Source organism: Pinus tabuliformis, chromosome 2_1, assembly GCF_031772625.1.
Source record: "Pinus tabuliformis cultivar Carrire ecotype Pingquan chromosome 2_1, CPIR1, whole genome shotgun sequence".
Taxonomy (NCBI): domain Eukaryota; kingdom Viridiplantae; phylum Streptophyta; class Pinopsida; order Pinales; family Pinaceae; genus Pinus; species Pinus tabuliformis.
The window spans coordinates 983,803,272-983,928,429 of record NC_142299.1 but is presented as its reverse complement, the minus strand read 5'-3'; the positions used below and the strand labels follow the sequence as shown (position 1 = coordinate 983,928,429).

The following is a 125,158-nucleotide window of genomic DNA, read 5'->3' as shown; positions in this document are numbered from 1 at the left end:
TCTTTTCAAAACTTCCCTGTTTCATCAGAATCAGTTTGGTAAAGCGGTGTTTCCTGAGCGAGGCAGCTCACTCAGGGGAAGCTATCAGTTGTCCTTCCCTCACGACCATTTCTACAGCAATCAGCGAGGCAGCCAACAGAGCATTAACGAGCATCCGGCCCTCATCACAGCGCTCAGGTATCAAACAAGTCTCTTTCTTGTCATTTGTTCACTAACTCGCTCTCACTCAGTCATGGCAGAAAACAGACAGCAGCAAGAGGCACAGGGGGGAGAGGCGCAACGTGAAAACCCGCTGGACAGAGTGTTAGGCAATGACACCTGCACCCTTTGCAAGGAGCACTGTTTTATGATTGCCAGGTTCGTTAAGCACCACAACGAACTTCGAGAGGATTTCATTGCTGACAGCAGATCCAAGCGCAAAAAGCTGGAAAAACGCAAGAAGGAAATCGAGGGCCTCAAGGAAAAGTGTGAGCATTTGGAGGAGGCCATCAAACATATTCAAAGCCTCACGGAGAGCATGCAGGCAGAGGCATCTACAAAGGACAGCCAAAAGGAGCAGCAGAAGGATGACCAGATGGAGGACACAGTGAATCAATTTTGGTGTTAATCTCATGACCAGCAAATTCTGCCTTATTGACAGCCTGTTCGTTAGACAATATAGTAGATATCTCTTTCAACATATTTTCCTCAAGCTAAACTCACAGAAGTCAAGGGCTGCGTCCCTTTTTTTGGACTTCTTTTCCAACTCCTCTTCTTGCATCTTATGTAACACCTCCTGCTTACTGCAGTTTTTATAATATATGAGTAGACGACCTTGTAAAAAAAAAAAAAAAAAACACTATTAGGCCCATAGGTGAGACTATTTTGCAATAGGCTTTCAGAAATTTAATTTAACTATGAATAATTATTAGGTGAATGGTCGAGACTTAACCTCTATAGAGTATTCCAAATATTCATACTAGTATACATAAATCAAAGGTTGAGATTTATCTCCAAAGTAGTTAGGTCATTTTTTCCCTTTTAATTAAATTGATTAATTAAAAAAATGGCATATGAACAAGTGTTATATGAAGTGAGTTATTTTTTGGGCATATGGTATTGATTAGCCATGGTATTATAACAAAAACTATTTACATATTAAAAATCTCCACAGTAAAGTGGGGTAAATGTGCATCGTTAAGAATCTTGTTCCATGTTTTTTTTTAAATTATATGTTTAACTTATATATTAATTATTTTTATAATTAACGATAATAATAATAATTTAAAATAAAGTTATAATTTAATCAGTTTCTATGATTTTTTTAAATTTTAGCAATCATGAAATAATTGTTTTGATGCTTATTGTGGATTGATGTCTATCAACATTTACTGGCCATTTAGTTAATATGGTTGGGCTAGTTGATGACTAAATTAAAATTCTAGAAGCCCTATTCCAAAATAGTCACACCTATACAAATTATATATATATGCCCTATTCCAAAATAGCCACACACACACACACATATATAGGTACATTTCTTTCTTTTTTTGGCTTGACCCACGAGGAATTTGAACCTTCAATCTAATGGTTTACATAATACGTCAAAACAAGGTGATGAACAACACATCAAGACTATCTTGAATAGTGAAGGAATTATACATTTCTCTCATAGTGGGATGTAAAATGTATGTATCAATAAGAATTATATTAATTTTACTTAAGGTGGACATTGAAATATTTTATTTATAGTTGACATTAAAATAGTTTCTTACACATCTCACTTAGAGTGGGCTATAAAGAGCATATTTCAACACAACAAAATCTTTATTCATAGCTTATATGAATACACTAAAAAAGGACCTACTTAAGTTATTTCATACAATGGAATTAATGTATTAGGTAAGTAAACATCCAACACCATGGAACATGTAAATCTATTGATCTAAAATTAAAATTTGAAGGTTTCATATCAATTTTTGCAAGCTAGTTTATGTCTTATGGGCAATGGATCATGATTGAAAAAGCACAAAAACTAAGATAAATTTTACAGATTTTAACAGTTAAAAATAGACAATAAGCAACCTCACAACACAACAATTTGATGACAGAGTTCGCCCCTCCTAGGCTACATCTTTTGGTCTAGCTTCCAATGATGGCCCTTTATATTATATGCTCAAATGTGAAATTACATCAACATAAAATGCTCAAATTGAAAAAAAATATCACTGTCGTTACGTCCAAAATACCCAAAAACCCCTGTGTAGGCTCTTCCTAGGCTCAAAAAGGCTGAAAAATGGCCAAGTTAGCCCTCTTTCTCCATTATGTCTGCTAATTGTTCTCACAACCTCCCTACTTTGCAAAATCGAGCAACAAAAATGTGGTATCCCAATTAGTGGGCACTTAGATTATGGTTTTGCGAGTCGGTGGTTTGATCCTTCCCACTCACCGGTAACATCATTGTTTGTTAAACATTGTGGCCGAGGTTGTGTGACTAGCCCCACCCTTATAGCATCACCTGCCGACAATATAGTTTAAATGGGAGGCTGTGGTGGTGGTTTAACAAACCACGTGCCCGCCCTCGTGGCTATAGTGTGACTTTTAATCTATTGTGGTCAGGTCATTCAAGGCTTCGACCCTCCGACCTGCCACTTTATACGATGACATTGTCGTTGATAAAATTTAAATATTAATTTTCCCTTATGTTTTAATAAGCACAGTTATAACCTGATTCGTCGGGCGGTGATTTCGTGAGATGGAGGTCTTGATTTCAATTCTCATGGAGGTTTTTGGTAGGCCCCAACCAATTTTGGTCAGATCCAGGGTGCCATGTGGTGCCGCGTGATTGGGCCACGTGTCACCTAACCATTAGCGCAATTATCCAAACCATATTCACTTGTGATTGTCCAATCACTAGATTTTGCGTGTTAGCACATTGGGAGACCACCTTTCTAGTTCATACACCCAATTAGATGATGACATCAGCGTGAAATCATCATACAAACTGCCATGTGGTAGTCGTACACTGTCTGGACAACCCTACAAGTTGACTTTTTAGTTCTTTGCTAAAAACTTTGGAACATGATAACTTCCTCATACGATGTCAGATTGAGGTTATTCAAGCATCATTGGAATCAGAATGGTGAGATGTATGATTTGGTTTTGGTTTTGTAAGATTTTGAGCATATTTTTTTATCCCCTGGATCATTCCTCCCACTGGAAGCTTTTGGACCACCAAAAGTCTGTTTTTACTCAACAAGTAAGTGAGGGTACAACTCCCTCACTTTTTCGATATCTATCCACCTTGCTTTGCTTGGACTGGTACCTTTGAGCCCCACTTGAAGATACTACACATTGTTTCTGCGTGAAGTCCTTATCCTGCTATCAAGAATTGAGTCTTTCGGCAACTCATTTAAATATTCAGGAACAAAATCTTCTATAGATGGAATATGAACATTCTCTTCTTGATCAACAATCATTGGAGGCTCATACAATCTTAAGTTTTCCACATTCACAATAGAATAAATTTTCATGTAAGGTGGCAAATCTAATCAGAAAACATTGTTACTAATCTTCTCCAAGATTTTGAAAGGACCATATCTGATTATATTGATATTTTTACCCTCACCTTGTAGTCTTTCCTTATTGATGTACAACCAAACTTGATCTCCCACTTGGAAATCATGATAAACCCGAAGCTTATCATGTCTTGCTTTATACTTGGCTTTGCTTTCTACTTGGCACAATTGTAGGCATGTTGGATGTAATGAAAATGCTCATCCCAAATTTTAGGATTCTTACCACAATATCCTTGAAGGAGATGCACTACTGTTATGTTCACTACTTCTGTCTCACCATCAATTTGTGGATGAAATGTTGTGATCTTCTTCAACTTTGTGTCCATGAGTTCCCATAAACTTGACCAAAACTTTCTAATAAATCGAGAATCTTAATTAGAAATAATAGAAGTAGGTAACCCAAAGTGAACCCATACATTTTGGAAGAACATATTTGCGATTTGTTCAGTAATAACACGTTTCTTACATGGAATAAACACACAATTTTTTTTGAAATGATCCACTACATCATATAGATAATCATGACCTTTCTTATACATTGGTAGTCCCCCAAAAAAATCCATAGAAATACTTTCTCAAGGATGAGAAGGGATAGGAAGTGGAGTGTACAAACCCAATTTCCTATTACTTGACTTGCTAGTAGCACACATGGAACATCCTTTCACATATCTTGATACAGTTTCATTCATATGAGGCCAATAACAATACCTCTAAATTTGAGCAACTGTTTTTCCTACACCAAAGTGGCCAAAAATAAGAGAAGTGTGGGCTTCCCTTATGACATTGACCCTTTCACCCTGTGAAACACATAATTTGCCAAGATGATACAACTTGTTATGAACATGATAATCAAACTCTTCAACATGATTGCCTTAACTCAAAGTTGCATAAACATCTTTAAAATCTTCATCTTGAGCATATTGTTCAATATAACTTTCATGCATGATTGGGTTATGCTTAATAATAACAAATGCATTAAAAATAGGCCTTGATAACATATCTGCAACTTTGTTGTATATACATTTCTTATACCTGATTAACAAATGAAATTGTTGTAGAAATCCCATCCACCTGAAATGTCTAGCTTGTTGTAGCTTGGTTTGTGATTGTAAATATTGCAAAAGTTGATGGTTAGTATGAATAATCATTTCTTTACCCATCAAATAATGCTTCCATTTCTTCATGCTTTATACCAAAGCATACAACTCTTTATTATAAGTTGGATAGTTAACTACTGCACTGGTAAAGGTTTTAGAATGATAATATATTGGCTTACCATTTTGCATCAAAACTACTCCCATAGCATATTCACTTGCATTGGTTTGGATTTCAAATGGCTACTTAAGATCCAGAAGTGCTAGAATTGATATTGTACTAATTTTCTCTTTAAAAGTGTCGCAGATTTTATGTTGTTTGCCTCCCCACCGAAAGACCTGCTTCACACTTGTCAAAGCATCTAATGGTGTTGTAATGAATGAGAAGTTAGTGATAAAGTTTCTCCAATATTGAGTTTCTCCCAAAAATATCCTAACTTATGTTACATTTTTGGGTTTAGGCCAATTCAAAATAACATCAACTTTTGAGGGATCGATCTTCAATTCACCCCCTCCTACAATATGACCCAAATAAACCAAAGAGTTTTTCCCAAATTCACATTTAGACATCTTCAAATACAAATTTTCCTTTTTCAAGACATCCAGAACTTGTTTCACATGCTTGACATGTTATTCACGAGTCTTATTGAACATCATAATATCATCTAAGTAGACTATGATAAAATCGTCAAGGAATGGTCACAATACCTCATTCATAACTCTCATGAATGTAGCAGGTGAGTTGCAAAGCCCAAACGACATAACTAACCATTCAAACAAACCTTGTTTTGCCTTGAAAGCAATTTTCCAAATATCATCAACACTGTAAACTTTGAAACGGGAACTAATATTGTTACTCGTTTTGTAGAGATAGCAAAAAAGTGACCCGATTTTGAAAAAGGGTGATGCAGAACACACAAGTTTTTTTTAGAGCATAGTTTTTGGCACTTAGAACATAACCGACTAGGAAAAAGAACATTGTGATCTAGAATGGTAGTGATTTTCATGCTGATTTAAAAAAGTGGTTATTCTGCATCGGACCCTTTTTTTAAAAGACCTATTTTTTTACTTTAAATTTTTTTATTGTATGAAATGTAAATAATTATTTTGTAAATTTAATAATTTTGGAAGTGGTCTTCTTCTTCATATTATCTTCTTTTTAATTTTTTATTTTTTTTGTAGTGAGGTTTTTATTGTTTTGCATATTTAAAGAAGAAGGTCGATATTTTGCATTTTCAATATTCTACATATTTATACATCGTTAATTAAATTTTCAATCCAAATGAAATAATTGTCTCTAAAAAACAAATATAAAAAAATTATAAAAAAAGACAAAAATAAAAAATGTTAAAAAAAATTATCTCATAAACCATAAAAGAATTTGGAATATATATATATATATATATATATATATATAAGTAAAAATAGAGAAATTAAGAAAAAACATTAGCAAAAACTAGAAAAAACAAAAAAAAAACAAAACAAAAAACAAAAAAAATAACGAAAAAAATTAAAAAACTAGTAAAATTAATATTAAAAAAAAAACAAAAATAAAATCAAATTATTAAAAAATATATATATATGAAAATGACGTAAAATATGTCTTTTCAAAAAAAACAAAAACATTTACAATTTATAAAAAAAATGCCTATTTTTGATTTTTTTTCTTTTTAATAATAATTCAAATTAAAAAAAAAAAACAAAAACACACACACACACACATTGATTTTAAAAAATAATAATTATTATTTTTATCAAACCTACAATATTTATTTAAAATAAATAATAATAATAATTAAAATTAAAAAAAAAAATTAAACAATTTTTTTCTTTTTTCAATTTAAAAATACAAAAAATTAAAAATATTTTATTTTATTTTTTAAATAAATTTAATTTTTTAATTTAAAATTTAAAAATTTATTAAAAAAAAATGGCCCTCCGCCCCCCGGCCGCTTGTGGTGGCACGGCCGTGGCTCCTCCGCCCACGGCCGCACCACCACAGGCAGCCGGGGGGTGGGAGGGCGATTCCAGGCCCCCTGGAATCGCCCTCACACCCCCCGGCCGCCCGTGGTGGCCCGGCTGTGGACGGAGGTGCCTGCGGGTAGGCCCTCCGCCCACGGTCGCGCCACCACGGGCCGCCGGGGAGTGGAGGGCCAGCAATTTTTTATTTATTTATATAAAAAAAAACCATTAAAAAATAAATTTAAATATTAAATTTTTTTTTTTAATAATTTTTAAAATTTTAAATTAAAAAATTAAATTTATTTAAAAAAAAAAAAAAAATTAATTATTTGTATTTTTAAATTGAAAAAAGAAAAAGAAAAATTATAATTTTTTTTTTTAATAAAAAAAGAGATTGTTCAAAAAATAATAATTTTAATTTTTTTTTAATAAAAATTGTATGTTTAATAAAAAATAAATAAATAATAATAATAATAATAATATTTTTAATAAAAATAATGCATTTTTTTTGTTTTTTTTTTTATAATTTGAATTTACTTTTGTTTATTTTTAATATTAATTTTACTAGCTTTTTAATTTTTTTCGTTAATTTTCTAATTTTTTTTTTTAAACTAGTTTGTTTTAAAAAAAAATTTCCTTTTGCCAATGTGTTTTTCTTTTTTTTTTAATTTCTTTGTTTTTACTTACTTATATATTTCCAATTTCTTTTATGATTTGTGAGATAATTTTTTTTAACATTTTTTATTTTTTATTTTTTTCTTTTATATATATTTTTATATTTGTTTTTTTAAGTAATCAACATTTTTCTTTTTCTTTTTTCTTTTTTTTAAATCTTATCTAGATTGTTTTTAATTTTTTTTGTTTTTTCTTAATTTATTTTTTTTTATTTTTCTATTTTTACCTACTTAATTTTTAGTTTTTTTTAAATGTTTTTTTTTTCTTTTCCATATTTTTGTTTTTTTCCTTTTGCCAATTTATTTTATGGTTTACAAGATTTTTTTTTTATTAATTTTTTTTTTTACTATTTATTTGTTTATAATTTTTTTTTTTAGCTTTTTAATTTTTACCATTAATTTTGTTTTTTCTTACATTTTTATGATCGATATATACATATATATTTTTTTTATATTTGATTTTTTTTTAGTTTTATATTTTTATTTTATGTTTTGTTTTTAGTATATATTTTAATTTATGTTTTGTTATTTTTTTAATTTTTTTTGTTTTCTGTTTTTTCATTGTTTTAATTTTTTTATTTTTTTTTTTTTTATTTTATGTTTTCATTATTTTTTTAAAATTTAATGTTTTTCGGGGTCATGATAAAATATTTTACGCCATTATTTCCAAATGTTGAAATTTTACTTTTCAAAAAAAAAAATGTGTTCTTCCAAAATTAACACTTTTCGTTTTGAGGGTGTTTTTTGGATAATTTTTGCGCAAAAATTTGGTTTTCACCGCCATTTTTAAAACATGTTGAAAATTTACCCAAGAAAAAAAAGGTGTTATTCCAGCATCAACACTTTTCGTTTTTAGCACTGTTTTTGATGTTTTTTTGGGGTTTTTTTGCCAGAGTTCCCGTTTTGAGTTTATAGTTCCTGTTTCAAAGTTTACATTGTTCATCTTCAACAATCTGTATCTGATGATAACTGCTTCTCAAATCTAATTTAGTAAAATAAACAGATTCCTTTAACGAATCTAGCAAATCATCAATGTGAGGAAGAGGATAGTGATTCTTTACCATGATCTTGTTCAAAGCTCGGAAATCCACACACATGTACCATATTTTTTTTGGAACCAACACAATAGGAGACCCATAAGGAGATGTAATAGGCATGATGACCCCTTTGTCAAGAAACTTTTGAATTTGCTTCTTGATCTCTACATTCTCCAAAACTGACATTTTGTACATGTCAATATTTGGAAGTGGTGCATCCTGCTGCAAGTGAATCTCATGTTGGATTTCTCTTTTTGGAGGTAACCTTTCAATTTCTTGAAACATATTGCCATAAGTGTTAACAACTTCAATGAATTCATACTTGAGTTTAGAATCACACCCTGTGAAAAGCTTCAGATTCAGCAGTGTCTTTAGCTTTAACCATCAACAACACAAAATTCTTACTAGCATTTACAAGCCTTTTCATCTAACCAATACTAACAAGAGATAAGTTCATCTTCTTGTGATGCGCTCTAACAATATACTCAAGTCCATCTTTAAAATATGATATTTTTTCTCATGACGATAGAATATGGGTTTTTGGTCATACAAGTATGGACTCCCTAAAACAATCCTGAAAATATCAAGTGGTACAACATCAAGCTCTGCCTCATCTATAAAATTAGCAATGATGGAAAATTTGAGTTTACATTTTCTTATCACTTGTAATTTGGCATCATCACATACCCAACCCAAAGGATAAGGTTTTACATGAGGTGTAGTTCTAAACTAAGTTTCTTGACAATTGCTTCAAAGATAAGATTGACTTGGGATCCACTATCAAATAACATATCAACCTTTGTATGTTTTGTAATGACCCTGATATGGAAAAACTCACTTCTTTATTTATCATTTGGAGATTCAATAGACTTACTAGAAGAACTAGCACTTGCATTAGAAGTTATACTTTTCATTCACATGGCTGTTATTTTGGTTTCATCACCTGAATCAGATCCTAGATCTTGTTGAGTTGTAGCAACAGTGTTTTGTTTCCTGTTGTTATTGAACTTCTTTGGTCTCAATTTTGGATGTGCTTTCCAACAGTGGTCTTCACCATGGCCTTCTTTTGAACAATATTTACAGGTAAGTTTCTCTCCCTCTTTCTTGACAGTAGCACAGTTTTTCCTTTGCCTTTAAACTTTCCCTTTCCTTTATCTCCAATTTAAAAGGTTTCTTGCTAGTCTCTTGAGGAACATTCTTGCCTCTTGATTCTAAATGAGTTGTCTGAACACATACTTCATCTAGATTGGTGGAATTAAACATAAGTATAGTATGTCTCAAATAACTATGTAATCCACCTATATATTTAAGGAGAGTATCTTGTGAAGACAAATCAACACCCAAGATTAAAGCTCTTCTTCTAAATTCTTGTGTGTAACATAGGACACTTTGACCCTTAGATTTTATAAAATTTTGCCAATCCATAATTTATTTTTTACATGTAAGCTAATGGATAAAATTTCCTTCTTAATGCAGTTATAAAATAATTCCAAGAAAAGATAATTTTACCACTTTTCTTCAAATATTCTTAAGTCATGGCCTCCCACTAGATAAGGGTTGCACCTTCCAGGAAAATAGAAGCAAGCTGGATCTTTGTGACATCAGCATCAATCTTTTGTATCATGCAATAGACTTCAATTTGAAAAACCTAATTATCCAACTTTTCAGCATTTACTTCCCCATTGTACATAGGAAATTCAAACTTGACATCAAGCTTAATAAAAGGAGACTTAGCATGTCCTTTTGGAGATCAATGAGGAGTAGGTCTATGGGATGAAGGAGGTGAAGAAGGAGATGAGGATGGAGGTGTAGGTGGAGGTTAAGGCTTTCTCCCATCACCACCATTACCTTTTGGTTGATTAGAACTTTCTCCTTGCAACCTTGTTGTCCTTTCATTGTACAACACTTTCACCATCTGAGTCATATCATAGAAAGCCTTTCTAAAAGCTCTCTCATCCTCAAACATCAACTCTTGTCCTTGTCCTTCTTCATGTGCCATGTCTTGTGGAGTTTGTGGCCTCCTTGAACTAATTTCAGGGTTTGGTTCTTCAAGCACTCCTTCTCCTCTTCTCAATTTAGGCCTTGTGATCATTCAAGAAAAACACTTGCAAAGTATTTCAAACCTTCACAAAAATCATGCTTTGATACCAAACAGATCTAACATTAAAATTTGAAGGTTTCATATAAATTTTTGCAAGCTAGTTTATGTCTTATGGGCAATGGATAGTGATGAAAAAATACACAAACTAAGTTAAATTTTGCATATTTTAATAGTTAAAAATAGATAATAAGCATCATCAGAACACAGCAATTTGATGACGAAGTTCACCCTCCTATACTATGTCTCTGGGTCCAACTTCCAATGATGGCCCTTTATATTATATGCTCAAATGTGAAATTACATCAACATACAATGCTCAAATTACAAAAATATCACTGTCATTTCGTCCAGAATACCCAAAAACCCCTGTGTAGGCTCTCCCTGGGCTCAAAAAGGCTGAAAATGGTCAAGTTAGGCCTATTTCTCCATTCTTCCTTCTAACTATTCTTCAAAACTCCTTGCTTTGCAAAACTAGGCAACAAAAATGTAATAGCCCAATTGGTGGTGCTTAGATTATGGTTATGTGGGATGCAGGTTCGAACCTCCCCACCTGCTGGTAATATCTTTGTTTGTTAAACATTGTGGTGGGGGTCATGTGACCGACCTCACCCTTTTAGCACCACCCGTTGACACTATAGTTTAAATGGGAGGGTATGGCGGTGGTTAAACAAACCATGTGCCTGCCCTTGTGGCTATAGCACGATTGTTAAGCCATCATGGTCAGGTCGGCAGAGCGTTCGACCCGCCAGCCTGCCACTTTATACGTCGACTTTGTCGTTGAAAAAATTTAAATATTAATTTGCCCCCGTGTTTTAATAAGTATAGTTATCGCCCGATTGGTCGGGCAGTGATTTCGTTAGCTAAAGGTCTTGAGTTCAATTCTCATGGAGGCTATCAGTTGGCCCTAACCAGTTTTGGTCCAATTTGGGGTGCCACATGATTGGTCCACGTGTCTCCCAACCATTGGCCCAATTGTCCAAACCGTATTTGCTTGCCATTATCCAATCATTGGATGCCACATGTCATCACATCAGAAGGCCACTTGTCTGGTTCGTACACCTAGTTAGTTTATGATGTCATCATACAAACTGTCTGTTAGGTCCCTGTACTACTACTGTAGCCCTTATTGTTATTAGTGAAACCCCCTTATTTTATTGTTGTGCCCATGTAGTCCCCATATTGTTATTATTGTGCCACATAGAATCCCACTATTGTTATTGTTGTGCCCTTACAATATTATTGTTATGTAGATTCTGATTATATTGTGACCCTTTAGACTCCTATATATAGAAAGGAGGTCTTGTCATTTGTATCATCCTAAAATTATTCATTTGTGTAATGTAAAGGAGGTTTCCCCCTTGAAGAGGCTAATTTTGAATTCATTGATCTATTTCTTCTTCTATTTTGTGAGTTGGTTGCATAACATCTGGTATCAAAGCATTTGATTCTAGGGTTTCGCTACTGCAAACAGGTCACTGTGATATTTTTGCTATAACATTTTTTCTACAAAGGTTCAAAAGCTGAAATTTTTGAAATACTGATGAATGCCTTATAAAAATTTCAAATCTTGGTTTGCTATATTTTCGGAGATATGATCCCATGAAGCTAGGGTTTTTGCATGTTCCAGAATTTCATCTCAAATTGGTGAACTTGGGAAAATCATCATAACTTTCTCTCTGACCATTGGATCCAAATTTCGTAAAAAGTGATAGAAATAGGACAGACGGTAGTTTGTTGGGTAGCGTTTTCAGGGCCGAAAGTCAAAACAGTGACACGTAGAACTTCGTACAAGTTCTCTCTACTAAATCAGTCTATAATCAGGTCATTGTGGGAGATTGGGCATAACTCTTTCTTAAAGAATCCAATCTTGATCAGACGTGTGGGGTTGGAAAGAGGACTCATAGTGTTACCATAGGACAAAATTTCAAACCTTGGAGATATAAAATTAAATAGTTATAAAATATTTAATATCGAGCTCCTACAAAGCGGAAAAATCAATAAATAAATAATAATAATAATAATAAAATGTGTAATTTTTAAAATTTACATAATTTTTGTTTGAAAAAATAGTTTGAAGTGATTCAAAGGGAACAGTGAAGCATAATTATCATTAATTGATGCCCCGAAGAAACAAAATGGAAACACCTAGTAAGAAACCTGAAATATCTACTATGACGCATGCATAAGAGGAAGAAATGCAACATGATATATCAAAATTGCGAGACCAAGTGAAACAAATTTCGCTCTCACAAAAAGTAACAAAAACTAAGATCGATGGTATAAAAGCAAAACTGAAAGGAAACATGGAAGATTTTAACAAATACTTGACAAATTTTCTACAAGAAATGCTTCCTAATGACGAAAAGGTAGTAGAAGAAACTCATGATGAGAACAAAATAAATGTTAATCATGATTTCATAGACTCTAACATGGTATTGAAGACCCACCATATTCCAAAAATCAATATGAGGAAGTTTGATGAAAAGGATCTCGTAACATGGATACTATAGATGGATAAATATTTTGATCTCCAGAATGTGCAACACACAAAAGGTACGCATTGCATCTTTATATTTAGAATTGAATTAGTTTGTATGGTATCGATGGATTTGTTCTCGTAAACCACTTGTCACTAGGTCAATTTTTACAGAGGAAATGGTAGCACATTATGAGGATACAAAGAGAAAAACCTTCTTTAGCCAATTGATAAATCTCAAACAAAAGTGTTCAATGGCAGAGCACATTGAGGACTTCCAAAAATTGAATATCAGGGTAAATGATATTCTAGAGGAGCATAGGATTGATGTCTTCATAGGGACTTTAAAGGATAACATCCAACATGAGGTTCGCCTTTGGGAACCTAATTCATTGGAGAAGGCATTCAGGGTGGCCAGAAAAGTGGAAAGAAAAATTATGGAAACAAGGAAGTCTACCACTCACAACTATAAAGACAAAAGTGTTGCTGCTCCTAGCCTTCCAAAACCTACCAAATTGACACCACAACAGTGAGAGGAAAAAAGAGAAAAAGGGCTTTGTTACAGTTGTGATAGAAAATACATTAAAGGTCATAAGTGTGCTGAGAAGAAATTATTTTACATAGATTGTGAAGAGGAGGAAGAAAAGGATAAAGAAACGTCAAAAGAAAATAATATACATGTTAAGGTAGACCCTAACAAAACTAAAGCCATTAAGGAATGGAAAATCCCCACAACCATAAAGAATCTTCAAGGATTTCTCAGGTTGACAGGGTATTATCACAAGTTTATTAAGAATTATGGGAGAATAGTGGCACCTCTAACATCATTATTGAAGAAAGATGCATTTTCTTGGAATCCTGAAGCAACTAAGGCCTTTAAACATCTTAAAGAGGCAATGTTCCAAGCACCAGTCTTAGCTACACCAGACTTCACAAAAACCTTTATTGTGGAATGTAATACCTTAGGAAATGGAATTGGTGTTGTTTAAATGAAAGAAGGAAGACTCATTTCTTTTTAAAGTCTTCCAATCAAAGGAAAGTATTTACACAAACCTATTTATGAGAAGGAAATGTTGGAAATACTATATGCACTAAAGCAATGGCGACCTTAACTAATGGGAAGACACTTCAAGGTAAAAAGAGATCATGGCATCCTTAAATACTTTTTGGAACAAAGATTATCTTCAAAAGAGCAGCAAAAATGGGTCACAAAGATGTTGGGCAATGACTTTGAAATCATCTACAAAAAAGGGAAGAAAAATGTTGTTGTAGATGCACTCTCAAGAGAGGACGAGGATGTGGAAGGATTTATTTGTTCCATTTCTATTATCCAACCAAATTGGATAACCGAAACAAGAGATGAATGGAAGAATGATGAATCAGTGTGGATGCACATTCAAAAGTTGTAGCAAAATCCCATTATATATGTTACATTTAGCTGGAAAAATGATTCATTATGGTACAAAGATCGATATATCTTTCTAATAATTCCCAACTCAAATAAAAGATTTTTTTTGCAATTGCACACCTCTCCCTTAGGAGGGCACTCAAGATTTTTAAAAACTTACCACGGGGTCAAGAAGGAAATTTTTGGGAAGGCCTTAAATCTAATGTTCAAAAGTTTGTGGCGGAATGTTTGGGTTTCCAAAAAAATAAAGTTGAGACAATTAAGACCTTGGGTTTGTTACAACCCTTAGCCATTCCAAGTCAACATTGGGAGGAGGTTTCAATGGATTTTATCACAAGTTTACCCAAGTCCGAAGGAAAGAATGTCATCATGGTGGTAGTTGATAGACTTACCAAGTATGCACATTTTTGTGCATATCTCATCCATTTAAATCTAGTACATTTGCTACTACATTTATGGAAACAATTCAAAATCTACATGGAAACCCAAAGATTATTGTAAGTGATAGAGATCCCATTTTCATTGGAAATTTTTAGACATAGTTATTTTCTTATATCGGTACTCAGTTAGCTCATAGCTCATCTTATCATCCTCACTATGATGGACAAACGGAGATAGTGAACAAATGTTTGCAAGGATATCTTTGTTTCTTTGTATCTATTAAACAAACACAATGGGTCAAGTGGTTACCTCTAGTTGAATGGTGGTATAACACTCCCTTCCATATTGCACCAAAAATGACCCCATTTATGGCACTTTATGGATATCATCCACCATCCATCACATCATCTTTAACAGAAATTTCTAAGGTTCAAGTAGTGGAAGATAACATCGATCATCAATAACAAGTTCTCCAACTCTTAAAGGATAACCTCACTTTGGCATAGAATCGAATGAAACAACATGCAGATCAACATCACAATGAAAGAAGTTTTGATGTATGTTACTAGGTATTTTTATGGCTACAACCATACAAACAAATGTCCCTCAAGCAAGCTAAGAAAGATAATAAATTATCACGAAAGTATTATGGTCCTTACAAGGTGTTGCAAAAGATTGGTCCTATGGCATACAAATTGGAGCTTCCTGCATCTTCCCGAGTACCCCTAGTTTTCCATGTTTCATGCTTAAAAAAGGTCATAGGTGACAAGATCCTAGTTCAACAATATTGCCAGAACTTGACGAGGAAGGAAAAATCATATTGGAACCTAAAGCAGTCACAAAAATAAGAACTTGACAGCTACGAAATCGATCAATTTCAGAGTCTCATCTTACTAGCTAAAGATTCCACATGGGAGGATGAGAATTTTATACAGAAGCATCCAGAACTACTCAAGCATTAAGGACAACACTTTTCTGAAGGAGAGAGGCATGTTAGGTCCCTATACTACTAGTGTAGCCTCTTATTGTTATTAATGCAACCCCCTTATTGTATTGTTGTGCCCATGTAGTCCCCATATTGTTATTATTGTTCCCCATAGAAGCCCACTATTGTTATTGTTGTGCCCTTACAATATTATTGTTATGTAAGCTTTGATTATATTGTCACCCCTTAGACTCCTATATATAGAAAGGAGGTCTTGTCATTTGTATCATTCAAGAATTGTTCATTTGTGTAATGTAAAGGAGGTTTCCCCCTCGAAGAGGCTAATTTTGAATTCATTGATCTATTTCTTATTATATTTTGTGAGCTAGTTGCATAACACTGCCACGTGACAGTCGTACACTATCCAGTCAACCCTGCAAGTTGACTTTTTAGTTGTTTGCCAAAAACTTCAAAATGCGATAACTTCTTCATAGGATGTTAGATTGAGGTGATTCAAGTGGCATTGGAATTAGAATGATGAGATCTACAATTTGGTGACAGTTTTGGGATATTTTGAGCACTTTCTTTTTTTTAGCATATTTTTTATTCCCCGGATCATCTATATAGATTTTGGGAATGTTCAACTTAACTCTTTTTTTGTTAAATGATGTTTCCATTTGGGAGGGTTTCCTATAAATAATTTTACCATTTGAATGGATTTTTATTTTTTGCTAAGTTACGTCAATAGATTTCCATTAATGATAAAAGAAATTACATTGATAGGTTTTCACATATGAAGAGGACATCCTGGGAGGTGATTTATTCAATGAGTGGTAATCAAAATATACCAAAACTATCATGGAAGTCCAAAGAGGAAGATTTAACCAACACGAAAACAACAAAATTGACGTCCCTTTCTTGTTTGTCATACTAGTGCACTTTTCCTGAGACTTTTTACAAAATTTAGGGAGGATGATATATAGGCATGAGGAAAACATGAAACTTGGTGACCATTGCTATGTATACCATCCAACTACGTAATAACGGCCTCCACGTCAACATGAAAATACCCAAATAAAATAGGACAGTGTCCCAAAATGCCATGCCACAACCCACAGATAGGACTAGTAAAAAAAACATATAATAACGACAAGTATAATAACCATGGTAGAATTTCAGTCGGAAATGATGACCTGAGACTAGGGAGAGGAGTTTTCCTGATGAGTATTGTCAGAATAAGCGTTGATAACTGTTGGAACCTTTTGTTGCTCCTTAGACTTTGTACATGAATCGGATACCACGAACATCTCGACCATTGTAATTTTAGCCACAATGTCATCTAGGTTTTAGCGAATATCCTGAAAAAATTGTTTGATGTCCTCCTGACCTACAAACAATTTTTAATTGTTTACCTTCTTATCACAAATGGGCATATGGAGTAGTGTTTCCATCTATCAGTGTAGAGAGAGAGAGAGAGAGAGAGAGAGAGAGAGTGAAGGAAGTGAAGCCTGTGCTTCCAAAATTTTCCCGGATCAGGGACCCCGCTAAGACTATTACCATGAACCTTAGAATTAGAGAAATACACACGGTCCCCGAACTCCTTAGCTTTTAGATGAAGAATTGTAGTCCTTACTTCAAAAGGAACTAAGTGAAAGTGGTTCTCCGTTAATTCTCAGCCGAACAAACATCAATGATGAGAGGAAGATAAACTAGGTGCACCACCACAGCGACTAGGCAATCTCTTCCTCGGGGCCATGATTTCATAGAAACTAGGGTAATGAAAGTAGTAGAGTGAATCTAAAAGCTGACAGTCGGGGGCTTGTAGTCGCTAATGTGTAGAGAAGTTCTAGGCAAGGAGGATGTCATCCAATACGTGAAAAGAAGAGTACGTAGTCCATCGAGGGTAGAGATATAATGAGGTACCGCATAACGTGACAAGAGAAAACGACCCTAGCTCCCAGGAAACCAAATTTTGAGTGAGAGAGAGAGAGAGAAGGTATGCCCAGTAACCTTGAATCTACTATGAAAGAAGGAGAGTAGTGGATACTATCAAAAACAAATAGAAAAGGAGCTAGGGTACCAGATTCCACAAACCAACACTGGGAAATTGAAAGAAATTTCAACCAAATCAGAAAGTTGAGATGATGAAGTGGGTAACAAAGCCACCAACTCAAAGTAAGGACTCAACCCTGTATTATGGAGAAAAAACACTAAGAACATTTGAATGATGTTGGCATTAGTGTTAGAAGTCTTTTTTTTTAAGAACAACTATATAATTATCAATATTTATTCTTCCATTCAACATTGACTGAAAAAATACCTTTCAATAGAAATGTAATTTTTTTAAATTACTTGTCATTTATGATGGATGAAAAATATCATTAAAATGTCAAAGAAGGGTTATATTTTCAATAACCCATCAATGTCCTCACTTCCAATGCTTGGTTGGTCAAGGAGCATTGCCACATCACACAATACATGTCATTGGCACTTAAATATTAAAATCATCTCTATTATAGTTAGATCTTATCTTTACATTGATATGGTGCACCCTTCCACAATACTAAATCCATCACATAACTGAGATCTAGATAAATAGCATACCATGGTGTTGATATATGCACTACACTTAATGAAAGTTTCCCAAAGAAGCTTAGAAACCTTCTCTTTTTGAAGACCAATTCATGTAATTCCCAGATCCATTGAAATATGAATATTTCAATCCGATTAGGTATGTGGATAAGGTCACTTTTTTGTTTAGTGAATGCAATCATAAGTCAGAATATTGGAAATTATCATACACATAATGAATACACCTAGATGTATTTTTTGTCCTGCTAATAAGTCTGATGAGAAGTCTAATTCTATTCATGATCTTATAATAGAAGAATCAGTAGAAATGAAAAATAACAAACTCAATAGAACTTTCATGTGTTATAAGCATTATCAATATGGGAGTTGGCATTGCTTTTAGTTTACATACTTTATGTTTTTGAATCTCACACTCACCATAATTTCAATTACTTTGCCTTCAACACTTTCCATAAAGTCATTTTGTTTGTTATCTTCACCCCCACTCTTGGCTCTATAAAAAAACAAAAAATTAGTTATAGATGACACATCTAAATTGTAATGAAATTGAGAGCTTATTATTAATATTAACTACAAATGAGTTGTTGAATATCAATTTTGAAGAGAAAAAAATAGACATTGAACAAACCTAAGGAAATCTAGGAATCTTTCTTTTTTCATGTTCACATAATCCATCTCACTAATAATATCAAACATGTTGATTCGTAGTTATTTTTTTGCATCCATAATGTTATGTGTTTTCTATTACTGAATGAACCTCTCACATATCAAGTGTGTTTGTGGCATACTAAACAATACCCTTAATTTGACTACATATTGGAAAATACCTCTAAAAATCAAATTATTTAACCCCCTACCAATATGAGCTCAATATACCTTCGCAATTTTAAAAAACTCTACTTTCACTAGATATTGTAGGTATCCATTTTTTCATTAACAATTTTTATACCCCTTCATATTTTTCCATTAACTTTGACCTCCATTTTTTATACTTACCAATATAAAAACATTTTACCCCCTATTATATGCTCAATATATTATGTCATTTTTTCCTCAATATATATCCCCCAATATGAATGCATGTGGTATGGTATTACTCACCCTTGTGTAAAATTCATGGGAGGGTTATAGATTTAGTATATAATATAATAATTATTTTAGCACATTGACAAACCTCTCAACTACTCGTCATAAAATTCATTACATCCCTACTAATACAAAAGATAACAGGATCAAAACACATAACTACGAATCAAATGTAGATCTCTCAACAATCTAGTAATCTTGTACAAGTTTGGTGAAGCTTGTCATAAGATAATGCATAGCTAAATATGTATGTTCTTAATTAAATTTAGACATGAATTTGTACAAACGAACATTTTTGATATCCCAAAAGCTAAAATTGGGATTATAACAAAAAGAATTGTGATTATGTTCATTCAATTTATACTATTACCTAATTCTCAGTGATTTTATTCAGCAAAATAATCATTTCCCTTTTATTAATTGCATGCATCTTTATCTATCATTTTTTTTCACTTTCTTCTCCTTAGCTCTAGCAATATTGATTTAGCGTGATTTAGCGTGATGATACTTTGCAAATATTTTGAGAATTCCCATAACTTTCTTCCCACTTGCTTCATCCCTAAATGATTTTTATTATCATCAAATTTATGTATTAGGGACTGCTTTAACAACCCACTCTTTCATGTCGGTGGTTTGAGAGTCACGTTGAATAATAAATGGGTTGTTGAATAATAAATGGGCTCTTGATGAGTACTTTCATTTAGTTTTGTGTTACCATAGATCTTGAGAAACTCAAATCATAAACATCTTATTTTAAATTGTAAACAATAAATGTCATGCTAAATTATCATGTTCCTAAAAAAATTATAATACTAACATAATTTTTTCATTACTTTTATGGTATTTTGATAAATTATCAACTTTCTAAAAATATCTTAAAATCTATTAAATTTTTTTTTTTAATAACATATAGAATAAATATACTTATGCTTAAAATATAAATATACTCTCATATATATAACATCCACAATTTGATTTTGTGACTTTCTCAAAATGTTATATTGTTATTTATAACATTTTGGAATTCATTCAAAGATTGACTCAATGATTATGAAATTTTTATTATTATAATATATATACAATCCACCAAAAAATCATATTTGAAATTACAGAATAGAATTATTATTATTTTATCGAAAATTGAACTAAACTTTAAACTTTAATAATTTAAATGATTGGACTGACGACAATTTATTTAGAATATTTTCTTTGAAGTCTGAGTTAGCCATGTCAAAACAAACTGCGAGGACGGAAAACATGGAGGCAATTTAAAAAAATAATGACCGGGATTGAACGGACTTTGAAAGAAAGTCATGTAAATTAGAATGCTTGAAACCTCGATCCGTGAACTGCGTATCGGTGCGGACAATTCAATTCATTTTATATATATAGATATAGATATATTCTCATAGTTTTGTTTTTTTTAAGAAATTATAGGTTCAAATCCAAAGACAATAGTTTATATATATTTTAAGAAAAGAAAAAGTAAAATATACAATGTTTAAAATTAAGTTTTTTGTTTTACAAACAAATTAAGTCCTCTTGTTTTATAAACAAAAGAGTCTCATATACTCATACTTAAAAGAAACAAAAGAGTCTCGTATACTCATACTTAATAGTCAATCTAAAATTAAATTATTATTATAATTTTTTATATATTATCCATATTTAATTTTTTATTTTTTAATAAGAATCATAAATTTGTGTACAATGTCATATAGTGATATCTATAACATCTATAAGTTACAGCAACTTTAATTAAATGAAAATTTTTAATTAAATTTTTCCATTTAATTAATTGTGATAAATGGATTTATATTTTGAAGTATTTTGATACTCTTATTATTTTTAATTAATTAATTGATTGTGATGGGTGGATTTAAATTTTAAAGTATGTGGATGCTTGCATTATTTTTAAGAGACTTGTATTAATGTAGCCACATTGCTTTAATCTAATTCTTAGAGGGATGTGCATAAAGAAAAAGAAAAATAGATGATAATATAAAATATTTTTTATAAAATTTACTAAATTGATTATTAATTTTTTACATATTAAATTTCTAATTGATAATAAGTTGAAATATAATGTATTTTTAATATTTGCTACATGATCGTTATCACATAGTTATTTTGAAATTTTGTTTTTTTCACATTTGAATTACTTTTTATTTTTTTTAATGTATAAGTGTTTTACTTATTAAATTTAGAATTTTTTTTTATTATTTCATATCTTCTATATATATAAATTAGTTTAGATCTATTTTAACTCTAAAACTATTGTGGAAAGGATCAAATCTCTCAAGGTTCAAATTTTTTGTCACTTCAAAAAAAAGTTTGCATCCTGAGAGATTCTATCCCGCTTGACACTTGATAGATCCAAAAATAAGATAGATCTAGGTTGATTTATACAAATAAATAAATAAAATATTTCTATTTATTAGTTAAACTTTTCACTAAAATATATTCTACTCAACTTATTTATTGTATGGGAGATGCCTTGTAATGTAATGTTTAACATTTTGTTTAAGTCAAATTACATAAAAATAAATAAAAATAAAAGTAAAATTAAATTTTAAATTAAATTTAAATATTAATGTAATGTAAAGTAAACATTTTAACTAGGTCAAATTAAAATAGAAAAATAAAAATAAAAATAACTCTTTATAATAATAATAATAATAATAATCATAGACCCATGGAATTCAAAACCCGTGGTATTCATGTGGAATATAGCATATTTAAAAGGGGGAATCAAACCAACCTAGATCCATATTAACTTTGGATCTACCAAGAGGGATCAAATATCTTTGAGCCTAGAGGCTCATTCTACAATTTTGTCCATCTGTCTCTTCCCCTTTAAAATAAAATTAAAAATTTTGTTCTAAATAGAAAACTAATGTGAGCTATAATTAAAAAATGAATATGCTTTGAATTAATTAGAAGTAAAAAAAATGTGTGAATCAAATGTTTAAATCTTATACTTTTAAAAAATATTTCAACAAGAGATTTAAATAAACTATTTGAAGATCTATGTTAACTAATTTATATTTTTGAAAGTCTATGTTAACTAATTTATGTTGATATCATGAAGTTGAAACGGAGAGCGGATGAGGAGCGCGGTATCAATCTTTCTAGGGTTTCTGTAAACCCTGCTATGGCAGACTCCTCCTGACCGAGGTCAGCTTTGACAGACTTTGGTCGATCTGCGGCCTTACATTTTCTGCAGACATTCGTAGGAATAATGAGTCCCCCTCAGGGGGAGGGCGACGCGCCTCCCCCAAAGGACGACGGCAAAAAGCAACTAGCTGAAGATAACGACAATGCAGAGATGCAGAATGAGAGTAATAAGGATAATAGTGTACATTGGGACAAAGATCAAGATCAGCAGGATCAGCCCAAGGTGAGCTCATCCACATGCAAGCCAGTCGCCACTCAAAGGCCAAAAGTAGAATTTCCAAGCCATCGAATCAATGCCAGAATACAGTTCATGAGGGATCATGCGTTAATAGGCAAGTTCATCGGACTGTGGTCGACTGAGAAAGCACTGAGAGGCTGGATAACCTCCAAATGGAACCCAAAGGGTCACATTACTCTGCAACTAGGGCCAAAAGGTTTTTTCACGGCCATATTTAACTGCTTGGAGGATCGAAATAGGGTTCTGGATGGAGGGCCATACTTCTTCAACGCCGTGGGCCTGTATCTCAGAGGATGGGTAGAACGTTTCAATCCTGACAAGGAAGATCTCAGTTGGGCTCCTGTTTGGATAAGGCTTTACTCTCTTCCATGGGAATATTCGAAGGAAAACTCCTTGCAAGAAATCGGAAATGCTCTGGGAGAATTCATCAAAGTGGCAGAGGAAACAAAACTTTGCAGATACACATCATATGCCTGAATCTGTGTCTACATGAACCTCAAGCAAGCCCTGCCAGATGCGGTAAGTTTATTCCATGATGATATTGAATGGGTTCAGTTGATAGATTATGAGCATGTACCGTTTCGATGTAGGAAATGTCATGATCTGGGCCATCTATTCAGGGACTGTCCTCTAAATAGAAAACCCCCATCCCAAAAGTCCCCAGACAAACCTGCTCCTGATGGGTTTACCAAAGTGGTTAACCGTAGAAGAAACCATAAGAAATCGGTAGCCAATACCAGGATGCATCCAGCTAGTTCCTCCAAACCTTCAACTAGCAATAGCTTTGCTGCTCTGGCAAGTAATGATCATGAGCTTGAAAATCACCCTACGACTGAGAAGGAAACCACTAAACAAAAACAAAAAGAGGTCTTACCGCACCCAGAGGAGAGCTAGATTAGCAAATCGCTCCCCCATACCCAGATCAAAATCCCAGCCTGGAATTTTCAAGGAATGGAAGTTGATAATACAGCACCCAGCTCAAAGACAGCAGATGAAACAACTGAAGACTTCCAAGAATCCCAATTCATGGAGGAAGATCCTGAGAACATAGACATTGGTGAACTTGATATCTTAGGCCTAGAGCAGGCATGCAAAACAAAGAATTTTGATAAAATCCCAGATCGGCAAGTAGACAACCTAGTGGAGGTCCTAACGCGAGCACAAAAGAATCACTCTCTTGGGGTCCAGATTGGAAGTTCTTGGGATGGAAAGTTTATTACCAAAGACAACAAAAAGCGGGGGAGGAAAACCACTCTCCAAAGAACTATCAGAATAGGAGAAGTGTTAGTAGAGTCTAGCAGATACTCTAAGCTAACTAAGTACTTCAACATCAGCCCCAACCCTTCCCAATGAAGTTGATCTCATGGAACATTAGAGGGCTCAATAGCCCTAGGAAAGGTAGACTACTCAAAAACATGATCATGCAGGAAAAACTGCAAATCCTTTTCTTGCAAGAAACAAAATGCAACTCAACATTTTTGGAAAAAATTGCAGCAAAAGCCTGGCCAGGTGAGATGGTTACAACAGTAGATGCTCAAGGGGCATCTGGCGGCCTTGCAATTTTATGGGATGCGCGCTCTATCGAGCTCAGTAATATACATGCAAACAAGAACTTCATCCAAGCAATATTTCACATAAAAGGCACTAACATTTATGGTCATATGACTAATGTGTATTTCCCTCGGGAAACTATGCACAAAGTTGAAATCCTAGACACCCTATCGGACTCAACACAAATCGGGTGCACCCTCTATGGATTTCTGGAGGCGACTTCACTATGATTGCAAGGCTGGAAGAAAAAAAAGGAGGGAGAAACAGAGGCAACAAAGATGGGAATCACTTAAAAGACTTCATTCAGAATAACTGGCTAATTGATATCCCATCCAACAATGGTTTGTTCACTTGGAATAACAAAAGAGAAGGACCGCATCAGATTGCTTCGCGCCTTGACAGATTCCTATTATCAGATAATGTAATTCACTTGGGTGGGGAATTTGCAGCTTCTATCCTGCCGATATCGGGTTCCGATCACTGGCCTATAGCCCTTCAGTGGAACCGCCCAGGTCACAACATTCGGCGGCCATTTCGTTTTGAAGCCTTCTGGATGTCTCATCCGAAATTCAATAAGTTAGTCAACTCAACATGGAGCATTTTTTCCCCTTCTAATGGCTCCAGGATGTCTCAATTCCAACAGAAGCTCAAGTACCTCAAAGGCAAAATAAAACACTGGAACCGAACTTCTTTTGGTAACATCTTTCAAGCTCAGAATACCCTCAATCAAGACATGAAGACTTTGCAGCAGAAGATCATAAATGAAGGACGATCTGAGGACCTAACAAAACAGGAACAAATTCTTGAAGCGCAAATCTTAGCAAGAGAAAAACAGGAGGAAACTTTATGGCGACAGAAATCAAGAATAAAGTGGTTGAAGGACGACGAAAAAAATACAAAGTTTTTTCACAGAACCACCGTTCAACGCATAATGAATAACAACATATCCCACATTCAAAATGAGCAGGGAGCAAGGATTGAAACTCATGAAGGTATTGAAAGTGAATTCCTCAATTATTTCAAGCAAGCACATCAAGAAGCAAACATAGACAGAATGCTTGCTATTGACAAAATTCTGAGGAACATTCCCAAACTAATCACAGAGGAGCATAATCAACTCCTTCTCCGACCCATAGACCTTCAAGAAGTTGAAAATGCAGTGCATCAATTGAAAGCTGGCAAAGCGCCGGGTCCGAATGGATTTACTTCAAACCTTTTTCACAGCGTTTGGGACCTGATCAAACTGGAGGCTTGGCAGGTGGTGGAGGAATCACGTACATTAAGATGGATGTTCCCTGGGTTGAATGCCACCTTCATTGCGTTGATTCCCAAGGAAACGGAGCCCAACACACCTGATAAGTATAGACCTATCGCTCTATGCAATATTATTTATAAAATTGTATCCAAAATTATTGCCTCCAGACTGAAATTACTGCTTCCTCTCATCATCTCGCCTGAGCAATCTGGCTATGTAGAAGGTCGGCAGATAACGGATGGAATTATTTTAACTCATGAAATAATCCATTCACTGAAGCAATCCAAGAAACCAGGTATGCTGCTCAAAATTGACTTATCCAAGGCATTTGATAGCTTAAGTTGGATTTACATTCAGAAAATTCTAACAACTTTTGGCTTTGCTCCCCCTTGGGTAAGGTGGATTATGAGCTTGTTATCTTCTTCTTTCTTTTCGGTGCTCATCAATGGCATACCTTCGCCCACCTTTCGTCCCTCCAGGGGTATTAGGTAGGGAGATCCCCTGTCTCCCTTCCTTTTTGTCATTATGGCAGAAGGACTGGGTCGGAGCATCAAATCAGCCCTGCATTCTCAGCTTCTCAAAGGCTTATCCTTTCTCAACTCCCCCACGTTTTCTCATCAGCAATTTGTTGATGACAACATGCTATTCGGCCATCCATCTGTTCAGGAAGCCCATCAACTCAAAGCTCTACTGTCAGACTTTTCCGAAGCCTCTGGAGCCAATGTTAATAAAGTCAAGTCTCAAATTTTCTTCTTCAACACTCCTGCAATTACCCAAAATTCCATAGCGCGTATTCTTGGCTTCACCATTACCATTCTTCCATCCAAATATCTAGGAGCGCCTTTAACTACCTCGGCTCTTAAGCACTTCTCTTGGAAAATCCTCTTAGAAAAGCTAGAGGCTCGTCTCTTTCTTTGGACTCACAGGGCTCTTAATATGGCCAGCAGACTAGTTCTCATTAAATATGTTCTTCATTCCATGCCGCTTTACCTCTTTTCTATCTTGGCTGCTCCCAAATGGGTTCTCAAGGCAATCAAGAAGCTCCAGCCCAACTTCTTATGGGGCAGCTCTGGACCCACTCGTAAATGGTCTCTTGTCAAATGGGATAAAGTCTGTCTTCCGAAGAAGGCTGGGGGCATTGGTCTAAGGGACACGTCGCATAGTAACGAAGTCATGGGAGCCAAAATTTGGTGGAGATGGCTCTCTGCCCCTATCACTCCCTGGGATTTACTATGGACTGCTAAATATGCAAGCAACTGCCCAATTGAAGAACGAATACGAATGTCAGAAGTAGGCATGGGATCAGTGATATGGAATTCGGCCAAACAACACAAGAACCTAATTCAACAACACAGTTTTTGGTAAATCAAGAATGGAAACACAGCTAGATTCTGGGAGGACTCATGGCAGCAGCTACCAAAGCTTAAGGACTCACTCTCTCACCTTCACTTACCGGAGCAGGATCTGCATGAGTTAGACAAGGTTAGTCAATTTTGGAAGCCATCTTCCACACAGGGCTATAGAAGATGGGTTGACACGGATCAGATTCTAAGGCACGGCACTGAACAGGTACAAAACTCTCTCTTTTCAGAATTACGGAAAAGGCAAATACTTTTTTCGGAAGGAATGGATATTCTTAGGTGGGGATATGAAGAAAAAGGCACTTTTACCACAAAGGAAGCTTACAACATAATCATCAAGGAACGCATAGTCAAAGATGTACTATGGGGCAAAGTCTGGGATCCTTCCAATTGGCCGAAGGTCTCCACCTTTCTCTGGCTCCTATGTCAAAACAAAATTCTCACTTGGGATAACCTCAGGAAAAGAGACTTTCATGGCCCCTCCATGTGTCCCAACTGCAAGCAAGAAGAGGAATCTGCCATACATCTTATGCAAACCTGTCACATTGGGCGCAAGCTATGGGAAAAAGTTAGCTTTCACTACCAAAAAGAAGGCAGAATTCATGGGGACATCAAAGCTACAGTTCGCAATTGGAACCAGTCACCTTATCAAAGCAAACTCCTAAACACTCTATGGAAGCTTATTCCTGGACTCCTGATGTGGAACATCTGGAAGGAAAGGAATCGCAGGATATTCAAGGACCAATCCATGTCTATTGATAAACTTTGGACCATCTTTTGCCAAAATATTAAAGAATCCCTCTCCATCATTTCTTGGTCCCAGGAAGATTTCCCTTTGGAATAGTTTAATTTTCCCAAAGTGGCTTCCATCCTCAACTCCTTCCTGTGAGATTTGAACCCAGAGATTTTGGCGGGAACTAAATTACACCCAACCATTGATCTACACCTCATGGAAAAGATAAATTATTACTATTTATAATAATATGTTTGAGAGATGTCACCAAATATAGATATTATTAATCTAAAAAGGTACATTTTGTTGCGTCGAGAGGCGCTCTCCAACCCAATATGGAAGAGAAGTTGTAAGGTTGTGTTATGTGATGTTATGTTATGTAAACATTTTGACTTGGTCAAATTAAATAACAATAAAAATAAAAACAAAAATTATAATTATTAATCAAAACATTTTGACTGCATTAAATTACATAAAAATAAAATAAAAATCAATTATCAATTATTACTAATTAAACCGGCATAGATCCATCTTAGTTCCAGATCTACCAAGCGTCGAGAGGGATCAAATCTCTTGAGGTGCAAACCATTTTTAGACTAAGAAGAGATTTGATCCCTCTCGATGCTTGGTAGATCCAGAATTAAGATGGATTTAGGATGGTGTAAGTTCCATACATTTATCTGCAAGAACCCAATATTTCTACCCATCCTCTCTCTCAGTGATTATGTTTGCCCTATATTTCCACCCATCCCTACCATTAGTAAATATGTTTTCCCCAATATTTCGCCTTACCCCACCTCAATAAATATGTTTTGTTCAATATTTCCCTCCACCCTCATCCTCTCATACATGAGGATAGTGAAGGGAATAAATATTAGGCAAAACATATTTATCCTTTAACTAACACATACACTTAAAAGTAGATATTATTATTATTATTATTATTATCATTTAACTAGTATGTGAATTATCATATATAAAAGTGAAGCTAGGAGAATTTTTTGGACATACCATATTTATCCTTTAACTAACATATAAATTCAAAAGTAAATATTATTACTTTATTATATTTTTTTTGAAAGTCAAAAAAGGAGGAAATATTGGGCAAAACATATTTTTTCTTTGATAAACATATAAATTTAAAATAAATATGATGATTTTTTTTTACAAATATGTAAGTAAATATGATGAGGATTAACTAACAAGTGGACTTTTATACATGATAATGTAAATATGATGATGATTAACTAACGAGTGGAATTTTATACATGAGAATGAGGATGAGGATGGAGGTGAAGATGGTGTGGAAATATTGGGCAAAATATATTTAACCTCTAAGTAACACATAAATGAAAAAGTAGATATTATTATTATTATTATTATAATAATATTTTTTTCCTAATGGAGTGGATTAGATAAATTATTAAAGTGGGTTGAGAAGAAATATTGGATAAATTATACAAAAATATTAAGTAAAACACATTTATCTTCTATTATTATTAGATGAGAGAAATTAACAGAGATATTGGGTAAATTATTAAGATGGGGTCCAGAGACATCATATTGGGTAGATTATTAAAGTGGGGTCTAGAGAAATCATATTGGGTAGATTATTAAAATGGGGTTGAGAGAAATCATATTGGGTAGTTTATTAAAGTGGGGTTGAGAAAAATCATATTGGGTAAATTATTAAGGTGGAGTTGAGATAAGTTATTAAAGTGGGTTGGGAATTAAAATTGGATAAATTATACATAAATATTAGGTAAAACATATTTATCATCTATTATTATTAGGTGAGAGAAATGAACATATTTTTCTTCGATTATTATTATGTGAGAGATATTGGGTAAATTATTAAGTGGGGTCTAGAGAAATCATATTGGGTAAATTATTAAGGTGGGGTCGAGAGAAATCATATTAAGTAAATTATTAAAGTGGAGTCAATACATTTTTTTTTCCTAAGGGAGTAAGTGGATTAGATAAGTTATGAAAGTGGATTGGGAATAAAAAATGGATAAATTATACAAAAGTATTAGGTAAAACATAGTTATCTTTTATTATTATTAGGTGAGAGATATTGGGTAAATTATTAAGGTGGAGTTGAGAGAAATCTTATTGGGTGAATTATTAAGGTGGGTTTGAGAGAGATTTATCTCAACCCCACCTTACTAATTCACCTAATATTTTCCTCCACCCCAAACATTGTATAAAAGAACAATTTTTTTTGGTAAGTCAATACAAAATTTTTCTATTAATAAAAAGATTTTACATTGATATCATGATTGTAAAAAAGGACTAATATGGGAGTATAAGCTTGTAAAACTAGACCTTCCTAAAAAAACATCAAGGCTTTCAAATTCCATGATTAGAAATGGTCACAATGACTATTGTTCTTACTTTCGCTAATACAAAGTTAAGGAAAACATGCTCCCAATCTAGAATATTTACAATATTGGTAACAAAAAATATGTCAAGATTGAGCCTTGGTTGTCCCTTTGTTGCGTTGAGAATCATCTTGAAGGTCTAAAAAAGAAAAACCAAAATGAAGAGCATTGGCGCCATCCATTCGCCTGAGAGATACACCCATAACATCGTATTTGTTGAAGATCATTTCATACTATAGAAAAGGTGCCAAAAAAGTCTTTGATGCCAACATTGTGATTGTTTGTGAAGTAGCGTGACCATTCAATCTGAGATAATGACAAGAGAGGGGAGATGTATTGGATGGTGGAGAAGTATGGATTGGTTGAGCATTGATAACAACAAGAGGTTCAGTATTGTCCTCGGAGTTAGAATCAAAGTTTGAAACAACATGTTTTTCCACCCTTTGCAAATGTGTGAGTATATCATCCAAGAAGAAGCGAACTTTCTTGAGGAGGTGTTTTATATCCTCTTGGCCTGCAAAAATCTTGTAATTTTTTACCTGTTTGTCTTAGAGCACCAAACAAAAGAGAGTGTCCAACTATTGATATATTGCAATGGAGTGTAGGAAATGCAATCTCCTCCTTCTGGATTTCCCAGGATCGAGAATCCACTTGAGATCGTGAATGCCCACCTCTAAACCAGAGAAGTAAGTCTTATTGCCAAACTCCCTCGATTCTAGATGTTGAATCTCTTTTTTAATCTCCAAAGGGATCGAGCCAAACAAAGTTGCAACCAAATTCCAACCAAATAAGCATCTTTGATGAGAACTAGAATTTTTGGCACCCCTCGGTCGACTTGCCATTCTCTGTCGGGGTGACATAGTTACAAAGAAGCATAGTAATGACACTAAACTGACTGACTCCAAGTCCTAGGACTTGACTCGTAGGAGGAGAAATTGGACAACACCCTATGTTATGAGACCTTGACCCAAACAATATTATATCGTCCCCAAAACCCAACAATTGGTTTGCGTAGACAATGGAATGTAGACTATAAACCCTTGCAATCTTGGTTAGAAAACGATTATATGTAAAAGAAACACGACCCGAGCAATAGTTGTACGAAAACACTTGCAACCTTAGCGAAATCAAAGGCTCATTGACTTTATGGAAGTGACAAGATACAACATGGTTTTCTTGGATACCTCTCACAAAATACGAGACCTCTCTATTTGAGAGTTGTAGAGATTTATAAATTATGGATGAAAGTTTACCCCAAGACATAAACTTAGACCAAAACAAAAGCCAACAAGCTAGGAATCTCCCAATTGTCCTATTAAAGCACATACGTAGTAGACCTTGCTAAAACCAGATGGAAAAATTCCCACGATACCATACCCCACAGACCAAAACAGGGCAATTGAATGAGATACCTGGAAAATCAGAGCCTTGGAGCGTCGAGGATGGAAGAACAATAACCAACTCAAAGATAGGCCCCGAGGTTGTGTTATACAAAAATAAGATAAAAAACATTGACCTTTTACGAAAATGTGAATCCTTGTAGTGGTGTAATGGTTGAAAGTCCAAATTCCCTTAGTAGGGTGGCGATACCTTAGCTTCCCACTAGTTGGATTCCAACACAACCAACACACAATGTATTGCATGACATAGAAAAATAACCGACAAAGGGAATAAAATTTTCCTCCACCACCCTGGATTACATCTTACCCTTGCCACCCTATGGCTGATCCGAGACATTTATAAGGATATGACAAAGGGAAATATTGTGGGGTAGGCATACCATTTACTTGCCAGAGTAGGACATAGAAATGACAAGTGTTAATGTTGGCACACTTGTTAAGGAAAACATCGCTCTCCTGTTGCAGTGAGCCATTAATGAGCTCAGAGCATGCATCACTCCCACCCACAATTGATAGAGCCAAAAACACCATGTATACGCCAACCATTATTGCAGGGGAAACTAAGGATACAAAGAAGGTATGCGACATGAAATCTTTGCCTTCTCCCATAGACCACACTCATTTATGCGAAAGAGATGTTGGTTATTGGCATTCGTTTCAATAAACATTACCCGACACGTATAGATAAAAAAAAAGACATCTAACATTATTAATGTAGATTCCAAAACTATTTTTCTCGTATAATCATTTCCACCCAAAAAAAATTAAAAAAATAAAAAATAAAAAATAAAATAATTTATCCAATATTTTTCCCACTCACCTTTATAATTTACCAAATATTCTCCCAAACTTAAACATAAATAAATATTATTATTTGAAATTTTTGCCTTGATATCATTCATCACCCATTTTGTCCTTAGTGGGAGTGCTCCCTGCATGGTTTTATTATTTTTTAATTCAAATATTTAACCTAAAGGTGGCGGTTGGACAAGGGTCTTCTAACTATTATAACCTACACATGGCGGTCGATCGATATTCGTCCAAATAATGAACCTACACGTGGCGATCGAACAAGCTTCGGAATGTGCAAGGATCTTTCACTCGCATCACATCATTGCTAATATTCTGTGCCTTCCAAAATTTTCTGAACCCAGAATTGTGGGACACTTGGCCTACAGCGGCCGCACTAACTTTTCACATGCCCTTTTACCTACTCGCCACGTTGAATACCCAGCAGCGGTCCTTCCTGCCAAGTTACAACTTGAGAGCTCGTCCATCCATGCAACCCAACGAGATCTGCTGACGTCACTGGACATGTACAGCGAAACGGGTCCACACATGTGGCAAATCCCCACGGGACGTGGCACCCCCGCCATTTTCTCGTGGGTTTCGGGAGGGCCGATGTAGCTATCCCATCACACAACATATTTTCTACTGTGCGTGCCGTCCACTTCATTGACTTAAAAGCACCCCTGAGATTCAGTCTCGCTGCTGCATATTCTGAGAATTTGGGGATTTTTCTGTAGGGTGACTGGAATTGAGTCGAAACAGAGATGGCAATGGCGATGCTGCCGAGAACGGGATCGCAAGTTCGTCCCGGGGTCGAATTTGGCAATGGCAGATGTTGTATGGGAACTTCGGGCCAGTCCAGAAGAGCTGCCTCGAGGGTTTTCCATTCATTGCAGAAAAATGTTCTGGGATCGCCAGTCGAGCAATCGCTGTTAGGTCGGAAAGAACGTAAGAGTGTTGTCACGGTCCAGTGCTCTGTTCTTGCTGACGTTGCCAAAGAGATCGCGGTACAGACTGCCCCATAGCACATTGCTCATTTTGGAGGATTCTTCTTTCCCTTTACTCACTAATTTCACTGGTTGATTGGTTGTCCATGTGTTCTGTTCTGTTAGGGCCATGTCTGATTCTAACAGAATGGTGGGTGGTTGATTAGTTGCTGGATGAATATGCTTTCCTGCTTATGTATGAAATAACAATCATATTTTCTTATCATTTAACATTTTCAAATTAATTCCACCATCCTCTCCTCTTCAAGTCCATTTTAAGTTTTCTCCTTTTAACAGCCTATATTTCAAATTAAATCAAACAAAGTAGTTGAAGCAGAATAAAACAAATCAAGTAGAAACAAATTTAGCAAAGTGCCTTTAAGGAGCCGCTGTCATGCGAGGTCTGTGTCCTCTGTCCTCATAATGTATCATAAGAGTAAGAAGCTCTAGCCAGTCTCGGCTGGCTGTCTGTCTAGCGGTACATTGGTGGCATGACCTACTGCAAGAAACCTAGAAACAACTATACTGTTGTCTGCTGTGGGAATGTCTCTACTGTACCATCTACTAGTGCTAGTAAATCTACTATGTGGAGCCCATGTTCGATTGCCACCCCATTCTTGTACGGGCTTTACTTGAGAGCCCCCGAATCAGATGCATTCCACGTTCCAGGAGTTCTGATTCAGCTTCCACCAAAGTATGTATGTGAAAAAAGGTTTATTCTCCTCCGATCCCTTCTTATTAAAAGGTAAAATAAAATGAAATTTTAAAATGCCATGCTATGTTTTTTCAGGAGCTTTTGATTTATTCTCATTCAACTATTTGAACTCTATTTAATTTGACATATTTGGTCTTGTAAATGGTGACGATTAAAAAAAAGCCACTATATTTATTTTGACATATTTGGTCTTGTAAATGGTAACGATTAAAAACAAAGCCACTAAACGAATAAAGTTGAATAAAGTTGATGGGAAGATTGTTTGATTTATCTTTGTGATTAAGATCTTCTACCATAGTTTAAAAAAGGTTCTCCCAGTCCCTTTTTATAAAATAAAATAAAGAAACACTTGAAATGCCATGCTATTTTCATACTTGCATTGAAGTACATTCTCATTCAACTCCTTGAAGTCAGTTTGCTTTGAACTCAATTTAGTTTGACATATCTGCTCCTTGCCTTTTCCATTCAAAAGGAGGTGCTGCACCTTTGAGAGATTTTATTTGTGAGAGATTTTATTATTTTTAAGAGATTTTATCACTTTTGCTGCTTGATAGATCCGCGATTAAGATGGATCTACGTAGTGTGTTTGATAGATTTACGATTAAAATGGATCTAGGTGTGATTAAAATGATCAATTTCAACTCTCTAAAAAAAGTTAACAGAAAATTTGCACCAAATAAATAAGTCTGATTGGAAGCTCGTTTGATTTGTGTTTGTAAAATGGCCCTATACCTGTTTACCACTTGTCTTCAATAAACACACCTGCGTACATCTTGAATCAAAAGGACAGGTACAGTGATTTCTTGCTGATGAGACTCAATGGCATTTAAAGAAGCAGGGGATTTATGAATTGAAGGAAAACTCACACCTGGACTCATTGAGAATGGGATTTATGAATTGAAGGGAAAACTGACAGCTTGACTCATTGAGAATTATAAATTTCAAACTTCTATGCCTAGTGACTACTTTCTCTCCGATCCTAAAGGTGTCTTTGGGGTGCAAGTCTTTAGGTTGATGTAATCTCCTTCATTCCCGCACTAACATTGTTGGCTTTTTCACTGTCATGTAATTTCCTTCAGCCTTGGCTGTTTCACTGTCATGCTTTGTGGGTCATTTTTGGCTTGTCTTCTAATGTTTACAATGCTATTTTTATTGTAATGGTATGATGTAATAATGTCCTTTGTGGGTCATCTTTGGCTTGTCTTCTAATGTTTACAATGCTATTTTTATTTTTATTGCAATGGTATGATGTAATAATGTCCTCTCTCACTCCCGCCCTAACATTGCTATTTTTATTGTAATGGTATGATGTAATAATGTTCTCTCTTACTCCCGCCCTAACATTGTTGGGCTGTTTCACTGTCATGCCTTGTGAGTCATTTTTGGCTTGTCTTGTAAAGTTTACAATGCTATCTTAATGCAGTGGCATGTCTATATGTTGGTTTTGTTTTTTACATTAATGTTCTTTTTCTTATTGTGGGCCTGTGTTATGAATAATCCGACATGCATGGCAATTCTGAGATAGTGGTGGTTTATAAGGCATTATTCTAAAATAGTCGGTTTTAGGGTGCAAATCCCTAAGTTGATGTGATATCGTCCTTCACTACTTCGGTACTAGGTTTCATTCCGCATTATTAATCTCGTTTATTCATTCTCTTTGCATATCCACGGGTAGATTTTGTACCATATTGTACTCTCATTCTCCATCTGGTTTCTCATTGTACTTTGGCATGTAGTTTGCAGCAGAAATGCTTCTGTCTTTGTCAGATGTCCATGAAGTAAAGCCTGTGGTCAACTGCACTAAAGCATATTAGAAAGCTATTTCCAGCAGTTGTCAAAATACTCACAGACTGTTTTAATGTGAACTGTTTAGTGAAACATACATAAGACCTCCTCCATTGCGTGTTTGCACTGGGAGAAACTAATAACACTGCAGCAATAAATATAGTAGCTTTGTCCTGGAGAAAATTGGACTCTCAATTATTGGGCCCAATTCATCTTTGAACAATACTGAGGGAGTGATTGGGAAAGAGGTGAATTCGAACACTTGGATACAAGCATAAACTGTACACAATGAATGAGCATAAAGTCTTCTCCATTCTATGCTTGTCGTGAGGGAAACTACAACGGTGTATTGGCAGTGCCATCCTAAAACGATTCTGTGCCCATATTTATTCCTGCTGGATATACCAGTTTTGAAACTAAACATTCCTGCTGTCAATATTTGAAACTAAACATTCGAAGTGGAATATATCCAACTGTGCCAGGTCAGGGAACAAGCCATGGTAGTGCTTGGAAAATATGATGGAATCAAGGCATGTAGAATATACCAAGGATTGCTTTTATTGTTGGCATGGAATTATTGGGTAAGTGTTCTAATCAATATTAAAATGCTAAAAAGAGTTTCTATATCCAGAAAAACTGACATACTACTTCGATTGAACTCCGCAGGAATGTAAAACTTGACATGATTGGCTAATATTTAATCATGTCTACTCTAGAGTCTAAACCATGGTTTACGATTATGTTAATGATTTTCTCTATAAATCTTTTAGTACAGTTCTTCCAAGTGACTTGTATTTTTTGCATTTGCAAATTTATTGTACTTGGTAATATTTTTATCTGCTAAAAATCACAGTTTTGAATTCGATACTTGCAGGTGGCAATGCCTGAGAAGCCTCCTGCAGACCCTAAAACAGTACTTGCTATCATACTAGGCGGTGGAGCAGGAACACGGCTTTTTCCTCTTACAGGAAAAAGAGCCAAACCGGCAGTATGTATACTTTTGCGCTGATTTATTCTAGAATTGCCTAGATACGTGAAACTGATTATTATGATTTAACACCATGAAATGTTGATTTAACGTGTTAACTTATTCACATCTCCTTAAGTAATTTAGATTTTAAGAGAAGATTCAGATCCAAATTAAATTTCCTTAACATAAACATAAACCAGCAATATGAATGAATTAAAATCTTTTAACTTAAACCAGAATTTACGCTTACGGTGAGTGAAATTTGTTAGATCTGTTTGAGTATTCCAGCTAAATGAAATTTGAGATCAACAACCATATTTACCCCTGTTCAAAATGTAATAACCTGCGAATAGAAATGAGGCAAATATCTAGCAAATCGATCAGAAATATAGCATAAGAAGACAGCAATTTGCCTTAAATAAACCAGCCAACTAATGATTGTTATGAAGTGCAAAATGCCATCAAAACAATCTGATTTTTAAAAGTATAACTTGCAAAAGAAATATCAGATCAGTAGAATCTAAGAACAAAATTTAAATTTTGTGGGTTGGAAGTGGTAGATTGGTGCCTAAATTATCCCAGGGCTATGGGTCAAGTGCATGCAACTATTGAGGGTATTCCTTCTAAAGATGTAACGTTCTTATAGCTTGAAGCTACTGGCTTTAGGAAGGGACTCACTAAGGGAGCTCCTCAACCAAAAAGGACTGTAGAGTGGCCTTATCTAAGTGGAAAAACTATGCTTTTGCTCATTATGGATGCCTAAGGCATATAATTATTCTCCCTTGTGACAAAGTGACAAGAAAATAAAGGCTTACCATCTCCGATGTAGCTACTCTATCGCTTAAAGTCGATTTGCCCATCTATACCTACAAAAAAAAATGTCTCCAAGATTCTCAAGAATTTTTCACCACACAAGCTAGTTAATCCAATGATATCCAATAATACGAGGAGGAGGAGGCTCTTTATGTAGATGAAGAGCTCAACAACCTCAAAATAAAGTAAAAGTAGATATCTAACTAACTATCCTCAAATAACAAGTCCAACTAACTAAATAGGATAAGGTAAAAAAATAATAAAAGATGGTGGACTAGAGGCCACATGTACAACACGATAAGATAGACACCACAACCAAGTGGGTGCCCTCTTCATAATAGCAAGTGAATGATTTCAAATAATAACAAATTTCCTCCGTGGGGAGGTTCACCTAGTCATTGCTCAACTAGCTCTCATAGAAATAGTAAAGGTCACCTCACATGTGTATATGGTTCAATGAAGAAGTGTGCACCTTCAAAATGCTCCAACAAGATGTAACCAACCCATAACAACTCGCACATGTGAAGAAATATAGGCTCAAAAGAGTGCACTTTTAAGAAATGCTCTAGAAACCACCTCCACATGTGAATGAGGGGTTAAGAAGAATAACACTCACAAAAGAGTGCTCCAACAACCTATAACCACCTTGCTACCTTATACATGTCCTAATAAATGAGGGCACTCTCCCAAGAAGTGGCCCAATTAGCTATAACAACCTCCAACCAACCCAGTTAACCTTGTATGTGTGAGTGGATATGCTAGGAAAGTAAGTGCTCCATAACAAATGCACTACTAGGCTATATCATATGTAAGAATATGCTAGATAGAAGGTGCACCCTACCAAAACTGATCCATGTCCGCCATGAGTGATGAAGTAGGATACAAGTGTAAGTCATGATGATGTGTCCATGATGTTGAAGCAAATTCCTCTCATGAGGAGGGCCACATGTAGAAATGATGAGGTAGAACCTTTATCATGGTAACTAATGCATCGTGACAACTCCCAAGGTAGGTACGCATATCCCAATGTAGATCAGTGTTATTGGAACCGGACTGGAATTGGTGGAACTGGCCAGTTTGACCAGTTTGGGGATCAAACTGGTCCGATTCAAGGTTTGGAATCGGAAATGTCAGTTCGGTACTGAACCTTCCGAGTTTGTAATGGAATCCACTGGTTTGGCACTAAACTAGTGTTTTGTTGCTAAATTGACCGGTTTTGTATAGTTTGACCGGAGATTTTCCAAACACAAGTAAAAAAAAAGTCTTTCATTTTCATCTTTTTATTCTAATTATTAACATTTTTATGAAATGACTTTGGATGTTTCATAGTGGTTTTGACCTCATTGGATCTCATATGGAGAAAGTAGAATTTTAGATCTCACTCAAAATCCAACAAACTTAACATTTTTCAGGATTTTAGGATTGGTGGAGGATTGCAATGTTGTCATTGGATTTTGTCATGTATGAGGGTATGGAACTAGTATTTAATCAAAAGCACCAAGCCCTCTATGTACCTTGATGTTAGTGGCATTGGTTGTTCAACTCCTCTATCATGACCCTATTAAAAAATGCACCCATCACTCAAACAAAATCTTGACATGCTACGTTCTTGCTATCTTATTTTAATGCTTATAGAGTGATATTGATGATGAAGATCCCAATATAGGCAATGATTTTGATGATATGTAGGTATTTGTTGTAACATGGTTTTTTTGGATGCTATAGGCCATCTAGAGCTTGTTTGTTGATGTATTTTCGGTTCAGAGATGGATTGCACTCAATGCTATTTTGGTTATGTGCACCCTTACATGCTATATAAATGATAACTTTTTCTTATTTTTGTATAAATGGTTTGGAATCTGGATTCATATGGATGCACATGAATATATATGTTTTTCTTTCAAATTTGAATATTTTATGTCTTTTTGGTCGACTTTTTTTTGATCTGGTTTTTTTTACTGGTTCTAATCTGATTCTAACCGGTTCTCTTGGTTCAAAGGATTTTTTGGTTCGATCACCGGTTCAGTTTTGATAACAATGTAAATACATAGATCCTAGGGTAGATACATCGACACCAATGCAGTCACACAGATCCCAAAGTGATGTCTTGCATTCCAATGTAAGCACACAAATATCAAGGCATATATGTGAATCCCAAGCCATAGATGCAATTCTCAATGCAAATAGATGGATCCCAATGCTAGGCACCCACCTATATTGATGAGTCATGCTGCAATATAGATGTCATTAAGTGACATCTTTGAACTTTCAATAACTCATATAATTTTTACACGTTTGTTAAGTTCTACCATGGCGGGGCCAAAATTATCCTCTATTACATGTGAGAACTCTTAAGACCAAGATGTGTTTCCTAGGACACACAGTTAGGTGTATATGGTGCGACGAAATGTGATGTTGAGGGAAACTTGACAAGACAACCACTAGTGGCAATTGTATGAATGCGTATGGAAGTGAATGGGAAGATGAATGGTTGAACAAGATGGTTAGGAGATATGTATACATACCTAGACCTCTAGTAGTACAACTTGACCCAAAATAATATGAGACTTATCCAAAGAAAAATTATGACCCACAATGGTATCCCTAAGCAAAAGATAAACATTTAGAGTGTTATTATACATTATTAAATTATACCAATGTTCAACATATTCATGGTTAGTATAAGAAACATTAGCACAACATACAAACTAGAACCGATATTGTTGAATTTCCTTGAAATTCTGCTAGCTGCTTGAATGAACAATCTGAAACTACTTTTCTTTTCACCAAGACATAGAATTTCTCAACAATAGAAGCAGCGGAATTAATCACAGAAATATAGACACAATTACACAAGCGACAATAAATTTTTGTAGGGAACCCAACTGGGAAAAATAGAACCGATACTGTTGAATTTCCTTGAAATTCTGCTAGCTGCTTGAATGAACAATCTGAAACTACTTTTCTTTTCACAAAGACATAGAATTTATCAACAATAGAAGCAGTGGAATTAATCATAGAAATATAGACATAATTACACAAGCGACAATAAATTTTTCTAGGGAACCCAACTAGGAAAACCCTCTGCTAGCGGTAGAATTTTATTGACAGAAAATAGAGCAATCTGATCTCTTTTACAAGGCAACTATTTCAGCAGAGAATACAACTTATCTCACTGCTTGGACTAAGGTAGAGACCTCCCTGCAAGACTCGACCTGTGCTCCCTATTTCATTGCATCAGTGTTGTGAAAATAGTGATAATATCGGAAAATCGCAATAATATTGGAAAATCGCGATTTTTTGAGTTTGGCAATATTATCGTCCGATTTTTACGTTAATTTTATTTTCGCAAAAAATCGCTATAACTTGAAAAAATCGCGATTTTTGGGGAAAAATCTTGATAAGGAGGTGATACAACCTACCCAGGCTACCCTTGTCACCAGTAGAGGACGTGGTCTACCTCCTGTAGCTCCTAGTTCTTCAGCTTCTAGAGCACAGCAGAGTCCACTGCCAACTCCACCGACATCTACATCTAGAGGGAAAGGGAAAGCTATTGCATTCTCGCAAGAAGGGCAGAGGAAATCAGTGGTATTAGGCTTTAGTTATTTGGTTCATTTCATTGTATATGACATTATGACTCATGATATGAGATACATTATTATATTTTTTGTTGATATTTTGAAGCTGAGTTGGCACTTAGGAGTCAGGACTTACTATTCAGGACATGATTCACTGTTATGTGTGATGTAGCACTAGAAATGATATTACACATTTTATATATTAGTTCTTTTATCATATATATGTGTCAATGTATTTATTTTATGTTGTAGATGCTTTAGATATTAAAAAAATTGGAAAAAAATGAATCTTTTTATATTTTACGATTTTTTCCCGATTATTTCCCGATTTTTATGATTTTTCCTGATTTTTTCGCTTGCTGATAATATCCCGATAACGATAACTGCAACATTGCATTGCATTGTCTGGCTCCTATTACCTAGCGCTGGACAACCCCTATTATTTAGGAATTTTTCCTAAATCCTAGCACACTTCTGCAAGGAAATTATCTACCTCTTCCCACAACAAGCTCTCACACACACAACCTGTGCATACAAGAATGAATTACAAAGGTGCCTTCATCCTCCTTATTGTTGAAAATTGTAACTAGGTTCGGTCATCATAATTGTACTTGTATCATTATGTATTTTATGTAAAAAGCAAAAAGAAGAAAAATATTTTTTATTATTTCATTAGTCAAAGCACATTCTTCATGCTTGTTAGGGTTTATTAAGTCAAAAGAAAATTATGTGAGTCAAGTCCCATTTGGACTTTTGTAAGAAAATGGAAAAATAATTTTATTTGTGTCAAAAAGCCAAATTTGTCCTCCACAAGATCATGTCGGCCCCCCTGGACAAGTCGACCTTGAAGAGGCACCTATTTGACCTCCTAGGAAGTGTATAAATACAAGAGAAGTTTGACCTCACTTCCCATCCACCACCACTTCAATTTCTGTGCAAGAAGATGAATTTAGTGAAAGTCAAAGGAAAGAGAGAGAGAGGAAAGTCAAAGAAAGGAGAAATTTGAAGTTTTTCTGCCCTAGATCTGTGAATTTTTCTGAGGAATTGCAGGCCCGAAATTTCAGGAGGGCCAAAATTACAGGGGCTGAAATTACAGGGCTGAAATTTCAAGAGGTGACTAGATTTCAGATGTTTGACCAGCGTTGACTTTGTTGAATTTGACTTGATGGAGAAGCTTTGAAGGAGGGCTGGCTTGGGCTGTGTGGCAGTCTTTGTTTTGGTCTTGGGTCTTGGATATCTCACTTTGATCTGATTTTATAAAAAGAGAATTTTCTGGGTTTTCCCCCTTGTGGGGTTTTGGCTCTGGCTTGGAGAGCCTAATTTCTTGTGTTCTTTTGTTTCTTTGTGATCTTCATGTACATTTTGGTAATTGCTTGATGAAGAAGAACATAACACAATAATAAAAAGCCAACAAATGCTCACAAGTAATTATCATGAAAGAGAAATCAACTGCCCTATTGATTTCTCAACATGGTATCAGAGCTAAGGTTAAGAGAAGGCAGCTTGAAGTCACTTCCAGTTGGCTTATTTGTAGACAATACTACAACAATCATCTCTCCAAAAGGAAGCAACTCTCTCTCTCAAAAGACATCACTGAAGGTTTTTGAAATCATAATCAAGTTCTCACCCACTCACCCAACAATCTGGTTTGTCATCGTTGAAAGTAGTCATCACTTTGAAGGAGATCATTATCATGTCTAAGATCCGAAGTATTCAACATCTAAATAAGAAGGTTCGAAACTTATATTGTTCCAAGATCTATTCTCTGTTTCAGATCCAAGCTCAAGAAAAAGGATGGCATCTACTTGTTTGGTAAGATCTAAGCTTGTTGCTATCCAAGATATAGTTCAAGATCCAAGTTTGTTTAAGTTTGTTGACTACAAATAACAAAGAGGTAACATAGTGAATTTGACTTTGTAAATAGTATGCTGCACAGTATCTTGGTCTAGACTCTAAAGGAGTCATGGCATAGAAATATTGTTTAGTATCACCGAATATGTTGTAAATTTAATCATTGTAAATAGCAACATCTACGCATTATAAATTGGATTGTATTCCAGTAGCTACAACAAGAGATGCTCTGAAATTCACAGAAAGAAGTAAGCTGAATTTATTTATTCACAACCTAAGATCATATGACCGAGAATTGAGATGCCACAATTTAAGCAATTAAGGATTGTGAAGTATGATACTAGTAAAAAAACACTGAGAAATTTAACCTAATGCAAAATGAGAAAAGATATTTTAGAAAATGCAGACTTAGATAGTTATTCAACCTGCATCCATGCACACTTCAATAATAGCCGAAACTGTTTCTACCAACTAACTTTGCGTGTAACAACTTTCCTTCTTGATTTCATAGATACCTTATCAGTTTCCATTCCAAATGCCAGGTTTCCATCCTTTAGATCTGGCATTGTTGAAAACTTGTTGGCAAATACCTCTATCATGTCACCAATCCTTTTTCAAGATAAATGTTTACTTTCCGATGAACTGTAATCAATGGATATAAGTTTTGCAAAGAATTCAGCTGGCTTTACATGCTCTTGACAAACAAACCTGGAATATATTCCTGCAATAAAGCGTCTGTAACATTGGAAACCTGGAAACGAATCCATATTTTCCAGAAATGGATCCAATATTCTTGAAACTCCTTTGAAATGTTTCCAATCTCGGGCTGACCATTTCCGAAAAAGTGAACGTTTCGATGCTGTTTCATGTGCGTTGCAGTATCCGAAACGCTGAATGGCGTTTCTAGGAGTTTGGGGCAACATTTCTGGTATCCTAGGTCTCATCCAAACAAGGGGAATATCATCTTCTCCTTTGTCATAAGTAGCATGGATTTCTTTCATTTAGGAGACATGAGCTTCTCTTGGCCCTACACACTTTTCCCCTAAACATTTTGGCACACCCCATTTCCCAAAAAGGCCTCCTAAGCATCTCATCTTGCCAGTTGTAAGAACATCCTTTGTGAAAATTTTGGGGAGAAGCCTGGGCTGTCACTGCATATAACGTTACACAAACAAATGGTGGATTATATTTTTTCCATATTTTAGGTAAGCACCACGTGGCAATTGTATTTTTCATTGTTATCAAGTATTGGTTTAAAATTTTTAATTACTTCAAGCAATATCGGTAATAATTTTAGAGATGAGGAAATGGAATTTTTCAACTATATTAATACTGTCTTTTCAAGTCAGCATGGATTTCAATCATTTTTATCATACATGTTGTCTCTCATTTTCTTTTCATTTTTCCTTTTGTTTATGATCTTACAGGTACCAATTGGAGGCGCATACAGACTCATTGATGTACCAATGAGCAATTGCATTAACAGTGGGATCAACAAGATATTCATCTTAACACAGTTTAATTCTCAGTCTCTAAATCGTCACATTTCCAAGGCATATGGTTTTGGAAATGGTGTGAACTTCGGTGATGGCTTTGTGGAGGTACGTACCATTTGTTTGGGTAGTTTACAGTGATCCTTTTCTATCGCTCTCCAATGTTACATTTCCAGATTTGCAATTATGCATCTCTGAATCTGATATATTTGAACAGTCTTGAAAGTATGTTGTCTAACATGTAATTTCATGAGGGAATTTGATTTATGACTTCTCTTTTAACCCTAAATTCAGAACAGGTTCTAGCAGCCACTCAGACTCCAGGTGAAGATGGGATGAATTGGTTTCAGGGCACAGCAGATGCCGTGAGGCAATTTATGTGGCTTTTTGAGGTTGGTTAGAAAAAGGAAGTCTCTCTCTCTCTCTATATATATGGGGTAAAATATTCCATAGGTTCAAGACCGTACAACAAACAAGGCTCAAAGTCATGAGCTAGAGAGAGAGTTTAGGATCGATCTTCTGTATATGATATGGCTTTATGTTTGATTGTAACCTCCTCTCATAATTTTGATTACTTATACATGTCAGGATCCGAGGAATAGGCATATAGAACATGTTATTATTTTGTCGGGTGACCATCTCTACCGTATGGACTATATGGACTTTGTACAGGTTAGTTATTTTTATGATCATATTTGAGACTATACAGGGTCCATTATGATTCATTTATGCTATCTTTGCGTATGGATCACCTTTTGCTGAATGAGTCATTACCAACAATAGTTTCGTAGGTGGTTGTACCTCTCCTGCTGTTTTTTTAATTGACCAATAAATAACTACTTGCAGAAACACATTGATAAGGAGGCTGATATCACAATTTCATGTGTCTCGATGGATGACAGGTAAGATCCTTCACATTTAACTTTTTAAGCAATTGGCATTATTGTAAAGGTTGTTTACGTAATCTTCATTTATGGAATAGGGCGTTTCTCTAATTTTTACCTGTACTTTGGATGTTTAATATAACTTTTTTAGTATTGTGGCATTTACTCTTGAATAGAAAATGGCAGTAGTTGTAGTAGCAATATTCAGAAACTAAAGTATGCTCTTGTAGCAAATGAAGAATGCCTAATTCAATATTGAGGTTATACTATCCATGATGAACCGCAGTTCAGTACTCAAAGAACCATGAACACAATGCCATAGAGTTTAAGAATAGGACACTTGACAAGATAAAATTTTATATGGATAACTTTTTCTAGAGAAAGGGATTCTACAGAATAACCTCACTCCGATAATATAACTACTGTGTGATGGAAGCGAGGGAATGGCAGTTGGTTTCCAGCTTTGAAATATTTGAAAAGAATGAACACTGTCAAATTCCCACTAATTTGTACAAAATCCATTGTGCCAAATTGCCTGATGTCCTCCTTTTTGCCAAACCATCATGTATTATACATGGCATCACCTATGCCCAATCAACCTTGCTTATGAGCAAATTGAGAAAGACTGATTTTGGATAAGAGATACCTCCCTTCCATATCTTCGCAACCATCAGGAATTTAGTTATGTGTTATTTTATATTGGTGTGGAGGTATGCCAATTTTATGTTATGTTCTAGATTATTTTTTATTTAACAGAAGATGTTGTGCAATGATGTGTTTAGCTTGTTATAACTAACACATACTTATCTCATCAATGAATTATCTGAATCAACATATATTTAGTTAGTTAGTTGCAAGATTGAAACAAGTTGCAATTGAGCTCCTTCCCCAGGCCTTATCCTCGCAGGGGCCCCCATCTTAGAATAATAAGACTTAGGGGACGAAGGGTCCCTAAGTTACTATTTCAACCAGCAAGTTGGAGGTAAATTGATGCTTGAAAAAGTAAATCTAACTATTGAAAGAATAGATCTAATATAAAGAATTGCTTGAAATGCAATAGCAAATTAACTAAATTAGATAGCAAATGAAAGGAAATTACACTACACTAGATTGTTACCATGAAATGCAAGAGGATTGCATGAAATAAGTAAATTGCAAGCTAAACTAGATTGCACGAAATAAAAATTAGCCAACTACTGTAATGCAACTATTCTATTCTACTTTAATTTGACAAGAAAAGAGAATCACTCAAGCACAACACAAGACACTTCCTCAAATGGGGAAGAGGGATGTTTAGGGGAAAAGTCCCCTAACTCCCAAGAAAAAATGTTCTTTATTGAATCCCTTATAGAATGAGTGATAGAGAGAGGTTACAATGAATCCCTTTCTTGGAAAAAGGGATTTGAAGAGAGCTTACAATGGACCCCCTTGATGAATCAAAGGGATGAAATGCTCTTTTAAAAAAATTACAAATTAAGAACAAGTTGAATAGTTATAATGGGCCCTTTGGCAAACCAAAGGGTGAAGAGAATTTCTCTCGAAATTAAATAGGTTCCTTGGAAAATCAAGGGACTTATTAGACCTTGATGAAGTTACAAGGGGAAATATTGCTGGTTTTATGATTGTGTTTCCATGGTCTAAAGTCTCTTTTTGAAATGCTCCAATTCTTCAAGAAATGGGAACACATCACCAGCACTTCCCCTTGACTATCAAGACCTGTCAAAAAATCAGCAAGGAAAAGAAATTAGAAGGTGGCAATAGGAACCTTGAAACAATCCAAAACTTCCAGCATATGTTAGGTCCAATGCTTAGCAAAAATTTCCAAATTAAAATATCAATTCCCTACTCTAGTTTGCCTAAGAAAAACCAAGTAAAATTGGTTCCCTCTTAGGCAAATAGGACTGTTGTTGCAACTACAGACCAAGTGAGAACTTGAGAAGCCTAGCTGCTTGATTTTCAACGAAAGACAGAAGTGAAGTAACCCAAGAAATTTGTGTTTAAATGAATGAAGGTTGGGAAGGTTTTGGGGCTGCTTGCTTGAATCCATTTTAGATCCTTCTTTTGAAGCCTTTGGACAGCCTTTTGGTGAAATTGAGATGCGTGTTCCTTGATGGGCTTGGAGCTGTTTAATTCAGCTGAGAATGTCCCCAACTCCAAAGCTTTGGGTAACCTGCATCACACTAACAAGACCTTGCAATACAAAATTATTATCATAGGGGACTTGCTCATATGATGGCAAGATTGGACATGTTATTCAACTAAGAATGCACATGTCCCAATCAAACCTAGGATACAAGCAAGCCCAAGAAAGCTACAATTACTTATGGCTTTCTTCCTTGGACAGCACTGCCTTTTAGATAAGATACAAAATACTGAAACCAAGTAAAACAATTGAAACAGATACAATGATACCTCAGGTATGCAAGAAAAATCAACACAAGCTCAATACCATTGGACCTCCAAAGTCTCTTTGATTATATTGTGTATAAAGCAATTACAGAATCTGGCAGTCTACCCAAGCTCCAAGCTTCCAACCATGGGAGAATGAGCAATGGGAGCTTTATTTATACAAGTTGTGGGAGCAAATCCCAAAGTAAAACCAATCAACAAGTGGCTGAGATGATGAGAATTGCAAAGCTGGTCGAACTGCCTTGTGGCAGCATTGATCCATTAGTTCTGTAGGTGGTAGTGCAGGTCTGTTTGATTAGCCAACACATTACATGTGTGGGACAAGCTTGCAAGAGGGGGGAGATAAGTGGGACAATTCCCTCCCTAACTCGCAACTTCACAACAAGTGTAATCAGCCCCAACACAAGTGTCAAAATCTCTGCTACTTGGCTGTCGCGTAGTCTGCTAGAGGAGTGCTGTGCGTATCCCTTAACTGGCCTGCGTATCAACTGTACTATCTTCCTTGCATAATAGGTGTAGCAAAGGGGAGTTAACTCCCATATGACTTCTTCTAACTAAGCCTTAACTTCAGCTCTTCCTCACAGCTAACAAGGCCATCAACTTGTGCGTGATGACAGCTGGTAACTCGGCCTCTATGCTGGCCATGTACTCGACCTAGTGGGCCAGTTAACTCGTGCTCCACTTGGCCACAAACTTGGCTTGCTCATGTGGCCTTACACTCAGCCTTGAACTTGACTTTTGATGCCAAGTCAATTGACTTGGAGACATGTCTTTATTATGTCCCCAATCCATTTATTTTTGAATTTTCTTGTCCTTTTCTCCTTACTTTAAGTAAAAGTGGGTTTTAACGGGGAAATAACCATTTTTTGACCCCCAAAGTGAGTTATAGGATAATGTTGGTGCTTTGAGTATGAATTTTGAATGCTCACATGCCACCAACATTTCCTAACACCACTTATTTACATTATTACATAGAAAATTAATTAAAAATCCTGTCCTATGGGAATTTTTAATTATTTAAAAATTCCTAAAAATACCTAGTTAAATTCCATAAGACTCTGGATATGAACTGCCATGGTAAGATACTTGACCCTAGACATTCGAATGCACTCAAGGCCCTGTTATTAAGTCACACTCCAGCTTTGGAGGTTTATGAGTGAAAAAGGTTGACTATTTATTTATCGCTAAAAAGTGAAAATAATTAGTCAAGTGAAAAAACACATTAGAGTGGACTCACTTAGTAACTAGGTCCCAAGTTTCATAAGTCAGTTACATAAGTTCATCATGCTAGCATTCATTTATTACAATTCCGTTATGGGGGTATGGAATTTGAGAGAAGAAAGTAGAAGAGGAGAGAGAAGATGGGGCAAGAATGCCCTACTGGACTTTTGATCCTTTGAAAATTTGTCAAGTGCCTTGTGTATTAGGCTAGGTGGAACTTAGTAGGTAACAGGGCCCACACTGAGTATATGTGGTAGGGGCCACGTGGAATCCTAACACTGCCCAATGCTCACCTCTAGGGAATGTTAGTATTGGATCCTCATGTGAAAGTTAGTGGGTCAACACCGAGTGGGTGTTGGTGGAACCATGCCCCACTGAAACCGTGCTATGTGAATAGAGACTGGTTATCGACCATTGGTTGTGGTTGTTAAGATTGACGAGTAAGCGAGAATTGACACATCGGACCAACGTGGGTTAACTACGAACGAAGGTCCCACCGAGTGGGGACCGGGTGGAACTTAAAGCACCAAAATTGTGGCACGTTGCCCATCGCTCGATTGTGAAGACATCAATGGAGCATCGCGCTGATCCGATATGATGTGTCTGCGGATCCCACCATAATAGGGAATTGGACCAAAGTGTGTAAATGGGGAATACCTCGCTAAATGCAAGGAGGGCCCTGTGGGTCTTGCCCTCAAGATGACGTGTCAGTTGCCACATTAATGCCACATTGGGAACCTAAGGTGACGTGGACCGGTAAAGTGAAGATGTGGTGGTGCTACATGGCAGTACCATAATAACATGGACGCGTGTCAAGTGGATGTGGCAGTGCAATAAGGGCCACACGTCGCTGTCGCATGTGGCCCTTATTGCACTGCCACATCCACTTGACACACGTCCATGTTATTATTGAAGAAATTTTAACCCCCACTCTGGTTATCAGTTTTCCTTATCACTCCATGCATTTAGTTTAAAATCCAAGCATGATAAAAATTCTAAAATCTGGAAATGACAATAATTTTCTGAAAACACAAATTTAGAGATTTCACCACTGCTGAAATTGCAGAAATAAAACACATCGAAATTATGACAGTTACACGCAGAAAATAACACAGTGAGTTTTGGTCAATGAGACCCTGGAAAAACCTCCTACAACTCTTGGGGAAAACCAATTTGAGAGCTCTTCTTTATTTCTAAAAATGCTTTTACAGAGAAACTGAAATACACAGTAAAAATTCCAACAACCACAAATTACAAATTATCTCAATTTTTGTGCTTGAACTCCACCTCGAAAATCGTGCCAATCAACAAATAGCCAAAACAAAAAATTTTACAGCATTAAATGTTGTACGGCCAGCCTTGAAAAACATGTCCAGAACTTGCTGTCCCTCTTCCTCGATTTCTGTGCCTTTCTCCTGCTGTACGGTTTTTCCTTGGGATGCGTGCCAATAAATGTTGCTACCCAGATTTGCTGAAATGTCTTCTTGCTACTCTCCTTCACTTCCTCACTGCTCAAAAATTTTCTCCTTGCTCTCTCTTTTCTTTCTCTCAAATGCTCATGAAAGAATAAATTGATCTTTTCCTCTTCTCTTCTCCTTTTATTCTCTAAATGACCTTTTGGGTTACCTTAAGATCTAATGGCTGAGATTCATTTAGATCTAGGGATGAGAATAAATGTGCATTTAATTCTCACTTTCTATTTTTCTTAACTCACCCACTTAAATAAAGACCCACTTAGCCTTTTATTTCCATAGTTAGTTTTTCACTTTCTAATTCTTCATTCACTTTGATAAAGTCACCTTTAAATTAGAATGTAACTTTACCACTTATAAAGTCACTTAAATTAGAATGTAATTTTACCACTTATAAAGTCACTTTTAAATTAAATTGACTTGACCACTTATAAAGTCACTTTAGGAGAAAAGTAAAAAATAAATTTGGACACTTTTCCCTAGGCCAAAGATCAAAGCCTTAGGGAACCACTTGTCCTCTGGTACTCAAATTTTAACACTCCCTCTTACTGAGGAAAGCGTTCCTCACCACTCCCATCTTGTCTCTGAAGTAAACATGCTTGACCTGTGGTAAGGCTTTGGTGAAAACGTCTGCTACCTGCTCATTTGTGGAAATGTACTCAAGCTTGACAACTCCTTTTTGGACATAGTCTCTTATGAAGTGATACTTGATCTCAATATGCTTTGACTTGTCATGAAAAACTGGATTCTCCGTGAGTTTTATGCAACTTTGATTATCACAGTAAATTACTAAAGGTCTCAATGCCTAACCAGATAGACCAAACAACATCTTGCGAAGCCATATGGCCTCACAACTAGCCAAACTAGCAGCCATATACTCTGCCTCAGCTGAACTCAATGCAACTGACTATTGTTTCTCGCTGATTCACGACACAGCTGCCGAACCCAACCCAAAACAACCCCCGGAAGTACTCTTCCTATCTGAAGCACAACCTGCCCAATCTGAATCTGTGTACCCTGCCAGTCTCACTCCATCACCTTGTCTATAATCTAGACTGCCCAATCTGAATCTGTGTACCCTGCCAGTCTCACTCCATCACCTTGTCTATAATCCAAACCAAAATCCACTGTCCCCTGCAAGTAACGAAGAATGTGTTTCGCAGCCACCCAGTGCACTCACCTGGGCTCACATGAACTGACTCATAGTGTTAATTGCAAAACATATATCTGGTCGAGTGTTGACCAAACACATTAAACAACCAATCAACTGTCTGTATAGAGTAGGATCCACCAACTCGGAATTAGAAGCGTGAAGCTTCTTCCAGTTAGTGATCATAGGTGTAGACATGGGTTTGCAGTCCTCCATGTGAGATCTGCTAAGAATATTCACAATGTACCTCCGTTGTCCCAGGAAAAAATGCCGCTCCTCTTGCCACACCTCCACTCCCAGAAAATAATGCATCAAGCCGATATCCTTCATCTCAAACTCTGAAGCAAGATCTTTCTTGCAACCCTCAATGAGTCTCTCTGCACCAGTGATGATCAAGTCATCAACATACAACACCAGAATGAGAGGCTCCTCACCCACCACAATGAAGTATAGGTTCGGATTAGCCTCACTCTTTGTGAAACCCAACTGCTGCAAGTATGTATCAATCCTAGAGTACCAAGCTCTAGGAGCTTGCTTCAGGCCATAGAGTGCCTTTTTCAATTTGCATACATGGGACTCCTTCCCATGCACCTCAAAGCCCTGCGGCTGCTCAATATAAACCTCCTCCTGAATGAAGCCATTGAGAAATGCGGTCTTCACATCCATCTGGTGGATCTTCCAACCCATCTCTGCTGCAATCGATGTAATGGAGCGAATAGATGTATACTGAGCTACGGGAGCGAAGGTCTCCTCATAGTCAACTCCCTCTACCTGTGAGAACGCTCTCGCCACAAATCGAGCTTTGAACTTCTCAATGATGCCATCTGTAGCATGCTTTATCTTGTAGAACCATCTGGAAGTAACAACTGATTTACCTTCATGATCCAGGTGGATGTTGGTGGCCACCCACCCATCCCACTTGGACCCCCACAACTGTCTCTTTCAGTTTTTCGGTTTGCTTAATTATAGCGCAGTTTACTAATTTTAGCAGTTTTTCGTTTCCTAAACTTCCGAAGTCGTTTTGAGGCCCTAAACGACGTTTTTTGGGAAATCTACCGCCAGCGATTTTTCTGATAAAAATCATCTTTTCCATCGTAGTCCTCGGAGAGATCTTTCCAATGGGCTATCATGCGCGTCAAACGAAGATAATATGACCAATTCGCGACCCCGGGAAGTTGGCTGTCCAACTCACCCCAAAACGGGGCCCACAATTTGGCGTTTCATCTTCTAGGGTTAGGTTTTGGAATGTGAAGGGTTTTCCATTGTTTCTCAATAATAAATAGGCCTTCGAGCCTCATTGTAAACACAGTTCAAAACAGTTCAAAGGCATGTAGCCGACACATCTCTTCTCAGAGATAAGCTACCATCGCCCTAGCTGGGTTATTTCTATTTGTAAGCATATTTCAGTATTCTCCATTAATGAAATGAAGTATTATTTCCGCTGCATCTCTTTTTTTATGGTTATCGCATCTCTGTATTTATGGTTATCTATGTAGTCTATTGCGTTCCTGCTTAAATCCGGATCAGTGGTATCAGAGCAGTTTGCTTTTTCTCCGTTTTTCTTTGCATGTCCCCAACGAGGTCGGGATATAAGGAGCTAGGGCTTGAATTGGTCGAACCTTTGCAAGACCAGCCTCGCAAATCTCGACGACCTCCCATGGCAGATGAGAAGAAAGACGAGGGGGCAGGAGATTCTATCAGAATCTTGCTCGAAGAAGCCCTCGAGCGGCAAAGGAACGCGATGATGGATAGCTTTGCGCAGATCCTTCAGCGGCTACCCAGAGGTGACGCATCGGCTTCCAACAGCTACTCTGGAAACGCCACACCGTTTAAGGTACAAGTTAATTTTGAAATCCCCATCTTCGAGGGTCAAATAGACGCAGATGCCGTAGATAAATGGTTAAATCTGCTAGATGGGTATTTTTCTGTTCACGAATTTTCAAGTCGGGAAAAGATTGTTTTCGCTCTTCTCAAAGCAACCCCCCACGTCAAGGACTGGTGGGAAACCTACTGCGAGCAGAAGGATGAAAGTACAGGCTCACTATTTTCAGCCGCACCCACTTGGAATGACTTCCGGGATGCCATCAAGGAGCAGTACTACCCTGTCGGAAGCTATGGGGACAAATACATCAAATAGACCACACTGCGGCAGGGACGAGACCAAGATGTGCCGGAGTTCACAAACATTTTTCATACCCTTCGCACACAATTGGGTATCAAAGATTCTGAGTTGCATCTGGTACTTAAATACCGCGCCTGCCTACACAGATACATCCAGGAAGAGATGGAGTTCTTGAACATCTCCTCACTCGGCACAGCATACCGATATGCTGTCAAAATCGAGCAAAAGTTCAAACAGAAGAAGCGAGACTTTGGATCTGCAAATCCAAAGCCCAAAGGACAAAGCCAAGGCGGGGTGACCCAAGACAACCCGTCGAAGCCGCAAGAAAAGAGCAACACCACGAAGCCGAAGGACACAGGAAAGTGGTGTGAGTTCCACAAGAGTCCCACTCATAACACAAGTGAGTGTCGGACCAAGCAGTCGTTGGTGGTCGAGTTGAAGGCTTCTGAATCAGATGCATGTTCCGACTCTAAGTCAGAACCTGACAAGGGGAATGACAAAGGGAAGCAAATCATTGATGCGGATCCCAGCGCCACTGTTGCTACTGCCAAGATCCAGAAAAATGAGCCCGAAGATCCAGAGGAGGGGGAACATCTTTTCCACTCACAGATGTGGGTGAAGGGTTCGCCGCTGTAATTCATTGTCGATAGTGGCAGCCAGAAGAACCTCATTTCAGCAGAGGTCGTGAAGCGGTTGGGCCTACCAACTACACCACACCCACAGCCGTACAGTATCGGTTGGCTTCACGAAGGACGAGATCTCAAAGTTCGCTAGCAGTGCCACCTTCCCTACAGCATCAAGCCCTTCACAGACGAGGTATTGTGTGATGTTACACCTCTAGATGTTTGTGATGTACTATTAGGCCAGCCATACTTGTGGAGGCGACATGCTGTGTATGAGTCAAGGCCTCGCGCTGTCATCATTTCTTTGGATAATTCATTATATAGGATACCGGAGGTAGCCCCACCTACTGCCACCTCTTTGATCACTGCTAAGAAAGGCAGCAAGCTCATCTCACAGACTAGGAAATTTATTTTCTGTCTGGTTTGCTCCCAAAGTAAGGGGAAGATCGTTGCTACATCCATGACCCCCGCAAAGGGTTCCTCCACGCAGCAGCAGCAACATAGGGATACAGTCATGACAGAACACAGGAACAACTTCTCCTTACCCAGAGGGGTACCACACAAGTTTCAGGTGGGCGAAAAAGTTTGGTTACATCTGCAGAGAGAACGCCTTACCAGAACCCATCAGAAACTTAGACCGCTTCGACATGGTCCTTACACCAGTAACAAGGCTGTGGGCAACAATGCTTTGAAGCACAACATTCCTCCATTCCTTCGCTTGCACCAATTGTTCAATGTGGACCATCGCCGACCATGCTTCCCACCATTTCTGGACACATCAAAGATTGCAGAACGGCTCACCAGAGACCCAGCTCAGCAGAAGCTTCCTCATCTCAAGGAGGAACTCAACGCAATGGGGACCATTGCTTCCTAAGGGGGGAGGAATGATCCAGGTGGATGTTGGTGGCCACCCACCCATCCCACTTGGACCCCCACAACTGTCTCTTTCAGTTTTTCGGTTTCCTTAATTATAGCGCAGTTTACTAATTCTAGCAGTTTTTCGGGTCCTAAACTTCCGAAGTCGTTTTGAGGCCCTAAACGACGTTTTTTGGGAAATCTACCGCCAGTGATTTTTCTGATAAAAATCATCTTTTCCGTCGTAGTCCTCGGAGAGATCTTTCCAATGGGCTATCATGCGCGTCAAACAAAGATAATATGACCAATTCGCGACCCCGGGAAGTTGGCTGTCCAACTCACCCCAAAACGGGGCCCACAATTTGGCGTTTCATCTTTTAGGGTTAGGTTTTGGAATGTGAAGGGTTTTCCATTGTTTCTCAATAATAAATAGGCCTTCGAGCCTAAATGTAAACACAGTTCAAAACAGTTCAGAGGCATGTAGCCGACACATCTCTTCTCAGAGATAAGCTACCATCACCCTAGCTGGGTTATTTCTATTTGTAAGCATATTTCAGTATTCTCCATTAATGAAATGAAGTATTATTTCCGCTGCATCTCTGTTTTTATGGTTATCGCATCTCTGTATTTATGGTTATCTATGTAGTCTATTGCGTTCCTGCTTAAATCCGGATCACTTCAGGCCTCGGCACTACCTCCTAAACTTCGTTCTTCATAATAGAAGAATACTCCTCCATCATGGCCTCTCTCTAGACCTGTTGGCTAGCTGCCTCCTCATAACTAGAAGGCTCATAATCAACTATGCTTGTTACCAATGCCATGTAACTACATAATCGCTCAGGTGGTTTACTCTCTCTAACCCGTCTCTTTGGCCCAACAACTGATGTGGCCTCGCATAAGGTATCTTGAAGCCACTTGGGCTTCCTCTTCCCTGAGCATATTTCTCCCACCAGAGTGAAAGAATCCTCATCATCATCAGAAGCCTGGACTCTTGAAGGCTTGCCAACTGACCTCATGCCTGAATCTGTGCCTGTAGATGTTGAAGTACCGTGCGAACTGTCCATTAGTGGACTACCCTGTGAACTGCTCTGTGGATTGCCCTGCATGCTGCCCGAAGAACCACCCACCTGACTCTGAGAGCCACTGCTCACTAATGGACTTGACATTGTAATCGATGTACCTCTTGATCCCTGACCACTAGATCCTTGTGACTGACTCAACTGCTCCTGAGGGTCTAGTGACTTTGGATACTCTAACTCCCGTGACCTCCTGAAAGCTCTCTCCTCCTCGAACTTCACATCCTGCTTGATAACCACTTTCCTCTGCGCAGGAATATAAATCTGATAAGCTTTCGAGGTCTCGCCTTAACCCACAAAGATGCCCTTGTCTACAGTGGGCTCTAGCTTGGTCTTGTTCTCCTTGGGGACATAGGAATATGTAAGGCACCCAAAGATACAAAAGTGCCCAACATCAGACTTCTTCCCAGAAAAAGCCTCCTCCAGAGTCACATTCCCCAAGGCACAATGTGGACTCTTGTTCTGCAAGTACACAACAGTGTTGCTGGCTTCTGCCCACAAAAATAAACGTAACCCCTGATAATGAAGAATGGCTTTGGCAACCCCTGCAATGGATATGTTCTTCCTATTTGTAACCCCATTCTGTTGGGGGTAGTAAGGAACTGTGAACTCCCTCCTAATGCCTGCCTCAACACAAAAAACAACAAACTGTAGAAATTTCTCATTTCCCACCCCGGTTTTCAGTTTCTCCTTATTTCTCCCATATAGTTAAATGCCCTTTCCTATAACCATACATTTAACAAGCTGGAAAAAAATAAATTTGCTGAAAACACAAATTCTGGAAATTTTACAGAATGTTGGAAATTGCAGAAATAAAAATCAGCAGTAATAAACAGCTATTAAAACACATTTAAACACTGAGATTTTTGGTCAATGTGACCCTGGAAAAACCCCCTACAACTCTTGGGGAAAACCAGTTTGAGAGCTCTTTTTTATTTCTGGAAAATGCCTTTTTACAGTAAGAGAAATATTCAGCAAAAATCAGCAAGCAAACTTTTACAACTTATCTCAGCCTTGCTGAAACTCCACCTTGCTGAAACTCCGCCCTGCTGAAACTTCGTTGTACCGCCCTGTTGAAACTCCGCCTTGCTGAAACTCCACTGCTGAAACTCCACTCTGCTGAAACTCCGCTCTACTGAAACTCCGCTGCTGAAACTCCGCAGCTCACTGTCCAGAAATCTCCCTTGCTCTCTTGCTCTCCTTCTCTCAATCTGCTCATGAAAGAATGAATGACCTTTTCCTCATTTTCCTCCTTTAATCTAACCCCAAGTGACTTTTGGGTGATCCCTAAATCCAATGGCTGAAATAGATTGAGATCTAAGGCTGAGATTAAATGCTCATTTAAATCTCACTTTTTATTTTTTAATTCAACCCACTTTAATAAAGACCCACTTAGTCATTTATTTCCAAAGTCACTTTTCCTTTCTAATTTTTCATTGACTTTATAAGAGTCACTTTAAAATTAGACTTAGTAACTTTATCACTTAAAGTCACTTTTAAATTAGATTTAACTTTATAAAATTATAAAGTCACTTTAGGAGAAAAATTAAATTCTTTTGGACACTTTTCCCTAGGCCAAAGATCAAAGCCTAAGGGAACCACCTGTCCTCCGGTACCAAATTTCAACACTCCCTCTTATCGAGGAAGGTGTTCCTCACCACACCCATCTTGTCTCTGAAGTAGACATGCTTGCCCCGTGGTAAGGCTTTGGTAAGAATATCTGCAACCTGCTCATCAGTGGAAATATACTCAAGCTTCACAGCTCCCTTCTGAACATAGTCTCTGATGAAATGATATCTGATCCCGATATGCTTTGACCTGTCATGAAATACTGAATTCTCCGTGAGTTTAATGCAACTCTGATTATCACAGTAAATCACTGAAGGTCTCAACGGCTGACCAAATAAGCCAAACAACATCTTGCGAAGCTAGATAGCCTCACAACTAGCTAGACTGGCTGCCATATACTCTGCTTCCGCTGAACTCAGTGCTACTGACTGCTGCTTCTGGCTGAACCGTGACACTACTGCTGAACCCAACCCAAAACAACACCCTGAAGTGCTCTTCCTATCAGAAGCACAACCTGCCCAATCAGAATCAGTGTATCCTGCCAATCTCACTCCATCTCCCTGCTTGTAGTCTAGACCATAATCCACTGTCCCCTGCAAGTACCGCAAAATGTGTTTTGCAGCCACCCAGTGAACCTTCCTAGGCTCACACATAAACTGACTCATTGTGTTGACTGCAAAACAGATATCTGGTCTAGTGTTGACCAAATACATCAAGGAACCAATCAGCTGCCTATACAATGTGGGATCCACCAACTCGGAATCCGAAGCATGAAGCTTCTTCCAGTTGGTGATCATCGGTGTCGACATGGGTCTACAATCCTCCATGTGGAATCTGCTAAGGATGTCCACAATATACTTCCCCTGCCCCAAGAAGAAATGCCCCTCCTCCTGCCACACCTCCAAGCCCAAACAGTAATGCATCAAGCTGATGTCCTTCATCTCAAACTCCATCGCAAGATCTCTCTTGCAGTGCTCTATGAGTCTCTCTGCACCTGTAATGACCAAGTCATCCACATACAGCACCAGAATGAGAGGCTCCTCACCAATCACAATAAAGTAAAGGTTAGGATCTGCCTCACTCTTTGTGAAACCCATCCCCTGCAAATATGTATCTATCCTGGAGTACCAAGCTCTGGGAGCTTGCTTCAGGCCATAAAGGGCCTTCTTCGGTCTGCACACATGGGATTCCTTCCCATGCACCTCAAAGCCATGTGGCTGCTCAATTTACACCTCCTCATGTATGAAGCCATTGAGAAATGCAGTCTTCACATCCATCTAGTGGATCTTCCAACCCATCTCTGCTGCTATCGATATAATGGAGCGGATCGAAGTATATCGAGCCACGGGAGCGAAGGTCTCCTCATAATCAACTCCCTCTACCTGGGAGAACCCTCTAGCCACAAACCTTGCTTTGAATTTCTCAATGCTGCCATCTGCAGCATGCTTTACCTTGTAAAGCCATCTGGAAGTAACCACGGATTTGCCCTCAGGCCTCGGCACCACCTCCCAAACATCATTCTTCATGATAGAAGAATACTCCTCCTGCATGGCCTCTCTCTAGACCTGTTGGTTAGCTGCCTCCTCATAGCTAGAAGGCTTAGAGTCAAGGATGCTGGTAACCATCGCCATATAGCTACAAAACCTCTCAGGTGGTCTACTCTCTATGACCGGCCTCTTCGACTCAGCAACAGATGAGGCATCTCTCAAGGTGTCCTGAAGCCACTTAGGCTTCCTCTTCCCTGAGCGCACTTCTCCCACCGGAGAATGAAACTCCTCCTCCTCATCATCATCAGGAGCTTGAACTCCTGACTGTCTGTCTGCTGTCCTCCTGTCTGCACCTGAACCTGTAGAAGCTGAGGTACCGTGTGAACTGTCCATCAGTGGACTCCCTAGTGAACTGCTCTGCATGTTGCCCGGAGCACCACCCCTCTGGCTCGGTGAGCCACTGCTCACTGACGGACCTGACATCCTCATAGATGTACCTCCTGATCCTCCTGATCCCTGCCCACTGGATCCCTGTGACTGACTCAACTGCTGCTGAGGGTCTGGCTGATCCAGATACTCTAACTCCCGTGACCTCCTAAAGGCCCTGTCCTCCTCGAACTTCACATCCCATCTGACAACAACTCTCCTCTGTGCAGGAATGTAAATCCGAAAGGCCTTTGAGGTCTCACTGTAGCCCACAAAGATACCCTTCTCTGCGGTGGGCTCTAGTTTGGTCCTCTTCTCCTTGGGTATATAGGAGTATGTAATGCATCCAAAGATATGAAGATGACCAATATCAGGCTTCTTCCCAGAAAAAGCCTCCTCCGGAGTCATGTGCCCCAAGGCACGATGCAGACTCCTGTTCTGCAAGTAAACCGCTGTGTTGCAGGCCTCTGCGCATAAGAACAATGGCAACCCCTGATCATGTAACATGGCTTTGGCAGCCCCTATGATGGATCTGTTATTCCTCTCTGCAACCCCGTTCTGCTGAGGGTTGTAAGGAACAATGAACTCCCTCCTAATGCCTGCCTCCGCACAATAGTCAACAAACTCTCTAAGGGTGTACTCTCCTCCATTGTCCGACCTCAGGGACTTGATCTTTTGACCTGTTTGTGTCTCCACAAGAGCTCTGAACTCCTGAAACCTCTTGAAGACCTCACTCTTGGTCTTCAAAAAATAAATCCAGTTCCTCCTGGAGTGATCATCAATGAATAAAACATAGTACTCATATCCACTCAAGGAAACATGAGACATTCGACCGCTCACATCGGAATGAATCAAATCAAGTATCCCAGTCGCTCTGCTGTCATTGCTGGGAAAAGGGGATTTGGCAAACTTGCCCATCGCACAACCTCTGCATGTATCAAAGTGATCAGTATTGAAATCTGGCACACCTGTAGTGATCTCCTGCAATGTCCTCAAGGCTCCATGATACATATGTCCCATCTTGCGGTGCCAAATCTCACACACCTCAGAACTGCTAGCTCTGCTGTCAGTACTACTGCTCAATGCCAAAAGGGGCTGGAATGCAAACTTGTACACCTTTGCATGGCGTACACCTATCACTCTAGCTGAATCAGCTGGAGTGCCCCTGGGATACATCAACACCTGTCCTCCCCTGAACAGTACCTCATATCCTCTGTCCTCCAAAGCTGAGACGGATATGAGGTTCTTCCTCATCCCTGGCAAATAAAGAACATCTGACACTTTCAAGGGAGGTTTGGACTCGCTCTGAAATGTCAGTGTCCCCACCCCGACTGCTCTAACAACTCTGTCATCACAAAGTACTACCTCGATATCAGTGCCACTCTCTGAAAGCTCTGAGAAGTACTCACGGACTCCTGTCATGTGACGTGAAGCCCCACTGTCCACATACCAGATACCTAAAGATGCTCCGCTAATCGAGGGAAAAGCATGCTCCCTCTGAACCTGTGTGGCAGGTGATCCTGCACTAAAGGACTCACACGTAGTGAACGCAAACTCTCGGTCAAAACGACCTGCAAAGTCCTCAATCTCTGCTGAAGTTGCCACGTCCTGGTTCTTCCCATTCTTCTTCTTCTCCAGACACACAACTGCATAGTGTCCCATCTTTTGACAATTCCAACACTTCACCTTGGAATAGTCCTTCTGTGTGTTCCCCTGTTTACCTTTACCTTTGCCTTTGCCCCCACCACTGCTTGTGGACGCCTGCTTCTTCCCTTTGCCTTTCTTGCCTCTTGCCACCAGTGCTACATCCTCATCCTGCTCAACTGGCTTGGCTGCCCCAAGCTGACCTTTCCTGATCTCTGTCTGAATGCAATCATTCCAAAACCTCTCCCATGTGGGAAGGGTCTTACGTGCACAAACCCCATTAGCAAAGTTCAACCATGAATGGGGGAGGCCATTCACTGCAATCCGCACCAACTCAGTGGGTGGAATGGCCTCTCCAATCGCTGCCAACTCATCTCTCACATTAGTAATCTTTGTGAGATATCCAGCTGCACTATCATTACCCATCTTAATGTTCTTCAGCTTCTCCTTCAGGACCATCTTCTGGTTCTTATTGGTACTCTGGTAGAGATTGGACAATGCTGTCCACATCTCATGGGCATTGCTCTTTCCTCTCACATGAGGAATGCAATGGTCTTTGATTCCGTCTAGAATCAACCTCTTACCCTTGTTGTTCTTTTTATTATAAGCTGTCAACTGAATAACATCAGTAGGCACAACAACAGGGTTCTGTGTGGTATGCACCATGATATCCCAGACTTCTGCCTCCTCAAAGATACTCTGCATTCTCTCCTTCCAAACGCTGTAATTTGTATGCCCATCCAGCCTATCCTCCACCCTCAATCCCAATGACATCCTGCTGTCCTAAAACTGAAAAATAGCACTGCTGCAGTAAAGATAAAACTGCTGTTTATGAAAAAATCAGCTTGCTGGAATTTTCTGAGTGAAAAATCAGCAGCTGTAATTTTTCCTTTTGCTGTCCCAAACTGTTCTTCAGCACTCAAGCTCTGATACCATGTAGAAATTTCTCATTTCCCACTCTGGTTTTCAGTTTCTCCTTATTTCTCCCATATAGTTAAATGCCCTTTCCCATAACCATACATTTAACAAGCTGGAAAAAAATAAATTTGTTGAAAACACAAATTCTGGAAATTTTACAGAATGCTGGAAATTGCAGAAATAAAAATCAGCAGTAATAAACAGCCATTAAAACACATTTAAACACTGAGATTTTTGGTCAATGTGACCCTGGAAAAACCCCCTACAAATCTTGGTGAAAAACAGTTTGAGAGCTCTTCTATATTTATGGAAAATTCCTTTTTACAGTAAGAGAAATATTCAGCAAAAATTAGCAAGCAAACTTTTACAACTTATCTCAGCCTTGCTGAAACTCCGCTGTACCGACCTGCTGAAACTCCGCAGCTCACTGTCCAGAAATCTCCCTTGCTCTCTTGCTCTCCTTCTCTCAATCTGCTCATGAAAGAATGAATGACCTTTTCCTCATTTTCCTCCTTTAATCTAACCCCAAGTGACTTTTGGGTGATCCCTAAATCCAATGGCTGAAATAGATTGAGATCTAAGGCTGAGATTAAATGCTCATTTAAATCTCACTTTTTATTTTTTAATTCACCCCACTTTAATAAAGACCCACTTAGTCATTTATTTCCAAAGTCACTTTTCCTTTCTAATTTTTCATTGACTTTATAAGAGTCACTTTAAAATTAGACTTAGTAATTTTATCACTTAAAATCACTTTTAAATTAGATTTAACTTTATAAAATTATAAAGTCACTTTAGGAGAAAAATTAAATTCTTTTGGACACTTTTCCCTAGGTCAAAGATCAAAGCCTAAGGGAACCACCTGTCCTCCGGTACCAAATTTCAACACAAACTCACCAAGGGTATACTCCCCTCCATTGTCTAACCTGAGGACCTTGATCTTCCTACCTGTTTGGGTCTCCAGAAGAGCTTTGAACTCTTGAAACCGCTTGAAGACCTCACTCTTGGTCTTCAAGAAATAAATCCAGGTCGAGTGGTCATCAATGGATAAAACATAGTACTCATAGCCACTCAATGATACATGAGACATCTGACCACTCACATCGGTATGTATCAAGTCAAGGATCTCGGTTGCTTTGATGTCACTGCTAGGAAAAGAGGATCTGGCAAACTTCCCCATAGCACATCCTCTGCATACATCAAGGTGATTAGAACTGAAATCTGGCACACCAGTGATGGTCTCCCGCAATGTACTCAAGGCCCCATGATACATGTGCCCCATCCTGCGGTGCCAAATCTCACACAACTCTAAACTGCTAGATCTGTTGTCGGTCTTGTCTCGGGTGTTACTACTGAATGCCATCAGGGGCTGGAATGAGAACTTGTACACCTTGGCATGACGCACACCAATCTCTCTAGCTGAAGAAGTTGGAGTTTCCCTAGGATATATAAGCACTTGCCCTCTCTCGAACAACACATCATACCCTCTATCCTCAAGTGGTGAGATGGATATCAGGTTCTTCTTCATTCCAGGCACATATAGAACATCTAACACTTTCAAGGGAGGTTTGGGTCCCCTATGAAATGTTAATGTCCCCACACCGGCTGCTCTAACAATGCTGTCATCAACAAGTACTACCTCCATATCGTATCACCCTCTGAAAGCTCTGAAAAGTACTCTCTGACTCTTGTCATGTGGCGGGAAGCGCCACTGTCAACATACCAAATGTTAGAAGATGCTCTGCTAGTAGCGGGGAATGCACACTCCCTCTAAACCTGTATGGTAGGTGATCCTGCACTAGTGGCCTCACAAGCTATGAACCCAAACTCCCAATCAAATCTCTCTGAGAAGCTCTCTATCTCTGCAGAAGCTACCATGGGTTTGTCTTTCCCTTTCTTGTTCTTCTTCTTTGGACACACAACAGCATAGTGTCCCAACTTTTGACAATTCCAACATTTGACTTTGGAATAGTCCTTCTCCTTGTTCTGCTGCTTGCCTTTACCTTTGCTTTTGCCTCCATTGTTGGAAGCTTGCTTCTTTGCTCTGCCCTTCTTGCCTCTTGCTAACAATGCCACATTGTCATCCTCCTCCACTTGTTTGGCTGCCCCAAGATGGTTCTTTCTGATCTCATTCTGAAAGTTTTCCTGTGCAACAATGCCATCCACAAAATTCTCCCAAGTCTTGGGAAGACCATTCAAAGCAATCCTCACCAACTCAATGGGTGCAATGATCTCACCTACGGTTGCCAACTCATCTCTCACTGAAGTGATCTTTGTGAGGTATGTTGTAGCACTGTCAGTCTTAGCCATTTTAATGGCCTTCAGTTTCTCCTTTAGGACCATTTTTATGTTTTCATTTGAGCTCCGGTAAAGACTGGTCAAGGCTGTCCACATCTCATGTGCATAAGTCTTTCCTCTCACATGAGGAATGACATGGTCTTTGATTCTTTCCAGAATCAACCTTTTTGCCTTAGCATTCTTTTTGTTAAACTCTCGTAACTGTACAGCGTCAGCAGGTACTACTACTGGTTTTTATGTGGTATTTACCATAATGCCCCAGACTTCTGCTTCCTCAAAGATGCTTTGGATTCTCTCCTTCCATGCACTGTAGTTGTTTTGCCTATCCAACCTGTCTTCAACTCTCAAACCCAAAGACATGTTTCACTGCCCTACCAAACTGAAATTTTCAAATCTGTTGTAAAGGTTTCTGTTTTCTGTGTAAAAATCAGCTTGCTGTAATTTTCACTTTGTTGTCCCAAATTGCACTTTTCAGCCAACCAAGCTCTGATACCATGAAGACATTTCAACCCCTACTCTGGTTATCAGTTTTCGTTATCACTCAATGTGTTCAGTTTTAAATCCAAGCATGATAAAAATTCTAAAATCTGGAAATGACAATAATTTTCTGAAAACACAAATTTAGAGATTTCACAACTGCTGAAATTGCAGAAATAAAACACAACAAAATTATGACAGCCACACAGAAAATAACACAGTGATTTTTGGTCAATGTGACCCTGGAAAACCCCCCTACAATTCTTGGGGAAAACCAATTTGAGAGCTCTTCTTTATTTCTGAAAATGCTTTTACAGAGAAACTGAAATACACAGTAAAAATTCCAGCAACCACAAATTACAACTTATCTCGATTTCCGTGCTTGAACTCCACCTTGAAAATCGTGCCAATGAGCGAACAACCAAAACAGAAATTTTTACAGCAATAAAACAACATTAAATGCTGTATTCCAGCCTCGAAAAACGTGCCCAGAACTTGTTGTCACTCTTCCTCGATTTTTGTGCCTTTCTCCTGCTGTATGGGTTTTCCTTGGGATGCGTGCCAATAAATGTTGCTGCCCAAATTTGTTGAAATGTCTTCTTGCTGCTCTCCTTCACTTCCTCACTGCTCCGAAATTTTCTCCTTGCTCTCTCTTCTCTTTCTCTCAAATGCTCATGAAAGAATGAATTGATCTTTTTCTCCTCTTCTCCTTTTATTCTTTAAATGACCTTTTGGGTTACCCTAAGATCTAATGGCTGAGATTCATTTAGATCTAGGGATGAGAATAAATGTGCATTTAAGTCTCACTCTCTATTTTTTTAACTCACCCACTTAAATAAAGACCCACTTAGCCTTTTATTTCCATAATCACTTTTTCACTTTCTAATTCTTCATTCACTTTAAAGTCACTTTTAAATTAGAATGTAACTTTACCACCTATAAATTCACTTTTAAATTAGAATGTAACTTTACCACTTATAAAGTCACTTTTAAATTAAATTGACTTGACCACTTATAAAGTCACTTTAGGAGAAAAGTAAAAAATAAATTTGGACACTTTTCCCTAGGCCAAAGATAAAAGCCTTAGGGAACCACTTGTCCTCTGGTACCCAAATTTTAACAATTATGGTGTTGCCATGTAGCACCGTGTGGCAGTGCAATGTTGAAGTGGCCTTATCTGATTGGTCAAACTTCAGGGGGGCATAACTTTCAATCAGGGAGTCAGATTGAGATAAAATTTATATCGCTAGAAAACTCTTTACGAGTTGAACATGGTGGTGGCATTTGTTTGAGATTTGAAGTTGTTAAAAGAGGATTTTTGTGACCTCATCTTCATAATAGACCTTGGAGGTCGGATCAATTCAATAGGTAACACCTCTCGCAGCTTGAGCTAGTACAAGGAGGTGGGAAGGAGCATTACATGCATGTGGACAATCTCATTCTGACAGGTTCAGAGACAGTGGACACTGATTGCAGGTTACAAGTGAGATCTAGCGCTTGAATTTGAAATGAAGGATTTCGGGCTGATGCATTACTTTCTGGGACTTGAGGTTTAGCAGCGACTGAGCGGGATCTTCCTTGGATAGGGGAAGTACACTCTAGAGATCTTGAAGAGATTTAGGATGGAGGACAGTAGACTGCTGACCACTTCATTGGTGACCAACCTGAAGAAGATCGATTCATCAATTTCGGGGTTGGTAGACTTCAAATAGTATAGTTAGTTGATTGGCTTGTTGATGTATTTGGTCAACATTCGACTAGACATCAAATTTACTATTAGCACCCTAAGCTAGTTCATGGTGGAACCGAGGGAGGTTCATTGGATTGCAGCAAAGCACGTGCTCAAATATTTGCAGGGCACAATAGGATATGGATTGCATTACCTTGGTGGAGATGGTGTGAGGTTGCAGGGATACTTAGATTTAGACTAATTTGGCAGTGATACAGATCAGAAGGGCACCTCTAGGTGCTGCTTTAGTTTGGGGTATGCAGTCATTTCCTGGTTCAGCAAAAAGCAAACCTCATTTGCACTGAGTTTCGCTGAGGCAAAGTACATGGCGGCCAGTCTAGCTAATTGTGAAGCCATTTGGCTTTGCAATCTACTCATAGGATTGTTTGGTCAGAATCTTGAGCTAACAATGATTAACTGCAATAGCTAGAGTTGTATGAAACTCTCGGATAATCCCGTGTTTCACAATAGGTCAAAGCACATTGAGATCAAATAGAACTTCATCAAAGACAAGGTGGTGAAGGGAGTTTTCAAGCTCCAACATATTTCTACAAAGGAGCAGTTGGCAGACATTTTCACCATGTCTTTTGTGATGGGCAAGTTCGTCTAGTTTTAAGACAAGCTTGGAGTGGTGGAGAATACCTTATTCGCTAAGAGGGAGTGTTTGTGTTTGTAGCTTAGACAAGTTTTTCCATGAGGATGTCTACTTATGGAATCACCATTAAAAGTATCAGATGCTTTTTCAGAAGTTCAGAAGTGAACATTTTTTTATTAAAGTGACTTTTAATTAATAAAGTGGCTAAATTGGGTCACTTAATAATTTAATTAAAATAGAGCCATTGATCTCACAATTAGATCTCAACTGTTGAAGGTTAGGTTTTTGGCTCATGTCAAAGTTACAAAAGAATGAGAGGGCAAAGGACAAAGATACATAGAGCATTTATTTCACAAGTCACGTGACTGAGGGAGAAAATCAGAGATCTGATTTTCAGCCATTGGTGAGGATTTCAACAATAGTTCAACAAGAGGAAGGTAGCCAATTTTCAACAAGGGTAGGTAGCTAGTCAATTGCAAGGAAAAGAGAAACCATATAGGCTAGCAGAGCAGGATGCATAACCATTCGTACAAATTTCATTTAGTCGTACAAATTGGAGGGTAGACTGCCTTGATTTTTGTGCAGGATGTAATTTCAAGTTTGTTTTTCGTTTAATTAAGTGCACAAAGCCATTTTTCCCTATAAGGGAGCTCTTGTAAATTTTGAAGATAATTTTGAATGATGAACTGATCTAGAAGGACAAAAATATTTGTGCACTATGTTTGATTGCTTTTCTCATTTTGCACCGCATGCAAAAGTTAATAATTCTAGCGAGTAACTAGATTTGATTTGTTTGTTTAGATAGGTGGGCCTCCTTAAAGTGAACAATTGATTCATGACATCTACTTGAACTTTGCTAGGAAACCAAAGGTATTGAATAACATTTGGCCCATATGTAGAAGTTAAACTAGGAGTAAAATTGAACTCTAAATCAGGCCATATGGTAGTGTCTTCAAATGTCTTGGCCCTTGCTGAGTCACAAGTTCTTGCTAGTACTGGCTTATGGGTTGTCGATTTTACTACTCAGATTGTACGTTAGAATGTTAAAAGCTCCAATGCTATAATATCCTAGGGAAATTCTTGCCCTAGGGTTTCTCAAGTAACAAGGGTTTCCCACAAAATCCCCTTTTCATTTAGAAATAACACAAATAGATCATTCAATATTACACATATGAGTAAGCAATATTAAATTCAGTAAGTAGCATTGTTCTCTCAAACAACACAACAAACCGTTCAATACAATGCTATAAATCAACCATTCAATAGTTCCATTATAGTTCCAAATTCAGTAGTTCTAGTACGGTCTCAAAATTCAACAAAGCTTAATTAATAAGGAATTGTTCCCTAACCAGAGACCTGGACTATTCTAGACTAATCTGCAGATTTTGAACAAATTCCTTGACTAGAAGTGATACCCAAATAGCCTTAGGATCTTTATCTCAAACTTCCCTCAGAAAACTCCTTCCAATTCTGTTACTGGATGATAATCGAGAAATGTAGAAAGTGATCTGAACCCTATCACAATGTGAGCTCAATTCTTTACTTCGTTTTGCCTCAAGGATCCCTTTTCGAGTTCTGTTTAGATGCACGAGTCTCCTCAGGGACTACAAACCTGTTACAAAGTAGAAATAACCTTTTTGTGCAGCCTCAAAAACCTTCCCAAATCTCTATTGCAGTGGTATGACTTCCTTAGGAAATTGCGGATTTGGTCACAGACTGAAACAATGGCCCTCAGGAAACCCTCCTGCAGTTACCTTAGGGGTATTATAGGGCCTTAGGGTGATTTTGGGTCTGATGCAAGTTATAACCAGCGTCTCGAATAGCCTTAGAACAACCCAAAAGCTGCTTAGAGGATGATGTCTAGTCTTAGATGTGTTGAACTGCTTCAAAAGAGTTGTTTTGTTCATGCCTCAAAATGAATTTGCATCGACTTAGCCTCTTAATAATTCAATTTTTTGCCTTAGTACAAATTAGTAGATCTTCAAGAATTAGGTTGACTTGCCTCAGAATTCCCACAAAAGCCTTCGCTGCTTCTTCAAATAGTTAATTCCCTAGTTCCAGAACAAGAAAAAAGGTGACTAGGTAGGGTGGGATCACCTCCACTGAAACTAATCAAAAGAGAAATGGGGTCTTAAAAACCTCAGAGCCTCAGGCTCAAAGAAAAATAGAGACAAATTGATCCAATCCAATGATGAACAAATGATTCTAACTCTCTCGAGTTTATAGATTTCCTTTTAGGGGTTTCTCCTTCTCAATTAATTGAGTGGGGTTCATAGCAAACCCCAACTTTGGGCTTTTTTGCCCTAGCTGCCCCCAAAATTGCCCTCCATTGCTCAAACGTTGGGTATTTTGGGGTTTTCCCCTTTATCAAAGATTATAGCCTATGGGGATTGATTGGCTACTTTGTCCTGTGGGCTAATCAATCTCTTAGGGACATTATAATTTCACATCGTACAATCCATTTGGAACCTCAATAGGTCGCCCACTGTGACCTTAACGACCTACCTTTGCCTCTTTAGGCCAACTCTCCTCTAGCTTTGAGGGGGTCTCCCCTGAAAATCACTAGGGCATAAGAAATAAGAAGTAGGGTGATATCACGAGTAACCCTAGTGATAAAGTTGGGTCTAAGGGAAAAAAAAGGAAATTTGGTGATGGAGGAATGAGAAGATCAATGTCAATATTCAAGGTCGATGGAATCAAGGGAATATTAATGATGAGAGGATATCAGGAAGAATGACCCTCGGGTCGGTTAGTTGAAAAAAATGGATTGGTGGTAGGGGTAGGACTAGCATTTAAGGATGGATAGTCTTTCGGACCATCAAGGTAAACTCAAAGTCCAAAACCCACTAGAGAGGATTCCTCAATAGGATTTCCCTTCGCCCATGTATTGACTGTTGCATAAACCAAACCAAGCCTTTACTAAAGGAACCACCTCGAGGGTCTGCCTAGCAAAGAGGCTCGATGATTGCTTCACACCAACAAAGGACTAGATGAGGTATAACCTCCTGACCTCTCTTCCCACGTGACTTGTTGCCCCTCGTGGATCTATCACATTGAGCCTTGTGGTGATTTGGAATCACTTACAAGTTAAAACTTTAAATCCTATAAAATATTGTAGATGGAACCGAGAAAGAATCACTTAATAAACCCAAAACCCAAATAAACACAAAAAAATATTTTCATTAAGCCCTAGGGAGAGGAATACTCCCACTATCCAACCATGAATTACAAATGAGGAAGTCCTTCCTTTATATAGAGGAGGTAAGGAACTTCCTTTACATTAAAATAATATTATTTTGGGAATTTCCTTAGATCTAGCAAGAAATTTCTAGATTTAATCTACTTCTAGACACTAAAATTAATAAAATAAAGTAGTCAAAGCCACATGTACAATGAGAAATAATAGATCCCCACAAAATGGTGGATCAATCCATACAAGGGAAGAAAAAATCCATAAATTATTATTTCTTGAAAATAATGACCAACGTTCCCTTGATTCATGCTTGAAATAGTTGTTAAACCTTGAAGGATGTGTCCACGTCCCAAGAAATGGTCCAACTTGCCCACATTTGACTTTATCTAAGGGAATAGGAGTCCAATGACTAGCTTAGGTGGGCTCCAACAGCTAGTTTAACTTTTCAACTACCATGTGTGAGTTCCATGTGAATTGACCAGTCCCAATAACTGCCTTGTGCAGAAAACGCCTTACCAGATTTGTCCAATGTTTTTCTTGAGGGAAGTAGGCCCCGTCCCAAGGATTCCAATGAGCTATCACATGCCCAATTTGGAGCTAGGGTGTTAGCTGTAGGCCACCTTAAATAGCTTGCACCTGTGAGCTGGAAACTGCTGTTTTTTGCTTGCATGGGTGCTAGGACTCCAGCGTTTTGCTACTTTTGGGCTCCAGGAAGCTGGCACATGTGATAGGAGGCTCTATGCAAGTCATTAAATGTTAAACATCTAGCATGTAACACAAATACACTTTGTCACCTTTTGCTCATGCATTCACTTCGTCACCTTTTGCTCATGTCCCCCTTTACTTGCTGAATTTTGCTTGAAAAAAGCTTAGTTTGCCGGAATTTCAATGTAGCATGTCATGTATGCATCACGCTGAACAAAATGAGCCCTTGTTGAATTTTGGACCTGGGAACCTTGTGCATTGGGATTTATGAAATGTCGGGAAACATGAAAATGGCCAAAATAGTCCTCTCTCCAATTTGCCCTGCTGAGTAGGAGTGAAGAATTTAACTCTAGGTACTCCTGTATGGAGGGGTAACAATCAGTACTAGCTACATAATTTTTCAATTAAAAAAAATTCAACACTAGATCCCAAGTGATAAGTGATGACCAAAAGGAGAATTGGCAAAAAAGATAATGACCGAGTTTGAAGTTTTCACTTATAGAGTGCTGAAAATTAAATTAGCAGTAGCTGATTTTTATTTTTTCTGCAATTGAAATTTCTGATCTGTAGATGACCATATAGTATTTAGTGCACACTCTACAAGTATTTAAGTGCGAATTTCGACGTAAGCCAAGAAGCAACTCTTTTTGTGATTGTTTATAGAACACTTTTCTGTTTGGCTCTGAACAACTTATTCTGAACTCTTACTGTCTAAAATTTTTCCTTCTGTCTATAAAATCTTATCAATCTATTATGTCCTTCATCAGTATGACTTATTACAACATTTTTAGGATAAGTTTAAGCATGAGCATTCATTGTTTTTCCCCATATTTACTGTCATATGAATATCTGATAGCTTTGTTTGAAATTCTACAATATTCTAGTCCTGTACTCCTCTCTATGGTAGTAATGTACAAATTGGTCCATGTTTTGTTGGTTGGCAGCCGTGCTTCTGATTTTGGTCTCATGAAAATTGATGATAGAGGTCGCGTGCTTTATTTTAGTGAGAAGCCTAAGGGGGCTGATCTAAAAGCTATGGTAACCATTGTGCTTTGTGTTTGAGTTGTACTCTTCTTGATCAAATTGATGACCAACACTTAGGTTTTATTTACTTGTTTGGCTAAATATTTACTGGACTCCTACTGTTTTCTGGACACAGAAAGTGGACACAACAGTGCTTGGTTTGTCACCCAATGAGGCTGACAAAAAACCATACATTGCATCAATGGGTGTATATGTCTTCAAGATAGACATTCTTCTCAAGCTTCTCAGGTATGACATGCTAAAACAAATGCAATTTATTAGTCATTGCTTGTAAACTACATGATTCTTAACTGAGAATTCTGCAGAAAAATGTGGTCTTTACGGGAAAAAGATGATAATGTCTGGGACATCTTATTAGAAAAGTGCTTTGGGTTGTAGAGTTAAATTTTAAATACCAATTTGGTACTCATTGTTTAGCTCTTATATTTTCTCTGTTTTTAGGTTTAGATACCCGACTGCCAATGATTTTGGATCAGAAATTATTCCTGCATCAACAAAAGAATGCAATGTACAGGTAAGTTACCTTGGCATGTCTTTAGATATCTACAAGTACCAGGCATTGAATAATACAGTGAATTCTGTGTACTTCAATATGGTAACCACTGCAACAGGAGAATATCAATGCTTTTCGTTTCTACCATGCATGCATTTTCATTTTTGTAGTATGCCTATTTTTCTAGGCAGCACATGAATCAAATACATGTAGAGATTTGATAAATATCAGATTGCTTGTCAATCTGATTATGAAGTTTTGTTTACTGCCATTCAGGATATTTATTCCTTTTTATTGATATATTGACTCTGGCAGGCATATCTTTTTAATGATTACTGGGAGGACATAGGAACAATCAAGTCATTTTTTGACGCAAATTTGGCTCTTGGAGCTCAGGTGTTTTTCTCTCATTCTCATGCACACACTCAAACCCACATGCACACACCTCTGTATGCACATCCATCTACACTCAGGAATTCACATATCTGATGTGATTTAAGGATTGGGTACCGTAGTCAGAGACTTGTAGCAACAACATAGATGTTTAATTTTGTTAAGGACTGATTGTTTGTATTTCATCAATATGTAGAATTTCATGGTCTTTTTGTAATTCTTAGGGCCATGTTGCACATGCTGATATATCAAATCAGTGAAGTAAATTCACAGTTTGTTTTTTGCAGAAGACTGAGTTTTATATTACACAAGATAATCAATGATACAAGGTTAGGAGCTATAGAGAGCTGTACTTGTTCTAATTAACCAGGCAAATAGATCAAATATTTTTAATTGAGCCCCTATACCAGCAGATTTAAAATATTTTATTGAAGATGGAGTTTAGCAGTGAGCACACATCTTGGTTTTTTAGTCATCTTTCAAACAATGAGAGCGTCTTACAGAAATCTCATTTAAACAGGGCTGCGGGGAGCACCCCCCTCCCCCGAATCCACTCCCGAAATTCACTCCTCGTGGGAGCAAATTTCAGGAGCACTCTCCCACAAAAAAAAAAATTGCTCCCTAGCTTTCTTCGCAAAAAAATTTCGCAGACGATCCAAATGCAAATTTTTTCAAAGAAACAAGAATTTTTGGGTGGGGCAGCCTAATATTCAAGCCTATGGTCCTAGTATTGATATGCAATTCATGGTAATGTGTAAATGTGACATTCTCCTTTATCTTTCATTTTCATTCTTTTACTTAAACTTTTAACATTACCATGAAATGACTCGGGATGTTTGAGAGTGGTTCCGACCTCATTGGATTTCATGCAAAGAAAGTAGAATTTTAGATCTCACTCAAAATCCAGCAGACTCATTAGTTTTCAAGATTTCAGGATTGGGGGGATTGCAATGTTTCCATTGAATTTTGTCATGTACTAGGGTATGGAACTCATATTTAATCAAGATTACCAAGCCCTCTATGTACGTCGGTGTTAGTAACATTGCTTGTTGAACTCTTCTATCATGACCCTACTAAAAATGTACCCATCACTCACACAAAATCTTGACTTGACATGCTACATTTTTTCTATCTTATGTTAATGCTTAGAGGGTGATATTAATGACAAAGATTCCAATATAGGCAATGATGATTTTGCTGATATGTAGGTATTTGTTGTAGCATGATTTTTTTGGATGCTAGAGGCCATCTAGAGCCTATTTGTATATGTATTTCAGTTCAGATATGGATTGCACTCGATGCTATTTTGGTTATGTGCATCCTTACATGCTATATAAATGAGAACTTGTAATTTGTGGACTTGTGGTTGATGAAGATTATAACTACTAGATGAATGATGTTATATGGTTTAATCCACGTTTTTTCGTTTTTTTATCAGTAATTCATCATTTTACATGCTTTTGTTGACATATATGCATCAAAATATATAAAAATATATATTATATAAAATTCGCTCCCAAAATTGCTCTTGACCCGGGAGCTTTTGAAAATGTCGCTCCCCGCTCCCAAGCAGCCATGCTTTTAAAAGCATCAAAAGCCACCATACACCTTACCAGCCAGGTGGAGGAGACAGTTGTAAGTATAAGAACTAGAAACAGTTAATCATGTCGAGAATTCACCCACTTACACAAGCATAGGTATCCTAAAACTTAAAAGAGTTTCTCAAGTCTAATACATACACAAAAAAAGTTTCTGAAACCTTTGAAAGATCTCATTTCATAACTGTCTAGCAAACTTACGTTCTCAAAAAATTTGCTCGAGCTCCTCCTTTTCTTCACACTGAGCACAAAGACTGTCTCTTAGGCCTTTTTTGGCAAGTCTATGCTTATTGGCGAAACCCTATTATAGAACCAACCAGCCAAGAACTCCATGTTTACCAGAACATTGGCTAATCTAGATAGGTTTGGTTCCCTAAAAGTATCTCTTTTCTGCATCCTAAACTTTCCATCTCAACTTAAGCTTATCAATCACACTGAATGTTGGCTTTATCCAACTAGTTACTATACATATCACGGACGTCATGACAGTGAATGGTTTTACCATCACACCATACCCTATCCCTCTGTATCATCTCTTCTTTGCAAATGGCTGCTTTGAATGCCTCTTAGATCAATGGTATTGATCAATTGCAAACAGGACAATTTGTGTTTTTTTATGTAGAAATAATCTTCAATAAATTTAAGTTGATAAATTGATAAAAATACCCGAGAAGCTACTTTCAAGGTACTAAAAAGCTATACAACTGAGTCAATCTTAATAGGATATCCTGTGCAAAATGAATAAATTCATCTTAATTTATCTATTGTATGAAGTGGCTCTGATTTCATATTTTCATATATATATATATCAAAGCTGTGGTTATCTGAACTTTTGTCGTACTCTTCATTTTGAGCTGCAGGTTCCAAAGTTCTGCTTTTATGATGCCAAGAAGCCAATCTTCACATCACCCCGTTTTCTGCCACCAACTAAAATAGATAAATGCCGGGTGAGCATGGATATAATTTTGAAATAATTGTGTTGTTATAATTTGTAATATTTTGTTTTGTTGATTTACATTCACTGGGTTTCTTTTAATAAATCTTGCAGGTACTGGATTCAATAGTTTCACATGGATGTTTTCTTCAGAAATGCAATATCGAGCATTCCATTGTTGGAATTCGTTCACGTCTGGAATCTGGAGTTGAATTGAAGGTATAAATTGACTTTGGCACTTTTACATGATGAATATTGGAAGGCAACTCAACAGTTGAACAATGAAGCAACATGTAAAATGCTTTTGGCTTACATGTGATACCTTGCCTTTTCTCAGGATACCATGATGATTGGCGCTGACTATTATGAAACAGAGGCTGAGATTGCAGAACTCCTAGCAGAAGGGAAAGTACCTATTGGAATTGGGAAGAACACAAAAATAAGGTTAGAGGGATTTGCAGTTCTTCTAGCTATTCCTTCTGTATAGCAGTTGCAAGCCACTTATGCTGTATTGTCTCTTGACAGGAATTGTATCATTGACAAAAATGCAAGGATTGGAAAGAATGTTACGATTTCAAACACTGATGTAAGCTTTCCCTACTCTCTCTTTCTTTTGCCTCCACAATTTGCTAAAAGGTTCTTTGAATGGTTGGTGTTATATTTGCCCCATAGAATAAAGATTCGCAAATAATCTCTGTCTAGCATGCACCTCATAGGCTTCTTATCTCGTGTCCTAGTGCAGATCATAACCCCAAAGTTGTAGTTTGAACAATTCATTATCAATTGATTGACTTTTGTTCTAATTATTAACCCTTCTTTGCTTTACCAATAGAACCAATATAGATTAAACCCTTGTAACTCGTATACTCTCTGTTTTCACGAGGTGTGGTCTATCAACATTTATGGCTTGGGGAGCCATTTACCTTTTGTTGCCTCTTCAACTAGCATATAAGTGGAAAAAGTCCCAATCCAGGGATGCAACCCAAAGGGCAACTTGGAGGGGCTATCCATTGTCACCTCAGTAACTCCCTCTCTTACTTTAGGTTGGCTTTTCTCCAACACAAGGGGGGTGTCCCTAAGTAGGATTGCCAAGTCTATGACAAGGAAGTTCAAGGTAATGTGAAGAGATGGCTTGGCAAAACAATTTTTTTGTAATATAGTGAAAACAAAGGGCGTGATGGATGATAAGGGACTAGTGCCTCTCTAAAGTTGGATCAATGGAGTCAAGAGGTCAAGAAAAGAGAGCAATTTATGAGTGGTTAAGACAACTAGAGTTGTTATATGTCACAATAAGCCTTAAATTATTGTTAAATGATGAAAAAAAGGTACTTGGAGGAGGGGCCCTTAAAGGTGCTACACTCAAAACAATTCTACAAGGGCGAGTCCTGTTACAATTCTTTGAGTGTGGCACCTTTAAGGACCCTACATTTTTCATCATTTAACAATAAGTTAAGGCTTATTGTGACATGTGTAACAACTCTATTTGTTTTAACCACAAGACAAGTGCCCACTGTCACCTCGGCACGAGTCCCCACACTTTAGGCGAACTCCTACAAAGCCATGGGAGGCTTCCCTATTAGAAATATGCTCCAACACAGGTTAGTAGACCAGTGCCTAACAATTGCTGTTGGGTGATGGAGTTTAGGAGTTAATTTAATGTCTTGCTCAATCTGAAAGTGAAATATGGCTCCAGAAAAATGTAGACCAACAAGCAAAAAGACACTTGGACTATAAGAAGCGACTTTCCAAACAGCACAAAGTTAAGTGTTAGAAGCTCTAGACCTTCATAAATGACTGTAAATAGACTACATTATTGCTATCTTACAATTTCAGATATGAAAAAATGTAGAAAAATGCAGAAAATGACAAGGTAAACCCCTTTGCACCCATCCCCCCGATAGCCCGTGTGGAGCCCACCTGGAAAGCCCATGAAAAGGTAAAGTAAATGTGAGTACAAAGTCCCATGTTCAAATCTTGATTGCTTACCCGTGGTCGTGTGTTGGGGCTGACGTGGTTCACCTAGGGGTTATAGTGGTAGGGGCCGGAATCCACCGGATGTCACACGAGTATGAGACCGACCTAGTTGCTGGTTACTCTAGACATAAAAAAAACAAGATAAACCCCATTTAGTGGCCAGCCAAATGTGGAAATACCCTAGAAAGATGAATCTAAGGGTGGGAAAGCTAGGGCAAAGAAAAATTAATAATAAAAACATCCCAACACTAAAATTAGGTGAGTAAAACAATCATAATGCAATATGGATATTGTTTACTGAACAAAAGTTTCACTTACCACCAAAATATTGCTCCTATAAATTGTATGGCAGTTCTAAAAAACACTTAGACAGTTCCTTGAAATCACTTTAGATTTGTTTCCCTACACAACACAAGAGAGTGCCTTCCTTGGGTCAAATGGATAAGATTCTAGCAAAACCCAAGTGATAAAACTAGCAAAAAGATGGAGATTTTCCCTAGAGGGCTTGTCCAACACTTGGAAAAGTGTATTTTAGGCACTAGCAAAGGGTGAGCTAAAGGCTTGGGCCTTGGTCTCCTCTTCCATGTGTCAATTTGTCTCTCAATGGATTGCTAAGATAGTCTTGTGATAACTGAAGTATACATGCAAGTTAGTCCTTAAAAGCACAAGATTATAGACAAAAATCAAGAAGAAAAAACATAGAATATCAACTAAATACACGAGAGTATTTTCACAAATGGTTTATTTTTATTATGACATCAAATTTTCTCACTGTCAACAACAATTAATAGAGAAGAGACTAGCCTTTTTTAAACTTTTTATAATGGCTAGTTGGATTTTTCCTCTAGAAAAATATTATTTTTTTACTATTCATCCACATGTTGGAGATATAGTAATTTCTAGTTAAAATATTACATTACAATTCATGAATTTTCTCTCTAAGGGGTTGAATTGACTCAACGATTCCTTTGAAGGTCCAACGTTCCCTTTGCTTATGGCCCTAAAGTCGAATAATGGTCAAAGATGCTCTGATGTTCTACTTGACCTTCCAAAACGACCATTTGACTTGATGTACAATGGCTGGTAAAGTTGATCTTGCCACCTATTTGTGTGATCTCCAATGCCCCGATGTATTTGCCAACTCTACCACCTGGGTTTGTTGTAACTTGACCTGATTTTGTCTGGGTCTTGCTTCGTTTGACCAAATTATGCCTTGTATTACCACATCATCTTTGCTTGTCATGTCATCATGCATTGTGTTGGATCTCTAATGTCCTTGGAAATTTGGAGAAACTAAGATGTGGGTTTTGAACCTCTTATTCTATAGACCAATTTTGACATTTTTTTTTTTTTTTTAACAGAATCGGTTACTTTTGTATTATAAAAACCAACGGGAACAGAGTTCTAGTACATAAATATAGTAAAGTTGAGAGATGAGGATCAAAAACGGGTTCGCAGACCCTGTTTCCTCATTGCTACTTCTAGTATGACTGAAAACAAAATAATAACGGCTATATTGCCGTACATAAGAACCGCCAATCCAACAAAATTTACATTCCATAACTCCTAGGGAAGTTTCTGAGTGACCGAATCGTCAGGAAGAGGTTCTTTCCTGGCGCTGGCTTTAGTTGAAGCCTCTGCTTGAAAACTCTGAGTGAGAGAACGGATATGCTCGATGGCTTCCTCAAGATGGCTGCATCTCTCCTTCAACGCCTCGATCTCTGCCTTGCGCTTCTCCAACTTCTTTCTTTTCGATCTGCTATCAGCCTGGTAGTCATCCTTCAATTCATTGAAATGTTTGACAAAACGGTTGATCATGAATGTATGCGTTTTGCACATAGTGCACTCGCTGTTGTTGAAGATCCTGTCTAAAGGGTTGTTGGCCTGCTCCTGGGCATTTGGCTGGTCCTGCTGATCCGCCATCTTGGTGGTCTGAATAAGAGTATCAGCAATTTGAGGAAGCGGGCCAACTCCAGGAAGGGGGGAAGTACCAGGGAGGGAAGCGATATGAGAGAGAGGATAAGCCAGAGAAGAAGGGAGCGGAGCAGCACAGGGAGGGATGAAAAGAGATGGGAGCTGAGGGGCACGAAGGGCTCTGCTGTATCCAAAAAACCACCAGTTAGCAAACTTTAATATAACAGAGAGGAAACCGGAGATTACCACATTCAGGGGACGAGGATCAAGCTCCCGATGATTGCAAGCCGCTTCAGGAGGGAGCCTACGCTTGATGAGAACGCACTGAGGGGTCCAAGCAGCATAGAAGAGTGATGGATCGCTGAGGCCCGAGCTGCTATAAATAGGATGATGGAGGTTCCTCAGGCGCTTGGACCAGTTCTGGGGGGGTCGGCTCTTGACATGACTGAGATCCTCAGGATAGATCTTACAGCGTGCGGAGAGGGTACCGAGGTGGTGATCTAGAGTGTTGAGGCAGGGAACGTCTTCTGAGGATGCCTGATAATCATGAGAGTGGCTGATTGATATGGAGTGAATCGGTGCAGGGGGGCGGATCTGATTTATGAGGTACCGGTTTGTGCAGTCAAGGGGATTTTGCAGGGGATATGGAGATTCGATGAGATACCAATTTCGAGGAGTGTGAAGCCTGAGGTGACTCGGATGGAGGAGCTTATGGGATGGCTTTGTCATAGACATCATTGTTTTCTCTGACCTGACCTGTCCGTCTACTGATTGCTTTGTTGGCCTGTTCATCGGGCTCTGCATTGTTTCCCCTTAAAACGTGCTTGAAGATGGCCCCGCTGATTTTCTTAATATTGTCCATAACCCTGTATTTGATGTTGTTCAAAGCCATTTGTTTGAAGTCCTTTCCAGAAACCATGGCCGCTATAATGATAGCTGAATCTCCCATAATTAGCAGGTTTTGGAGACCAAGTTTCCTTGCAATAGAGGTCCCCAGAAGGAGGCTGTAGGCCTCTGCCTTGTTATTAGACATTGATCCCAATCCCCATTCGTAGGTTACTATTGTTTTGCCTTGGAAGTCTTTAATGATTCCTCCAGCTCCTGCTTGGCCCGGGTTATTTTTTGAGGCCCCGTCGAATTGTAAGGAGGGCCTCCCTTGCTTTTGTATCCAATCTCTAATTTCTTCTTTGGTCCCTCTCAACTTCCAATCCGGATTTCCTTTGCCTGTGCTAACTGCTTTTTGGATTCTTACTTCATAGCTGAATTTGCTCATCCACTCTGTTTCTCTTGGGTCTCCCGAATTTGAATCAACCTGGGTTATTCCATTCGCCTCAATGGTCTCTGAGATGAGCGCGATTGTTTTTGCTATTGTGTTGGAGATGCTGGGGACCTTGTTATTGAAAATGCTTTTGTTTCTGGCGTTCCAAATCTGCCAGCACAGATTTGAGGGAATGCTGTTCCACAACCTTTTAGCCAAGGTCTTGCCTTTTTTGGGGAGGGGATAGCTATTTCCCCAGTTTTTCTGCAGGAGAGCCATCTGAGTGGGGAGATCGCCTATGATCAAAGGGCTAGTGATGATCTTCCAGCAAGTCCGCGCAAAGGAGCACTCTAGAAAGAGATGGCTACAGCTTTCTTCCGAAGCCCTACACAAACAACAGATTGAGGGACCATAGATACCCTTTTTCCTTAGATTTTCCGCTGTGAGAATCTTGCTGTTGAGGAGGGTCCAATTAAAGAATTTTACCTTTGGGAGGCATTCAGTTTTCCAAGCCACTTTGTGGAGAGGCCAATTGTTTATTGCTGAGGCGCTTTGAAGGACTTTATAACCCTCTTTGACTGTGTAGCTTCCACCATTGGAGTCCCAGACATATTTATCTTCTAACATTCTATTAAGGGGGGCTGATCGTATGAGAGATATCTTTAGATCAGACCAAAGGTTCTTAAGATCATTGGGAGGGGAGATAGACTTCCAACCTATCCAACTGTTTTGGTCCCAGGAGGAGATATCATAGAGTGTCTTGAGATTTCCCTCTGTCATCCACCGTTGCAGGGGCCGAGGTTTGTGAGGGCTTCCCTTGCTTCTGAGCCCATTATTCTGTCCGCCCATATGTTGATGTTTCTACCATTGCCCGGGACTCTTGAGATGCAGGCTTTGAAGTGAGGGAGAGTTTTTTTAATAAGCTTCCATACCGGGGTGCACTACCTGTCAATGATGGACTCTGAGAGGATGTTGGAGTTGGTCCCATTCAAGTATTTCTTTTTGATGATCTCTGTCCACCAGGCTCCATTTTCGTTGAGAATTCTCCATATCAATTTGAAGCCCATGGCCATGTTGGCTAGTCTTGGGATTCTTATTGCTAGGCCTCCTTTCTCGAAGGGTAAGATGACTTGTTCCCACTTTACTAGGCTGAATTTTTTTGATTCCTGTCTGCCTCCTTGCCATAAGCTCCTAATGATAAGTTCCATATGTTTGTGAATGCTTGCCGGAGCAAGGGTGGTTGCAAACTGATAGATTGGAAGGGCTGAAAGGATGGCTTTGATGAGAATTGTTCTGCCTGCCAGGTTGAGCCAAGACACCCCCCAGCTCTGAAGCTTCCCTCTCAGCTTCTCAATTAGCTTGACCCAGATTTCGGTTTTGACCTTTTCCTTGGCTAAGGGTAACCCCAAATAAGTGAAGTGTGTCCAGTTCCTATGAGCCAGAATTTCCAAGATTGTGGAGATTCTTTGAATGATATGCCTGGGGACGTTCCATGTGTAGATCATGCACTTATTATTGTTTAACTTGCCTCCAGAAGCTTGAAGAAAGAGTTCCAGCGTGTTCTTGAATCTCCTAGCCATGAGGCTGGAAGCGCCTCCAATTAGAAGAGTATCGTCAACGAAGAGGGAGTGGTTTATTCCCTTGGTTCCCCGAACTATTGTGACCCCTGTTATCTCTTTTAGCCTGCGCAAATTCTCCAGGTGAATGCTAAGAGTTTCAGCCATGATGATGTAGAGGAAGGGAGAAAGCGGGCATCCTTGCCTCAAACCCCTTGAACTTTTGAAGGAATTGCAGGGCCTGCCATTAATGAGGGGAGCTGTCCAAGTGAGTGATATGCATTCCATGACCCAGCTGATGAAGATCTCGGAAATGCCAAATTTCTTTAGGGCTGCCTGTAGGAATTGGTGATTAACACGATCAAAGGCATTCGCCATATCTAGTTTGATGATCATGCCCCTTTCCTTCCTATTTATGCTGCTGTGTATTGCCTCTTGGATAATAATAACATTGTCCGTTATTTGTCTTCCAGGAACGAAGCCTCCTTGATTCTCAGAGATAAGGGAGGGGGGAATCTTTTTTAATCTGTTAGCTAGGATTTTGGAGATGACTTTATAGGAGACATTGCACAGGGATATTGGCCGGAATCTATCAAAGGTTTGGGGATTAGGGTCTTTGGGAATGAGGGCTAAATGGGAAGATTTGATGCTGCTGCCCATTTTGCATTTCGAAAAGAAATTCTTAGCCATTCTGATGTAATCCTTTTTGATAACTTCCCAATGGTTTCTATAAAAAGCCACAGTGAACCCATCAGGCCCCGGAGCCTTGTCCATAGCCATGCTGAAGATTGACCACTCGATTTCCTCTGTCGTGATTTCTTTCTCCAACTCAGCATTTTGAGCTTCTGAGATTTTATTTTCAATTATGCTAAGGAAATCTGAGTTATCAATATAATGAGGGTCAGCTGTTAGGAGATCGCGGAAGTGCCGGGACGCTGCATCCTTTATTTCCTCTTGTTCTCTGAGTTCCCTTCCTTCCATCATAATTCTCTCTATTTGATTCCCTGCCCGCCTGAGCTTAAGGCAGTTGTGAAAAAAAGAGGTGTTTTTGTCTCCCGCTTTGAGCCAAAGACATCGAGACTTCTGCCTTTGCTCTTCTTCCTCCTTTCTGTTCTGTTTATACAGCTCTTTATACATTTCGTTTTCTTTGGCTTGATCTTCTTCTGTGTCCTGACTTCTTTCTTTTTCTTGGCTCCATTGTTCCAGCTTTGCCTGGAGTTCAATTCTTTTTTTGCCTTCCTCTGTTGCATGATTTTTTGCCCAATGTTTAATGGCAATCCTGAGAGACTTGAGCTTAGCTTCCCAGATGTAGTGAGGAGATCCCACTACCTCTTTTGCCCATTGTTCCTTGATCAGTTTTCTGAATTCATCGCTGCTGTCCCAGGCCTTATTATATTTAAATGGAAGCGGTCCCATATTCTTCCCTTTATCAAGAGTCAAAGCCACTGGCTTATGGTCTGAAATGTAACCTTGGATTATTTTGCTTTGGATAGTTGGGTATCTTGCCACTATTCTCTCTTGAACGAGAATTCGATCTAGCCTCTCTTTTATGTTATTGTTGCCTGTTCTTTTGTTTGACCAAGTGAAGCGCCCATTTTGCGGAGGAATGTCCACTAAGTTATGGGCATGAATGATTTCTTCTAAAGAATCTCTTGAGGAATCAGCAAAGAAGTTTCCTCCTAGCTTCTCATCAGCATTTCTTATAAGATTTAGATCTCCACCCAGGAAGATGTTCCTTCCCTGAACATTCAATAGATCAGTGGTGATTGAATCCCAACATGAGGTTTTGTCTCTGTAATGGTTGGGGGCGTAGATGTTGTATATTGAAAATTCTTCTTTCGAGGCTGTGTTTTGCATGTCTGATCTTATCCACCATCTGTTCTGCATTTGACCTTTGAGTTTCCATTTGTTTTTGTCCCATATTGTCCCAATGCCCCCTGAGGCGCCTACTGCACTCAATGCTATTCCTTCATAACTTCTGTTTTTTTTTATGTTATTTTGAAATTCCTGGTCCGTGATTTTGGTCTCCTGAAGAAGGAGAATGTCTGGATGTTCAGCTTTGAGAAGATCTCGGACTGCATTTGCTTTTAGGGAGGAGCCCATCCCCCTACAATTCCAGGAGACCAATATCATCATTTACCTTGTTTGTTGTGAGCCCCGCTTTTCTCTTTCATTTTTTCCCCACTTCCTTTAGTTTTATCTAGGTATGTTTCCATTGGTTGTTGGGTCCCGGTGGCCATTTCCTTTGCAGCGTTTTCATCCCTTATCTCTTTGTTTGACTTCCTTCCAACTTTTCTGGGAGGGTCGGTGGAGAGGTTGTTTTCCTTTGATTTGTTCCTAGTTAAGATTCTTTCCACTGTCGGGGGAGGAGAGGGCTGGGGGGGGGGAGATATGGGAGGGGGTTACCATGGGGCCTCGCGGGGATGGAGGAGGGGATGGGGGTTCCTCTGCAGACAAGGATTCGAAAGGGTTGGAGGAGGAGGGGAAGGAGGGGCCAGATCCAGAGGGTTGGGAGGAGGGGAGGGGATTTTCCAGGGGGGGCTTAGAGGATGGGCCAAGAGGGGGGTTTGATTTTTTCTTTTTGACTATCTCCCAAGCTTCTTCCGGAGCTTCTACATTGCCTTCAGATACATTTGATTTAGATTTGCTACATCTATTGGCGAAATGCCCATATTCGTGACATACCTTGCACTTGAATGGCAGCTGCTCGTAGTCCACTTGTTGTATGTGCGTCCACTGATCAACTTTGAGTTTGATCGCTTCCGGCAGTCCCTTACCGAGATCTACTTCAACACATATCCGCGCACAGGCATGCATGTTCTCCTCTGGTTCGGATCTGTCAATATATTTTCCGACGACATTCCCTATGGCCTTCACTGATTCGTCCCCCCAGCGGTGTAGCGGCAGATGTGGCAGGCGAACCCAGACGGGGACAGCGCTGGGTACATCCATCTCAGGATCGAAGTCAGGGGTCCATCTGTTAAGGTAAAGGCCTCGAGAGTCCATGAAATAGGGGCCGTTTCTGAAGATGAGGTTACGGTCCTCCATTGTTTCAAAAAGGAAGGTGTAAAACCCCTTTCCGCAGAACCTGATTGCTATTTTCCCTTGCACTATCGAGTTCCAGTTTCTCTCGACCCATTTTTGGACTGAACGAGGAGAAGGCCACAATCCCGTGAACTGGCCTACCAGTCCTCTTTCTGCTAATGCAACTGCTGCTCTCCTCGGAAGGGAAGGGGGGAGCGAGACTTCCGTAATTTCGTCTAACTTCTTAATGAACTTAGAGGCTGTAGGGCGTATTTTATTTGTTGTATTCTCAGGGATAAGAGAAGCGAAAGATTTTTCCATGTCGTCCGGGTCCTGAGACAAAGGATCCATTTCAGGCATTGAAGGGGATCGAGGGAATCAAGAGGGGAACCGGGGGAATCCCCGGTGAGGGGAGAGGGCAGGGGCCCGAAGGTTGAAAAAGAGGGCAGGAGGCCCCAGACAGAGAGGGGATCAGCAGAGCGCGGGCCTAGCAGCGATGCTGCCAGGCACAGGTGCGTGGGGAGGAACAGGTTAGGTCAGAGATGTTCGTTGCAGAATCGCCAGAGCTCCACATGCGTGCGATTTTTTCTAATATTATTAAATTTAATGTTCTAAAAAAGACCAATTTTGACATATTGCTTGTCAAATTTTGTCAAGATTTTGCCTTGTTAAGCCATCTAGAAACTTGTTTTGTCACGTCATCATGCCCAAGTGGATGATCTCTAACTCCCTTGAGAATTTGGAAAATCTGAAACATGGGTTTTGTTACTCTCGTTGCGTAAACCACTTTTGACGTAATGAATGTGAAAATTTGCCCAACGCTCCCCTTGTTCTACCCTTCGGAAAATTGTAACACTTATTGACCAACTTTGATTAGAAATAACTTTAGTATGCCTTCTTTGATTGAAGAAATTCCACAGGGACATAGGACACGAAAATTCGAGTGTACGACATGGGCATGTAGACCCATTGGAACAGGGCACGTAGGACACGTTATATATATATATATATATATATATATATAGTCCACAAGGTCTTGGATAAACGGTGATTGGGTGCTCTGTTAATGCACTCCTTGATGTGAAGTCATCGGTTCAATTCCCCGCCCAATCGGGGTGATATATTGGACATGTTGAAGATGTAGTCCTACCAAGCTTACAATATATATATATATATATATACTAAATTAATACTAAATAGATATTTCTTACACAAATTCTCATTCTTGATACAAATTCAGACATAGATCTAGATTCTACATTGGAAATTTAAAATTTGTAAGTTGTACAATGTAACATTATGCATGCAAATACAATTGTGATAGATTCATCAATGATCCAATAGGAGAAAAACAAGAAATTGCAGTTTTCTCATTAAGTCATCAAAATCAAAATGTGTTACATGGGTAGACCATGGTAGCAATGCCAATGAAAAATAGAAATAACAAATATAAAACATCAAGGTAGTAGGTAGCTCATGAGTCATGAGTCATCATCATCATCAAAATCAACGTCACTGTCATGGTCACCACTGCTCTCTTCTGCTACATCCTCCTCCTTTGTATCCAATGTAATCTTTGCATCTGCTGGTGTGGAGGATGACCCCTCAAGAGTATCACCATCATCAAAAGTGACAGGCTCTAGCACTAAGTCATTAAGATCCAAGTTAGCCAATGCCAACTCAACATTGCTGTCCAAACCCATATCATCAAGAAAGACATCCCATATCTTTGTCTTTCCCTTCAACCACTCATCCCTCTGCTTGTAAATAAGACGAAGGTTGGTGTGCACATACACCATTGTCTCTGCCTTGGACTGCTCAAGCCCGCTCTTCTTGACACTATACAAATTCCTGTGTGTGCTCCAATTCCTCTCGCAACAAGAGGTTGAAGTCACCTGAGAGAGGAGCCTCATGGCTAACTGCTATAGAGGAGGGCTTGTTGCCCTGTGAGTTTCCCACCAAGAATAGGGCTTCTTAGCCCCTTGTCTCTAATCACATCATAGCTTGCAAATCGCCCAGTGCCAGTGGAAAACTCTGCAAAGGCATCCAACACCTCATTAAGGGATGCTCTATCTTGAAATATCCGCGTTAATGTTTCCTTCCTCCCTTGTGAAATTTCACCATCCATGTGAGGAGGGAATCTGCAGGAAGGTCCACCATTCATCCACTCATCGTTGTAGTATTTTGGGCTCAATGAGTGAGCCAAACAATGCAAAGGCGGGCAATTCTTGTCCCATCTGCTGACAAGAATATCCTGTATGGTGGTGAAGAAGGCTTCTGATGATGTCTCATACTTAGGGCACTCACTCTGTAAAATAATGGCCCTCACGGACTCAATCATGGAATCCCATCCCTCATAAACCTCTCCTAGGATGGATTGGTTTGTATCTGTAAATCATAGCAAAGCAATGATAGGGTCCATGATCTTAACAGTGAGATCTACCCTCTCCCACCAAGCATCATCTAACACTGTGTCCTTGACTCTTTTTTAGGCTGCTTGATCAGTGTTTCTCCAAAAAGACCAAAACTCTGAAATAACCATGGCCCCAAGAGCAGTCTTGAACTCCCTCAACCTCTTCAACATGATGAATGAAGAGGCAAACCGTGTATCTGCAATCTTCAACAATGATAGATGGGTGTACTCCAGGACATGCTAGAGACTCTTCAGGACACGTCGAATACAAGAATCCCAAGTTCTAGGACACGTTGGACACGTGTCCTAGAGAATCATGTCCGATTCATGTGATTCAGGACACGAGAGGGGGGGGGGGAGGACGAATCCAGTTTTCTAGTCTGAGACCATGTTGACTTTTTTATTTCTAAGACCACTTGGCATTGGGAAATGTGATCTACCTTGGAAAGCACAGAATAATTTTGCTAACAATAAGACTACCATGTATGAGAAACATTTGAGGGATAACACCAAAGCCAAGGCCACCTACAGACTTTATAGACTCATAACTATGTGGTAAGACATAGGTGCAACTTGACGCACGCTAGACTAGCCCATACGCCAGTGATCACCCCTACAAAAGCAAGTTCCCATAAAACCATGAGTCTTCAAGTAAGCCCATTCAAGGTCTTCCAATCCTATCCAAGATGAAATGAACCAAAGATGAACTCGAAGGGACATGACATGGTCTGACTAAAACAACAAGACACAAACAATGAGACACAAGATCTAGGATACCTTGTACATGGCCTCACATGGTTGTTACATGGCTTTTGACTTATAACCTTGGGCTTACCATGGTGTGAAAAAATGTTGCAATAGATTATAAGAGGGGTAACCGGTTGAAAGGGGTAATAGGTTTGAATAAGATAAAATGGTGAAGGGACCCTCTTGCGTCCTAGTATATATAATGAAATCTCCTCCAAATTTTACAATATATGGATATCTTAAAATGTTCTTGTTAATCACATCCTCCTATAGATGACAAAGAACATGGGATGTGGTTATTACACTCGTCAGTGATGAGAATTAGCCCCCAACAGGGTGAGGTAGATCGTGAGATTGTGTGACTAGTGGTGATAAATGTACTTACGGTGAACAATGAAGCCACCCTTTAGGTATTAAAAATTCTTAGTGGAAGGTGATCTTAGGGCCAAGAGAAGAGGAGGGTGGAGATCCAAGTAACCTAGATAAACTATCGTTACATGTCTTCTTTGATTTCCTTATTGATCTTTCCTTTTGATGGGAGAAGATGGCTTCTGTGGAGCAAGTGGAGCATTTAAATTTTATATGCGTAGATTCAAGAAAGGTTACAAGGAAATAGCGTGAGGTATAAGGAGAGCATAGACGGGCTTTTAAGGGTCAAACTATTTGAAATTAGACATCTGTGATCATGCACTTGAGTAATGAGTGTTATCCCAGAGGCATGTGTAGCAATTCGAACTTGAAGAAGATAGCATATTGTAATACCCGTAGGAAGTTTGGCAATAATGCGTACTAGGTGGAATTTGTATAGGAGTTTGATATATTGCCCATTTTCAAATTAGTGGAGTTGTATATGTACAAGGAAGGAGACATTGTTGCACATGAAACAGAAGAGAGTATTTAGGTGGATGAACAAAGAATATACCAAGAAAGAAACAAGAAGAGATAGAAAACGTTCTTGGTAAAGTGGAAGAACAAAGTTGGTCATGACAAGGAATGTTAAGCACAAGTAGTGTTTGGTAAAGTGGAAGAACAAAGTTGATGAAGACAAACACGTGGATTTCTGAGATAGAATACTAAAAAATGCTCAATGGGAAGAGTAGAAAAGATCAAGCAATGTTAGTGCAAGGAGTCAAGGACATGCCAAGTTTTCCCTTGGGACTCGGGAGGGGAAGTTGATACAAGAGCATCCAAAGAAGTTCTAAGTTTGAGCACAGAGAGCATCAACAAGAAGAAGCGAAGTTTAGAAAAAAATAAAAAAGTAGTGCAGATCAAAGATAGGAAGTATTAGTACAAGTGCAACAAAACATGTATATGCAGAAATAGTCTAGAGCAATGCACATTTTGAGGTGTGCAGAGTTAGTGTGCAATTTTGACTTAAGAGGGAAGTGCGCTAGAGATTTGAGGGAATAAGTTGAGTAGGAGAGTGAAAAGAAAAGAGATGTGCTTGGAAATGAACCAAGTGGAATGAGCACACACACTGAAGCTGAGGAATGATGCAAGATAGTGTGTGCATGGATTGGTGTGGAAGGAACAATGTGAGAAGAAGTTGGATAATCAGACGTTGAACTAAAACAACATATGGGGGCTGAAGGGATCCGACATGCAACGAAAGAGTCGGGAGATTAAGAGTCAAAATAATACATAGTTAGAAGAGCCATTTGGAGAGGGAGAAAGTCTAGACGTTGAACTAAAACAACATATGGGGATTGAAGGGTTCGACATGCAATGAAAGAGTCGGGAGATTAAGAGTCAGAATAATACACAGTTAGAAGAGCCATTTGGAGAGGGAGAAAGTCTAGAGTAAGGAGTGGAGTGTCGACTTGGATTCAGGTGAGGGAAATAAGAGATTCAAGAGTGTATTATGTAAATGATTTACTTTGAGAATTAATAACAATGAGAAGAGATTTGCCACTGAGACTGTGTGCTGGTTCTGAATGTTATTGTCTGATTGCTAGTCTGCATTAGCACTATCAGTCTGACTACTTATTTGCAGGTTGATGTACAGGCAAGTTGATGAACTTGGGACAATGTGCCCAGACTGCGTCAAGGCTCATATGGCAACACATAGTATGCATGATCTTATTATGAAAATTTGGATGCCCAAATTCCTACTACAACAACTGATTATGTTTCTCCTATTTGTTAATTAATGAACCAAATTATTTATTGTTTCCTACTGTAAACACTAAAATGAATACATTGCAGCCTTCACCATTTAAATAAAATGTGGAAACAAGAAACTGAACAAGAAAGGAATATACAACACATCTATACAGTTGTTTTTGGACAAATGTCCTGGGAAAAACCTAGTGTGGGAAAATCGGTGTAGCAGCTGAGGGTTTTATTATTAACCAGTAGTAATTTCTTAATACAATATTTGGATGCCTTGTTGGCTATCTAGTATAGAGAATATCACTGACAGAGAGATAAGTGAGATTACCTCACACTATCACTGGGGATTTGACTGATCCAGCCACTGAATGAACAACCCTTGGCTACCTCTGCATAGTCACTGTGTTAGCCTAGCATCATAGCCTCTAGGGACTGCATCACCCTTTCTGCTGGTCGATTTGCTGCCCAGGAACTTCTAATTTCACCTTACGGTCTCACACCTCGACTTCTGGCCTCTAAAATCGTTTCCTTCAGCAAATTTTCAGATCTCCTCAAGGCTCTGCGCTGCCTCTATGTCAGCTTACGTTGCCTCTGTGTGGCCCTATGTCAGCCTCTTTTAGCTCTGCGCTGCCTCTCCTAGATCTCTCTCTGCTGAGTATACTCCGACCAGGAAATATTTCCCTTCGGATACTATCACTGCCCCTCATTGCAAAAGATCACTATCGAAAATATCTCTGGCAGTTGCTATGCTTCAGAAAATTGAACTTTTGATCTCCCCTCAATGTGTTCTCCAAGTGCCCCTCAAGCCTCTTCTTATATCTCTCTATTGGACAATCAATAGCTTAGATCATTTTGGCTTGATCCTCTTCTTCTTCTAGAAGTTACACCCTCAATTTAGATTAATACCCATTAATTATTTTAATTTCCCAAGTTTAGACGTAGGGTCCCATTAAAAATAATTAATTATCTTAATAAAATTGTCTCCGGGTGGAATTTCTCAAAACGATTTATGGGTATTGGAGAATGCATGTGTCTAAGCCTCCCTACAAATTTTGAGACTTAGAGCACATCCGATGCTACCAGAAATCAACGCTCCCTCTTAGTGAGGAATGTGCTCTAACAATGCACCCTGCTGAAGCATCACTCTATTCTGTAACATCTCCTTCTGCGCTGTTGATGTCTGATAGCCTGTCCACCAACTACTGCGCAAATGCTGCATCTGTACTACTGCTGACCCTGCTACTGTCAACACTGCATTCGTACTGCAACTCCCTCTCAATTTTGCATCCATGCTGCTGTTGGCACTACCACTGCCAACTGCATCTTTGCACTGCAACCTTCTCCAATTGTTGTTGCCACTGCATCAACAACGAAAAAGCATCCCAAATTACTGAACTAGTGTTCAATATGATGCATCTTGTTGCTGGAGTTCTGATTGTTGCTAGACCCTCTGAAGCCTCTGCGTTGCTGTTGACCTCTGCTCTGTGCCATCTGCACTGTTGCCAACTCTGCTCTGTGTTGCTCAGTCTCTGGCGCTACTAGCCACTGCAACTGTCACTCCGGAACTCCTCTGCACCAACTAACACTAATCCATCTTGCTACTTTTGATTTGGGCTCCTGTTACAAGGAATTGGTCCGAGAGGTGGGCTCCTCAAGGATCCTGCCCATCTGCAGTGCTTTCGAACTACAACTCTAAATCACCCCACCTCCCTCCTGGAGATGTCTGGGTTGTCATGGCGAACTCCTCAATCTTCGCAGTTGCAACCTTTAGATCATGCTTCTGATCTTTGTCCTTCTTCTTGAGAGGACACTATGTTGCGCAGTGACCGAATTCACCACACCTGAAGCATTTGATCTTCGAAACATCTTTCTTCTTCTTTCGTTGCTCCTGCTGCCCCTTGGATGTGAGGGTTGCATTCTCTTCCTCCTCCTTGGGCTTTGACCCACTGCTGTTGCTTTCGTCAAGTTTACACTTGACCAAGTCTCTCCTTAGCTCCTCTTGCTTAAGAGTTGCCCACATTTCATCCTAGTTTGGCAAAGTCGCCCAACCTAGGATGCTTTGGACAAAGGCTTGCCACTCCTGAGATACTGAATTTAGGTCCAGTCTTACCATCTCGGAACCCTGAGGTGTTGACCCCACAGCTGCCAGCTTGTCTCAAGTCTCCTGAAGCTTAGTGAGGAACGGATCAATGCGTTCCCCCTTCTCCATCTGTAGAGATCTCATCTTCTGCTCCAAGTATATCTTCCGCTGCTTGGAAGATCCCTGATATAGCGTCAACAAAGCATCCCACATCTCCTTGGTAGTGTTTCTGCCAACGATTTGACAGACTATATGATCCTTCACTTCGTCGAGGATCATTCTTTTGGTCTTTGCCATTTCTCCCTTGTACTACTTGAGCGGATTTGGATCCGCGGGCTTAGCTACCACACTGTTGACGCAGGTCTTGAGAAAAAAATATGTTCATCCAAAAGGCATGCCATCCTTGCTTTCCAGATCACATAGTTGGATGCACCATCCAATCGATCTTGATCTGTCAACCCACTGGATGCCATTTCTGCCACTTGAAAAAGTCGAATGACCTCCTCTCTCCTGTTGCTGCTAAACAAATGAGAATTCAAATTCCTTGGCTAGGAATTCTCTGAGGAAGAAATTCCCTCAAGTGTCTATTCTTCCCTCTGATGTCTTTCTGCCCATCAACTGCCTGCAGAAAATTGCGTCACGCCAGAAATCCCTCTTTGCTAAAGCTTCTGCTGCGCTGCTCCCTCTGCTGCTGACAAATTTCGATCTGGAAATCCGACCTCTCTGTCAACTCACTCAGAGAGAGATTTACCACGAAAATCTTGCCCTCCTGGCTTGACTGGGCAAACCCTCAGGGGATTCGCATTGTTGCCTTTGCAGGAATTTCTAACTCCCTTCCTCCTTCAGCACTGGGAACTTCCGGCATTGCTCTCTTGTTTCATCTACACCTATGCTACCATGTGAAAATTTGGATGCCCAAATTCCTACTGCAACAATTGATTATGTTTCTCCTATTTGTTAATTACTGAACCAAATTATGCCTTGTTTCCTACAGTAAACACTAAAACGAATACACTGCAACCTTCACCATTTAAATAAAATGTGAAAAACAAGAAACTGAACAAGAAAGAATTATACAACACATCTATACAAAGGTCCCCGGAAAAACCCAGTGTGGGAAAACCGGTGTAGCAACTGAGGGTTTTATTATTAAGCAGTAGTAATTTCTGAATGCAATCTATGGATGCCCTGTTGGCTATCCAGTACAGAGAATATCACTGATAGAGAGATAAGTGAGATTACCTCACACTATCACTGGAGATCTGACTGATCTAGCCACTGAATGAACAACCCTTGGCTGCCTATGCGTTGTCTCAGCGCAGTCATTGCGTCAACCCAGTGTCACAGCCTCTAGGGACCACATCACCCTTTCTGTTGCTCAATTTGTTGCCCAGGAAATTTGATTTTCACTTCCAGGTCTTACACCTCGGCTTTTGGCCTCTAAAATCAATTCCTCCAGCAAATTTTCGAACCTCCTCAAGGCTCTGCGTCAGCCTGCGCTGCATCTGTGTGGCCCTGCATCAGCGTCTTCTGGCTTTTTGCTGCCTCTTCCAGATCTCTCTCTACCTCCTCTATTGACTATTCTCTGACCGGGAAAGATTTCCCTTTGGATACTATCCCTGTCCCTCACTGCAAAAGATCACTATCGAAAATCTCTCCGGCAGCTGCTCTACTTCAAAAAATCGAACTTCTAATGTCCCCTCAGTGTGTTTTCCAAGTGCCCCACAAGCCTCTTCTTATATCTCTCTATTGGACAACCAACGACCCAGATTAACTTTTAATCAATGGCTTAGATCATTTTGGTTTGATCCTCATCTTCTTCTAGAAGTTACACCCATAGTTTAGATTAATACCCATTAATTATTTAAATTTCCTAAGTTTAGACTTAGGGTTTGTTAATTTTAGGCAACAATGGTATGTTCTATGCTTTACAACAATTTTACTTCAATTTCTTTATGAGCCCAATATCAATTCCAGTTTAGCAATCACATAAACATGTAAGTAAAATGTTAATAGAACATAAACATAAATAGTAGAAGACAAGCCAAAACAAGAGGACACAAGATGTGGCACCAGCCAAGGACGAACCCCAATGTGGGGAAACCCTTGATCAAATCTCTTTTAGTCTTCAATAGTTCAGTAGAGAGAAATAGTACAATTTACAAATTCTGATAACTTATAACAACAGTAAAAGAGCCCTAACCAGAAAAGTCAATGCTGGTCAACAGGGCAGATTTGACCCTCAAAGATTCGGTCAACTTTAGTCAACTTTGGCCTCCAAACAGCGAGATGAAACAACCCTCAAAATAGTTGAATTTTGCCGAGTCAAAGTCTGGTTAAATAGTCAACCTGTGGTTAGCCTAACCACAGTCAATGTTGGTCAAAACTCCTCGATTTTCGTGCCCAGAATTGCGACTTGCTTAGACAGAGATTCCTCACCCAAACCAAAGTCAAAACAGGTCAACACATCAAGTCAACGCAGTCAAACAACCTCCTAGCAGCTCGGTCAACGCTGTAAATAGAAACCCTAGTTCACACGTGTGGAGAGAGAGAAGACTGCCTCAGATAGTGTGCCCAATCACAAGAGGAGAGAGAGATATGTGTGATGAGATGATGGTGAAAATGACTTGAGGTCTCCTTTTTATATGCAACGTTGAGGATGAATTGGGGGCTTGTGTGCCTGTTTTGCTTGCTCGCTGACCTTGACAATTTGTCCATAATATAAATAAATTCATATCTTCATTTGTACATGTCAGAATTGGATGATCTTTAGATCAATCCTGCACCTTTTCAAGAGAGGAATCTAATAAAAATATCCATTGTCATAAATAAGATGACCCATGTGGAGTTTGGTCGTGTTGCCAATTTTAACACACCCTCTCATCTAGGGAGAACTCCACCTGCTAATCCATCTGCCAATCTGTACCATCTCTGCCATCCATGCATTGCTCTACACTGCTTTGCTGAACTATGAAGAAGAAGAAGTGATCGAGAATGTATCATACCATTCTCTACTGACCTGAAGTCGGTCCCAATCAAAAGAGAGTGTCTCACACCACTCTCACTGACTCGAAGTCAATTACTATTGATCCCAGATCAATATCGGACATCCTAGCATAGGGAGTATGGTAGTACATGATGCGTCCATCGGTAGTACTATGGTCCCTATCCTCATTTCCCTACTCATTGGCCAGATGAGAGGTACTTCCCATGAGTCCCAGACTGCATGGGTAGGATGTCTCGGCAGGAGAAGGATGAACTACTTGTCCTGCTCACACGTCACCAAGGGGTATCACAGGGGAAGGATGAGCCACTCACCCTGTACACAACAAACCACTAGGGGAAGGGTGAACCACTAACCCTATGGTTGCTCCCCGCTCCAAGAAGTACCCGAAGCCCCCCGGAGCTCCCGTAGCTCAATGTCCATCTCATATATGATCCTCATAAGAGGGTCTCTCCCCGACTCCAAGTCATTCTCGGAATGCCAAGAATTTGACCTTCCCCAAGGGCTTCGTCAGAATATCGGCGACCTGCTCATCAGTCCCAATGTGATTGAGCCTTATTGCTCCATATTGTACCATATCCTGGATAAAGTGATACCTGATATCTATATGCTTGGAGCGATCATGAAACACGATATTCTCTGATAATCGGATCCTACTCTGGTTGTCGCAGAAGATCACGGTGGTATCCAACACATGTCCAAACAGCTCACTGAAGAGCTTCCTCAACCAGATAGCTTCACAGGAGACCATACTAGCAGTTATGTATTCGGTCTCGACGATGCTCAAGGCAACCAATTTCTGCTTCTGGCTCATCCAGAATATCGAAGCAGAACCCAAAGAAAAACAACATCCATAAGTGCTCTTGCGATCCACCACACTGCTAACCCAATTAGCATTAGAATAACCATGCAGCCTCACATTTCCGGTAATGTATCTCAGTGCATGAGTGATTGTGCCCTGAAGATATCTCAGAAGATTCTTGGCGGCAATCCAATGTATATGATGAGGCTCAACCATGTATGGACTCAATGTGTTAACTGCAAACATATGTCTGCACGAGAGTTCACTAAGAACATTAGTGCTCCTATGAGTTGATGATACTCAGAAGCATTCCCCAATTCAAGTCCAGTAGCACTACCACATAACTTCTTAAAGTTAAGTTCCATCGGAGTAGTCACTGACTTGTAGTCCGCCATCCCAAATCTTTCCCATGTCTTCACAACATATTTTCCTTGAGGGAGGAAAATTTCACCTGGCTTTTGCCAGACCTCCAACCCTAGGAAATAGTGCATCGGTCGTAGGTCCGTCATCTCAAATTCAAAAGCCAACTCCCTCTTACATTTGTGAATGAGAGGGTCTGCACCTGTTAGAAAGAGGTCATCCACATAAAGTACCAGAATGAGAGGTTAATCATTTTCAACCTTAAAGTAAAGGTTCAGCTTGGCTTCACTTCTAGTGAATCCCAGCTTCATTAGATAGCTATCGATCCTCTCATACCAAGCCCAGGGTGCTCGCTTCAATTGATAAAGAGCTTTCTTCAACCTACATACATGAGATTCCTGATCATGAACTTCAAACCCCTTGGGTTGTTCCAATAGACTTCCTCTTTGATTGAACCATGCAAGAAGGTGGTCTTGACATCCATCTGATGTAGGTTCTATCCTTGCGAGGCAGCAAGGGCTATGCTCGAGTGGATGGTGGTGTATCGGGCAATAGGGACAAATATCTCATCGTAATCTACACATTCCTTTTAAGAGAAGCCTCGAGCAACAAAGTGAGCCTTGAACTTTTCTGCACTTCCATCAGCTCAAGTGACAGCTGATTTGTCCTGGGGTCTAGGGACCACATCCCACACGTCATTCTTCATAATTGACTCATATTCTTCATTCATAGCATCCTTCCATACTTGTTGTTTCACGGGTTCTTCGAATGATGAAGGCTCATTTTGAATGATAGTGCTCATGGTGGTCAAATATCCTTGGTACCTGTTCGGCTTCTTGCTTTCACAGAAAGTCCCCCTTGGTGCAATGTGCCTCTCAACATCTTCGAGAGTCTCCCTAAGCCATGAGGGTCTCCTCTTGGAGGAGGAAGGCTCATGAGGGAGTGGATCAATAGGATCCATAGGTTCATCAACATCAGGCATCGTTTTGTCCTCTTTTTCACCCTGATTTCCTGTGTCAGCTTCTTTGTCCTTCCTTAGGATAGGAAGGTTGTTGATCTTCCTGAGGGCCATATCTTCGTCAAAGGTGACATCATGACTTATCTCAACTTCCTTTTGACCAGCCACATAAATTCTATATCCCTTAGAATTTTCACTATAGCCCACAAAGACTCCTTTCTTCCCAGATGCACCCAATTTGCTTCTTTTCTCTTTCGACATGTGAAATATACAGGACTTCCAAAAATTCTAAAATGAAAGACATCGGGTTTCTTACTAGTGAACATTTCTTCGGGAGTCTTGGAGTCCAATGCTTGATGAAGGCATCGGTTTTGAACATACACGGTGGTATTTGCAGCTTCACCCCATAGAAACTTCTGAAGGCCTTGATCATGAAGCATGGCACAGACAACTTCTACAATAGAGCGATTCTTCCTTTTAGCCACACCATTCTGCTTGGAAGTGTATGGCGTTGTAGTCTCCCTCTTAATGCCAGCTTCTTTGCAATAATCTTGGAATTCATTGGATTCATACTCTGTCCCATTATCAGTCCTCAATATCTTGATTTTCTTCCCAGGTTGGTTTTCGATCAAGGCTTTGAAATGTCGGAACCAGGTGAATTCTTCATCCTTCTTCTTCAAGAAGTAGATCCAGGTCTTGCGAGAATAATCATCCACGAAGGTGAGATAATATAAGTATCCTCCCAAGGAGTTTACGAGCATTATACCAGATATGTCAGAGTGGATCAATTGCAACATGTCTGTGGTCTTGCTATTACTTGAGGGGAATGGTCCCCTTGTAAGTTTTCATTCGGCACATCCCGAACATACACCTTCATACTCTACTTTGAACTCGGGCATGCTTGTCACCATCTGTCTCACATCGAGTAGGGCCTTATAATGAAGATGGGCAAACCTTCGGTGCCATAGTTTAGATTGTAGAGGTGTGTCACAAGACATGGCTCCCAATGGATTTCCTCCAACTTGATACAAATTGTCAACTCTGAACTCAAGAGTAAAAGCATCATTGAAATTTCTTTTCCAAACACATACCTTTCCATCGATAAAAGCAACCTTGAATCCTTTATCTTCCATTGCTGAAATGGACACCAGGTTCTTCTTGAGATCGGGTACATATAGTACTTCTTGCAGATGAAGAGTGTTACTTTGATTCAATTGAAGGGTAACATTCCCTACTCCCTTCACGGGATAGGTGGCATCGTCTCCAAGGATGATCTCCAAGTTTGTCTTCTTTTCTATCAAATTAGAGAGGGCTTTCTTGTATCCAGTGAAGTGCCTTGAGGCACCACTATCAATCAACCAATTTCCCAAAGTGCCCGGAGGAGAGGCAGTGGAGAGGGTCGATATAAGATAGTACTCTTTTTGCTTATTGTTAACAACATTGGATTCATCATACCTAGTTCCTTGATTTCTTGGAGGGTCAACCATTTCCTTGATGTCCCGCATTCCTTTTCCTTTGCCACTGGGCCTAACATTCCTTTGATCATTGTTGTTGTTGTTGAAGTTGCCCTTGGAGTTGTTATGATAGTCATCATCTTGAGGTGTATCCCTTTTATTAAGACACTCCCTTGCATAGTGGCCAAACTTATTGCAAACAAAGCACCTGCCCTTCCCTCCTCCCTTAGATCTAGGCTTTCCATAGAAATGACCTTTAGATCCTGCATTATTCCACCTTTTGGCATGACCGGAGAATGCAGTGGGGTTGCTTCTATTAGAAGGCATTTCTTGCTCCACCATTCTTGTTTCTTCTTGAATGCATCTCAACATCAATTCTTCAAACCTTGGAATTCGATCACTGTTGAGTATAGTGGTTCTAAATACATACCACTCAGTTGGGAGTCCTCCAAGGGTGGTGAGAGTAAGTTCCCTATCAGGAATGACTTCTCCAATCGAGAGTAGATCATTCTTGATCTCACTAATCCTCAAGAAATAGGATCGAATGTCCTCGTCCTTGCCCTTCTTAATATCCTTCAACTTATTCTTGAGAAAGAGATTTTGATTAGCATTACTAACCTTGAACATGCCAACCAACCTATCACATATCTCCTTGGAGGTCTTCAATTTGGAGATATAGGCCACCAGATGCTTGTCAATGGAATCCCTGATAATCTTCGTCGCTTTGACTTCAGCCTTATTATACTTGGTCTTTGTGGCTGCCGGTGCATTTGAAGGAGGCCCAAGGATATCACCCTGCACATAATCCATCACTTCCTTCTCTTCCAACATCAAATCAAGAGACATCTTCTAGCCGTGATAGTCAGATTTATCATGGAGCTTGTCTTGAGCTAGGAAGTAAGATGAGGAACCCATTGAGTCTTTTGTCTTTGTCCAACTGTCTTTGGTGATTGCTCTTTCACTCTTCCTTGGGCTTTGTCTTCACCTCAGCTCTAAAACCCTTTTAATTTTAGGCAACAATGGAATGTTCCATGCTGTAGAGCAATTTTACTTCAATTTCTTTATGAGCCCAATATCAATTTCAGTTTAGCAATCATATAAACATGTATGTAAAATGTTGATAGAACATAAACATAAACAGTAGAAGACAAGCCAAGACGAGGACACAAGATGTGGCACCAGCCAGGGACAAACCCCAATGTGGGGAAACCCTTGATTAAATCTTCTTTTATTCTTCAATAGTTCAGCAGAGAGAAATAGTACAATTTACAAATTCTGATAATTTATAACAGCAGCAAAAGAGCCCTAACGAGAAAAGTCAATGCTGGTCAACAAGGTAGATTTGACCCTCAAAGATTCAGTCAACTTCGGCCCTCGAAAATAGTGGAATTCTGCTCAGTCAAAATCTGGTCAAACAGTCAACCTGCAGTCAGCGCTAAGCGCAATCAACATTGGTCAAAACTCCTCAGTTTTCATGCCCAGAATTGTGGCCTGCTTAGACAGAGATTCCTCACCCAAATTGAAGTAAAACAGGTCAACACATCAAGTCAACACAGTCAAATGGCCTCCCAGCAGCTCGGTCAACGTAGTAAACAAAAACCCTAGTTCACACATGTGGAGAGAGAGAAGACTGCCTCGCATAGTGTGCCCAGTCACAAGAGGGGAGAGAGAGATGTGTGATGAGATGATGGTGAAAATGACTTGAGGTCTCCTTTTTATATGCAACGTTGAGGATGAATTGGGGGCTTGTGTGCCCGTTTTGCTTGCTGGCCGGCCTTGACAATTTGTCCATAATATAAATAAATTCATATCTTCATTTATACATGTCAGAATTGGATGATCTTTAGATCAATCCTGCACCTCTCCGAGAGAGGAATCTAATAAAAATATCAGTTGTCATAAATAAGATGACCCATGTGGAGTTTGGCCCTAGTTTCCAATTTTAACAGGGTTCCATTAAAAATAATTAATTATTTTAATAAAACTGTTTCCGGGTGGAATTTCCCAAAACGCTTTCTAGGTATTAGAGAATGCATGTGTCTAAGCCTCCCTGCAAATTTTGAGACTTAGAGCACATCCGATGCTACCAGAAATCAACACTTATCAGCGTGCAGGTACTAAAGTTCGTTTGTGGTTTATGCATAAAGAGTGCCTAAAAATTAATTTTTTCTGTAGAAAGTTAGTGTGCCCCTCAATTCAAACGTTGAAGCCCATCCCTAAGTCCTTAGCCCCCAGATTTCTGCATGCAAACTTTTAAAAAAGTTAAAATGATCATATACCTACAAGGCCACATATATGAAGTCCACAAAGATTGTTAATGTGTTTCCTTTCAGTATTGTGGTAAATGCCAAGAAACATTTTGTTAGTAGAACTAACTCAAGCTACTTGCAATCATAAATGGCAAGTAAATCTTCTTGTTGATTTTTGACATTTTCATATTTTTTTTCCCGGTTCATGAATATAGACATTTTGTGTTTGATTCCAAATGGTATGAAAGTCTTAGATGTTATTATTATAGGTGCTTGTGACGATGTCATAATCGTGGAGATCGATTATTTACCAAAATTTTACACGTAGATATATTTCTGGAATCATCTAACTTTATATATAATCTGGACAAGAATATTGCAAAGTCGGTTTGAGGTAAGATTTAGCTAGTTGCACAGATTAGCAGAGTGAAGAGATCAATTATTAGAGAGTGATCATGTTTATATATTACTTAATGCCCAATTTTAATGGTGGTTAGTATCTATGCTCGAAGAAAGTCAAGCCTTAATCAGCTAGGAAGCATGATTTTCTGTGCGTTCTTTTTTTTATATCGATGCCCTTGGGAAAGACCTTAATCAGCTAGGAAGCATGATTTTCTGTGCGTTCTTTTTTTATATCGATGCCCTTGGGAAAGACACATGACCACTTGATGAGTGGAGAGTAGAAAAATCGTAAGATTTTTGTTTACATGACTGGAAACAGAAGCACACCTCTCCAATGAAGTTTATGACATTCATTACAAATTGGAGAAGTTATGACATTCATTACAAATTAATTGTAGTAGCTACCAGCCAGGAAATTTCATTATTGATTAACAAGGATATTATGTGTAGGTGGAGAGAAAATGATGGTTATTTTTACCTATTTTTTGTTTTAGGTGTGTCTATTTTGAAATAGTACTAACTAAATTTTAAATTTTAATTTAATTGTCAATAATTATTAGGTGGATAGTAGGGATTTGACTTTAACAGAATATTCTAAAATATTTTTATAGTAGTCATACATCAAAGTTTGACATCTATCTCTAAAGCACTTATGCCCTTTTGCTTAAATTAATTAATTAAAAAATGTTATCATATGAAATGAGCTATAATTTTTTGGCCAGGTGGTATTGATAAGCTATGATATTGGTTTATGGTATTGTATGGTAAAGTGAGGCTAGATCTCCATTGTTAAGAATAGTGTTACAAGTTTTTTAAAATATGTATGTATTTAACTCATATATTAATTATTTCTATAATAAATAATATTAATAATAATAAAATTAAAATAAAATTATAATTTAATTAATTTCTATGATTTTTTTTTTTTTTTTTTAAATCTCCGTAACATAAAATGTATAAAAAGTGTTTTGATGCAGATTTAATTTATTTTAAACCATTTAAGCTATTATATTATCAATGTTGTGTGAATCTATATATCTGATGAATTTTTTGTTTTTTGTTTTTGTTTTTAATCTTTGTGCAGAATGTACAGGAAGCAGATAGACCCTCACAAGGCTTTTATATCCGCTCAGGGATAACTGTAGTACTAAAAAACTCAATAGTCCATAATGACAGCATAATCTAACAAATGAGGCTTGGCTTTGTCTGGGCTCTTTAAGTCAGGTTCTCCATAATTAATATCTACATATGGAGATCAACAGCTCGTGAATTAGGCTGAAGAGGGTTTTAATCTCAATTAAAACCAGCACGGTAGCTTATGAGTTAAGTTACAAGGAGGAGATAATACAAGGGTTGAGCTGCAGTTGTAATCTTGTAATTAGTGTTGTTTTTTTAGTGCAATTAGTGTTGTTTTTTTAGTGCAGCATCAAGCATGTAGCCTTGAATATTATAAGCTTATTGCAACAATGGCATCAAGCATTCCATATTTGGGTTTCTTTTCAAAATCTCTAGAACTTGCATGTCAAGGCCGCACGAGTTAATTCACATTAGCATGGACTGAATACCAGGCAAGCAATAAAAAAAGCTCCTATTGAGCAAATTGACGACTGGCATGTCTTCAATTGTTATCGCCATTGAATATCAAACTCTCTTGTTTATCTAACCTGTAATAGGGCTGCTGCTTCTATTTCTCTTGATTTTGGAATGGAACTGTCTTTCCGAATTAAAAGCCCAACAAATAAAAGATGAAACTTGAACACTAGTATGCACCCTACTCTTAGGATAGGTTAGGTCAAAATTAGCTCATTGTTACATTTTATTTGTGCATTTTGGTGGGAGAATGGGGGCGGGAAGGGAATGTGAGGGTATGCTTTCAGGGTTATAGAAGCAACCTGTCCATGCTGCCAAATATGTCTGGCCAGTGCCAAATCAATGGCCGAGCAACTATAGGTGTTCAGTGTTGACAAAGTTCTCTAAACTTCTTTATTAAGAGGAGTTGATGTTAACTGCAGCTGGTCCTACGCTCGTATTATTATTGAAATGGGTAGTAGCATATCACCTACAACCTAGAGTGATTGTAAACATACCACAGTAGGAGCTGACAGCCATACACTCAGACCAACCTATGCACCAACCAACTCGTATCTACTCCATATCGACAGACAAACGCCTGAACACTTTTTCACAAGTAACATAATGACACGGCCTAAGTATCCATTGAGCACTCAAAATAAGCTATCAACCTTAATGCCAAGGATAGAGGATGCTTCGGTTTTTGACACTTCACCTTAGGACTTGCACCCAAACTCTAAAATGGCAGGGTTTTAGGCCCTATATTGGGCTGTGTGGACTTCTTTTACTTTTAGCAACGAGTTTTTAATGTTTGGAAAATAATAATAATTGTATTATGATGAGGAATTCAATTTTATTTGTGATTTCTAATCCAAAAAAAAGAGTATATTAGAGTTAGCATTTTGGAGAGCAAAGATTTTTATTACTCAATTAAGAACCAATTGAACTTAGGTGTGAAAGGGGATGGTGGAAAAGACCTAAAGGAGCTTGAGATGAATGGGTGTGTAATTTTTGTATTTCTGAGGCAGTGGAGTCGGAAAAACATTTCATTTTGGAATGTGACGTCTTTAAAGACATCAGGGACAATTATGGCAATATGTTAGCATCAGTCCCTTGGCATTGTATTTTCAGCAAGGGGACTGTTAGAAGATTGGGCCGGCTCATTATCAGTTTGAATAAAAAAATGACTATTGTAAAAAGCAAAAAACAAAAAAATTAAAATTCCATAAACTATTTTTAATCTTGTAGACATTAAAAAATGATTCATTCATTCATAAAACTTTGTACACTTCTCCATATTATATTATTAGTTAGAGATTAACCAATAAAATTAAGATTAGTTTTTTACATAAATATTTTCATGATGCGTATTGCAGAAGGTTTTGGCTATAAGGGAGATGAAAAATCATTTCTTTTATATTAACAAAGCAATATGTTTTAATAACTCCATGCAAAAAAGTGGGGTAGGAGAAAAATAGGACTGAGGGATGTGACAATTAATAACCCATGACAAAGAAGTGGTGCATGAGAAAAGTACAAGGATATGACAATAATGCTAATGTGCAACATCGTGCACAAACAACAACAAAAAACACTTGGACTTGGGTTATAATTGATGACCATCGTAAGGAAATTAACAAATTCTCTATCCTTTTTACACATCGTGCACAAACAACAACAAAAAAACACTTGGACTAGGGTTATAATTGATGACCATCGTAAAGAAATTAACAAATTCTCTATCCTTTTTACACAGGCCAGATATGATGATCCTTGGTATGATGAAGAAACAAGTCATCCAAAAACACTTGGACTTAGGTTATAATTGATGACCATCGTAAAGAAATTAACAAATTCTCTATCCTTTTTACACAGGCCAGATATGATGATCCTTGGTATGATGAAGAAACAAGTCATCCACTTGCGTAAAGGTCTAGATATGATAATTCCAAATATATCCTAATATATGAACAAACAAGTTACCAACTTTTACTCGGTTTTGATTCTTTTGTCAAAGAGATAGTATCCCGATAAAAAAAATATTACTAATTGTTTTGAAGAAATTGAAGAATATTTTTAATAATTGTTTTGAAGAAATTGAAGAATATTTTTAATAAGAAACATTTTAATGTAGATTTATTTATACCTTTGTTTTTATTAAGATAATTTAATGTAATGTAGATCCATTTATACCTAGTTTTTATTAAAATAATTTGATGTTTTTTTTTATTAAAATAATTTGATGTTTTTTTATTATAAATTCATTTAGACATTGCTTTTATAAAGACAATTTAATGTTTTTATTAAAACAATCATGTAATTTAATGAGTTTATCGAGATAATTTAATGATTCTCTATTGATTTAAGGTTTAATATTAAACATCATTTTATGATGAATATTTGATCACTTTGTCATTTAATTTTAATTTCACATGATACATCTCTTCAGCGTGGGTTGTAAGTGCCTAAATCTCCCAAACCAAGAAAAGTTACTTTCATTGCCAAACTTGAAGAGTAACTTAACATACATGCTTTATATGGAGAACCTTATGTATTGAGCTTTGCAATATGCTTCCGCAGTATATGCACTTTTTGATATTTCGTGCATACATTAAATATTTGCATATGGTCACTACAATGGTCACAATATTATAGTGGATGATGCATAGGCCGATTCATAAAGATCAAATGTATCAAATATTCCAAGTATTTGAGAGTGTACAATGTATTGTTTATGTAATGTAGATCCATTTATAACTAGTTTTTATTAAAATAATTTGATGTTTTTCTATTATAAATTCATTTAAACATTGTCTTTATTAAGACAATTTAATGCTTTTATTAAAACAATTTCGTAACTTAATGAGTTTATCGAGACAATTTAATGATTCTCTATTGATTCAAGGTTTACTATTAAACATCACTTTTATGATATTGAATATTTGATCACTTTGTCATTTAATTTTAATTTCACATGATACATATCTTCAGTGAAGGTTTAATATTAAACATCATGTTTATGATGTTGAATATTTGATCACTTTGTCATTTAATTTTAATTTCACATGATACATCTCTTCAGCGTGGGTTGTAAGTGCCTAATTCTCCCAAACCAATAAAAGTTAATTTCATTGCCAAACTTGAAGAGTAACTTAACATACATGCTTTATATGGAGAACCTTATGTATTGAGCTTTGCAATATGCTTGGGCAGTATATGCACCGTTTGATATTTTTGTATATACATTAAATATTTGCATAGATGATCATTACAATGGTCACAATGTTGTAGTGGATGATCCATAGCTCGATTCATAAAGATCAAATGTATCACATATTTCAAGTACTTAAGAGTGTACAATGTATTGTTTATTGATTACATTTTTTAATGTTGTTTATATTTTTAATGTCATAGTATTAGTGGACGCATGATTTGCAACTCATTCTTTTTATTTGGAGTAGATAAAAGTTAGTGAAAATCTTAATTGTAAAAAATTACACATTTAACATTCTTGTAATATTGGAAGACGCCACATGATAAATGAATTTAACACTATTATATGGAAAGAAAAAGGTTGCAGTGCAATCATGAGGAGAGATCTTTTTTTCCACTTGAAAGATTTTACATTTTATTATATGCGATATGCGCTATGAATGTTCGCTTTTGTTAGCTAAGCAAATTCTTGTTATTTTTTAAGATCACCAAAAGAGTTTTTCATTTTCTATTCTCACTTCATTTCAATTATCTTTCTCAAATCAATTATGTTTCCATAGGATTTTCAATATTTTATCATCTTAGATCAGTTTAAAATCTAGTTTTCCATTTTATGGGTTATTGTGTTTATTTCTTTATTTGAATGTTCGCACATCATGATCTTTCAAAACTCTTATTTTTAGACCATCCCTTACATTTTATGTATATTTAATGTAAGTTGAGAATGCTAGCTTTTTAATAACTAAGCAAATTCTTGTCAAAATCACTAAAAGGGTTTTGTGTTTTTTTAATCATGCTTAATAATTGATTATTTCAATTGGTATTAGATCTTAAAGTTTATGGTTGCTTTATCACATCAATTATGTTTCCTTAGGTTTTTCAACATCTTGTTATTTAATATCAACTTAGGACCTAGTCTTTCATTTTAGGGCTAATGTGTTTATCTAGGATTTGTATTTTGTTATTTGAATGTTCACACATCAAAGTCTTTCAGAAATCCTAATCTTCAAAAACCCTTATATTTGGAACATTTTAGACAATCCCTTATATTTTATGTATATTTTAATATAAATTGATAATGCAGGGTTTTGCTAACTAAACAAATTATAGTTGTTTTTTAAGATCGCTAAAAATATTTTTCGATTTTCCAATCTTGCTTGATTATTTCCATTGGTATTAGTGCTTAAAGTTTACGGTTCCTTTATAAAAATATTTATGCTTCCATAGTATTTTCAACATTTTGTTTGTTATCTTAGATCAACTTAGAACCTAGTTTTCCATTTTAGGGACCGTGTTTACTTGGGGCTTTTATTTTGTTATTTGAATATTCACATCTCAAAGTGTTTCAAGAATCCTCATCTTTGGGACATCTTAGACAACATTGGTGGTGATAAGAATTGTGTATCCAATTATAAGCATTACATACAAACTTGCAATTTGAAACACGTGTTTGTATGATTTTGAGAAGTGTTGCATGTTTGCTAAGAATTTGCATGTTAATTGAGACGTGTTGCATGTTCTTATATCAACTAAGAATATTTAAGCGAAGCGAAGTGATGCGTGTGAAGGAGAAAATGTGAACTTGGGTAACATCCTCCTTGTGAATGACTTTTTGTTTTTAACATATTTATGTGGTTGTCAATGTTTTCATGGTTAAGCAATCAATTTTTCAACTTTGAGAAGCATGACATGAAGTGAAGAAGACTCTTATGTAACAACCCCACATTTACCTTTTTTTTTAATTTAAAAGTCATAATTGAAACGCCAATGTGGAGGCATGATTGGCTAAGACAACTAAATTTAACTCAAAAATTAAATATAACTTTAAATATTGGACTGGTGGAGTGGATGACACAGATCGATTATCTGAGGGAGGAGGCAAGCTCACTTGTATGAAAAACTGTGATAGAAACTGAGAGTTATAACTGAAGTTGGTCATGACCCAATTGAATAACCACCACCTAATCGAAGTTATGAGATTAGACTAAAGTGGTGAAGGGGAGAGGATAGTGCCCATTCCTCTCTAAGATCGGGGAGAAAATGGAAAGGGGTGACTCTTTCGAAAGAGAAAAGTTAGCCAAAAAAGGAGAGAAGAAAGAAAATTGAAAAAGAAGAGATTGCCACATGTTTTGTCTACTGGGTCTGGTAACTGATGAGACCAATCCATGCTCATCAGTGCTCACAACCCTTCGAAACTTTCTCGGTCGGGTGGTGGCGATAGACAGACTGCAGTTGTTGTAGATATGTTATGTTTGATGGGTCCAGTAATTGATGAGACCGCCTTGTGCTTGTTGACACTCACAACCCTTTAGAACTTTCCCAATCAAGCTCTGGTGGTAGATAAACTGCATATGTTATAGATATGTGTTAAATTATGATATGTTCTATGCTTAGAGCAATTTACTTCAATTTCTTCTTATTAGCCCAATGTCAATTCTCAGTATAGCAATCACATTAACATATAAATAAAATGTTGATAGAACATAAATAAAATCGACAGAAGACAAGCCAAGACAAGAGACACAAGATGTGGCGGCTAGCCAGGGACAAACCCCAATGTGGGGAAACCCTTTGATCAATTCTTCTATATTCTTCAATAATTCAGCGGAGAGAGAGAGATAGTACAACATCACAAATCTGTGATTTTATATCAGCAATACAACAATGATCAGCAAGGTCAAAGCTGGTCAAACAGCTCTCACTTTGACCCCAAGTCAACCTTGAAGAACTCGGTCTTCAACAACAACCATAGGCAGCCCAAAGCAATCCACAATACCCAGTCAAACAACAGTCAACATCTAGTCAAACTTACGACAGCGTCTTTGACAGTGAACACAGGTCAAAGGAGTGGTCAAACCTGGTCAAAAGAGCTAAACAGAATTGCGGCTAGCCTAGGAGAGGCTTCCCAACCCAAACCGCAATCAAGAAGGTCTCCACGTTGATCAACACAATACAAACTGCCCACCTGCAGCTAGGTCAACCCAAGTCAACGCTGCCCTAACCAGAAATTTGTGTCCTCCTTCAACGACACGTTTGAGAGAGAGAAGCTCTTCTAATGCGTAGGGGAGAGAGAAGATGTGTGGTGAGATGAGTGGAATAATGCCACAAGGTCTCTTCCTTTTATATGTATCGTGGAGGATAAGTTGGGGGCATGCCACACACTTTAGCTTGTTGGCCAACCTTGACAAATTGTCAAGAAATACAAATAAATTCATCTCTCCATGAATGCATGTCGGAATCGGATGATCGTTAGATCAATCCTACACCTCTCGACGAGAGGAATCCAAGAAAAATATCAGCTGCCATAAATAAGATGACCCACATGGAGTTTGGCCCTAATTGCCAATTTTAACACTCTCTCTCAACTAGGGATAACTCCATTTGCTAATCCATCTGTCTGTTGGCATTATCTCTGCCATCCAATGCACTGCTCAACTCTGCTGAACTATGAAGAAGAAGAAATGATCGAGGATGTATCATACCATCCTCTACTGACCTGAAGTCAGTCCCAGATAAAAGAGAGTGCTCAATAGCGCTCTTACTGACCCAAAGTCAGTCCCAGAGAGTGTGTCATACCACTCTTACTGATCCCAGATCAGTTCCAAAAGAGAGTGAGTTATATCACTCTTACTGACCCGAAGTCAGTTCTAATTGATCCTAGATCAATGTCATCCTAGCATAGGGAGTACGATAGATACATGATGCGTCCATCGATACTACTATGGTCCCTATCCTCATTTCCCTACTCATTGGACAGATGAGAGGTACTTTCCATGAGTCCCAAACTGCATGGGTAGGATGTCTCGGCAGGAGAAGGATGAACCACTCATCATGCCTACATGTCGCCACGGGGTATCACAGGGGAAGGTTGAACCATTCACCCTGTACATAGTGCACCACTATGGGAGGGTGAGTAACCCTATGGTCGTTGGTTGCTCCAAGAAGTACCCCAAGCCTCCCAGAGCTCCCAGAGCTCAATGTATGCATCATATAGGACCCTCATAAGAGGGTCTCTCAACGACTCCTAGCCATTCTTGGAAAGTCAAGAATTTGACCTTTCCCAGGGGCTTCGTCAGAATGTTGGAGACCTGCTCATTTGTACCGATATGATGGAGTCTTATTGCTCCTCTTTGTACCATATCCCAGATAAAGTGGTGCCTGATATCGATGTGCTTGGAGCGATCATGAAATACGAGATTCTCGGATAAACAAATCCCACTTTGGTTGTCACAAAGGATCACGGTAGTATCCAATGTATGTCCAAATAGCTCACTGAAGAGCTTCCTCAACCAAACAACCTCACAGGAAGCCATACTAGCAGCAATGTACTCTGCCTTGGTGGTGCTCAAAGCCACCGACTTCTGCTTCCTGCTCATCCAGGAGATCGAGGCAAAACCCAAAGAGAAACAACACCCGGAAGTGCTCTTTCGGTCCACCACACTACCTGCCCAATCAGCATCGGAATATCCATGTAGCCTCACATCTCCAGCAGTGTATCTCAACCCATGAGTGATTGTGCCTCGAAGATATCTCGAAGCTTCTTGGCACCAATCCAATGTGAGTGATGAGGCTCAACCATATATTGGCTCAGTGTGTTGACTGTAAAACATATATCCGAACGGGGTTTCACCAAGAACATTAATGCTCCTATGAGTTGACGATACTCAATAGCATTTCCCAAAGCAGGTCCAACAACACTACCGCATAACTTCTTGAAGTTAAGCTCCATCGTGGTGGTCACGGGCTTGCAGTCCACCATACCAAATCTCTCCAATATCTTCACCATGTATTTTCCTTGAGATAGGAAAATCTCCCCTGGCTTGTGCCAGACTTCCAGCCCTAGGAAATAGTGCATCAGTCCTAGGTCCTTCATCTTAAATTCGGAAGCCAACTCCCTCTTACATTTGTGAATGAGAGGGTCAGCACCTGTCAGAAATAGGTCATCAACATACATCACCAGTATGAAAGGCTTATCATCCTCAACCTTAAAGTATAGGTTTGGATCAGCTTCACTCCTGGTGAATCCCAACTTCATCAAATAGCTATCGATCCTCTCATACCAAGCTCGCGGTGCTTGTTTCAACCCATATAGGGCTTTCTTCAATCTGCATACATGAGATTCCTGATAATGAATCTCAAACCCCTTGGGTTGTTCCACATAGACTTCCTCTTTAATCGAACCATGTAAGAACGTGACCTTAACATCCATCTGATGTAGGTTCCATCCTTGCGAAGCAGCAAGGGCTATGATCAAGCGGATGGTGGTGTATCGGCAAATAGGTGCAAATATCTCTTCATAGTCTATACCTTCCTTTTGAGAGAAGCCTCAAGCAACAACGCGAGCCTTATACTTTTCAGCACTTCCATCAGCTCCATGCTTTATTTTGTAAAGCCATTTCGAGGTGACAATTGTTTTGTCCTAGGGTCTGGGGACCACATCCCAGACATCGTTCTTCATGATGGACTCGTATTCCTCATTCATAGCATCCTTCCATACTTGATGCTTCACGGCTTCTTCGAATGATGAAGGATCATTTTGAATGATGGTGCTCGTAATGGTCAAGTATCCCTGATACCTAGTCGGCTTCTTAATTTCACGGAAAGTCCCTCTAGGTGAAATGTGTCCTTAAGCATCATCAAGTGTCCCCCTAAGCCATGAGGTCCTCTTCCTAGAAGAGAAAGGCTATTGTGGAGGGGGATCAATGGGATCCATAGGTTCTTCCACATCGGGCATTGTCTCATCTTCCTTCTCATCCGGCATCCTAGTGTCAGCATCTTTAGTTTTCCTTAGAATAGGAAGGTTGTCAACCTTGCTAAGAGCCATATCTTCGTCAAAAGTGACATCATGACTTACCTCGACTTCCCTTTGACCAACCACATAGATTCTAAAGCCCTTAGAATTTTCGCTATAGCGCACGGGGATTCCTTTCTTTCCAGATGCACCCAATCTTCTCATTTTCTCTTTCAGCACATGTAAATATATGGTACTTCCAAAAATCCTAAAATGAGAGACATCGGGTTTCCTACTAGTGAACATCTCTTCGGGAGTCTTAGAATCGAACACTTGATGAGGACATCGGTTTGAACATATATGGCGATATTCGCAACTTCAGCATATAGAAACTTCGGGAGCCTTTGATTATGGAGCATGGCACGAACAACTTCTATAATCGTACAATTCTTCCTTTACACCACACCATTCTACTCAGGAGTGTATGGTGTTGTGGTCTCCCTCTTAATGCCAACCTCTTTGCAAAAGTCATGGAACTCATTGGATTCATACTCAGTCCCATTATCAGTCCTTAAGATCTTGATCTTCTTCTCAGTTTGATTCTCGATCAAGGCTTTGAAGTGACGGAACCAGGAGAACACTTCATCCTTCTTTTTCAAGAAGTATATCCAAGTCTTGCGAGAATAGTCATCTGTAAAAGTGAGATAATATAAATATCCTCCCAAAGAGTTCACGGGCATCATACCAGATATGTCGGAGTGAACCAATTGCAAAATGTCAGAGGTCTTGCTATGGCTTGAGGGGAATGGTCCCCTTTTGAGCTTTCCTTCGGCACATCCCGGACATACACCTTCATGCTCTATTTTGAATTCGGGCATCCCTGTCACCATTTGTCTCACATCGGGTAGAGCCTTATAATGAAGGTGGGCAAACCTCTGGTGCCATAGTTCAGACTAGAGAGATGTGTCGCAAGACATGACTCCCAACGGACTTCCTCCAACTTGATATAAAGAGTCAACTCGAAACCCAAGAGTGAAAGCATCTTTAAAATTCTTTTTCCACACACGTACCTTGCCATCGATGAAGGCCACCTTGTAGCCTTTGTCTTCCATTGCCGAAATGGACACCAGGTTCTTTTTGAGATCAAGTACATATAGGACTTCTTGCAAATGAATTGTGTTACCCTGATTTAATTGAAGAGTAACATTCCCTACACCCTTTACAGGATAGGTGGAGTTATCTCCAAGAATAATCTCCAAATTTGTCTCTTTCTCTATCAGATTAGAGAGAGCCTCCTTGTAACCAGTGAAGTGCCTCACCACTATCAATAAGCCAATTTCCCAACGAGTCCGGAGGAGAGGAAGTAGAGAGGGTCGATATCAGATAATACTCGTCTTGCTTATTGTTAACAACATTTGATTCATACCTGGAGTTCTTTGCTTTCTTGGAGGGTTGACCACTTCCTTGATTTCCGGCATTCCTCTTTCCTTTGCCACTAAACCTGCCATTCCTTTAATTGTGGTTGGGGTTGCTTCGGGAGTGATTTTGGTCATTGTCATGAGATGTGTCCTTCCTATTTGGACAATCCCTCGCATAGTGGCCAAATTTATTGCAAGAGAGGCATCTTCCCTTTCTTCCACTCTTCGATCCGGCCTTTCCTTTGAATTTAGACCCATAATTATTTCTCCTTTTAGCATGAGAGGAGAAAGCAGTGGGGTTGCCTTTGAATGAAGGCATTTCTTTCTCTACCATCCTTATCTATTCTTGAATGCATCTCGCCATCAATTCCTCAAATCCCGGAATTCGATCATTGTTGAGAATAGTGGTTCTAAGTACATACCATTCGGATGGGAGCCCTCCAAGAGTAGTGATAGACAGTTCCCCGTCAGCAATGACTTCTCCAATCGATAGGAGATCATTCTTGATCTCAGTGATCCTTAAGAAGTAGGATTGAATATCCTTGTCTTTTCCCTTCTTAATATCCTTTAGCTTATTCTTGAGGAACAAAACTTGATTTGCATCACTAACTTTAAACAAGCTTATCAGTCTATCGTAGATCTCCTTGGAGGTGTTCAGCTCGGAAACGTAGGCCACAAAGTGCTTGTTAATATAGTCTTGGATGATCTTTTTCGCTTTTACTTCACCCTTAGTGTACTCGTTCCTTGTATCAGTCGTTGCATTTGATGGAGGCTCTGTAATTTTGCCTCTCACATAATCTAACACTTCCTACTCTTCCAATGTCAGATCAAGAGACATCTTCCGTCCGTGATAGTCAGACTTCTCACAAAGCTTGTCTTCAGCAGGGAAGTGTAATGGGGAACCCATGAAGTCTTTTGACTTTTTCCAACAGTCTTCGATGATTGCTCTTTTCTCTTGCTCTTGCTTGGGCTTTGCCTTCACCTCATCTCTGATACCATGTTAAATTATGGTATGTTCTATGTTTAGATCAATTTACTTCAATTTCTTCTTATTAGCCCAATGTTAATTCTCAGTATAGCAATCACATTAACATATAAGTAAAATGTTGATAGAACATAAATAAAATCGACAAAAGACAAGCTAAGACAAGAGACACAAGATGTGGTGGCTAGCCAGGGACAAACCCCAATGCGGGGAAACCCTTTGATCAATTCTTCAATAATTTAGGAGAGAGAAAGAGATAGTACAATATCACAAATCTGTGATTTTATATCAACAGCAATACAACAATGAAGGTCAAAGCTGGTCAAACAGCTCTCACTTTGACCCCAAGTCAACCTTGAAGAACTCGGTCTTCAACAACAACCATAGGCAGCCCACAACAATGCACAATACCCAGTCAAACATCAGTCAACATCTGGCCAAACCTGCGGCAATGTCTTTGACAGTCAACGTAGGTCAAAGGAGTGGTCAAACCTAGTAAAAAATGTTGAACATCACTGCGGCTAGCCTAGGAGACGCTGCCCAACCCAAACCACAGTCAAGAAGGCCTCCACACTGGTCAACACAATATAAACTACCCACCTGCAGCTAGGTCAACCCAAGTCAACGCTGCCCTAACCAGAAATCTGCGTCCTCCTTCTTCAGCCACACATGTGAGAGAGAGAAGCTCTTCTAATGCGTAGGAGAGAGAGAAGATGTGTTGTGAGATGAGTGGAATAATGCCACAAGGTCTCTTCCTTTTATATGAATCGTGGAGGATAAGTTGGGGGTGTGCCACACACTTTAGCTTACTGGCCGACCTTGACAAATTGTCAAGAAATACAAATAAATTCATATCTCCATGAATACATGTCAGAATCGGATGATCGTTAGATCAATCCTACACCTCTCGACGAGAGGAATCCAAGAAAAATATCAGTTGCCATAAATAAGATGACCTACATGGAGTTTGGCCCTAGTTGCCAATTTTAACAATATGATATGTTTGTTGGGTCGTTAAATGACAGGATTGTCTGCTGCAAGCTATGTGGTGTGATGTTAAGCCATATGGGTGTGTCGATAATAAATTAGCCGATATGGCCACAATTTTGCTATGGAACCTTCCCACTACTCACTACCCACCATTGTGCTCTCTAGTGTATTGTGTCAGCGACCCTAAGATTTGAGCCACTTTTTCATGGCTAGGACTCAGACCTCTGCCCAGAACTTAATGAAACTCTCAGAAATGATAAATAATAAGGATTCAAGGCCTCTAATGCAAAACTTGAAGGACCTAGCCTGAGCCATCCTAACCATGATATACATTTCATCAAAACACATCATAAACATGTAATGTACAGGTCATAAATACACATGTGAACATAGGAGCCTCATACTTATCTCAAAATCATCAAGAAGGTTTTATGCTCTGTCACAATAGTTGCAATATCATCTATTAGGTCATGCATTCATTAACATTTCATTTAATAACCAAAACATGATGAGAGTCATAACTAAAGTCTTATAACTAGTGTATAACTAGAATAATAACAATGATTGAACAACTATCAAAGCCACATAATAGCATGTATATTTACTCGTGAAATACAAGAGGAAAGAGAGATCTTATTAACATATGCAAAGCCAACCAAGTCAGGGACTTCCACGTACCACCTGACCATAGATTGGGTTGAACCAAAAAAAAAATCAGCTAATCGCCCCCGTGCCATATTCCAAGCATGAATGTGGGACTCACAACAAAGCCAACCAAGGCTTCTTCAAGTTTTACCATGTATCCCGCCATTATCAGTCAAGGGGTTCTTAGGCCTTAAATCCTCATCTATACAACCAGGTTTTACCGTATATCCTACCAATACTGGTCAAGGGATTCTTAGGCCAAACAATAAAGATACACTACCAGGGTTTACCGCAATCCCGCCAAAACCAGTCATGGGATCACTAGGCCCTAACAAGCATGGATGCCTCTGAATTTATTCACCAATACCTTGAGGAATTTTTCCGTCTTCACCCTCAGGATTTACCATTTATCCCACCATTATTGGTTAAGGGATTCCTAGGCCCTTGGGAATTTTCCCAAGACCACCTCACCCGGTTCCAAAACCATCTGGCAATCCAGCTCAACCAAATTGAAAAACTCTCATCACACCATGGCTGTCCAGAAATCGCAAGACAAGGTTGGAACCACTGTCACGCCTGACAAAACCCATGACCTGACAACAAGAGAACCAAATACGCACATACATGTACCATGCATGCCAAAACTAGCAAGGATATCATACATGCAACCTGATACCTATAAAGTAATCCCACTGTAGTCGCTTGATCCAAATATTCCTTGCTTGATCTTCGCTTTCCTTTGCTTCCTTGCCCTTCCTTTGCCTTCTTTTCACCAATGCTAAGGTGCTTCGAGAATGCCCCAAGTGTCTAAGAGTATGAGAGAGAGAATAAAGAGAGAGCTCTAAAACTGAATTGGCTAAAGGTCAAACTGACAAAAGGTTGTGAATTGATCCTCAAAAGCATTTTTATTAATGAGGCCTCTATTTTTTTATTTTCCTCTATTTTTCCTTTAATTTCCTCCTCACATGCAACTTCTGACCTTTCATCTTCTTTTTCTCCTATTTTCCATTATTTCATAAATAAAATGACAATTAATGCCTCTTTGCCTTTGTCGATTTCCCTTTAGCCATAATAAACTAAATCAACACCCACTAGGATGTTTTACCCAACATTTAGCTTGGAATACATGTTCTGTGACCTTGGTCTTTGTAACAACCTTGGCAAAAATTCTATGTAATAAAAGTTAAATATAATAACCACGGTTGATGGGGCACTTATTCCAAGCTGAATGTTGGGCAAAACATCTTAGGGGGTGTTCATTTGGTTTGTTATGGCTAAAGAAACTGGAAAAGGCAATGGCTAAGGCTTTGAAAATGCAAAGTGGCATTTTTGACACAATTATTTATGAAAATAATGGAAATTAGAAGAAAAGGAAGGGGAAAGGTCACAAGTTGCATGTGAAGAGGAAATTAAAGGAAAATAAAAATGAAGAAAATAGAGGCATAATTGATAAAAAGGCTTATGAGGATCAGTTGGTACCTTTTGTCAGTTCAGTTTTGGAGCTCTCTCATTATTCTCTCTTTCTCTCTCTCACTCTTTGAGCACTTTGGCATTGGATCAAGAAAGGCAAAAAAGGAAAGAGGAAGGAAAAAGCAAGCAAGGAAGAGCAGGATTAAGCAACTACAACAAGATTCTTTGTAGGTATTGATTTGCATGTGTGATTTCCTTGCTAGATTTGGCATGCATGGTATTACATGTGGTTCTTTTTTGTCATGGCATGGGTTTTTCCAGGTGTGACAGTGTTTTCAGCCTAGCCTTGCCATTTCCAAATAGCCTTGATAAGATGGGTTTTCATACTTCCGTTGAGCTGGATTACCGAATGGATTCAAAGCTGAGTGGGGTGGATCTCTGAAATGACAAACACATGGCCTAGTGGTCCCCGAACCAGATTGTGGATCATGGTAAAGCCATTGGCCTAGTAACCCCTGAGCCAGATTATGGGTTGTGGTAAAGTTAGGATTGTGTGCCTCGGTGGGCCTAGGAATCATTACCGGTGAATGGCGGGATATATGGTAAATCCAAGAGATGGATTGCTCTCCGTTGGGCCTAGTAGTCCCGGGATGGGATGTACGGTCTCGTTGTAGGGCCTAGTGATCCCTGGATCAGACTGTGGAGTATAGTAAATCATGAGAGACTAGGAGGCACTAAAATTCCTCACGGTGTAGGTGGAGAACTCCAGTAGCATCCATGCTTGTTTGGTTCTTTACGGTTGGTAATGAGTCCCACATTCATGCTTGGAATATGGCACGGGGGTGATTGGCTAAAGAGAGATTTGGCTAAGCTAATCTATGGTCGGGTGGAATGTGGTAGTCCCATCCCTGGTTGGTTTCTGCATTCACCAATGAGAAATTTATTCCTTTAATTTTTCATGTGTAAATATATTGGCTTATATGTGGATTCTATGGATGATGTATTCATGGTATTTTTGTTGTTATTATACTGGTTATGTATATGTTTTATGAAAGCAACTGTGTATGGCTCTCATCATGTTTTTACTTTTAAATGAATGAACAATGTATCTATTACCTAATAGATGATTATGCAGCAAATGATATAAGGGGACAATGCTTCATAACGATTCTCAGAATAGTATGAGACCCCTATGCTTAAATCTATTGTTTACACCTATAAATTACATATTCGTGACATGTTTGATGAAATGTCTGTCATTGCTAGTAGAGGTCCGGTTAAGGGTTTGTTCAAGTATTTGTATTTGCATCATTATTTCTTTGTTATCTTTCTATTATGAAGGTGTCATTCAATTCTGGGCAGTGGCCTGGGCTCTGGGCCTAAAAAAGTGGCTCAAATCTCAGGGATGCTGGCACAACACTCAGCGAAATAGTCCCTGGACATTGGCATGCCTTGTCATGAGAGCATCCAGAGCCTCTTGGACGCTGTTAGGCCCATAGCATGGGAGTGTCCTGGGGTCAAGTGGCCTAAAACCTCAGTGGTACCCAAGGGTTGGTTACCAGAAGTGTTGGGATGGTTCTTATGGGTCCTGTAGCTGATGTGGAAGGTTTGTATGATGTGTTTATGTCGATTCCATTTCCTTAAGGTCACCTAGGAGGTTGAATCCAATCATAGTAGCCTCTTGTCACATGTTTACCCCGGTTGGCCAGTTACTTGGGTAGATGTGGGAGGAGGGTGTTACAGTGTTATTTTTCCTTTATTAACTCTATTACATGAAATTTTAACTTGGGGTTGTTACAAACCCCTCCCCCTTAGGGGAACACCGTCTTCGGAGTTCAATGACAGCGATAACCAACAAAACCTTTGAAAACCAAAACATATTTCCCATGGAGCTTTATAACTTAGCTCGATGCAGTATTTACAATATCAACATGTTGAAAGAAAAATCAACATGACAACATAATGACATGACAACCATACCACTTATTAGAGCTTTATAACACAACTCATTGTGGTATTTACAATAATAACCATACATAAATATGTGCATATATCAAAAACTCATTTGCCTTCACCGAAAAATAATGAAGGATACATAGCCCGCGTTTGATCAACCATCTCCCATGTAGTTTCATTGGGCCCAAAGTGCTCCCACTACATTTTAACTTGCTCAATTGCTCGGTTCTAGAGCATGAACATCTTTCGCTGCAAAATGCACTGAGGTTCCGGTTGGAATTCTCCTTCTAGCAATACAAACCAATCAATAACATGATCAACATATTTCACATATCTTTTAAGCAATGAAACATGGAAAACATCATGGAATTTCATTGTCGGAGGCAGTGCAAGTCTATAGACCACTAGTCCAATCCTCTTAAGGATCTCAAAAGGTCCGCAATACTGAGGTTCCAACTTCACAAATGATCCAATCCTTAAGGAGCCCTTTTTGGTCTTAATGTGCAAGTACACATGTTCCCCTACATGAAACTCCTTAAATGCCCTGTGTTGATCTGCATAACTCTTATGTCTATCATGTGCTACCTTTAGATTCTGCTTGATAACTTGCATTTCCTGTTCCATTTCTATCAACATGTTTGGTTCAATCAACACCCTGTTCTCTGGATCACTCCAACTAATAAGAGTATTACAACTCCGCCCATAGAGTGCCTCAAATTGAATCATCCTAAGTGACTCTTGATACCCATTGTTGTAAGTAAACTCAACTAGTGGAAGATCCTCTTCCCACTTTCATTGTTGATGCATAACATACATTCTCAACATGTCGTCTAAAATCTTGTTGACCCTCTCTGTCTATCCATCTGTATGTGGATTATAGGTTGTACTGAAGGCTAACTCTGTACCCAATCTTGCAAATAACTCATTCCAAAACCTGGAAGTGAACTTGGCATCTCTATCTAAAACAATCTTCTTCGGAACATCATGCAACCTCACTATCTCCCTGATGAAAACATGTGCTACTAGCTGAATAAGTCACTGGAATGAAGTGTGCTACCTTAGTCATCCTGTCAACCATAACCATAATAGAATCATGTTGTCTAGATGTCCTATACAAACCTATAATGAAATCCATGGAAATGACCTCCTATTTCCACTTTGGAATCAGAATCGGCTGTAATAATCCACTTGGATGCTTACACTCTGCTTTTACCTGTTAACAATCCAAACATTTGGCGATAAACTCAACTACCTCTTTCTTCATATTCGGCCTGTAGTAGAACTTCTTAACCACTTTCAATGTTTTCTGATATCCCCGGTGACCTGAATACGACTTAACATAAAATTCCCGCAAGATAAGCTTCTTGAGCTCACTGTTGTCCGTCAGATAGATCTTGTCCCTAAATCTGACCAAACCATTCATCGTGAGATGATAGTCCACATCCTGATCACCTATACCATGCTACTGTAAATTGTTCCTAAGCTCCCTATACATGTCATCTTGTTGACTTGCCTACAAGATCCGATCCTATAAATTTATCCCATAAGAACTCATAGTTGCTATATGATTTACCTGTACTCTTTTGCAAAGAGCATCTGCAACCCTGTTCTCCTTACCTTTGATGTACATGATCTCGAAGTCGAACTCAATGATCGTGGCCAACCACCTAGCTTGCCTAACATTCAAATTCGGTTGGTCAAACAAGTACCTCATCCCACTATGGTCACTCATCAAAATGAACCTCCTGCCAAGAAGATAGTGCCTCCACATCTTCAATGCATGAATGATCGTTTCCAACTCAAGATCATGTGTCACATAGTTTTTCTCGTGCTCATTCAGTTTCCTTAACTTGTTGCATACCACCTATTCCTCTTGCATTAAAACTCCACTATGTCCTCTCTTGCAAGCATCTGTACACACCAAAAACTCTTTATTCGGATTTGCAATCTTGAGAATTGGAGCATTTGTGAACAACTGTTCAAAACTAGTTGCAGACTCCTCTGTCCATTAAAATTTCTTTCCCTTTCACTGCAATGATGTAATATGATAGGCAATTCATGAGAAGTTCCTTATAAACCTCCTATAATAATCGGCTAACCCCATGAATAATATGACATCATCCACATTCCTAGGAGATGCTCACTCCATGATAACTCTTATCTTTTTCCAGATCGATTATTATGTCTTCCTTGGAAACAACATGTCCCAAGTAATGTACTTCTATCTAAAATAAACTGCATTTGTGTAACACCCTCCTCCCACATTTACCCAAGCTAACCGGTCCACTGGGGTAAACATGTGACAAATAGTTACTATGATATGATTCAACTCCCCAAGTACAGTTAAGGAAGTGGAACCAATATGACAAGGCCAATCTGACCTTCCACACATGCTACAGAACCTTCAGGAGCCAACTAACCCTTTTGGGTGACCAACCCCTGAGACAACTTGCCCTTTCACTGCCCTAGAGCCTCAGCCGCTCCCATAAAAAGGCATGCATGTGACTAGGACCCTCTAGTCGCTCCCACAACCGTGGCATTCATACGACTGTGGCCTTTTTCAAATAGTTTTGTGCCAGTGACCCCAAATTCTGTGCCATTTTTCAGGGCCATGACTCAAGCCACTGCCTAGAACTTTATGAAACTTCTAGAAATGATAAATAATACTGAAACAAGGGTACTAATGCAAACATTTAAACAAGGACTTTGTCTGACCCTTACTAGTCATGACAAACATTTTTTCAAACATATCACAAACTTGTAATCCACAGGTCACAACAACAGATCTGAGCATAGGCTCTCATACTTATCTGAGAATTGTCTAAGAGTACTAATATCTCCTCACAATAGTTGCATTGTTATCTATTAGGTCATTCATTCACTAACATTTCATATACTAACCAAACATAATGAGAGCCATATATCATAATTGTCATAAAACATACTTATAACCAACAAATAACCAAAGATACATCAATGAGGAAACAACCATTAAAGCCACATAATATCATGCACATTTACTCATGAAAATACCAAGGAAAAAGAGCTCTTATTAACATATGAAAATCTAACCAAGTCGGGGACTTCCATGTACCACCTGACCATAGATTGGGCTGAACTAAATCTCTCTTTCGGCCAATCACTCCCACGCCATATTCCAAGCATGAATGTGGGATCTCATGAAACAAACCAAACCAGGGTTTCCAGAGGCCAAACCACCTCGACCTTGAACCAGTGATTCCACCTCACGGTCGTACATCACTAACCATCACCAGATCAGTCTCTACCCTAGTTTTCCAGGGCTCCAGAGCGTTTGTTCCAACCAAGGCTTCAGGAACTAGTAACTCAACCCACAACCATAAGGAACATAAGAACCAACCAGAAAACAAAAGGAAAGAAACCCACAACACCATGGTTATCTAGGAAATGGCAAGGCTAGGAAGATCCATTGTCAATCCAGGCAATCCTCGATGTCAGTGACAGATCATAACCAAGAAACCACATGCATGTGCCATGCATGCCAAAACTAGCAAGGAAATCATACATGCAAATTGGTACCTGCAAGCAAAACCCGTTGTAGTTGTTGATCCCGATGTCCTCTTGCGATTTCCTTCTCTTCCTTTGCCTTCTTTCTTCAAATCTCAAGTATGCCACACTCCGCCAAGAGTGCTCCAAGAAAACTCTAAGTGTCCAAGAATATGAGAGAGAAAGAGAGAGTAGAAAACGATAGCTCCAAAACTGAATTGACAAAAAGCTACAAACTAATCCTCATAATCCTTTTTATTAATGAGGCCTCTATTTTCTTCAATGTCCATTATTTTCCTCCTCACATGCAACCTGCGACCTTTCACCTCCCTTTTCTCCTATTTTCCATTATTTTCATAAATAAAATGTCAATAAATACCTCATGCATTTCCAAAGCCTTTGCCATTGCCTTTGCCAACTTCCATAGCCATTAATTAATCACAAGTGATCCTCGTCACTATGTTTTTTCTCAACATTCATCTTGGAATACATGTCCCATGACTTTGGTTATTATTTTTCCTTTATTAACTTTATTACATGGATTTTTTACCAAGGTTGTTACAATTTTCTAAGCTTGGTATACAATTGATGCTCTCTTAGCAGTCTCAAAACTGCTGCTAAGTGTTTGACATACTCTTCCTCATTCTTAGAATATATCAATATATCATCAATGAATACAATCACAAACTTGTCCAAATAAGGACGCAACACATTATTTATTAAACACATAAAAGTAGCTGGAGCATTAGTCAAACCGAAAGGAACTACAACAAACTCATAATTCCCATACCTGGTCCAAAAAGTAATTTTGTATATATCCTCTTCTTTAATGCATACTTGATGATATCTTAAGCTCAAGTCAATCTTCAAAAACATCGTTGCTCCCTTTAGCTGGTCAAACAAGTCATCAATCCTTGACAACGGATATCTGTTCTTGATGGTTACCTTGTTCAAATGACTGTAATCAATACACAACCTGAGAGTACCATCATTCTTCTTCACAAACAATACTAGTGCACCCCACGACGATACACTTGTCTTAATGTATCCCTTGTCAAGAATTTCCTTCAACTGAAACTTCAATTCCACTAACTCTGGAGTGCTCATCCTGTATGGTGCTTTTGATGTTGCTTTTGCCCCTAGTACCAACTCAATAGAAAAGTCTACATCCTTGTGAGGAGGCAAATCTGAAATCTCTGCTCGGAATACCTGTTCAAGACTTCTGCATCCTCAACATCCTTACCTTTTTAACGGGAGATATGAACTGCAAATAACACACACCCTTTCCTACGACTACGCTTTATTTGCATAGTTGTAACCATTCTAACTAACGTAGCTTTATTCTTACCCTGCAATATTCTATGTTCTCCATTGACATCCAAGCACTAAATAGCCGTGTCATAACAATCTACTTTGGTCTTGTGAAGGTACAACCAATCCATACCCAACAACATATTGTATGATCCCAATGGAAGCACATTCAGATGTGTTGATGTAGGCATACCATTCAGCTCAAATGCATAATCTATTACCCAATGATGAACTCTCTTCTTAGTACCTGTAGCCAACTACACTAACCAAGACTCTGCATGCACTTCTTTACTCAAACCACACTTATCCACTAGGTCAGGGTTAACATAACTATAATTAGATTCAGGGTCAATCAAAATAGAAACAACTTGATCACAAATCTTACCGTCCATATCAATAATAGATGTC

At 38.6% G+C, this 125,158-nt stretch overlaps 1 protein-coding gene across 1 annotated transcript; it reads left to right on the top strand.

Annotated features, from left to right (window-relative positions):
* The first annotated feature begins 32,803 nt into the window (after positions 1-32,803).
* LOC149203928 (glucose-1-phosphate adenylyltransferase large subunit 1-like) lies at positions 32,804-103,602 on the top strand. Its single transcript, XM_089403618.1, has 15 exons — positions 32,804-33,188; positions 36,542-36,655; positions 44,307-44,480; positions 44,672-44,764; positions 44,961-45,044; positions 45,219-45,274; positions 72,170-72,263; positions 72,385-72,497; positions 72,711-72,783; positions 73,078-73,158; positions 75,614-75,700; positions 75,802-75,906; positions 76,025-76,131; positions 76,213-76,273; positions 103,079-103,602. Exons 1-15 carry the CDS (start codon positions 32,946-32,948, stop codon positions 103,178-103,180), a joined length of 1,587 nt encoding a protein of 528 aa, XP_089259744.1. The 5' UTR covers positions 32,804-32,945; the 3' UTR covers positions 103,181-103,602.
* The last annotated feature ends 21,556 nt before the right edge of the window (positions 103,603-125,158 follow it).

Coding starts and splice junctions, on each gene's coding strand:
- LOC149203928 (XM_089403618.1), top strand. CDS start 32,946: ATGGCAATGGCGATGCTGCCGAGAACGGGATCGCAAGTTCGTCCCGGG. Junction 44,481..44,671: donor TCGGTGATGGCTTTGTGGAG/GTACGTACCATT, acceptor AATTCAGAACAG/GTTCTAGCAGCCACTCAGAC. Junction 45,045..45,218: donor ACTATATGGACTTTGTACAG/GTTAGTTATTTT, acceptor AACTACTTGCAG/AAACACATTGATAAGGAGGC.